Source organism: Podarcis muralis, chromosome 4 (genome assembly GCF_964188315.1).
Source record: "Podarcis muralis chromosome 4, rPodMur119.hap1.1, whole genome shotgun sequence".
Taxonomy (NCBI): Eukaryota; Metazoa; Chordata; class Lepidosauria; order Squamata; family Lacertidae; genus Podarcis; species Podarcis muralis.
In genome coordinates, this window is record NC_135658.1 from 74371339 (window position 1) to 74493234 (window position 121896).

A 121896-nucleotide genomic window follows, 5' to 3' on the forward strand; every position below is an offset into this window, starting at 1 on the left:
TGTTCGTGCACTGCGTCATGTGACTGATTACGCGGGGCAGGGCTTATCTGCCCCCTCCCCGAATATTTTATTCAAGTTGGCATGTGGTATGTGGAATCTTCTGCTAAAGAATCTCATATCCGAAGACTGAGCAAAGCCAGTGGATCAGTCAGACCAATGGTCTAACTCCATATAACAACACCTAATATTCTTATGTGCGTGGGGCTACCCCACTGTAGGAACTGTTGGGCTCATGACCTCAAAAAACTCGCGAAATAGGTATACATTTTACAGATCCTGCCCCTTCATTGTTTAAATTGGACATTTATCCCTAGCAGTGACTCTGCAGAAGGTTCTGAAGAAATAGCCACCAGGTGCTTCAAATCAAGCTTAGGTTTAACCCTTATATCAGACGCTTAGCAATTTCCCTAGCCTAGAACCGCAAGATGCTCTCCTCAATTGTCTGGAGGTCAATGTCAAGTGGTATAAATGGAGATGGTAGGTTTGAGTCTGGGTGGATCTGAGTCGAGGACTCAGAAGGGAGCAGAAGATTGAGGAAAGAAGCTTCTGCCCAGATCACTGCAATGTTTTGAGCCAGCTCTATTTGTTGAAAAGTAGGGATGAGCTCAAGCTAAAAGCGGTGAACTGCACACTCTGACGGGTTCATCTTGAAAAATGAATTCTGCAGCTTGTTCGTATCAGTGCATATTTGTAATCCTTTAACTGCATTAAAAAAGCAAGGTTACTGGAATTTTTCTGGGACAATTTCGTAAGTGTCTCCGCAAAACTGTCCGAGTAAGCAGAATAACAATGGTGAGGAGGGGAAAGTTTGTCTTCCAAACATATTCATGCAGCTGATAACAGCAGAAAATAAACGAAAGCTTCAAAAGCAGAAACCTGAATAGCTGAGTGGTGCAGTTTTCAACTATGACCTCAAGAATATTGAAGAACTTAGGGTCGTGGTACAATTTGGTACAGTTCTAGGACTGTGGCTGAATCCCACCATGAAACTTGTCTCCAGGGACATGCTATCATGGACATAAAGATATCTATCTTGGCCAGATCTCTGTATTTGCACACTGATACCGACCCTTGGTTAGCATTATCCAGACTTGGACAAGATCAAGTTCATCCCATTTAAGGAACGTGTCTCAGTTCCAAAGGCAGGAGTGCCATCTAGGGGGGCCAGAACTCAGTTCCAGCACCTCTCAGGTGGGTTCCAGCACCTTTGGGTGAGCACCATTGCCATTCTCAGAGAACAAGGGAGGCATTCATGGTGAGTCATAGTGTTGGAAAGGACCAAAGGGACATTTAGTCCAAATCCTGTTTTGCTTTGGGGCAGGGTCCATACTATGTACCACACAGTTTAGGCAACTTGAAAGCATATAACTTCCCCCAAAGAATCCCAGGAACCATACCTTGTCAAAAGTGCTTTGAACAGTACCTTTGTGAGAAACAAACCACAGTTCCCAGAATTCTTTGCTCTCCCTCATTTTTTTGGTCCAGATTTTCCCCCCGCCCTTTCTTTCAGCAGCTGTCCAGCGATTGCCAGGTCTGTCAAGGCAGATCCTGATAAAGATCTGGCCTGTGTAGCTAACAAGCTTCTCCCGTTCTGTGTATGAGCAGGCTACCCTTCCCATTTTGAAATAAATTTTATTTTATTAATAAAGTAAACCGAAGATAAAGAGCATAAAGAAATACTGTTGCAGCAGACTGAAAGAAGCATAAGGACAGACATTGTCATTGAACTTGTTCCGAAACATTACAAAAAATACCCACTTCCCCCCATAAACCTGTTAGGCTGCTTTATATGTATTCTTATATAATGTTGGGGTGCGGGTGGTGCAGTGGGTTAAACCACAGAGCCTAGGGCTTGCCGATCAGAAGGTCGGCAGTTCGAATCCCCGCGACGGGGTGAGCTCCCGTTGCTCGGTCCTTCCTCCTGCCAACCTAGCAGTTCGAAAGCACGTCAAAGTGCAAGTAGATAAATAGGTACCGCTCTAGCAGGAAGGTAAACAGCGTTTCCGTGCGCTGCTCTGGTTTGCCAGAAGTGGCTTAGTCATGCTGGCCACATGACCTGGAAGCTGTACGCTGGCTCCCTCGGCCAATAAAGCGAGATGAGCGCCGCAACCCCAGAGTCAGCCACAACTGGACCTAATGGTCAGGGGTCCCTTTACCTTTACCTATATAATGTTAGATTGATCATAATTACTATGGACCAAATTTTCTTGATCCATTCAGCTATAGGAGAGATGCTTTCCCACCCCTTTTTAGCTATTATAACCTTAGCAGCAGTTATAAGGCTGAACACTATTTCTTGATAGTTTTCTATCAAGAATAGCATCTTTTAGATAGCCAAGCAGAAATATTCAACCTGAAATATGCTTTAAATGCATGGTGTGAACACAACCTATGTTCCGAGAGCTAGAAGTACAGTGGTACCTCAGGTTAAGTACATAATTCATTCCGGAGGTCCGTACTTAACCTGAAACTGTTCTTAACCTGAAGCACCACTTTAGCTAATGGGGCCTCCTCCTGCTGCCGCGCCGCCGGAGCATGATTTCTGTTCTCATCCTGAAGCAAAGTTCTTAACCCGAGGTACTATTTCTGGGTTAGTGGAGTCTGTAACCTGAAGCGTATGTAACCTGAAGCGTATGTAACCCGAGGTACCACTGTAAATATTTTGCCATAAACAAGGAAGCTCTAAATAGGTGATTGTGCTGTATTGTAGATAATAATTTGAAAAGAATTTCCCCTTCCTTTCAAGTGGACAGCACTGTTGATCTGGTAGGGCTGCTGGGGGTGGGGAGGGCGCAGGGAGAGATGGCTGAAGTTGCTTTGTAAGTCAGGTCTGGCAGAAGGTCACAAGCATCCATCCTTCTTTTATGATATCAAACTAGTGCGCTTGCCAATCCAACCCACTCCAGGCCTGTATGTGCTGATGCAGCAGTCTTCCCCATCAGGCTAACAGGCTTGGTTTCAATCAATATCTCCTGCTCTGGTTCATCTGAACTTTCTGTTAGATCCTGCCACTTCTATCATGCACAGATCATATCAGAGTGACAACTGTGAAAAACGCTTGGCTGTTGCTTTAATGATAATGAAATGTGGTGTGAGATCTAGCTAAACTAGAGGAAGTTTCTGCCATCTGGTGGTGAACTGAAAGACCAAAAGGCCTGAACGTTTATGTCTTATTGACATTTGCCTGAATTGTTCCACCTTGCCCCAAAGGAGGGTAATGATGCATCATGGGAGACCCTCCAAGTGTCCCTAAGTTCCAGGGACGGTCCCGGATTTACCAGAAGCCGTCTTGGTTTTTTATTTGATCCCAGAATGTCCCACTTTTCCTTAGGATGCTTCTGTTTTCATCGGAGAAATGTTGGAGGGTCTGAAGTTATGGAGTTATGTGACCCCCCCACCCCACCCCAGCCAGCCAAAGAGATAACTATACAGCCTTTAGAAGAAATCTGAAGGCAGCCCTGTATAGGGAAGTTTTTAGAAGCTACCCAGAGTGGCTGGGGCAACCCAGTCAGATGAGTGAGATGATGATGATGATGATGATGATGATGATAATAATAATAATAATAATAAGATGATGATGATGATGATGGAATAGGACATCCCTGTTTTCATCAGAGAAATGTTGGAAGATACATAACGGGGTGTTTGCTTAAACATTTGTTTAGTCCAATGTCCGCCAGATCTATATTTCTCAATGTGGTGGCATCAAGTTCCCTATGAGTGAAATTATGGCCAAGCCTGGCAATCATTTTAGTTTTATTTCCTTGCTGTGATGCTGTGGCCACAGTGCAGGGCTTCTCTTTTGTTGTGAGAGAGATGACTCACAGACAAGGGTGCGGCCAAGCAAAGGGTTACACGTCTTTTCAACCCATCTTCGTATGCAAAATTCAGAGTACAGGCCAAATGGGGCTACCCATTTCATATCTTCCATCATTTCTCTGATGCAAATATGAACATCCTATTCCATACCTTCCAATATTTCGCTGATAAAAATAGAATATCCTAAGGAAAAGCAGGACATTCTGGGATCAAGTCAGATACCAGGATGGCTTCTGTAAATCTGGGACTATCCCTGAAAAATAAGGACACTTGGAAGGGCTGATTTAGTAGTCCTGTGAGATGTAGTTCATGACTCTCGCCCAGGAAGGCAACACCTAAACACAGCAGAAAGCAAGGCAGAAGTTTCTACAAGCCATCATGTCAGTGCATAGACTACAATGCCGGGTGTGGTTGCCAGTTCCTCTCTCAGTTTGAGGACTCTGCAGTAGCTTATCAGACTTTTGGTTAGGAACAACAACAGTTTCTTTTTCTTGATGTGGGATAAGACTGACATCAGTCCAAAGAGACTTATGAGATGCAGTAGAGAAGATGGGGGGGAAATTTATCAAAGCTGTGCAGCTCCAACAAGGCTTAGATTCCAGATAGGTTACATGATAGGGCATGGCAGGAGAGAAGCAAAATGAAGAAAAGTCACTATTCTTTCTCAAACATGATTTAAAAGGAAAATGCCAAACTGACTCCCACAATCTGATAGCTGTATTTATAACAGAAACATTCCATACAGCTGACATTGAAGTGAGACAGTCAAGCCATTCCCCCCAACTCATAACCTGCAACAGCCCATTTTGTCCGGGGCAGCCATGATTTCCATAAAGGCACCCCAGGATCTTCTTGATCCTGGGGTGCCCTGATTTTCCCTGGCCAGCAGATAGGGGCCAAGGCAGCGGCATTGGGAAGGAAGCTTGAGAGTTCATTTTGTAGCGATCCTATTCTGAGCTAGGGCTTAGTGTGTGCTCGCTCTCTCTCTCTCTCTCTCTCTCTCTCTCACACACACACACACACACACACACACACACACACACACCTCTGTTTTTGGTCCTGGGAAGCAACAATGAACTGCTAAGGATGTGTTAAAATGTAAAAAAAAAAAAAAAAGTAGTATAAACACCAATAACTGGGAAACACAGGCCTGCGAGGAGAATAGCCTTTACCAAAGGTGTCATGGGCTTTAAAGACACTTGAACTCAGGACGAACAGAAGAAATGTGCTAAGAGGAAGATATGCTTGGCAAACCCTCGCTGTGATCAACTGCCGCCTATGTCCCCACTGTGGAAGGATGTGTGGATCCAGAATTGGCCTCCACAGTCACTTATGGACTCACTGTTAAAACTGTGTTCATGGAAGACAATCTTACTCGGCTACAAGTGATTGCCAAAGGGGAAGAAGAAGGGTCTCAGAATCTAACTTGGAATGAAAATCAATATCCAGATACAGCAATTTGGTACTTTTCATTTATTTCCCCTATTTATAGTTCATCCTATGTTGCAATCATCCCAGGGTGGGAATACAACAGCATTCAGTGTAAAACAAAAATTCAAACAGAATATGCACAAGAACAGATAAAACCAACAAATTAGATAATAAATCTATACAATGCCACATGCCAACATTTTTAAAAAGCTAGTTCAAGGATTAGAGCCATTAGCCACATCCCTAATGAGCCTGGCATAGATTCTATTTTCATATGCCTTCTATATCTCCCCCAAGTAGTGGGTTGATCTTCACACTTAAGTTTCATAGCAGAGGCATCCTACCTATACTTTAGCCTCAGAGCTGGGCTCTCGCTTTCCACAATTTCAGGATCAGTAACAATTTCTTCCTTGGAAGTGACTCTTTCCCTGAATCTCCAGAAATATTTTCCACCAAGAACAAGCATTCCACTTAAGAGCTGTGAACCTGCAGCAATGAACCCCACATAAATAGCAGCTCCAACACATTGCTCTTTTGGAACGAGAAGCAATCCCAAAACGTCAGGGAGCTTCATTCCTTCCTTCGCTAGGATGGAATACATATTCCAGGAAACAGAAATGAGCACAAATGTTCCTGCAGCTAAGTCCAGAATGATTCCAATGGACAAAAGGTAAATCTCCATGTTTTCCAGGCTTGGAAACGTTATATAATGGAAAGGCCATTCAAAACACGGTCACCGCATTCACAATGGAGGCTAATGGCATGAAGTCCTGAGCAATAACTATTTCAGAGGGAAGGGACTCATCATCAGCTAATGCTGTGCACAAAACATTTATCTTCTTAATAGAAACTCTATGAGCAGAACAAGCAACCCAGAGCCCAATCCCTGCAAGGCCAGGTCTGCTGCCGCCCATGATGTTGTCAACATGCCACATTCTCCACTGGACACCGGCTGTGGAGCAGATGCACATAACGCAGCCAAAAAGAGCCAAGACAAAGGCACCTACCTGGAAGCAAGATGCCCTGCACAGCCACCGTATAGGAAGGGAGCCATAATCTGCCTGGGGCGGTGCTTTCGCTTGAATACTGGCAAGGCAGGCAACTGAAGGCATGCTGAAGAAAAACAAAGACAAAAGACAACAGTTAGATACTCAGGTACAATGTCTTATGGACATCCCCTAAAGTCTGAGCAAATAGTGATGCGCAGCCAAAACAATGCCATCATTCTAGGGCAAATTCTACATTTCCCACCTTGAGACGTAGGAAGGGGAAAGTCTGCTGCATCTGCAATCACAGGTGCCAGGAATCACACTTCCTCAGTTTTTCAGTGAAGCTTATGCACATGGACTAGTGTGGGGCCAAAGCCCTTTCTGCCTAGAGGTAGATATAGATGTAGATGTAGACACTTTGCTCAGACAGCTGAGGCAGAAAAAAACTGCACAACTTCACAACCTTTTTGTTGCGCAGACCCCCTTCATGCAGGTAAGGGGGGTTTTGTCTAATCCTCTCCTCCTCTGCATCTTATTTTCCCTTCCCTCTCCATTATTCAGACAGGACAAAAGGAAATTAAAGTCAACTCGTTCTTATCTAATGAAGCACTGCTATGTTGGTGGACCACTGAATATATGTACCTACATGATATTGGTTCTTCAACCACACTCTGGAACGCAAGGACTTTTTCCAGGTCTTTCTTACGTGTGTCTGACCTCAGAGAAGACCTGAGAAGACTGAAGCTGGTCTGAGCTGGTCACTGAAGCAACTGCCCCTTGGAGTTCTGAGGCAGTTAGAATGCAGCTTGCGTTGAACGCTCAGAACAACACAAATCATAACTCCAGGGTACTGGTCATTCGGAACATCTGGCAACTGGAACTTTCAGGGAACTCCATTTTCTCCTTTACCAAGACTGACTGTATATTCAGAGAAAGTGGAATTTTATTTATTTCAACACTATCTACATGAAAAATACATTTTTGAATGGGAAGACTCTTATATAACTAGTGGGAACTGACCATCTAACCCAGGGATGGGAGCCTGTGGCTTACCAGATTTTATTGAACTACAAATCCCATCATAATTGACCACTCCCTGTCTATGCTGGCTGAAGTTGATGGGAACAGGACATGAACATCTTCTGGAGAGCTACAGGTTCCCCAACCCTGATCTAGTCCAGTATTTTGACTGGATTTTAGGCAGAAATATTTCCCATCATCTAACACCAGATCCTTGTAATCTGGAGATACCAGGGCCCAAACCTGGGATCTTCGGCATGCAGATCCCACCATTGAATGAAGAGGCCAAAACTGTACGTTTTTGTATTTCATTACCACTGGGTCCTATTTTGGATTTTCTCTTTTTTTAATGGCATTTTTATCAGGACATTTTATCCTCACAAATAATGGATTAGGCTGAGGATTTGAAACTGGGTTTTCCTCAGCCTTAGTCCAAAACACTAACTACGGTAACCACTGCAACAGGCAGCCAATGAAATGGGCTATAGACCAAGGAAATATATACTGCAATAAATGTTGATTTGCTTTACTATACCAAGAGCCACTTTGTTGTTAAAGCCTCTTTGTGCTTTAAACACTGCTTACGGTATTTCATCAAACACATGACTCGTCACACCTACAATTCCCAAGAGACACACCCGTTGGATTTCTGCCTGTCTCACCACGGCTAAGGAGTTCCAGAATGGCACCTGGTATTTTATTTGTTACTACATTTACATCTCACATTTCCTTCAAGGAGCTCAATGCGGCATGCATGGGTTCTGCCCAATCCACATTTTAATTTCACAAGAACCCTGTGAGGTAGGCTAGGCTGAAAGACAATGAATGGCCTAAGGTTACCCAGTGAGATTCACAGGGGTCACAGCAAGGCGGTTGCTGAAAGGCAGCAAGCTGGAAATGTGCCATCTGTAATAACTTTAAAAGATAGAATAAAACTTAACCAGCTAAGCATCACATAGCCTGTTAGAGCCTGGTGTGCCATATCCGCCTGCCCTCCCATTAAAGATAATAATAAATACGAGAAGCCTCACAAAAAGAACCCATCCCGCCCCAAACATGTCAGCAAAGCCTTGCAAGACAAAAGGGAATTAAAGTGGGAAGCTCCCTTTGCAGGGATCCCGTCCTCCGTCCTTAGCATACTAGGGGAAGGCAGCCATCTTGTCTCCCCTCACATAACTCTCTACCTCTCTACCCCCCCCCCCCGCTGCCTTTCAGGCCTCTCAGCACTTCCTCTCCCAGGCGGCCATGATTGAGAAGGGCAAGTGCTAGGACGGCCGGAGGCTTCGCTGCCACCAGGACACAGGGCATCGTTTCATTTTGTTGTTGCATTTCTATGTGCCCCGAGTGTCATTCTGAAGGGGGGGTGACATTCAGCGCCCCCACCCCACCCACAACTTGAGTCCCAAGCCTACAGCGAGCAGCTTTGCCGCCGCTTTGCCGCTTGCTATAAGCTTGGGACTCGAGTTGCGAGGGGGGGCGCAACAAATGTCACCCCCCTTCAAGATGGCATCCGGGGCAGACCGCCCCCACCTTCAAACGCCCCTGACTGGGTGCTGCTACATCATACTCATCTGGGAACACCCCAATGTAGCCCTGCATTGAGGCTGCATTCCTAACTCCACTTACCTGAGAGTAAGTCGCAATGTAGTCAATAGGGCATGCCTCTAGGATTGTGCTGAAAAAGTGAGGTCAAACCAGGCAGTTTTTAATAATAATAATAATAATAATAATAATAATAATAATAATAATAATAATAATTTTATTTGATTTTACAAGTGTAGAGTTACAACAATACAAAATGCGTATCCACATTTAGAAATTTCTCTGAATCTCTAGACTTCCCACCTCCCTCCCCCACATGGGCCCTATTATAAACCTTTTCAACGGCATATTATTTCATTATCCAAATTTTATGTCTCTCCATTTTGTCCATAATATCTTCTACATTACAAGTGTTACTGTAATCCTGCTGATGTGTTCATCTGCTTACAGTGGTCTCTCAAGTAAATTATAATTCCCCCCCCCCCTTCCTTTATTGAACTTTCGGTCTTCTTTGTTCCTGAGCTTTCCAGTCAGTTTTGCCATTTCGGCATAGTTCAACAGCTTAGATTGTCATTCTTCTCTGGTAGGGACTTTGTCTTCTTTCCATCTCTGGGCTAGTAACATCCGTGCAGCTGTTGTTGCATACATAAAAAGTCTTTTCTGCTCCTTTGGGATCTCGGTACCTACACTTCCTAATAAAAAAGCTTCTGCAAACCAGGCAGTTCTTTTCCAGCAGGAGGAACCCTTCCTCCTTCTAGAACATTCTGTACCTACTTTTTCCATGTGTCCCGTTCACGCCTGAAAAGCCTGTGAGCTGCAAATGGAGCTCTCCCCAAACAATAACTAGCTGGTCCATTTCAAGCAGCACACAGGAAGCATAGAATCATAGAACTATAGAGTTGGAAGGGACCCTGAGGGTCATCAAGTCCAACCCCCTGCAAAGTTGCCCCAAATAGGGATCAAACCTGCAACCTTGGGATATGCAGTTGTCCCATACAGAATATGCAGTTGTCCCATACAGGGATTGAACCTACAACCTTGGCCTTATCAGCACCATACTCTAGCAAGCTGAGCTATCCAGAAGGAGACCTCCCCATTCACAAGTCTACTCCATTATGATCTTATTTACATGTGGTGGTTGCCAATTAAAGATTGGAAGCAATGTATTCTCGTGGTTAGAGTGCTGGATCTGGGAGACTCAAATTCCCACTCAACTAGGAAACCCCCACTCAACTAGGAAGTGACCCCAAGCCAGTCACAGTGTCTTAGCCTAACCTACTTCACAGGGTTGTTCTGAGGATAAAATGAGGAAGCCAGAACCTTTGAGCTCCTTGAAGGAAAGATCCAATATAAATGCAACATTTATTTTTTTTAAAAAGTGTGGGCTATTAGTCACCTAGTATAGATGGAATTTATTATTATCTTCAAGATATTTTCATGAAGGAAGAATGGACAGCACAACAGGTGCTGGGATTTTGGCTAATTGTTTGCCTCAGTGTTGTTTCATGTGCACCACTTCCAGTCTTCTTTGCGCCTTGGCTGCTTGTACAAATAAAAAGATCTGTAAGGTAGCCATCGTTTGACCTGCATGTTCAAAACAGCAGCATTTTTCTAACCTCCGTTGAGGAATAACCTCTTTTCACAGCACTCAGCAAAACGATGAAGGGAGAAACAGATTGTTACTCTGTTTGCTGAAAGCTGCAGCCATACAATAGCCTTCTCGCAACAAAATATGAAGCTGTGATTGAAAGCAGGAGGCTTTCCTATCAAAACGATCTGTCGAGCTACAGATTTCCTTGATGTTTGTTTTGTGAAGGAGCGCATTTGCTTTGAGAGTTTTTCGAGATCTATCTAAAGCTCTGAAATGATACCATTCACTCTAGACATTACATCTCATTTTTGGATCCTATATTACTATGGTAAAAGGGGGCGGCTGTTCCCAGTATTTTTTTATTGGCCACGGTTGCGGTAGATCCAGGAAGTTCTCCCTCTCTTCTCCCTGCAGTTGTGAGGGTAATTGCATGTGAGGAGAATTGCCTGAAGCAGACTACAGTGATACCTCAGGCTAAGAACTTAATTCGTTCTGGAGATCCGTTCTTAAGCTGAAACTGTTCTTAACCTGAGGTACCACTTTAGCTAATGGGGCCTCCCACTGCCACCATGTGATTTTTGTTCTCATCCTGAAGCAAAGTTCTTAACCCAAGGTACTATTTATGGGCTAGCGGAGTCTGTAACCTGAAGTGTCTGTAACCTGAAGCATCAGTAACCCAAGGTACCACTGTATTCTCTGTCTTACAACCAAGCACTTGAGAAAGCAGCAAGTGTGTGTTCAAACAATGCCCTCCCCACTTAATATGCAACCTCTCTTCATCGCCCTGCAGTTACTTGAATCCATGTGTCATGCCCCAACCTAAAAACACTTGGAGCCAACGTCATTATGTGCAATGTCAACAGAGCAACAGAAGGATAGGGGAGCAAGTGGTATATTTACTGGCTGTGATGTTGGAACTGCTTCTCAGGGGCTTCCTTGCCCATCATTCCAGGATTATGCGCATGAAGGATGTCCATGGGGGAAAGAAGCCTTTCACTGGTCCTGCCAGCATAAATGCAATATTGGAGTTGCGAAAGAAGTAATGGGTTGGAGGCTCTCATCTCGGTGATGTTTGTTTCATTTATATCCTACGTTGCTCTCCAAGCAGTTCAAGGCTGCATACATGGTTCTCCTCCTCCTCATGCAATTCCCCAAAACAACCCTATAAGGTAGGTTAGACTGAGAGGTAGTGACTGGCCCAAGGTCACCCAATGAGTTTCATGGCCAAGTGGAGATTTGAACCCTGTTCTCCCAGGTCCTAGTCCATCACTCTAACCACTACACCACACTGGTTCTTGTTAAGTATGAATTGGAGCAGGTTTAATATAGTAAAAGGGAGGAATTATGATATTCTATACAAATAAATCCAGATATGCCTATACTGTAGTTTATCTGAGTCTTTTCAACTGCTACCTTCCCCCCACCCAAATTTCCCCAAACCTAACCACCAGGAAATTGGTGTGTTTATTCGTTTAAACATTAAAACTTTACTAAGGCAAGAGAAGTGCTAAAGTTCAAATAGTTAGCAGCGATGAAATAATGATCAGTTTCAATGACGGAATGTGCAGTCACGCAATTTGTCTTGTGATGGGCTTGCGGGGGTAGCAGGAAGTCCCTGCTGAAAATCTGCAGGAATAGGAGCTCTGCCTTCTCTCGCACTGGGTCACTCTATGATCAATGCATTCAAGAGTGGAGGAAATTGCTCAAAGGAAGGCGGGAGTTAAAAATACAGCCTTTTTTAAAAAATGAAGCTAGATTTGCTACACATCCTGTGTCTGGGTCTTAGAAATGTGACTGCTGTTTTCATTTCAATATTTCTGAGCAATATTGAAATACTGAGGGAAGGGGAAATGAAGATATTGGTGTCAATAAAACCTGCATTGCTTTCTCTCTCTCTCTCTTTTAATGCCTCAATAGACGAGTGAAAATGTCATTAAGGTTTAAAAGCAGATAAGTGATATTCTAAGCTGCAAGAGGGAATAGATAATTTAGAGCGAGCACCAAGCAATCTCCTTGTTCACTCCCAAATCTTCCATGTAGCATGTCTAATAGGATTAACTCTAATTGCTTCCAGAATCAACCTGAAACTGCAGCACAGAAAGCTTTCAGGCTGGAATGAAGCCACCAGGCTACTTATCTGATCTCAAAGGCTCCAGCTCACCCACACAGACACAGACAAGTGTTTATCACTTCTTTCAGTTACACAGAGGTGGTGGGCGTTATCATCATGATCCCAAAGCAATGTGTGTCCAGAATTTGTTGCAGTTTCCTTTCCAGTTCCTGCCGCTACTGATCCCAAACATGCACAGGTATACTCCTAGGATTTTAAACCAGGATTTAGTACTGGATCAGTTGGAAGGGAATCCCAGAGGAAATTTGGCCCGATGGCAGAAATGTGTTTTGCAGCAAAAGGCCAAAGCAGTTGGTATTCAGCAAGGAAGGCTTCTCTGATGGTGAGGTGTCAACTATTAGTGTGAAATAGCCGTGCAGCTGCAGCGATGCACTAGTATTATTATAAATGTATGGGATGTTGTGACACTAATAAATCATGGGTATGGAGAGTGGGGAGAGCAAAACAAGAGGCATTGCTGTGTAGATAGGAACAGCCTATGGATGTGGTGTTGAGATGGCTCGATAGATGATGGTCATATGTCCACCTGGGTTCTTGCCAACCTCTGCAGATAATATGTCTTGGCTAGAAAGGTTACATTTCTCTGAGAGGCCTGCCCAGTTCACTCTGTGGATGAATTGTGGGGGAAACGGCAAACGTACCAATTGTAAGACAAAAGGTATATTTAATTCCCAACATTATTTGAACCACAGTCTCTCCCCAAAGGGAAACAGAGCAGCCATACATGTATGTTCTTTGAAATGGGGCAAATAGCCAGATGGAGTTGTTTTAGATTGGGAATATGGCATGGTTTGGATTCTTGGTGTAGAAAATAATGAACTAGATGGACCAATGGTGTGATTCACTACAAGGCAGCTTCCTATGTTCCTCACTGTATCAAATTGTGTTGAAGTTCCCACAGTTATGCACACTGTACAGTGGATAAAAACATGAGATCAGTGGGGACAAGAACCACAGCTTTTCCTACTGCTGCTACTCTACTGCGGAATGCCCTCCCAAAGCAGATCCATCTGGCTACATCCTTGATGTCATTCTGCCAGTGGCGGGTAAACATTTGATTGAAGTGTTGGCAGTTGGATGTCACCAGGAAAAGGTATCTCTGTCAGGCATTTGGGGAGGGCTGGGTGAGCTGAATTCTTTGTATTTGTCCTGATTTCTTAATTATAGGATTGGTCTGTGATACTGCATTTATTTGCTTGCAGTTCACCACCCTGGGATCAAGGTCAAATTTAGAAACATAATGAACAAAAATGAGTAGGCGAATATTATTTTATTGTTGCTCTTGCTGTTGACTTTTAACACTTACACATCACCCAGGTGCCTTTGGTCAGAGAGAGAGCAACTTACCAATAAGCAGCTAGTCGACAAGTCCCAAATGAAAGTTAATTGTTTTAGGAGGTCAGGAAGACTTAAGTGTGCTTATGTGTGCACAGAACCCAAAAGAAATCTGCTAAAATGCAAGAGCCTAGTAGCAATAAACTTCTCAAAGGAAAAGCTCCCAGAATTTTCATTTTTTGCTACCATTTCGTCCTTGGGTACAAGCTGACAATGTGTGTGTTGGGCCTGCACAGTATCTATGCCTGGGGATCATTGGTATTGTCCCTAATATCAACACAAAAACACACACCATGTCAGAAATGACAGCAAGTTCTAGTTGACCCTGGTCCCTTGGAGGAACAATCTAATATTATTTTCCTTTCTGAAAGGACTCCGGTGGGCTATTAAAAAGTAACACCAGGAAAAGTAAATATTAGGAGAGATGAGCGCAGTTCATCTCATCGTGCCTTCACCACTAAAACATTAGGTTTGAAAATATGGGCAAACTAAAATGCCGCGACAATAACAGAAGACTTTCAAAGGCTCAGCGCTTTGTTCTTCCCTCTGTCACAGTGTCTTCTGGTAGATCTAAAAGAACATCGCTGACCTGATACAGGCAGACTTCGACTGCAATGCTGTAACTCACTTACCTAGGAATAAGCCCGTCTGAACTCAAAATATGTGTAAGATTGCTGTGTTAAAATGTCGGCCTGGTTTTCGTAATGCAGGGGAAGACCGATAACGCAATATCTTTAATGAGTACAGTATTGCATTTCCTTTGGAACTAGGCACAGAGGAAAGAGTGAGATATCTTAATGAATATCAGTCAGGTTCTTGGCCCGTCTGATTCTACTGCTGTCAGCACTCACTGACTGACTGCAGTTTTCCAGGTTTTCAAGCTAAAGTCTTTCCTAGTCCTGATAAATGAGATCTTTCTTTCTTCCTTTTTAAGGAGATTCCAGGGATTGAATCTGAGACCTTCTGCATACAAAGCCCATCTTCCAGGATACTGGCCTGATATGCAAAGTCTCTGAGAAACTGACATGCATGTCATGTTTATTAGATGGCATCTGTGCATTAAAAAGAAACATTTGTGGGAGTTCAGATGGACGACATTACACATTATACACATGATGATTGCAGCTATCCCTTGATAAGGGGAGTGTGAAACTTACCACAGAGTACACAAGCAATTATGCGACTGTGGAAACAAAGCTATGAGGAGGCAATGAGCCTATCATGTTTGGGCAATCAATTAAGTTAAACATGTGATCTTACTGTTTCTAAGGCAATCTATGGGAAACGGTCTCAATGGAAATACTCTATTTCATTGCACACATACATCTCACTTTTTTAATTTATTACTGTAGTCATTTTAATGAAGATGGGATCTGTTTGTTTGGGTTTTTTGTAAAAAAAAAAGGACCGCTCTTTCTGCTTATTTCCCATTGGAGTTCATAATCTTCTCCCCATGAGAGGCAGTATAATTGGTTGCTATGGAAGTGATTGCAATATAAAAATGAAACGATCATTAATAACCCGAATAAGAAGGTTACATAATAGCATTTGGTAAAATAAGCATCAGGTTAATAATACCTCTGCGAAGAGAATAGCTTCACAAAGGATTTGGAAGGATGACTAGCTCATTCTCTAATCCCACTGTCAGTTTGTGCTACTGAGGTAAAGAGGGAGGCATGACAATACTTGTGTTAGCGAAGGCAGATAACGCAGATGGAGCCCAGAGATAAAAGAAATCCTGACAACACTTTCCTGAAGAAGCTGAACATAAATAAGGTATAATTTTAGGATAAAGAAACAGAGGTTTGTTTTTCTGACTTCAGGCCTTATACATAGCAGGGAGACAGTCAACCAAATATACAGAAGAATAACTCCCTCAGAACTGCACAGCCAATCAGGATGCATGCTACATCAACAAACATCGGCCTGGTTGCTAAGCCACACCTCCTTCACTTCCTCCTCCTCCCTCCCCCAACTTGGTTAGCTAACTTACTGATCATTGAAGTGAACCTTAAATTATAAACTAAATGATTCTTGCTGCTGCACTTCTTACAGGTTCAACAAAGCAAAGTCAAATGTTTTTGTGCCATTTTTTCAGAAGCATCCTGTGTCACATGTAAAATGTCATTCCACGGGATGCCATTTAGTTACTATACCTCATTCAATTTCATTTTCACTAATTTCAACCTATCCATTTTCTGCTCTTATATATCTTGTTTTCTAAACACCACTGAGATTTTGGTGACTTTCTGCCAATCAGAGTAGAGAATATTGGGTCACATCTGAGGTGGGGAACCTGTGGCCCTGCATACATTATTGTTACTTATTATTATTATTTATTGAATTTATATACAGTGGTACCTCAGGTTACAGACGCTTCAGGTTACAGACGCTTCAGGTTACAGACTCCGCTAACCCAGAAATAGTACCTCGGGTTAAGAACTTTGCTTCAGGATGAGAACAGAAATTGTGGTCCAGCGGCGCAGCGGCAGCGGGAGGCCCCAAAAGCTAAAGTGGTACCTCAGGTTAAGAACAGTTTCAGGTTAAGAACAGACCTCCAGAATGAATTAAGTTCTTAACCCGAGGTACCACTGTCCTGCCCTATACCCAGAGGTCTCAGGGCGGTTCACAGAAAAGATCACAATATATAAAAACAAAATAAAAACAATAACCCAATAACGCTCCCCCCCCCCACAAGAGTATAGGATGTCAATCAGGTCAACCAAAGGCCTGATTATAAAGGAATATTTTTGCCTGTCACCTAAAGCTGTATAATGAAGGCACCAGGTGAACTTCCCTAGGGAGAGCATTCCACAGATGGGTAACCCCTGCAAAAAAGGGCTCTTCTCGTGTTGCCACCCTCTGGACCTTTTGAGGAGTAAGCACACGAAGGACACATTGTTTGACTCCAGCTCCCCTTAGCCCCATCAGCCTGCCAATCATCGAGGATGCTGTAAGTTGTGATTCAGCAATATCGGGGGGGGGGGGGTGTCGCAGGTTCCCTACCATCTTCCTCCTACATTTCTATCACTCAGGGAAATATTATTGACAGCGAGGGATTTCAAAGACCAACATACAAGGCACAACTGGATTTTTTAAAATAGAAGCAGCCTTTCAACCCAGAACTAGACACAGTACTCCAGGTGGGGTTTGACCAAGGCAGAACAAAGCAGGACATGTCTTCCCTTTATTGGAAGATTATACTTCTGTTGATGCAGCCTAGATCAGCATTTGCTTTTTGGGGGGCTGTTGCATCACACTATTGATTCAAGTTAGGTTTGTGGTCTACTAAGACCCCTAGATCCTTTTCACATGTACTACTGAAGGAGCGTCTCCACCCCCATCATTCTACCCGGACACTGAGGTCCAGCGCTGAGGGCCTTCTGGCGGTTCCCTCACTGTGAGAAGCCAAGTTACAGGGAACCAGGCAGAGGGCCTTCTCGGTAGTGGCACCCGCCCTGTGGAACGCCCTCCCACCAGATTTCAAAGAGAACAACAACTACCAGACTTTTAGAAGACATCTGAAGGCAGCCCTGTTTAGGGAAGCTTTTAATGTTTAACAGACTACTGTATTTTAATATTTTGTTGGAAGCCGCCCAGAGTGGCTGGGGAAGCCCAGCCAGATGGGCGGGGTATAAATAATAAATTATGTATTATTTATTTATTTACTGGCAAGGCAAGTGTCCCCAAGCTGATTCTTCCTTCATGCCTAGGTGCAGAACCTTACATTTGTCCCTATTGAAAGGTGTTTTGTTAGTTTTGGCCTAGTTCTCCAAACTGTTACGGTCATTTTGAATCCCGATTCCATATTCTGCAGCAGGAGCTCCCCATCCCAGTTTGATTTCACCGGCAAATTTGATGAGCATCCCCTCAATTCCATCATCCAAGACATTGAACAACAATGGGCTCAGGACAGAACCCTGCGGTCATTTTCTTCCAGGATGGTGAGGAACCATTAGTGAGCCCTCTTTGGGTTTGGTCACTCTACAAGCTACAAATCCACCAACAGTTACCTCACCCAGCCCACATTTTACCAGCTTATCTGCAAGAATACCATGGAGGACTTTGTCAAAACCCTTACTGAAATCAAGATCAACCGATTCCTCTTACCTTGGAATACAGGAGCCCAGTCCCTCACTGGACTGCTATAGCATTCATTCTGAAGCCATATGCATTGATGGGTCAAGTGTTTGATCATTTGATTATTTGTGGCATTTAATGCTTTCTGGTTTCATTACTTCATCTGGGCAATCCTCATAAAATAAATGCATCAGCAGCTCATAATTGTCAATGTATGAGAAGATGGCAGGCCTAACAATATGCCTCATTTCTGAAGGCGCTGCCTGAGCCAGGAAGAGACATTGCCCTGTCTCCTATTAAAGGTTCTTTTTCAATTTCCATAAATCCATGCCAGAAGACATGTAATTTTCTGCTGGCTAAATTGCAAGGAAATTAATTGGCATTGGAGAACAGCCTCTTTTAAAAGGATTGGTGGGATATCTGGCTGTGGTAGGCTTACGTAACAGTATTTTTATTTTGATGGACTAAAAAAATATAAAAAATTAATTGTGGCACTCAGAATAGCTAAGCAGTTACTCTTAAATATTTTAAATCCACACCTGACTATAAACCATAGACTATTGGCATTGACCCTGACCTGTTCCCGTCCCAGTCCCTGCTCAATATCTAATCCCTCTGTGGGTATCAGTCTTAGTGGTCACCCATGGTTCAGATGCATCCACCATAGGTTCAATATTGTGGGCTCCATTCTGTGAAACTGCCTCTCAACTGAGATCAAATGGTTCCCCTTCCTTGCCAAATTTCAGACCCTCAGTGAAGACTTTCAAAAGCAATTGTTTCATCAAGAAGTCAATGAAGCTTTTCTGATTTTATGGTTGATTTTAACTAATTCTGTCTCTGCTTAATTTCTCTTGTAACCTCAGTGTACACTGCTTAAACACTATGATGTTAAGTGGTATATAAATGTAAGAAGAATAAGAATAATATCAGAAGTGACAAGGAGCCCTGGAGGGTTAATGTGTCTATTGGTAGCAGCAAACACATCCTTCAAGTCCATTAGGGGCCTTGGACAATGAACAGATGAGCAAAAATGATCTCCTAAAATTCTCCATGCTATTTAGGAGGTGGTGAAATGATGGACAGGGTGGGGGGATTTCACAGAATCATTTTTTGAAGGAGTTGAAATTCTTCGACAGTTGGGTAGGAGCCAGAAAGAAAGAACAATCTTAGAGGATTTCTCAAAAATTCTCTGCTGAGAAAGCTGGCTCACTTAAATGTTGGACTATGGACTGAGCACAATTAACAATATTAAAATATCCTGGGCTGGATCCACATTTGTACTCAGAAAAAAACCCCAAAACCCCCTGCCCTATGTGTGGATGGAAAGGCTAAGAAGAACATTGTGCTTATCATGACTGTGGAGAGATTTTTGGAGAGATTTTGGCTCAGATCTAATAATGACTCTTTTGTTCGAGACAAGTAGATACATGCCTGCACCAGACAACCCAGAGATGTTGCAGTGTGAGGCAGAAGACTCTGGTGAAGAAAGATTTGGGATGCTTCCTTGGGGTGAGAACTGTCAACATTTTATTTGGGAGCCCTCTCAGCTGGAGGAGACAGCTCTGCTACCATCTTCTGACTTGAAGGATGAGTTCCCTGCAGTACTCCTGTCTCCGCAGCCTCCCAAAAGTCAAAAAACGGCAGCATTAGGAGATGGACCTTACCACACACTTGCAAAAACAATACATTGCCTTTGAAAGAAAATGCTTTGGCCAGCAAGAGCTCCTCGGAGCTGTCCAAGGTCCTGTAGTTGTCCGTTTCTTGTCTTAGGGCTTGCCCACAATTCTGCTTGTCCTTTGCCATGTGTCTGAGTGGTTTTCTGTTCACGCCACCACTTTCCCTGGAGATACCAGTTCTTTAGCACAGAATCTGAGCTCTGAGTCAATGTTAAAGACTGGGTTTTCCTAGGGAAAAGTGGCTGGACAAGCAGGAGTCTGCATGAGCCCTTTCTCTGGACACTGCCTGGTTCCCCTGCAAACCTGAAGCTCCCATGGAACTGGATGGTTGTCTTTCTAGCCCTGCTGGTTTTTCTTCAACAAGGCTTGTTCTTCTATGTACTTGATAATTGTTTCTTGAGCAATGCTTTCTGCCAGTTTTCCCAGAAGAGATGTTCAGCTAACCGGCTTTCCTTAGCTCTGGCATGTTCCTGTGTCTTTGGTCCTAACTTCTGGCTTGCTCCATGATTCTGCCTCATGGCTTCTCCTTTGAGCCTGACTTGCTCTTTGATCCTCCCTGCTGGCTTGGTTCCTGACTTCCAGCTCCCAGCCCAATACTGACTCTATCTACCTATCTCTGTTGTTGTTGTTGTTGTTGTTGTTGTTGTTGTTTAGTCATTTAGTCGTGTCCGACTCTTCATGACCCCATGGACCAGAGCATGCCAGGCACTCCTGTCTTCCACTGCCTCCCGCAGTTTGGTCAAACTCATGCTGGTAGCTTCGAGAACACTATCCAACCATCTCGTCCTCTGTCGTCCCCTTCTCCTTGTGCCCTACATCTTTCCCAACATCAGGGTCTTTTCCAGGGAGTCTTCTCTTCTCATGAGGTGGCCAAAGTATTGGAGCCTCAGCTTCACAATCTGTCCTTCCAGTAAGCACTCAGGGCTGATTTCCTTAAGATCCTATCTCTACCTGTGTTTATATTTGTATAGGACAAAGGAATCAAAATTCCTCCTAGCCCCTAGCAGGAAAATAAGTTGTGAATCACAAGTGGGAGAAAAGCTTTCTTCACATTCAGCCTTCCCACTGTTGTTCCATAAACGGCATGACAAAAGGGCATGACATCACCTGGAAAAAGTGAGCCTTAATGCTGAGGCAGGCATCTTGTTCACAGAGGAAATATAGGACCCAACCATTCATGCCTTTCTAGGACACTATGGGAGCTTGAGCAATCAATCCCAGACTCAATCAGATGTGAAGGAAGCAAGGCTATAACACGCGTAGCGATGCATGGCTGTTTTGGAGATGCTCAGTAAACATCTGGCAGAGATATGAATCAATGCTAACCTTGAGATCAGCCCCGAGTTTAAAGAAATGGCATTATTTAGTTCTGATGAAAAGCTAAGATTCTCAGCATGCCCCAGAGCACCCTAGCCTAACAACATTTCATTCTTGTTTTTGTACCTATGTAGTGAGAACTAATGGGGGGAGAAGCATTGGTTGGGTTCACAGCAGGGTTGCTTCCTGCACGGAGTATCAAAGAGTTCTCCTCGGTCGCATTGCCAAAGAGTTCTTCTCAGCCATGTTTGTTCCATAATTCCTTACAAATGTCTACTGAATTATATGAACCTACAGTTGCTTCCTTACAATGCAAGCAACTGCCCTAAAGAGTTGCTTCCTACAAAGGAAGCAGCCATCTCCTCTAAAGCAGGTGGGGCCAAACTTCAGATTTGCAGGAACTACTTTGAATTTTACTTGAGGTCTGCCAACTGGTACCAGATGGGAAAGGGTGCAGATCCAATTACCTGCTGTCCCCAGCAAGCCCTTGACTCAGATGACCTGCCTATGCATGTATGAATGAGAGAGAATGAGAAACTGAGAGAAACTCAAACTGACAGACTTGCCCATCCCTAATAGAAGTGAGTCCCACTATGTCTATCACAACATCTGCTCACCTGGGACTCCCGGTGGGTGGCCATTGCTGCATGGCATGGCTGTGGTGGGTCCAGGGAGGCTGCCATCTTCTGGCATGGCTGGGCGATGCGATACCGGGTGCTGCCCACTGTCAGGGACATGGCTGAATTGAATGATGGGGAAGAGTCAGACTCAGGAGATGAGAGATAGCTAGTACAAAGAGAGACAGAGTCTGACTCTGGAGACGAAAGATCGCAGACAGAGCAGGAGGAAGGGGGCTCAACCCCACTTCATCAAGAGTTCCCTGACTCAGAGCAGACACAGACAGCTCACAATAAAGGGGAGGGGGAGAGATAGACAGTAGTGGGGGGTTGCTAGGCAACCAGCAGAGAGACAGTGGACAGAGCGTTCATCTTTTGAGAGTGGGGGGGATTCCACCCTCCTCTCCATTCCTAGAGTGCTGAGAAGGTCAGAATGCAACAGAAGTGCAAAAGGGGAAAGGCTGGAATTTGGTGTCCTTCCTGCTGTGACGAGGGCAGAGACTCAGACTGATCAACTCATTTCAAGAGCAGCAAGCTGGGAGCAACGCTCTGGGTGTAATTTATAAATAAACGTACCATAAAACTGCCAGAGAGTCATTAATTCTTACTGAGGCTTGCTTGCCTGCCTGAGATCATTACACCCACGTCCAGCTGCATCGGACCCTCAGGTAAGGGCAGGCAGCCAATCTGAGGAAGGGGCTTGAGGGCTGTGACCAGCCTGCCCCTAGCCCATTTAAGGGGGAGGCTGTGTCAGCTGCCTTCTTGGCCGATTGTAATGGGATTTTTCCACCAACCCACCCAGCCTTTAGGGGCCCACCCAGGGTGGGGTGGGAGGGCCACGAATGTTGCCTATGAACCTTGCTATGGTTTATTTGGTCGTCGTATTCAGAACCAGAGAGAAATTTTCTCCTGCAAGCAAATTGGCCAGGTTTTTGCCTCCCTCATAGCAACCGTCACTAGTTTGGTGGATAAGGCATTGGGCTGGATCGTTAGTCACAGGGGTACCATGTTAGAAGGGTCCGGGGGGGGGTTGTGACTAGGGACCAGTGGGCCAATACATCTCTCCCAATGTGCAGGGTTGTGGCATCTAATCCATGTTGGGGGCGACTCCCTAGCAAAAGCTTGAACCCACCAGGATCTTATCAGGTAGCAGGCAGGCTGTCGGATGCTGAATTCCTTAGCCAAACCTACTCTTTCCTGTATTCAGTAAAGTTGTGGCCTAGTTCAACCCAACACTAGTCTCCTGTGTCATTATTGTGGCCCTCCTTCCACCTGCCACAGCCATTATGCATCTGTGCAAGCAAGTAAGTTCCACTGAATTCGCTGGGGCTTACTCTTGAGTGGGCACATGATTTGTTGCTTTTATCTGCTCTGTTTAATGACTTTTAAAGGAGCATTTGGCTTCTGATTTATATTTACTGTTTTTAACTGTCTTGCGGCTTCGGCCTCAATGTGAGATATGCATACAGAAAAGGGGGGGGAGAAAAATAAACACTAGAAAAGTGGTTTGGGAATAAAGAGCATGATCAAGGCAGTCAGGCATTTTAAAGAACTTTACTGGAATCTAATTCTCTCATCCAAATCAACTGGACTTCAGTGTTTAAGTCGGCGGTATCAGGCCCATATATAATATGAAGTAGTAATGAAATAACTGGAACATGTTTTGTAGTTTAATCATAGGCTTGCAGCAATGTGTCCTTGTGAATTATAGGAATAAAATATTGGGGGGGACCCAAATCTCTATATGTCATTCCCCTCCCCGTTTTTGGCGTCCACATTCTTTAGTTCAGCAATGAAAATTACATGTTTGGAGGGAACATCTGCGTACAATCCCTTAAGGAAAATACCCTACCAAAATGTGTATACACATTCAGATGTTCTGCAGCAGAATGACGTGCATTGGTCTCAAGACAGCCACTGTTTCCCTTTCTGTTTGGACAATCCCACTTTGCCTTATGCAACCAGAATCTGAATATGCAACTAAACGTAATTAGGCATAATGCAGCTTGCACTAATGAAGCAGTTTTAAAAATAGAAAGTGACATAAACTGGGACTGACTCATGTTTCCCAGGATGATTAAAACCATGCACTTTTTTTTTTACCTTGGAAAACCTACTTTGTGCTATCTCTGCCAAGGTCTATACTCCACGCAAACGCCTGCCAAGTCTCTTGATTCTAGTGCTTACACGCACATAATATATATAATCAGGAAAGTCATATTCTGAAAGGGGCTGTAGTCAATATCATCTGGAAGAGACTACATTGGCTGCCCTTTGTTGTTGATCTTTGGTGGCGGTTTTCCCCCCTCTCTCTTTCTTTGAGAATAAAGTTTTTAAAATATATCTTTGGGCCCCTCCAGGCATTGCTTTCCAGTGTGCATTCGGGACAATTTTTGCTCATGATGGCGTTGGGGGTGGTCCAACTCTCAATACCGTTTGCACTTGCAAACATTTTGGGACGGAGATAACGTTTTGCTTTCAATCAGCGCATGTCCTGTAATCCCCTGCTTGAAATCCTGTCACTTTTCTAAGCCACAGATAGCACAGATCGTTTGCCCTGCTTCTATTGCGCTGTAGTGCGAGAGTGTCCTTGCAGGTGGCAATTGTGCAATAGCGCACTGAGGAATCAACGCAGAGTGACAAATAAAGTGGAATCATGTGTGGACAGTGCAATTTAAATCCACCACTAATGCGCTATTGACATGTTGCAGGATACACAAGACCCCCCCCCCCTCCAATACAAAGCATGGGGGAGCCTTTTATTTTAGGAACATTCATGAGTTTTTATCCCATAGATCTCCCCAACTGACATGTTTATATGAGACTTTATTGTGCACTGTATACAAACTTAAACTGAACATTATTTCCCCCATATGTGTGAAAATACCCCCATATCCCCAAGGGATACCCAACACCACTCAGTGCTTTTTATGCAGTTCTTACCAAGTTTGTGCTACTAACTTTCCAAATTGTTAGCTATTTCTTTTCTTCAACGTAGGCGCTGCTGTCAACATCCTTCTCCCTCATCAAATTTCTATTTTCTGCATCCATATTCATTTCCCCCCGAAGTTTTCCACAGTTTCCCCCCCTAACATTAGATAGAAACGCGCTCTAAACCCGGGCAATGTGTGTATAGTTTTCTAATGGCATTGCTTTCTGCTTTCCTTATATTTATAATGCTTTAGCTTTCATCCCTTGAGATACATTGCTCCATCGTTTTATGATTTTTCGTTGTTATGTAAGAACTATTACCTGTCTCCTAGGCCTTTGTCATATCTTCGCCATCAGTCTCAGAAATTGTTCTGCGGTTCAGCATGCGCCTCTGTGTTCTCTCGTAAATTCGAGCAGGGTATTTTCAGCTGTATTTGTTTTTCAGACCACTCACTTCCCAACAGTCCTCAGCTGTCCTCAGCTGGCACTTCTACTCAGTCTCTCCATTCTCTCAGTGATGTCGAGTGGGCAGCTCGCGTTCAGCTCAACCACTTAATTCACCACCATCCATAACATTTATTGGGGACAGACCATTTCCTCCGCGTTTCACATTATCAACAGAGAGCTTTTTATCCAAATAACAATAATTTTGCTGTTCACGTCCAGGTGACGGGCAGATCATTTGGCCACACAGAGGAATTCCTGGTGCTTCTGGTCAGCAACAACTTGACCAGGCTGGTGAGACGTGCCAGATCTGGGAGTTTTTTGGGGTTGTTTTGAAATTTGGTTTTACAAATTTACAAATTTGAAATTTGTTTTTTCTGCAATTGGTTTTACAAATACAAAATTATAAACAACGAACGAAAAAAGTATCCATATAACTTGATTCCTCCTAGTCCCCAGACATCCCCTCCATCCCTTCCATGGGGTCCCATTTTAAACATTTATTACTACATATTCTTCCATACTCCAGTTTTTATATCAAACCATATTATCCATGGTAATTGTTACACTACAAGTGAATCAAAATCCTGCTAATGTTTCCATCTATTTACAGTGGTCTCCTAAGTAACTCATAATTTTTCCCATTCTTTTATAAAGTTTTTGTCCTCTTGGTTTCTGAGTTTTCCAGTCAGTTTCGCCATTTCAGCATAGCCCATCAGCTCGGTTTACCACTCCTCTCTGGTAGGGACGTTGTCTTCTTTCCATCTCTGGGCTAGTAGCATCCGGGCGGCTGTTGTTCCATACATAAAAAGTCTTTTCTGTTCTTTTGGGATATCAGTACCTGTAATTCCTAATAGAAAAGCTTCTGGTTTCTTAACAAAGGATATTTTAAGCATTTTTTTTCATTTCATTGTATATCATCTCCCAGAGAGCTTTTATTACCTTACAAGGCAAAAGGTATGGGAGTTTTACATCAGGCCTTGAGGAAAAGCGGTTGTGCAAAGTGGGAAACCATCTGAATTCCATGCAGAAGTCCTCTCATTCCATCCCAGTTAGGGCTGGGAATGCCCCCTGTCTGAAACCCTGGAGAGCCACTGTCACTCCAGGTAAACAGTACGGATCAAAATGAACCAAAGCAGCAAAGGATTTGCTTTCTTCTGTCTCCTGAATTCCAGGACCAGGAAGCTTCTGGACTGTGGTAACAGCATAACCAGATCTAACTCCCTGTTCTTTCTTCCAGCTGATAGTCCCCAATGGTGCAGGGAGCAAGAGGTAGCAAGAAGACAACCACACACCCTATTCAATTTATTTATATTCCAACCATCTGACTGGGTTGCCCCAGCCGCTCTGGGCGGCTCCCAACAAAATATTAAAAACACAATAAAACATCAACCATTAAAAACTACTCTGATCGTTATAGCAAAAGGGGGAAAACCCTATGTAAAATCACATAGACAAATTTTGTGCTCTACAGCGCCATCTGGTTTCGAATCTTCACAATGGCGTTGCAGCAATATAAACTGACTGAGTGTAGCTCAGTCCTCACACACTGTGCACCCAACTCCCTCTTTTTCACTGTTCCTCTTTGCACCCAGTTTCTGGATCATTTCATCCGCCCCGCCCCCCGCCCCCCCAGTATCTGCAAATGGGCACCCAGAGTTCACCAGTTTCAGCTACTTTTCATCACTGATAGAAGGGGACTGATGAGCTCCATACTCTCAGTAAGCTGTAAAGAAAGTAAACATTTAGATGGACAGACAGAACAGCCAGCAGCTGCAAAAGCGCCATGCTAAACAAACGCCTTATAAGCTGCCTGCCATTCACAGAGTGGCAGCTGATAATTAGACTCCTTAATCATTTATCTGGGGTATGTTTTTTTAAGCTGATTAAATGCTTGTTCGCTGCCTGATAATAGCTGACAAATCCCAAATACGCCAGGACAAAGCACGACTTTATGTAGTCATATTTTGGAAACGTTGTTTATGCTTCGCTCCTTTTATTAGTGCTGTTCTGTTAATGAGCAGGGTAATTGCTTACAATGGAAGATGTGGCAAAATTATGTTTGGGTGCCGGGTGGATTAGCTGAAGGCTGAGGCGAATGGAGTGCGTGGCCGCTCATATCTTGCGCTGCTGAGCAATGGCTGGTGAAAACCTTCCTCCAGTTAAGACACTCCTCACATGTTCACACTTGCAATATTCAGCCACTTCATGACTGCTGCACCAAGTGGTTACACACACCGCAGAGCAATCAGGATAGATGGAACCGTCATGTCACCCAAAACACTGTGCCTTGTGGTTCATCTAGAAGATGATTATAAAAGACCTCCAGTTCCAAGGGTGGTTCCCTCTTCCCAGGAAACTCTGAAAATTGTGGTCCTGTGAAGGGAATAGGGGTCTCCTAACAATTCTCAGCACTCTTAGCAATCTTCAGTTTCCAGAATTCTTTGTAGTAACTGTTTAAAGTGGTATGATCACATGTATTTGCTAGCCATTGACCTTGACAACTCTTTTTGCTGTTGTTGTATTTTGTTTTCATGGCATTTTATGTTTTCTTGAAATGGATGTTTCCTTGTATGCTGCCTTGACATTTTATGAGGGGACAGCCTATAAATATTTTTCTAAATAAAGGCTCCAATTTATGGTTTCCAATAGATAAACTAAGAATTAAAGTGATGCTAATATGGGGTATAATTATACTAAAACCTTTTACCCAATGGGGGGGGGAATAGTTTGAACTAAAACCCTCAAGCGTCTCCTATAATAACTGTGCAACTACTGTATAGCATATAATGATGTTCTATACATCACAAATGGATAAATGTCTTGCAAGAGAACATTTCTTGATCAGAGCAAGTTGTTAAACTAGGTAAAAACAATTCTGAAGAATGTTTCCCTTGGAACATCATATAAAAGAAGTTTCAATATACAGCGGTACCTCAGATTACAAACACTTCAGGTTACAGACGCTTCAGGTTACAGACTCCGCTAACCCAGAAACAGTACCTCAGGTTAAGAACTTTGCTTCAGGATGAGAACAGAAATCATGCTCTGGCAGCACAGCAGCAGCGGGAGGCCCCATTAGCTAAAGTGGTACCTCAGGTTAAGAACAGTTTCAGGTTAAGAACAGACCACCAGAATGAATTACTAAATTCTTAACTCGAGGTACCACTGTATAATAGATTACATTCTTCACCTATTTCTAATTACAGGTGCAAATCTCTTGGGAGACAAGACTCCATATCTACCTGGGAAAATGTAGGCATAATTCTTAAAAAGCCCCCTGTGGGAGGACAGTAGTCAGTTCTTCTAAATATCTAGATCTTTGATGGTCCTTTTGAGAGAGAAAATGTCAATGGGAAGATTTAGATTCTTGTGGCAACCTTTGTCTTCTAGCTTGCTTTTCATGTATCCTGTCCCTTAGTTCTTCTTTATCGAAGTGATCCAAAAATGCTTTGGGCAGATTAAACATCTGTGGCAGATTCTGAATAATGTCACTATGATTCTCTATGTTTCTTGTGCAGATCCCACAATGGTGCAACCTCAGGTTCTGCTGGTACAAGGGGACTTTAGCTGCAAGCCTAACTATGCCTACTCAGAAGTCGATCCCACTGAATTCAATGGGACTTACTCCCAGGTAAGTGAAGTTAGGATACCAGCCTTAGCTGGTATCCTGTTCTCACCCAGCCAATATAAATTGAAGGTAGGATTACACTATTAATTTGGTCAGTGGCTAGACTTGCTTAATCATTCAAGAGTAGTATGGTTGACTTCTATATTATATATCTATTCTATATGTTTTCCTGCCTATTCTATATGTTTTCCTGAGTTCTTGAGTAAGGTTTTGTTTTGTTTTGCTTTGTTTTGTTTTGTTTTGTTTTTGCCATGAGTGATGGCCATTGTTCAAAAGGGGCAGTGGAGCCGTACCTGAAACAGTTCCCACTTGAAAGATGGTGCCAATGTTTGCTAATTTTCAAATACGTTTTTCCTTCCAAAACTCAATCTGGGGGTGGATGAGAGTTTTAAATACATCTGCTCCATTAGAATTTTGTTTACATAATTACCATTCTGCTGCTGGGAAGCAGCTGCTTCTAGCTGCAGGTGCAAAATCCTGGATAACGCTTTCACACCAACGGGTTTTTTAAAACAAAATAAAATAGTGATGCTAACATTAATAATTTAGGAACTCGGGATTTAATCTTGTGCCCAGGAAGGCAGACATGCTTAGTTCTACTAAGGCCAATCAGCTGTAGCCCTCATGACTGGGTGCGAAATCACAACCCAACTCTCGAAACCAAATCACTGGATCCTCTTTTTAAAAAGATTTCTGCTCTGTACATTCATCTGTTGTATCTACCTGCTTATGAACACCTGTGCCCCTCTTGATGTAGTGGGCTGCATTAGCCTTTCCATCCCTACCTCTTCATACTTTGCATTCATTTCTATAAACTGGGCTGGCGGTAAATGATTTCATCCAAACAAGGAGGAGAAAAGGCTGTATGGAAGCCCCTGTAAATGGTGCATCTGAGCTATCTGTGTATTGAGGCAAGTGGAATATGGACCTTCTCAGCTTCGTTTCAGTGTCTAGGGCACTCCTATGCATTGAAAACAGGACTTCTGACTGGACTGCACACACACATACACACTCCTTGAAAATCTAATGTCAGATTTGGCCCTGGTCCTAGCTGATCTGGAACATCATTTTATCTGATAAAGATACATTATTGCTTCAGCTCCATATTTATTGGGCCTGGCAACATTGTTAGTATCGGGTTTTTGTTTGTTAGGGGACGTGGGTGGCGCTGTGGGTTAAACCACAGAGCCTAGGACTTGCTGATCAGAAGGTTGGCAGTTCGAATCCCCGCAACGGGGTGAGCTCCCGTTGGTCGGTCCCAGCTCCTGCCCACCTAGCAGTTCGAAAGCACAGCAAAAGTGCAAGTAGATAAATAGGTACCGCTCCGGCGGGAAGGTAAACGGCGTTTCCATGCGCTGCTCTGGTTCGCCAGAAGCGGCTTTGTCATGCTGGTCACATGACCCGGAAGCTGTACGCCAGCTCCCTCGGCCAATAAAGCGAGATGAGCGCCGCAACCCCAGAGTCAGCCACGACTGGACCTAATGGTCAGGGCTCCCTTTACTTTGCCTTTTGTTCATTTAGTTAGTTGGTTTTTTGCAATCACTGTGTGGTGTGGAAAATGGGAAGCTGGAGGACTTAACAATTCTGTTGACACCACTCCCCGAAGAAAAAGAGAGAGTCAATGGGCATTTGGATATGCTAATCAATTGTAAGAGAATCCTTTTTTTAAATTCTGCATTGGCTGGTATGGAAGTTAAAGGCCAGGAGACAAATAGGTGACATGAAAAATTCCTAAATTATTGAGGAATCAAGCTACCTGCAGTGATCAGAATGCAGAGTTTACTATGAGCTTGTAAACTGAGGGCCAAATTGATGTGAAGTTAAATTGGTCTTTGTATTCAGAGAGCATATTTTTTAAAAATAAAAATAAATGAAAACAGTCAGTGGGAGGGCTGATAATTATCAAGGTTGCAGGAGAAAGATTTTTAACCCAGGGGTAGCTAAGCTGTGGTCCAACAATATCTGGAGGACTCTATATCTGGACTCTAACTGGCGTTGGCAGCATGGAATGATGGGATTTGTAGTCCAGCAACATCAAGAGGACCAGAACTTAGCTACCCATAGCTTAGCATTTTTCTCTGCTGCTGCTGTCCTGATGAAAATCTCTCCTCTGAAGCTGCTATTTTCAGTCAATGGTGCCAATGAGGAATTTCCTTCCAATGCAAACAGCAGCTTTGGATATTTTTGTTGGGACCACAGCAAAGGATGAAAGAGTTAAATTGTCCCTCTCCACCTGCTACAATTCCGATAATTCCCCCCGCCATATAACTGATCCTTACAAAAAAAAAAATTAAAATGTGGTGATAAATGCAAAGGTGAATTTAATATCAATCTAGTTTTGCCCCGACTAGAGAAAGAATCGTTGCAATTACTGATCACAAGCAGGAGATTAAGAACTGTGTGGAAATAAATTACTAATCTAAGATATGGCTTGTGGGAACATAGGGAAAGGAATGAAAGCTTTGTGACGCAGTTATAAATAGAGACTTGTTACGGCAGACCTGCCCACAGGAGGACGAGGGGGTGAAGGACCATGGTTGGTTATTATATCGGAATGTGAGAGAATGTGAGTTTGACCTGGCAGGACCCCCTGAGAAAATTGATGACAGACTGCCAGGCCTGTGGAAATCAACGGACAGACTGTGGGAATGTTTTGTACGGAGGAGTGGAAATGGCCTCTGTCTTTTTTTGATATGGCTCTTGGAGAAGCGTGAAATCCACACAGGATATAACAACGTTTGTTTTCAACCCGCTTGTGGATCAGAAATCACAAAGAAAGGAATATATGATAACAACAAGAAGATGAGGAAAATAACAAAGAGACTATCTGGACAGAACTGTGTAATTAAAGCAGCAGCAAGAGAGATGTTTGGATCCCTTTCGGAGCTCGAAGTATGGGTACCCCCAACAAAAATTTTAAAATTTGGCTGAGTAATTTGGAACTAATGTGATTTGGAATTAATGTGATTTGATTGGCCTGTTAATATTTTGGGGGGGGGGAATAGTTTTGCCCCGACTAAGTATTTGTTATTTTCATTCATCCACACTGTCTCATATCTTGCATGTTCACTCCACAGTAATTCCCACTGTCTTCAGTCAATCAGAATTTCTTTTCAGTAAGTATGCATAGGATTGCAGCCTAAATAGATTAGATGTAATATTTCTGTCTTTTCCAGGTCTGAATCTGGCCTAATTTACCCTCCTAAACATAGACAAATTCATATCTCACGCTACAGTCTCCCTTGAGTTTAATTTATTCACTGTGGTATATTCTAATTACAGTTCAATCCTTAGAGCAGAAATGTGCCTTTGAGTGCATCAGACATGCATTTTGCAAAGAGTGGAAGGCACTTCCTAATGACCTTCAGAGAAGCTGAGAGTGGTGAACATATATCAAGTAGGGAGCCTTCCTCAAGGGACACGAAAGCCACATTCATTATTTTGTGAGAGGATCTTTGAAGCAATGGAAATGGTGTGATGCATTAGCTGTATATTAACTTGTTAATATCAAACACAAAACTGTGTTAATTCAGAAAGAAAATGCATTACAGCGCATATGGGGTGTGTGTGTGTGTGTGGAAACAACCCTGTATCCCCCAAAGTGAAAACACTCAGCTCATCACAAAGCCAGCCGGCTTTCTGAATGCCCAGTGCAGTGTACATAGAACCTTCGCTGTGGATCAAAAGCTCATTGCCAGAAAACATGCAGGATAAAGAGAACTGCTTCTGATCTCCTTTGTTAATTATAATGATCACATTCTCAGTGGGATCTAAATCAGGGGTAGGGACTCTATGACTCTCCAGGTATTATTGGACTCCAGATTCCATCAGCTGCAGCTGCTACAACCAATGATCAGAGGTGATGGGAGATGAAGTCCAACAACATCTAGAGGCCACAGATTCCCCATTCCTGATCTAAGTGAATTTAACACAACGCTGTGATAATTACATTACTGTAGTGTGAAATTAGAAGATTGGCCAACCACCATACTCCACAAGAATCTTCCAGATAGAAATGTATCCATGCTATATCTAAGGATCAGATCAGACACACATGCAGGTCATTGACTAATGAGACTCATATCTGAATGGGCCACCACAGATACAACACAGAGAATGCTCTTATTTCCCTAAACACCATGGTGTTTTTTTCAATGGTGTTCATTCACAAATTCAGCTGCCAGCCATTGGATTGGACCAAACTGTGTTCATTGTGCTTAAGGCCCACTGACCAATGGGAACTCATTTATTTCAAAGGAACTTCAGTTCAGCTAAATTAGTCTGGATTCAGCCCACTAAATGTACAATCATCAAGTTAAAGGTGTCATGTTATATACATGGACATGCTAAGCAGGCCTTAGAGAAAGTGATGAATAGTACTTAGATTCACATTGCCAGATTAACTGACAGCCAGACCAAAAGTCGCCTGAAACCCCAACTGCATATTGTTATAGCAGTTCCTACGACAGCTTTCATCCCTAGCACATTTGGGCAATATTTACCTAAGTTTCCCTTTAAAGGGCTGTCAGTTGTTGCAAGACCCGATGACCCATTCAAGCCTATTGGTTTCAAGCCACAAAGGCATGGAAGCACAGTAGTGATCAAGGATTAAAAATGCTTCTTGCTTGAATCTATTAGCAGCAAACTATCTTTGGAACATCCCACTGCTATAGGGATAGGAGGGGGAGGACCCAGTACTGAACTACCACTCCCTGCGTAACTGCCACGCCAAATACATACCGTAATCTTCTTGATATTCCACTCCGTTTTGCCAAAGTTGTATCAGGAAACTACTAAATCACAATCAAGTGCAGACTTCAGTTAGGCTTGCCCTCTACCTCTTCAAGATTCCCACTCCTCAGAGAGGACATGGAGATACAAGGGCTCAGTCATACTTGTTGGTGCCAATACAGTGGCACCTCGGGTTACATACGCTTCAGGTTACACACTCCACTAAGCCAGAAATAGTGCTTCAGGTTAAGAACTTTGCTTCAGGATAAGAACAGAAATCGGGCTCCGGCGGCACAGCGGCAGCAGGAGGCCCCATTAGCTAAAGTGGTGCTTCAGATTAAGAACAGTTTCAGGTTAAGTACGGGCCTCCGGAACAAATTAAGTACTTAACCTGAGGTACCACTGTAGTCTGCTCCTTGGGAGCTGTCCTTGGTACTGTAGCCCATGTCCCTACCTCTGATTCAGATCTAGCTTTGGCTTCTCCCTTCCTGAGCATCTCCTGTTCATTGAGAGGACCATCCTTACAGAGTAGAATCATAGAATTGTAGAGTTGGAAGGTACCCCGAAGGCCATCTAGTCCAGCCCTCTGCAATGCAGGAATCCTGCTCTGGGTGGACTCAAGTCACCAACCTTCTAGTGAAGAGCCAGACACACTGACCCATTGTGCTGCCTGCAGCTTACCCTTTTCCCTCCTGCTCACTTGTTGCATGAGGTCAGCCTGACCGTAACCCAGGGTTCTGATCTGCTAGTATAGGGCAGGTCCAAGTATAAAGGTTTAGAAGGGAAGTCCATGCGTTTAGCAATCTTCCACGTCCACTTCACTTTATACATACTTCAACATGATTGAGACGGATGCCCATCACTGGCAACAAAAGCTCTCATAGAATTCAGAGCATATGGTTGGGAAGAATAAATTCAAGTGGATCTAATTTCCTTGGAAACCAATGTCAGGTTTTTATTTATTATGCAGACAGTGACATCTGCTGGTAAAAGTTTAGAAACGACTCGGTAATACTTCATTTTCCACCAGTAAAAGAAAATTGCTTTTGTTTTGCCAGCATCGTGAGATTTCATTGAATAATTAACTTACTTTTCACCTGCCATGGGCACCATGGCAAACATCATTTCCACCCAGAGAGTGTTGGGTGGGGCGAGTTTGTAAGATATCTAGAAGTGGCACAATGTTTTTTTTAAAAAAAGATTAGGCTTGGCTACAAAAACTATATTCTTAAGCAGTATAGAACTGACAGTGAAAAAGCCTTGGAGAAAATGCTGTTGGGGGGAAAGGCCCCTGGGTAGATTTTGCTTGGGCTATTTAAACTGGAAGGGAAAGGGAGAACAGAGGCTTGTCTCACACAAATTTACCACCACCATCATTGTTACCCTGTGCTTCTGATTGTGCTGCCTCCTTGTCCACTTGCCTGTCGTTGTCTGAACCAGCAGAGTTACCAGTGGAATCAGTGACTATCCAAGTCCCTCTGTCTCCCCTGCGTCTTTGCTGGTTTGGCAGTTCCCAAGACCACATAACACCAGTCCTGAAAGACCTGCATTGGCTCCCAGTATGTTTCCAGGCACAATTCAAAGTGTTTGTCTTGACCTTTAAAGCCCTAAACAGCCTCAGCCCCAGTATACCTGAAGGAGTGTCTCCACCCCCATCGTTCAGCCCAGACATTGAGGTCCAGCTCTGAGGGCCTTCTAGCAGTTCCCTCCCTGCGAGAAGTGAGGTTACAGGGAACCAGGCAGAGGGCCTTCTTGGTAGTGGCACCCGCCCTGTGGAAGGCCCTCCCACCAAATGTCAAAGGGAAAAACAACTACAGTGGTACCTCGGGATGTGAACAGGGTCTGTTCCAGAGCCCCGAATGGAACGTAAGACGTGATGGCGCGTCTGCGCGGGTCGCGTTTCACCGCTTCCATGCATTTGTGTAACATCATTTTGAGCGTCTGCGCATGCGCGAGCAGCAAAACCCGGAAGTAACGCGCTCCGTTACTTCCAGGTTGCCAGAGAGCGCAACTCAAATGTGCTCAACCCGAAGCACATTCAACTCAAGGTATGACTGTATCTGATTTTTGGAAGACATCTGAAGGCAGCCCTGTTCAGGCAAGCTTTTAATATTTGATGAATTATTGTATTTTAATATTTTGCTGGAAGCCGTCAAAAGTGGCTGGGGAAACCCAGCCAGATGGGCAGGGTATAAATAATAAATTCTTATTCTTATTCTTATTCTATTTCTCATCAATCGTCCTGCTCTGATTACTTTTTAAGTCAGGCTCCAGCCACACCTGATGCTGGTGATGGACAGATTATAGTCAAATTGTGTCCCCCATCCCTCAGCCTCCTAAAAGGGAGCAGGGGTAAGGGGTCCGTCACAAGAGGTCAGAGATCCAGCTCTCCTCTGTCATCCTAAGCACTGGCTAGGTTGCACTGCAAGCAAAGGTATTTAACGGAAATAAACAAAGGAAAAGGTTACCCCATTCTCATGGAAGACAACATCTTCACAGGCTTCCGAACATGGTTGTGATCAGGGCTGCTCAAAGGTCTAGCCACAAATTCACCCTGATATAGCTAGAAATACTGTAGTCCAAAGCAAATAACATAGCAGGATGTTTTGCTTATTCCTCTGTTAAAGGGGGGGAGCCTCTCAAAGCACATTAACTTGTTATCGGACTTGTATTATTTGATGTGGTCTAATTCTGAACCTAACAGGAAAGCTTACTTGCCAGCTGTACTGATAGAACCAATAATATGCTTGCTCACTGGAAACATCACTGAGGTTGAAAATGTCCATTCCTCCAAAGATTTCAAGGCAGTGTATGTGGGAATCCTAGACAGTTACTGATCAGACCCACTGCAATTTAATTCTATGCCTTCAGACCATGCCCTGGGCCATGTTACTTTGGGGGATGAAATATTTGTGCTAGAACTTAATTCTTCCCTTTTTATATCTGGCAAGGATCAATATATGTTGTGTGATTTAGGGCCTCCCCAGACATCCTCTTTATTGCACATTCAGGATTTGTGCCCGTGGTGATATTGGGGCAGTCACATTGCTTCATTTCCAATCAGTGCATATCCTGTAACTTCCTGCTGAAATACCGTAACTTTTTACAACATGAATGTTCTGGTTAATTTATTGTCCCACCCAGTGTGGTGTAGTGGTTAGGAGCGATAGACTCGTAATCTGGTGAACCGGGTTTGATTCTCTGCTCCTCCACATACAGCTGCTGGGTGACCTTGGGCTAGTCACACTTCTCTGAAGTCTCTCAGCCCCACTCACCTCACAGAGTGTTTCTTGTCGGGGAGGAAGGGAAAGGAGAATGTTAGCTGCTTTGAGACTCCTTAGGGTAGTGATAAAGCGGGATATCAAATCCAAACTCTTCTTCTCTTCTTCTTTTGTTTTTAAATAAATAATATTAAATAAATTGTGTCAATTTGCAAAGTTACAAGAAAGGAGATTCTGACTAAACATCAGGAAGAAAGTTCTGGCCAAAAGAGCTGTTCGGGAGGTTGTGGAGTCTCCTTCCTTGGGTGTTTGAAAGCAGAGGCTGGATGGCCCATGTCAGGGGTGCTTTAAATGAGATTCCTGAAAAGCAGGGGGTTGGACTTGATGACCCTTGGGGTCTCTTTCAACCCTACGATTCTAGGAGTCTATTAATTTACCTCTTGTGTAAAAAGAGAAGTGGATACTGCAGGTGTTGCAGTGGACTACTTTGTGTTATTTAGTTCAAGAAAATGCAGCAGTGAATGGAAAATACAGTCATACCTTGGAAATCAAATGGAATCCGTTCCGGGAGTCCATTCGACTTCCAATATGTTCAAAAAACTAAGCACGGCTTCTGATTGGCTGCAGGAAACCCCGTTGGACATTTGGCTTCCAAAAATAGTTTGCAAACAGGAACAGTCACTTTGCGACATTCAGGAGCCAAAACATTTGGGAACTAAGCTGTTCGATTTCCAAGGTATGACTGTACAAGAGAAAAAATGTGATTGACATCTGAAACGTGTGTGAGATTGTTAATTTATTACAAGAGGAAAATATTACTATAACATTATTATAAGATTAGTTTTATATATATATATTGCTTTTTGTTAGATGCTCTAGAGCCCCTTAGAACAGCAAAAATGTGTTAGCAATGTGGTCGTAGTGAGGAAGCACTGCAGAACAAACTGAAGCAGACTAAATCCACCACTGTGGTAAAATTGCTTTGTAAGGAACATGTTGCAGAATACACCCACAGTAAAACACCAGTCTGGAGGGGTCTTTGACTGAAACCAAAGCTGACCTAGTTTGTAATCATTAGGCAAAGTGGTTCCAGGTTTAGCTCAAACCCATATGACTTCTGTCCACACTCATGAAATCTCCACTGTTTTTTCTGTTTTTTCACCCCTGAATCCTATCCCACCACAGCTTAGCTCCCTCCCTTATTCTTATTTAATCAATACACATAGGATAATGAAGTACAAGATGCCAGCATGGGTGTAATGAAGGCAAATTCCCTTCATTTTTTGGTGTATCAATGTATATCAATATTTTAATCCTTACGGTGTAGTTAGTGATCCAAATCAAAGGCTACACATTTTAGAAGCGTCTGTTTCTTCGGATGAAATGAAAAGTTCCTTTCATGCCCGAGAGAGCAATTACTGCATCATCCACAGAGAAGTGGAGTCCTTAATAATCAGCCGCCATAATGATGATCAAGTAATTAACTTGTTTCTCTCTTCAGCCAGAGAGGGAGAGGCATTTTTAAAGAAATTGGAATGCGCAGCTGAAGTTATTTCTCTGGCAATGAATCAGGAGAAGTGAGGGAATTATCCATAGCATGCCCCGCTTTGTGCGTTATCCATATGATAGGGGCTCCATCATGATAACTGGGTAGTTGAGGTGCACTGATGTCCAGACCACTGGTGTTGGGAATGCCAAGGGTCCTTGAAGGTCCAGGAGTTGAGATGCCTGTCCAGATGAGAAGCTTTGGGAAAACATGGAGAGGATGGGTGGGAGTGGGGGTGTCATATATAATCTGATAGCTCCAGCAGTCTTGAAGAAGGGAAAGGGAACATGGTCCATCCTGTTCTGGCACCCAAGGAGAAGGTGAAAAGGAGATCTGAAGGTCACAGAGAAGAGGCCACTCTGCTCTCCTCCTGAAGCTTCCACTTGCTCAACCATCTGAATGTCCTACCATAAACCAAGCCCCCACCCATAGCTGTCAACTTACAGATTTGAAAATAAGGGACCAGCAGCCTCGAAAATAAGGGATCAGCAGCCCAAATAAGGGATTTTGCTTACCCAGCTCCTCCCGATGCGCCCCTGAGGGGGAAAAGGGAGAGACGGAGACGCAGCAGCTCGTGCGCGAGCGCTCTCACGCGGAGGAGGACCCCGAGCCGCTGCTTCCCTCCTGAGCCGGGCGAGCATGAAACCCGGGGAAATTAAGGGACATCATCAATAAGGGACAGCAGCGGGACACGGCGCTGGGATAAGGGAGTTTCCCGCCAAATAAGGGACAGTTGACAGCTATGCCCCCACCTGACATATAGAAATATCAAATGAGTCTCTTCTCTCCATCACAACTTAGAATGAATGTTCCCACTTACTGCTATGCGTTTATCAGGAAAGATACACACACACACACACACACACAAGTTATTGGTAGAATACAATGATAAGTATGTTTCTTATTTTGCTTTCTTTCCTATTTTTCCATCAGCATTCTACTTTCTATTCTTCTTTTTGCCCGCTTGGCTCCTGAGAGCACTGTTAATGAAAATGTATCTGCTGTGATCATAACAGTGCCTTTTAAGTTGTGGTTTCAAAGTTGTGGCACGGCTAATGAGCACTCAGGAGGTTGGCTCTTGAGAAGGAAGGAAGCTCTTATTAATTGCATTAGGGCTCAGCTGACACCAAATTTTCACAAAGCTAGAAAGTGGAGCTCCGTCATTCCCAAAGTAACACGGCGTCTTCTTTTTGGTAGGGAGAGTACCTGTCCTATGCCTGGTGCACATTAGTCGTACCTACACTGCAGTCTTGAATTAGATCAGGGATGGGGAACCTGTGGCCCTCCAGATGTTGTAGGACTACGTCTCTCATCATCCCTGACCATTGGCTGCAGCCCAACAACATCAGAGCACAGATACAAGTTGAATCTTTTAGCTGCTGCATGCCCCTTACTCAAAGCAGAGGATAAATAAGGCTTGTTTTCAGGATTTACCAGTTCTGCCCCTAATTCCGGAGAGCTGGCTCCAGTTATTTGATACAAAGAAGAAACTCTGCACATGCTCAGATGCCGGCTCAGTTGCATTCCCCCCACCCTTCTCCTTCCAGGGACAAGTGCTTCCAACAGGGAAGTTGGGGCTGCGTTTCCTGCCTCTGACTGAAGCTCTGCTGCCAGGTAAAGGATTAATTTGAAACACGTGCGTAGGTGGGTATGCAGTAGATATGGCAACAGATTATTTTGTATGCCAAGGTTAGCCAGTACTTAGGTACTTCACAAGGACAGGGTGGAAGCTGCAAGGTCACATTCCTTTTTCCTTATCTCATTCCTATCCAGGCTAAAAAAACCTTGCTTCATTCTGGGGTGTGGGCAGGCTATGGGCCTGCCAAGGATGCCCAGCCCAAACATGTACAGGCCAGGCTTCAGCTCTGTTCACCTGTCAGAGCCAAAAGTTCAGACAGCAGAGCACAGAGGCTGCTTATCCTGTCTCTCTCGCTCTCACTCTCACTCCTGCTCTCCGTGTGTGTGTGTGTGTGTGTGTGTGTGTGTGCGCTGCCCAACCACATACCCTCCAGCATTTCTCTGGTGAGAATAGGGACATCATCATCATCATCATTATTATTATTATTATTATTATTATTATTATTACCTAGCCCATCTGACTACGTTGTCCCAGCCACTCTGTGCAGCTTACAACATATATAAACATAATGAAACATTAAACAGAAAAAACCTTCCTATACAGGGCTGCCTTCAGATGTCTTCTAAAGGTTGTACGGTTATCTATCTCCTTGGCTCAGGGGATCTCATAACTCAATACCCTCCAAAATTTCTCCAATGAAAATAGGGGCGTCCTAGGGACGCGGGTGGTGCTGTGAGTTAAACCACAGAGCCTAGGAGAAGGTCGCGGTTCGAATCCCCGCGACGGGGTGAGCTCCCATTGCTCGGTCCCTGCTCCTACCAACCTAGCAGTTCGAAAGCACGTCAAAGTGCAAGTAGATAAATAGGTACCGCTCCAGTGGGAGGGTAAATGGTGTTTCTGTGCGCTGCTCTGGTTCGCCAGAAGCGGCTTAGTCATGCTGGCCACATGACCCGGAAGCTGTACGCTGGCTCCCTTGGCCAATAAAGCGAGATGAGCGCCGCAACCCCAGAGTCGGCCACAACTGGACCTAATGGTCAGGGGTCCCTTTACCTTTACCTTTAAGGAAAAGCGGGACATTCAGGAATCAAATCAGAAACCAAGACGGTTTCTGTAAATCCGGTAAAACAGGGACACTTAGAGGGCCTGGAATTCAGCTGGGGCAGGCACACAAGCAGGTGTGGGGTCAAAAGTTGGTATACACAGTCAGGGCCCATTGGGTTTGATGTTTGCCTGGGCCTTTCCTGCCACCCCTTTGGCATTGCTGGTGGCGAATGTGTTAGCCTTGGTCTTGTACTATATCTGATCGGTGCCATGTTTTATTTCCCATGATGCTGTGTTTTATACTTCCCTCATGTGGGACCTGAAGTGTCTCACAGAGTGGGGCAGAACTGCTCTGCCAGTTTCCCAGCAGCTAGGTTGTCACTTACAAGGCGGAAGAGGGGTGAGATGGTGGGAGGTCTGGATGGTGCAAACACACGGGCAGAGCCAATCCTGTTGGTGTGTTTGCACTGTGCCAATCTCCTCTCCCCCTTTCTCATAGACTGCATGTGTTACAAAGCTGTATGATGCCTGGCTCTGTGAAAGCATGTAAGCCAGAACTATAAGCTAGGCAATATATAGACTACAGGATTCCTTTATTCCTGTTTTGCTTGGGGCCTCTCATCCATAAACCATGGCTAAATCTAAGTAGTGATATCCCCCCGCTTCACAGCCAGAGTGCAACTACAGATCCTGATCTGTAGGAAACATCATCGCCTGCTCACCTTCATCAAAGCCTAATGTGGCCAAGGATGTAAATGATGTTACCCCCTTTTGTTAAGCACAGGACATATTCCCAACTGGAAACAATAAGAGTGAAAAACAATTTACAGTTGGCATGTTGCTTCCTGAGCATCCAGAGATTGCTAGGGATGATTGAGCAACCAGCTGCTTTGCAATTTTGCACTGTGCTGTAAATCAGAAATGAAGTGCAAATGCTTTTTGTGTCACAGGTCTGCTGCCTCTTACGCCTTTCGGATTTTTTAATATATATTTTTAAATGGCTTTGGACGTGAAAAGCATAATTGGGGCACGGAGCCAAGTTCTTTCCCCATGTATTTCATTAACTTTTTGGCTCACGAAAAGTCATGCTATATTAAACTTGACACTATGTGATCTGTAGTGAGAAAGTGTAGTTGCACAGTAAGAAGCGCCACATAGCAGTAATTGGATTAACTTGACTATTGTGTTACATTTGTCTGAGGAGGTATAGCCTTAAGACCCTGTGAAATGATTACAATTGCTTGTACGGTTATCGCCACACAGGCTCAATCTTAGAGTATTTACTGTAAATGGATTACAGTGGGTGATTTTGGATGGGGAGGGGAAGCATGAATGACTCATGCTTCCAAACTCCCACCTGCAGCTCAGAGATGTGTGTATCTCACAAATTTGGACAAGACCCAGAGGTGTAGTAAGAGGAAGCAGGAGTATTTTTGCTCATCATCTCATCTGAAACTACCCAAGGCTGGATTTAGGGGCAGGCGACCCAAGCAACTGCCTGACATTACTGGGTTTGGGGGCGCTGGGCTCAGAGGATGCACCTGTCATCGGCTATCTACCCTTGCCCAATCGTAAGGAAATTTGCAACATCAGTACAGCAGTCATTCAACAAATGGCCTGCACATGAGCAGTTCAGATCCATGGGTGCAATTTGCAGACCCTTCAAGTGTTCCTTTTTTGCAGGGACAGCCCCTAATTTATAGAAGCTGTCCTGGTTTCTGATTTGATCCCAGAATGTCCAGCTTTTCCTTAGGATGTCCCTGTTTTCATCAGAGACATGTAGGATGGTGTGGAGTTATGCAGCTCCCTGACCCGAGGAGATAAGTAACTATACAGCCTTTAGAAGACATCTGAAGGCAGCCCCGTACAGGGAAGTTTTAAAATGTTTAATGTTTGGTTATGGTTTTATATATGTTGGAAGCTGCACAGAGTAGCTGGGGCAACCTAGTCAGATGGGGAGGGTATTATTATTATTATTATTATTATTATTATTATTATTATTATTTAGGACGTCCCTATTTTCATTGGAGAAATGTTGGAGGCATAGCTGTCAACTTTGCCCTTTTCTTGCAAGGAATCCTATCCGGAATAAGGGAATTTCCCTTTAAAAGAGGGAAAAGTTGTCAGCTATGGTTGGAGGGTATGCTTAAAACTACCTGTAGTTTTGCCTTCTCTGACTCCCAGTAGCCCTGGTGACATAAGAAGCTAGGACCACATCCACATAGCTCCCAGTTTGACCCAGTTGTCACCTGACTGGTAGCTATGTGCACACCACATATTTAAAGCGCATTTTCTCCCCAAACAGTCCTGGGAACTGTAACTTGTCAAGGGTGCTAGGAAATGTATCTCTGTGAAGCATAAACTGCATTTCCCAGAATTCTAGTGTCGGTGTGCTTTAAATGTACGGTGTCTCTGCAGGCACAGATCCATAAGTTGCCTGCAGCATGATTTCCCTTCACCTCCTGCTCTCCTCTTAACCCTGGGGCTAAGATATCATATTCCAGGTGCTGGGTTCAGTCATGCTGTAGTATAAACGTGCCTGGAAAGGATCCAAGTTTCCTCTGCCCTGAGCCTACCTGAGTCGTGTTTCCCCCTTCAAATCTAGGAGGGAGTGGTTTGGATGCAACACTTGCATGAAACGAGCCAAGTCCAATATATTTAGCTCACGACATTAGTGGTCTGTTGAATGCGAGCAGTTTGCTTGTCTTTTGAGCTCAGTGGTGCCTCGTGCCCTTGTGGTGAAAACTAAACCTCTGTTCCCCTTGCCAGTGCTGTTGACAAACTAAAACCTCTCTTCCAAGAGAACGGCTGGAGTGTGGGAGAAAAAAATATGAATTGGTGCTGCTTCGCTTTGGTTCAGCGAATGACATGCAAGGCTCTCTGTACGCTATGTTTGCCAACATCGCATGAGAAAGGAAGGACTGTGGAGGTGGGGCAGAAAAGGGAAAGGGCTCCGAGTAAACAGCTTGACAGATGGCGTTATCAAGGCCCTGCTTTCAGTCTATGCACGTCTACTTAGAAGTCAGCCTAATTCATTTCAGTGAGGCCTACTCCCAGGTAACTGCACATAGGCTTGCAGCCTGAAACCATGCCAACAAATAAGGCTTAAATCTGCCCTTGTGTTTCTTTTGCTCTGCTTACTGTGAACATCTAAACCCAAGGTTAACACAAAGGAGATGAACTTGCAATGCATGTGATGTGCGCTTTATATCTGTGTATCTCCAAATGATTTTTGCAAGAGCTGCTTTGAGCATCGTGTGGAAATGCCCCTCTTTCGGGAATACGTGATCAGCACATTGAAATTACAGTGGTACCTGGGGTTACAGATGCTTCAGGTTACAGACGTTTCAGGTTACAGACTCCGCTAACCCAGAAATAGTACCTCAGGTTAAGAACTTTGCTTCAGAATGAGAACACAAATTGCGTGGTGGCAGCATGGCTGCTTTGGGAGGCCCCATTAGCTAAAGTAGTACCTCAGGTTAAGAACAGTTTCAGGTTAAGAACGGACCTCCAGAACGAATTAAGTTCTTAACCCGAGGTACCACTGTACTGAAGGATCTCCTCAGCGTGAAGGTGAGGAACTAAATGTGTGAGTGGCCTACTGAAGAATAAAAGGGCTCTGTGAAACTAATCTGTGGAGAAGAAAGCGTTCTCCCTGTATGCCCTGTGAGTCAACACTGGCATGAAGAATAGAACTGAAAAGGCTTATATTTAAGGCACCTCATTGGAGACCCTCAAAATATCCCTCTTTTCCATGGACGTCTCTGATTTGGAGAAGCCATTCCAGTTTCTGATCTGATCCCAGAATGTCCCAATTTTCCTCAAAGGTAAAGGTAAAGGGACCCCTGACCATTAGGTCCAGTCGTGACCGACTCTAGGGTTGCGGTGCTCATCTCGCTTTATTGGCCAAGGGAGCCGGCGTACAGCTTCCGGGTCATGTGGCCAGCATGACTAAGCCGCTTCTGGTGAACCAGAGCAGCGCACGGAAACGCCATTTACCTTCCTGCCAGAGCAGTACCTATTTATCTACTTGCACTTATCTGACCCCCCCAAGCTGTCGGAAAGCAATCCTGTATGAGGATTTTTTAAAAAAAATGTTTAATGTTTTATTATGTTTTTCTATATGTTTGGAAGCTGCCGAGCGTGGCTGGGGCAACCCAGTAAGGTATGTGGGGTATAAATAGTAAAATTATCATTATGGAATGGGATATCCCTATTTTCATCGGAGAATGTTGGCGGGCATGTCATTGGCTGGAGCCAGATCCTGATCTAAGTCCGAGCCTAGCCTAATCGGCTGAATACTCTGTACTTCGCAGCGCAGAAGTTTCTGAGTAACCTGACCTGCCACTTGTGCTCACAGGGAGGAACATGCACATAATCAGCATAATTGCATTGTTCACGGTTGAACTGCAGACAACTTGTTTACAAGGCATTGGAATTGACATTCCCGCCTGCCAATGTACTTGGCACTCTTCCATACCTGCACTATATCCGCCCCACCACCCAGAAATCCCAGTTGACCCAGTTGACCTGTGCAAGCCATGTACGGTACGTGCTATGAAGCTTCAGCCATCCATCTAGGAAGCACTTTGCGAGCGCTGAGAGCAATGAATTAACTCGACCTAGCAGCTTACAGTGCGAAACCGAGGTCTCGGAGACCAGCCCTTACCCAAATCAGGTGCTCAACTCCAAGTGAGAATTTGCTTGAGCAAATGTGTGTCCTCTACCATGGAAGGCTCTGCATTCATCTCCCGCCGAGAGTTTGTTTTCTTTCCTTATGTACGATGCCTCTCACTGGGCTGTGCAAGGGCAGATCAGCATGGCCAGGTTTATAGGCTGAAATTGCTTTTAGTATGAAATTATGCTCCCCTGTTAAACTAATAAAGTGCAGTGTTTGAGAGGCCCCGCTTCACAACAAAGAGCCAGATTGAAAACAGCTGGGGAGTTCAAGCTGGAGTTCACAAACTTTACAAACCAATTTCCCTTGGAGATTTTTAAGGCTCAAGGCAGCTATTGCATTCCAATGAGCTTCAATCATTCCTAGCTGCCTGGAAAATAGGCACAAGAGTTGAACTGGACTCAAACCTGAAACCCTACACAAATCCCTAGTAGAGTCCCTAAGGTGGTTGGATGGTATCTTGTATGCCCCCTTCCAGCAACTCCTGCAGCCAAGCTGGTGCCAAATGTATTGTTGTCCTTTCCTTTGGACCACATCAGAAAGGCCAAGATGGGGGTCCTGTCATCTGGGCTGGGCAGCCCAGGACCTCCATACACTCTGCCCAGGCTTGCGCCCCGGAGAGCTCTGCAAATGCAAATGCTGCAAACATGCACAGAGAATGCCAACAGAGTTTAAAACTGTCAGGTTAAACCAAAGACCTCGCTTTGCCCTCTCAGTTATGTTCCATAACAAATATAAAGCATGACACCAAAAGTAGGAACCTCTTGGTTTCATCTGCTCCTATAAATGACTCCCTTAGAGATCTTAAGCCTTTTAAACTGTTCTGTTTTGATTGCTGTATCCCTCCGACAAGGACATGGCTGGGCTTGTTCAACAGAGCCCACTAACCTAGCCAAAAGCAACTGGCCTTTTGCCTTGTGTCTAATAACAACACACCGACATGTATGACTACTGGAAAGGAACACGCACGAGTCATGTTAGTGAAATTATTGTTAATGGCTACTGCTGTGAGGGCGCTTTTCATATGCATCTCTTTATCCTATTGCCATAGCCACCGAACAAATAAGTCACCAGAATGATGGGTGCCCATTTCACAGATGAAAAACTGGTGGTGCTCAGAGCTCCTCCTTTGGGAAAAAAAAGCCCATACAAAACTTTTACATGCATTGCAGAACAAATAAAACACAGATGAAAAAAGCAGCCAACCCCACCAACCAAACAACCCTCCCCTCCGAAAGTCCTCACTTTAAAAATAATAATTTTTAAATGGTAGAGGCAGGGAGTCAAGGCTGGTGTGCAGGTGATGTCTGAGGGTGCTTCCCACATCGGGGACCATAGATCTAGGGCTGGGAGGGTGGTGCAGTGAGCTACGTGTAGAGATGCTTCAGCATTTGGGGGAGGAGAGAGGGTGGAGGTAGGAATGAGTTATACTTTTCCTTCCTTATGCTCTGTCTTAGGGAGGTGGGTTCTTGGTGTCAGTGCAAACCCAAAAAGGAGGGGCAGAAAAAGGAGTTCTTGTTGCCCGTGGCAATGCTTTATGGCGCAGGGTCCGTAAGAAAGCACAAGAGATGGTCACCCAAAGCCATTCTGAGTTACATTCTGTTCAAATGATATTTGAAAGTGTTGTACGGATGTCGCATCAGTAAATGTCTGCATCATCTCCTTTGACTCTCGCTAGCATTCGTCAGCTCCATTCACCCAACACCCGCCACAAACCCCAGCTGGAAAGTGTACTAGTCAACTGGTACCCATTCAAGGACTGGCATTCGAATTGGTGCCTGAAAGTTTGGGCAACCCTCTGGAGCAGAGTGGCGGGGTGGGGGCTGCAGGACGAGTGATGAGCTGCCAAAGATGATCACTTTCCATCAGCAAAGTGACACCAATTGGATGCAATCTGTTGCACAAAAGTTACTGGGCAGGGGGAACTGTCCTGTCAAAGCACACCCAGCAATCCCATTCAATGGTTTGTGTGAACCACTGGACAGCACCATATTTTTGCATTTTGATACATTTTTTATGAATGCAAAATTGCAACTTATTGATACTATTAAATGCTATTTATTTATTTGCTGTTGTTTATTGTTTATTTGTTGAATAGACCACCTTTTCAAGGAAGCCCAGGAGAGCGAACTGATCCACAATTTAAAAACAGAAACATCTAAAACAGTTAAAACATTCCAAGAGCAATTACAGTTTAAAATATCCAAAAGCAGTTATAGCAGGCATCCCCAACCTCCGGCCCTCCAGATGTTTTGGACTACAATTCCCATCATCCCTGACCACTGGTCCTCTTAGCTAGGGATCATGGGAGTTGTAGGCCAAAACATCTGGAGGGCCGCAGGTTGGGGATGCCCGAGTTATAGTTTTAGAAACATTCTTCCATCCAGCGATCTTGCAACTGCCAGGAACAGTGTTATCCAGCCACCAAATGCCCGAATAAACAAGGTTTTCAAATTCCCTCTGAAAGTGAATAATGGCAGAGACAGGGGTGTACCTCACTAGGGAGGACCTTCCACAACTAGGGAACCACCACTGAAAAGGCCCTGTCACGGATCAATGCCAATGGGGCAGCCCATAAATGACTGTTTTCTCTAAGCCATTTCTCTAAAGCTGATTCAAGAGCAACAGAAAGTGAGTAGAGGATGGAGCACACAGAGATAACACTACCTTTGACAGCCATCCTTTTGAGAAATAGTGTGAATGAATTGATTTTTAAAAGTTATGTCCTCCTTATCCTTAGCAAGAAGCTCAATCACTGCACTACCTCCTCTCTTAAATACAATTGCAGAATCTTTTGTATACAATGTTATTTCCTGAACCTTTCTTTGCTGATGTCCAATTTTTAAAATTCAGAAAAAGTATATTATTAACAAATATTTTTTTTAAAAAATGTTACCTTAAGAAGTATATTTCTGGGTTATAACCTTTTCATCACAGCTGTAACTTATACGGAGTGATTTGTACATAAAAAGGCACCTTGTCCTTTTGCTAAAAAGAAAAGAAGCTTTAAGATCAGAATCATTTGCTAAACCCTCAGCCGTTTCGTACAGAGTCGCAGGCGGTTGTCTTGCTGACACCCTTTGCACAATGTCAGCGCAACCTTTCTGAGTTACGGTATAATATAATCCCAGTGGCACAGCTTCACTTTTACCCTGACTCATATTATTGCAAGCTCAGCGATTCTGTCTATAATTGCAAGGCTCTCAGGCAACTGTACAACTGTTCACTGAGCAAAAAAAACTGACCTGGGGCCACAATTTGCATCGTTGCCATGTTTATTCTCTTAACCACATCCAAAACGGCTTTCATGAGGTCAGCTGTATCATTCAAGGCCAGCCTGCGGCCACTATTATAAAGGCAGCAGATGCACAGCAGTGAGGCAGAATTTTCACCTGCATTTGGCACCAGCTGGAATCTTGTTGACAAACTACGTTTGGCGGAAGACTCCAGTCTCTCCCGATTCCCAGACATCTGAAAAGCAACAGAAAGATGGTGTGATTTGTAGAGGAGTGGTAGGTGGGGAAGAAGTATTTATAACACTTCTCCCACTCTGTGGGCCCCTCCAGACTCATGGGTTGTTCTTTTTTTCTGCATGGGTATTCTGCAGCATGCCACTGATGCAATAATAGTGTATTAGTGGTGAATTCATATTGCACACAAAAGGGATGCGGGTGGCGCTGTGGGTTAAACCACAGAGCCTAGGACTTGCCGATCAGAAGGTCGGCAGTTCGAATCCCCGCGACGGGGTGAGCTCCTGTTGCTTGGTCCCTGCTCCTGCCCACCTAGCAGTTTGAAAGCACGGCAAAGTGCAAGTAGATAAATAGGAAGGTAAACGGTGTTTCCATGTGTTGCTCTGGTTCGCCAGAAGCGGCTTAGTCATGCTGGCCACATGACCCGGAAGCTGTACGCCGGCTCCCTCAGCCAATTAAGCGAGATGAGTGCTGCAACCCCAGAGTCAGCCACGACTGGACCTAATGGTCAGGGGTCCCTTTACCTTTACATATTGCACACAGCATTCTGCTTTATTTGCTGTTCTGCGATGCTTCCCCAATATTATTGAGTTATTAATATGCATCTGGAGGGACAATCTTATACTACAGTGCAATGAAAAACTAGCAAAAAGTAAACTGGAAGGTTTATGTTACAAGAAGGATTTCAGCAGGAGTTATACGGCATGCACTGATTGGAAATGCAGCAGTGTGTCTGCCCCAAAACCTTTGCAGTTGCCAACAGTATTGAGAGCATAGAAGCACCCTGATATTGTTCTCATCCTTTTGTGCTGCATTCCTAGGCACAGCCTGGAAAGCCTTGGGTGAGAGTTGTCTGCTTGGAGCAGGGTTGCAACCCAGCTGAAATTTAGCTCCTGCTTGACAGATGGTGATGAAGAGCTGGGGAGAGTGCATTACAAAGAATTACTGGAGGAGAAAATTACTTCCAGTTCAAGAAGATTGGTCTAATAGCCGGTTTGTTTCTAAAGATATAATTATAATAGTGGGAGCTTTCTGACTGAGTGGTTACCAAGGCACTAACCAACAGAAAAAGTGGTTGTATCCAGGAAACAGCACTGGCTGGCGAAGAATCGCCCAGATAACTGTTAAGTTTTCCTCTGGAAATGCTTGTTTAATCTATAAGGGCATTTCCAGACTGTTTCTATTTTGGGGTAGGATTCAGACACATGTTGGCAAATTCAGGTTGCACAGTTAAAGATTATTTTGAGGAACAGACCACCCACCAACAGAGGAAGGAATCCTGGAAAGTTATTCTAACTGAGTTGGCATAACAAAGGAACGTTCTCCACCTGTGTGAGAATCTAAGGAAGGGAAATGTTGGGAAAGGAACCCCTGAAGTTTCATTTTCAACTTTCTGCATGGGATTCGATTGTGCGGTGGTACATAGGCAGCGGGTAGGTGCCTCTGGATAATGGCGGAATTTCTCTGAACGGGAGGAATTTGCCCCGTGGGAATTGGGTCTGGCTGCCACGGTGAAGGCGGAGACCCACAAAAAATCACAGGTGGGAGAAGCCTGTGAGCGTGGGATTCGGCGGGCACCTCTTGCGCCTCCCCTACTCGCGGGGAAACCCGGTTTCGGGGATCCGGAGCGAAGTGGGGTGAGCGGCGCGGTGCTTCGAATCGACTGCTTCTTTCACGGAGTGAAGCCGCATAGCTGTTGCCGGAGAGCACTGACTTTTTCCTGTGGACAATTTGACTTCAAAGAACTATCCGTGAGTAGAGCGGAAGAAGGAGAATTGGACTTTAAAAGTTTTAATTTGGCATTGAACGCTGCATTTCTCAGGATTAATTTGTGAAGGGCTGCATGCCAGTGGTGGGTGGGGACAGAGTTGATGATGGGGGCAGAGCCAGAGACGGAAATGTTCTACATGAGATGAGATGCAAGAATGGGGCAACTTCAGAAGACACTAGGACCAACCTTAAATGAGGTCCCCATGTAGCACATTGCCTACCTCTACTCTAAGCAGTCACGGATTTATGTATAGGCTAAATAGGCTGAAGCCTAGGGCCTCTACATCTAGGGGGCCTCGCCAGCCTGCCTGCTCCCCAGCAGGCAGTCTCCCCTATCCCAAAATTGCAAACCCAAGACTCCCCAGTGCCGCAGTCTCCCCTCTCCCAAAATTGCAAACCCAAGACTTCATGCAAGGGCAGGGCAACTCAGGCCCAGCAACTATGAGACTCAGGGCTAGCTAGTGGGGCCCAATTTGAAGCAGTGGGGTGCAACTTGAATTTTTTTTGTAGGGCCCCAGTTCACAGCCAAAGTCTGCAAAATCTTAGAGATATAAATAAAATCCATCTAGAGTGCCCTGGTGTGTGCCCTTAGGAGTGGCCTGCAGGGCCCAAAGTGGCCAAATTGCTCCAATTGCCTTAAGGTCAGCCCTGATGAGACTGTGCAGGGGTTGGACTGACAACCCTGCACCTTCTAGGTCCCTGGTGTCACCATTCAGAGTACAGTCTCAAGGATTTGTTATGGAAATAAAGGAGGGCACTTATTGGAAATCAGTTTGTCACCTCTTCCCCCCCCCCCCCAAACCCTGAGACAATGAGCCCAGCCAGCTTTTGTTCACAGTCGCATAAGCACTACGCTACTGCATGGCCATAAACCTGTACATTCAACCACTGAAATATACGCCCAATATGTAGCAATGGAGATTTATGTTACTGCTTTATGAATGAACACTGTGTTTTATTAATGGACTTTGTATTTTGTGAATTACCTAAGAGCCACCAATAGGGAGCTCTAGAATCTGACAGCTAACCAATTGGGTACTACCAAATAGCGACCCCTATTGCTGAAAGCAGGTAACCAGCAGGGAATGCTTCAGCTCAGCCTTTGCACTGTTGACTGAATACCCCCTGCTGTGCAGATAATGGAGAAAGCTCATAAATTGTATCCCTTCTGGCATCCTGGCCAACTCTATTACACTGGTGTAAACCCTGGTGCACCAGAAGCTCAGAATAGCAGCAAATAAAATCTGCTCATATGTCAGCGACTGATAAGACTTGTCAACCAGTTCTTCCAAAGTCTTCCTAAATTATAAAGCTCCAAAATACAGGCCAAAAGAAAGCAGGTCTGCGAAGAGCAATGCATACAATGGGCACCACCACTGAAAAGGCCCTGCTCCATGTAGCTCCTGCCGTGTCATTAGATAGGGTGCCCACTTGCCCTCCTTCTTGACCTGGAATGCTCTCTATTGGATTCTCCATGTCCAGTACAAAGACCATAAGAAGGGAGAGCAGGGACATTGACGTTTCCAACAGCTGTTAATCAAGCAAGCAAGCACACAGGTCCCCTTTGTCACAGTCCTGGCCATGCCTGCACCCAGTCTTGTTTTTGTACAATCTTGTCTGTCCTCAGTAACCAAAATTATATTATCAATATATACAAGCAGAAAAGTTGTTTTCCTTCATTTGCAAGGAATTGTACAAAACAAAGTGGCACTAATAAAGAAAAGTTCCAGGGTGGCAACAGAAAGCAAACTAAAAATACTTTTGCAGATCATCAAAACTATCCAGCAATGTCAAGTTATAGGAAAACTGGTGCTATTAACAGTAATCCTTCTAGTTAGTTAATTGCAAGTGTGTTGCAGGTAGAAATACTGTTTGTAATGAAGTGAGAGCAGTAGTTTACTTGCTCGAATTAACAAATAAGAAAGTTTTGAGAATTTAAATTCTAGATTAAAATTGATTACTTAATTGAGAAGGGGATTGTAACAAAAACACTGGGGCCTAATTTGAATGGTAAAGTGCCTGGTATCTGGTGGGCAATCTCATCCTTTATTTCCACACTGTGGCTGCAGACCAAAGCACTCGTCAGGAGAGATATGAGATTCAGGTGAGGGTCAGATGCCTTGTCAATCCCAGCAGGTATATAACAGGAAGACCTGGCCTGCCCAGGTTTACAAAGTTCAAAGTTATTGCAATAAAATAAAATAAAAATGTATATCAGTGTTAATTTTATGCATTTTTTAAAATCACCAAGGTATTTAACAATAATATCTTATGTCCTTTAGAGGAGAAACTGTGAATTTCAGAATTTCAAATACCCGTCACCATCCTTGGCTTCACTCAATTTTGTTTATAACAGTCTTCCATTTTCTTCTAGTTGTGAGGGTGGGGAATGGGTCTCACAAGCGGAGTAGCCTAGGGCCTCTCTTCATCTAAATCCAGCCCTGACTCTAAGGGGGTGAGCCCCTGCAACTGAAAGGGTTGTATAGCTCCCAAGGCATAATTGCTGTCCCCAGTCACAAAAGAACACCTATTGTTTTAGAATCCCTTCAGCTTACATTTGGGGCAAAACTGTCATCAGCGCTAGAGGTAATGTTAGGGACATGGGTGGGGCTGTGGCCTAAACCACTGAGCCTCTTGGGATTGCCAATTGGAAGGTCAGCAGTTCAAAACCACTTGATGGTGGTGAGCTCCCGTTGCTCTGTCCCAGCTCCTGCCAACCTAGCAGTTTGAAAGCATGCCAGTGCATGTAAATAAATAGGTACTGCTATGGCAGGAAGGTAAACGGCTTTTCCATGCACTCTGGCTTCCATCATGGTGTCCTGTTGTGCCAGAAGCAGTTAAGTCATGCTGGTCACACGATCCAGAAATCTGTCTGTGGACAAACACCAGCTCTCTTGGCCTGAAAGTGAGATGAGGGCCACAACCCCATAGTCGCCTTTGACTGGACTTAACCGTCCAGGGGCCCTTTACCTTTTTTACCTAAGATAACTTTTAAATGACTATTCCTGCTAAATTCAGCAGGAACAACTCACAACCAGCTAATACAAATGCCATCCTGGAGTTCCCTTTCTCCATTTAACGGCTTCAATAAATAACAGCTCTCTGAATGCCTTGTAAAGTTTAGGTACTGCAAGTCATCCACCAGGTCATATGAGGACACAAGCCTATGGATTTTCCTCTGGCTTGTTTTCAAAGGTGACCTTACACAGGCCATTCCTTTCACTATACATTCTTGCTGGCACTAAAACCCATATTTAACCTGACAGAATGTGACAAGATGATGATTGCCAGCTAACCCACGGCTGCAATTCTACCCACATCTACTTGGGAGGAAGACCTGTGGAGCTCCATGGGATATGCTTCTAAGTAACAATAGGACAGAACTGTCAGCAAGAGATAAACTACAAGCTCAGTAGTAAATAAACTTGGGGGATAAAAATGAATGCTTAAATATCAACATCGGTCTATCTTTCTCCATTTATATTTTTAACATGCATAATATTATTATTAGCATTCAAACCATAATAATAAGATTATTCTAGCCACCATCTACTGCGTGTCAGGAACCTGCCCACGTTCTGTGATAAGTTTTATATATAAGTTAAGCTTTCCAGAAAGCCCCTTGCTAAGCTCCCCTCTGCGTGCATCTCAGGGTGACACCATATGAAGAGCCTCACATAATGTCTTCCTAGAAATAATGTATTTCCTTCTTTCTGCAAAAGCCCTGTAACTTCCAGATGTGCTGTCCTCCTCTGCCACAATAATCTATATGATGCCGATTTCAAACTATAATGCAGTGCTCCACCAAAGCTTGAAACAGCATGAGCCACTTTATTTCTTCCAGAAATAAATGGGTAAGAGACATCGCTATATTAAGTGTTGGTCAGAACCCAAAACGTGTTGAATGAAAGTCCACATTCATGTGACAAGTTAGTTGTCTGAGGTAAATTTTGTGAACGGCCAAAAGGTAAAGCTGCCCTGAGCAGTGTTGACACAGCTAGAAACTCAGATATATAAGCTAGACACCAAATGGCTCCTTGAACCAGGATTACTGTGGCAAAAATTGAATGCCTAGTTGCCATTTGGGGACCACATGGCTCGAAAGTCATATTTTTCAATACAACTTTTCAGTTCCTGAAATTTGTTCTGATTGTGCAGAAAAAATATAACGGATGGAGTTCTACAGATTGTACTGCTAGTGTGTGAAAACAGTCAAGATTCAAGGATCCCTAGGCATGCCCCTCTAGATGGTGGAGATGTCAGGCACCATCTTAGTGCCCGTGCATCTTCACTTTGTCACAAGCCAGGTGCAAAATGCGCCTGGCAATTTTTGAAAGCTGGTGGAGGCTGACCCATAGGGCAAATGGGGCACTATGCCAGCCGCCTTAGCCCTGCCCTAGCTCAGCCTTTCATTGACAGCGTTGGGTCTCCCTGCCTTGGAATCTACCAGCCCCCAAGAGCACCACTGGGACACAAAGACCTCGAACATAATTGTCAGTATTCACTGACCTGCATGTCTAAAACTTGGGAAGGAGAGTGATAGATTAATATATGCACACTTCTTGGAGATTATCTTATTGCATTCTGCATGCTGTGCATTAATATATGCACACTTCTTGGAGATTATTTTATTGTATTCTGCATGTTGTTTTGAGCCGCTTTGAGCACGGCTGCACCATGAGGAGAGGGAGTACAAATAACGGTGGCCACACCCTTGTATGAATGTCAACATTTCTGAACGTCCGGGGTGATTTTATTGATCCGAGGAATTCCATTTCTTCCCCTCGCTGGCTCCCCACTGCCAGACCCCTCGCCTGCCTCCGCCCCGCGGCACGGAGCTGCCCTGCCGCTCAAAGCCAGACGAGAAACCTGGGCATGGCAAGGACAAGGCCACGCGCTGGCGAAGCCGATGCCTCTCGTGACATGTCTGCTGGCGGGGAAGGCCTCTCCCCTGCCTCCCTCTTTCTATGATCCGGGGTCCTTGCAGAGCGGCCGAACACGCCAAAGAAACAGAGACACAGAGAGACAGAGCGCCGCGCCGCGCTGCCCCGCGCGCGGTGCATGCTGGGCCACCCCTCCCTCCCCGCCAGTCCTCCGAAGCTGCGCCGCGCTTGACACCCGTGCCTCTGGTCTTTTCTTTCCCCCCCTTCTTCTCTCCCCACTCCTCCTCCCTGCCCCCGCCCGGCCGCTCTCTCTCTTTCTCTCTCTCTCTCGTAATTCCCTCCCTCCCAACATGGTGGTGCTGGGCTCCGGGTGACCCCGAGCGGGGGGAGAGGGCGGAGGCGCAGCGCGGAGGCCCCTGCTCAGCCATCGCCGACCATCTCGACAGCCGCGCGCACGCCTAGAGCGCCTAGGCGGCCTTCCCCTTTTCCCACTCAGCTCTCAGGCAGGCCTAGCCGGGCCGGGCCGGGCCTAGCGCCTTCCCCTTCCTTCACAGCCCTCAGCGGCGGCTGCTACAACCACCACCCTGCGCGCTCCGGCACAGCGGCCTAGGCTAGGCGGCGGCGGAGGCCAGAAGGCGACGCGGAAGAGGAGGGGCGGCGCTGTCAGGGGGCAGCCCGGCCTGCTTGCAAGCGGCGCCTGCTGGGCCCAAGGCGGGAAGCGGCAGCGCCAGGTGAGTATCTGGGGGAGGAAGGGCGGCCTCTCCCCGCCCCGGGCACTTGGTTCCCCTTCGCAGCCCCCTGGGTGTGGGAGGGGGTCGTGGGATTGAGGAGGCCGCCCCTTCCCTTCCCCGGCCGCACTTTTCGCCCTTGTGCGGGGAAGCGAGGGAGGAGAGGCGGCCGGGGAAGCGCCGATCACAGCTTCTCTCTGTTTTAATTTTTTGCCCAGGTGTGTTTTTCTGCAACATTGTGAGGGGAGGCAGCGGGTTTGTTTGGGGGGGGGGAGCGCAAAAGTGCCGGGTGCTCCGTGTCTGCAGCCCCCGGACGCGCGTATCGGGAGCCGGGCCTGGCTGCGCATCGTAAGTGCCGCCGCCGCTCGCCCGCCCCAGACAAAACACGCTTATCGAGGCCTTTAAGACGGGAAAGTTGCCTCCTCGAGTGGGGCCAAAGGTCTGATAAGCCCGCAGCCTTGTTTTCCCAGCAGTGGACTCTGCTATTGTTTTATATTACATACATATATTAAGATATGATATTATATAGGTGGGATGTGTGTTATTCCGTTGCTGCTGCTGGCCTGATCTAACCTGCTTTTTCCTTTGTTCATCCTCCTGCGAGCAGGCTTCCGTCAAACGTTTGCATGCAACATTTATCCCTAAGAGTTAGGAGCGGGACTCCCGGTCCACGTGGGTAGCATGTCTGTTGGCTCTTCTGGTTGTGTGTAGTTGCCATCGAACTGAATTTTGTGGCGGCTGTTGTGTAGCTTGACGGTTTCCGAGTAGAATTAGAAATCAGAAATTTGCACACTTTCCCCACAAGGTTTTGTTTCGTTTTTTTAAATTGGGTGACTAGAAGCCACATTTCCGTCCCTAGTTTAATCGGATAATTGATGCTATCCGTTTCGCCTCTTCGGGTGCCTAAACTGAAATTGGCGTAAAACGTAGCTGTTCCTCATGTAGCATTATAAACAAATATTCCATAACAAATGTTTACATTTAACTATGTTCTTTAAAGAAATTGCAAACTCTGGGCAGATTTGTTTGGATTCAGATTTGGGCTTCTGCAGTGGCAGTTCTGTTACTTCTGAAAATTTCCCAGCTAGAAAGCAGGACCTTATCTCAGGTAACCTCTGTGCAAGGTAGTATAAATGGTCAGTAAAGGGACTTATTTTCCATGTTCTGTAAAAACGATGACTGACTTTTAAAATACATCTCTTCTAAACATGTGGAAAATGTGAACACAATTTTAGAGCACGTTCAAGCATTGCAAAATCAACCTCAGGTTAACTCCAGCACCACTTTGCTGCTGTGTGCTAGACGAGTGGCTGGGAGCCTCCAGTCCGTCAATCTGATAGCCCCACTGAGCCTCAAAATGTTGGCCCACCAAGCTATTTTTGGTGAGCCACATCCACCTTTCCCATGTCTGACTTATAGATTCTTTCTTTGCAGTTCTTGCCACAGCTACTTCTTCCTTTGCAGCTTCAGCTTGAATTCAGTCTGATGCAGGAAGAATTGGGAGCACAAGAGTGTGCACCATTTTGTCCTTTGCTGCTGTGGATTGAAGGTACAATCACTTGACACCGTATGACAGCTGACTGACAGGTGGGCAGTCCCGCCCACTTGTCAAAGTGGCTCATGAAGGGCTGGATATGTATGCATCCAGCTGTCTGATCCAGTTGTATGCCCCTGTGGTAGTTTTTTTAAAGTCCAAATGCACTTAGTAAAACTCTACAAGTTAGGTTGAGGAACAAGTCTGACAGGGAAATAAACCCATACTAGATATTTATTTGACTGAAGGGAGTGGAAAAAATGCACCAAGCTGGTGCTAATGATGTATGTAAGATATTGTAGTTAATTTAAAGCTAAAGAAATTTTCTGCTCACAGTTATTATACCATGAATGTGTCACAGGTGTCGATTTTAGTGGCAGTGTTTACTGAATCTGATGACTGCAACCCCTAGACATAGTCCATGGTTTTTGATTAAGGGACGGAAATTCTTACAGCCAGATCTATGCCACTTCTTTTCCTTCAGCTGTTTCGGTGTAGGCACGCCAATCTCAACTATTGAGATATTCTTGGGAGGTTGAGGGTGACGAATGTGCACTCTTTGTTGAATAGCTCTGGGAGGGAACGGGTGGCTTGCATCCGTCCCTAGTACAGTCATACCTCAGGTTACAGACGCCTCAGGTTACGTTTTTCCGGGTTACGGACCCGCCAAAACCCGGAAGTACCAGAACAGGTTGCTTCCGGGTTTTGGTGGTTGTGCATGCGCAGAAGCGCTAAATTGCGCTTTGCGCATGCACAGAAGCGCCAAATCGCGCATGCGCAGATGCGCTGCTGCAGGTTGCGAACGTGCATCCCACACGGATCATGTTTGCAACCTGAGCATCTACTGTATTCTTCACTAAGGATAGAATCTCCACTACCATTATTGGATGTTGTAATTTAGCTTGGATGACCCCTCCATTGTAGCAAAAAAGATTAACTGTATGATCAGGAGGGGTTCTGAAGTAGGAGGGAGTTAAAAATAAGCCTGGTCCTTAGTCCATTTGGTGACCAGTTTTCATCTTGTATGTATTGCCCTGATTCTGGCAGACTTCAAAATAGTAATACCCAAGTGGGACCTTAAAGCAGAGAACACTTGCTAAAGTGAGAGCAGTTTTCTCAGGCAAAGGAGATATGTGTGCGTAAGTGGATGCAAGTACTTGTTGAAAGTATAAAATGCATGGGATATGTATTCTGATTCAGGGGGGTCACTACTACATGTGACACAAGCAACTAGAGCTGGATTGGGTATATAATATTATTTTCACGCTTCAAAATACTTAAGGCAATATATATTATATTTGTGGGTGTTATTCTAAGCACAGCAACTATAAAGGAAATGGTTCTATAGTCTGATATCCACATGTTAGAAAAAAAATCTAGTGCAATTAGTTCCTTTGCTGTGAAAGAGCCCTAAACGTCTTTTCAGATGCCTTTGTTGTAAGGCTTTTCTCCATTCCCATCATATCTCTCCCCTCCTTTTTATTGTTGGCTCATCATCCCTGGCTTGCTGGAGCTGATGGGAGCTTAAGTTAAGCAACAACTTGAGAGCTAAATGTTCCCGACTCTTGATATATAAGATAGAGCCATACATGAGCATGAGATGATCAGTGATCTGAAGTGGGAAGCCACTGTGAGTAGAGGATACTTGCTGCTTTAGATCATCATGCTGTCACACATGTAGGGTCCCAAACTGTTTACAAACGATGTACACAACCCCTTCTTGTGTGTGTTATTTACATATTAGGCAATCAAAACACCCGAAAAGGGCTTATCACAGTCAAATTCTGTTAAACTTTCCTGACTGTGGCTGTGATCGCACATAACACTAAAACAGGCCACAAATTTTCTAGCAGATGAGCGAACAAGCCATGGCTTCTTTCTCCATAACTTGGTTTGTTTTCCAGCTGCTCTTGCCTTGTGCCTTTGTAGCTTGGCAAGCAGCTAGTTACGACAGCCAAACAATTAATGGTTAAGCAACTCTGTTGGGCTTTGAGAGGATGACAAACCATAGTTAAAACAAGCCATAGTTTGCTGGGCTGGTTTCACATATTAAAACAAAACCACAGTTAGAGTAAACAAACAATGGTGTAGCATTATGTGCTAACTAGGCTGTTACTGGAAGCTGCAGAAACATAAAGGCTTGGTTTTGTTTTATGTATAGAAAAATTGAGATTGGTACAAAATGTTAGACAATTTCTGAACTCCTGTGTTTCCTTAATAAGTTTGTGTGACAAAGGGTTTAATTGTTTTCTCTGCTGGGTTTTTTTTAAAAAAACATAGTTGGATTTTAACTTTATTTTCAGGGGTAAGGTATCCAGTATGCCATTTTTATTTAGAAAAGTTTATCTGGTTTTATCTTAGACGCAAAGCAGTTTAGAGTAAATATGCAGAATAATGCAAATAATATTTCTGTTGTAAATTAAGTTCTTCAGTCTCCTTCTGGTGTTTTGTGTATCTATGTGCAGTTTTGCCCACAAATGTGCTGTCTGCTTCATTTGCTGATGTTTGAGTGTTCTAGAGAAACGCCATTAGGCAGTTACCCACTAGAATGAATGTTCTGCTAATAGGAACATAATCCATGCCAACGTAATCCATGCGGGAGGCACGTTCGCCACCCACAGCACCGTGTCTGCGCACACGCGGGTTGCGATTTGGCGCTTCTGCGCGAAGCGCTATTTAGCATTTCTGCGCATGCGCCAAAACCCAGAAGTAACCCGTTCCAGTACTTCTGGGTTTCAGTGCGTCTGTAACTCGAAAATGAACAACCTGAAGCATCTGTATAAGCCAAATGGCTCCTTAAATCAGGGTTACACTTGCCAAAACAGTATGTGTAGTTGCCATTTTGGGGGCCGGCCAACTCAAAAGTTGTATTTTTCAATACGACTTTTTGGTTCCTGAAATTCGTTCTGATTGTGCAGATAAAATGTCATGGATAGAATTCTACAAGGATGTGTTGTTAGTGTGTGAAAACGGACAAGATCCAAAATCTCTCTGGCCTGTCCTCAGATGTCTATAATCAATTTAATTCTAAAATGAACAATTCACCTATTACTCTCCCTTCTCTTCTGCTTACCACCAGGAGAAATTTCCTAGGAGGTGACACGGTAGTACCCTGTTTGTGGGATGTCCTTCACTTAGATATGTGACTGGTGCCAATAACAAGTCAAAACATGCCTATTTGCCCGGGCATTTTAGGGTTTTTTGTTCCTGAGTGATCAACTTGCTGGGTTTCCTCCTGTGTGAATTTCATTACTCTTACGCTTTATTTCTAAAGTTTGTAAAACTGCAACTTATTCTTCCAGGTAGCTTTCAGGTATAATACTTCAGCGTTGCAGTGGGATAATTGAAGAGTTAAATCTAATCCCTCATTGACAATATTTTTCCTAAACTGTGCTGTATACTAATTGGCTAATGTAGTTGCTTAGTCATATTTGCTGTAAATGAATAGAGCACTATATGGAGGGTTAGACTTTGTATCCAGGTTGCTTCTTTCTGTTTTACTTCCACTCCTTCTCTATATTGCCTAACTCTATTGCCTTGTGAACCCCAGAAACATAAAGCAGCGAACAACCCCAAACTTGTGCTCACTCTTTTTAGAATTGTAATTTTCCCTGGGGTCTTGTGATGAATCCTGTGATATACATTTTCTAAATAAATATGGACATTTTGGCCCATATGTCTTTGGCCACATTTGCACATCAGGCTAAACCACGAAATGCAAAAAGTAAAGCAAGCCCAATCAATCCTTAGATGCCTGTGTCTTGTCCTCTCATGCATTTGGAAGGAGAAGCTTTTACTTTCATTTCCCCTTAAGCTGTGCTTGTCATTTTGTCTGAACCTGGGATCATCTTTTATCACTAACTGTGGTCATTTTCTGTATAAGCTGACTTAATAACTGATGGTTTGAAATTGGCTTACTTTGAAACTGACCATAGTTGGTGTTAAACCACAATTCTGGGTTCAACCAGAATGACAAGTTGAGTTTAATGGAAACTGAAAGTAAATGCCTCTGAAGTTGTTGTTCTGGTTACACAGGGGAGCGTGGGAGAACCACATGATGTGAAACATGCACAGGGTTATTCCGATTCATGCATATTGTGGCGAGCCTTAGTTTAGTGTGACATGAGAATGTGGCCTTTGTTTAAAAAGCTAAGCCCTCCAAATTTCCCAGAAGCTGGAAGTGTACTTCTAGCAGTGACCAGTGTGGTATGGCGCAGCCCCTCTCCCAACATCTAGGCTGGACTGAGCAAGGCATTGGTGTGCCTGGGGCTGCACAGATGCACCAGCAGAGCCAATCCAGCATTCCTGCTCATGCATCTGTACAGCTCCAACCTCCCTCCAGGTAGGCCACAGAGATGCCCTAGCCGGTATTGTGTACTTGTTTATAAATGTTCATAATGAGATCTGAGCGAAATCACTGTTCTCAGATACAGAGCTTTAAAAATAGGAAAATGCAAGTGCACTCAGGTATACAGTGGTACCTCTGATTAAGATCTTAATTTGTTTCAGAGGTCTGTTCTTAACCTGAAACTGTTCTTAACCTGAGGTACCACTTTAGCTAATGGGGTCTCACACCGCTGCCGCACAATTTCTGTTCTCATCCTGAAGCAAAGTTCTTAACCCGAGGTACTATTTCTGAGTTAGCGGAGTCTGTAACCTGAAGCGTCTATAACCCAAGGTACCACTGTACTTCATGATGATCTAGTGAGGAAGAAGATAGTATTTTCTCTCTCTTTTAACAAGGGCTCATTTGTCATTTGCATAACAAACATATAATCAAAAAGAAAACTCAACCTCAAAATCAGACAAGTTTTATAAAACATTGTTCACCTTTATTTCGTACAAAGAACTTTGCTATGAATTAGAGTCAGATCATTGGTCCATCTGACTTAGTATAGTCTCCTGGCAGTGACTCTGCTAGGTTTCAGAGAGGGATCTCTTGCGGCCATACCCAGAGATACTGGGGATTGAACCTGGAATCTTTTGAATGCAAAGCATGTGCTTGCAACCACTGAGCTATAACCCTTTGTTGTAGTTACTTTAAGCTACGGTTTAATGTGAACAAGCAGCATGCTGGTAGAAGCTGCTGAAATTGCAGGCAGTTTGATTCTCTCCCACTCCTGCTACTGTCAGGAAACAAAGCATGGTCTGACTTGTTGTATCATCCGAATCTAAGCTCATGGTTTGTTTCTGTTCAAACAAACCATGAGCAGAAGCATGCCGGTTCTTCACAGGAAACCAGGCCATTTTGTCTCTGTTTTAATGTGACATGTGAACCAGGCCAGTGTTCATGACAAGTGACCATTTTTCTTGTTTTAAGAAATTATAAACACCGGCGTAACATTCTTGGTTCTACATTTAATTTTAAGCAGGCTGTTTTTAGAAAATAAGAAACTTTCAGTACTTAAAAACCATTTACAAGAGTAAAAATCCAATTCATTTTTTTAGATGTGTGGGTTTTTTTACAATCATTTTTATTCATCCTGAGTGCAGTAAATAGTACAGCACAAATGAACTTCTAAAAGAGCATCATGTAGATTTTATGCATTAGATGATCTTAATCTTTATATAACTGATTAAAAAAACTGAAGTAAGATATTGTATTCTAGGTCCGCAGCCAACTGAAGACCGTTTGGCAACGTGCAAGAGCAACCTGCTGAAGTACTGGAAGAACATGGTATGTAGAATAGTTGTATCTTAGATATTGTGTTTTTATCAGCAGAAATAATTTCTCTTAATAAAACTGCCTTACAGAGAACAAATTTATGAAAGAAAACAATATTTATGAAGGTATTATAAAGCGCTGAATATTTGAGTACTTGATTGCCATATCATGTGCTATGGTCTTTTGAAAATTTGCAGTTTCCATTAATTAGCAGGCTAACCATATGAATGATGTAGCCTGCAAGTTGCTCCACAAACCAAGAATAACTTGTCTACTGTATGCTAGTTGCTTGTGGACAGAATATAAATTGGATCAGCTTTTGTCTTACCTTAACTGCTGAATGAACTTTTAGTATGCATAATGAATGGCATACCTTTTGTAAGTGTGAACACTTTTGACAGCTCATCTGGCATTATTCTGTTCCAGTATCACCTTTTTGTCAATTGGCTAAATGTCAAAAATCTCATGTTGCTACCACGTTCCTGGAAACAGTCCTAATTCACTTTATTTTAACATCTTATATTAAGTAACCAGTTTTAGTCTGGTTTCAGGTGGAGAAGGAGCACAGAAAAACCACAAAGCAATCTAGTTTTAACTGCACTCTGATTTTATTGTTGCATGATGAAATACATGCTGAAATTCAGACATGCTGCTTGCTGTTGGTGGGGTTTTAAAATATCCAGTACAACAGCAGCTTTTAATTTGGTATAGTAGGAATCGTGAAGTCTTACCAAATTATTTCCTTTGTGCACTAGTTTGTGAACAAGAGAAATAAGATAAGACACCTAAGTAGAGAGCAAGACAGCTATATCTCCTTTACAGGGTTGCATTCTCCATATTGAAAGCCTGTTTGTAGGTGCCCCTTCCAGCCCACTCCCAACCGAAATGAATAGGCAGCCTTTGCAAGCGAATGCTGTTTGCAGACAGTAAATTACTGGTGGTCTTAACTGTGAAAATTGTACTTTGCACCCAATATCAGCTATTATGTGAAAGGAAAATTATGTTGGAATGACGCTGATTATGAAAGCTGACTTCTAGCTGAATTTACTTTTGAACTGTTCTTTGTCTGTTATGCTGCTTTCACATGCATAATCTGTCAGTTCTTGGATGATTTCTGAGATTGGAACCTCGGGTGGCAGCCAGTGACTGCTCAGCTGCACTTGCACTCACAGCATCTCTGGGTCAGCCCACCTGCTTTGCTGTCCAGAAAGTTGCTCCCAACTTTAATAATATGGGCAAGGTTGATCACTATTGACCATGCATTCATTCCTTGCACAATTTCATTCTAAACACTCAGCTTGAGATTTGGAGGTGTGCGTTGCATGCCTCTTATTTTAGGTCCCTGGTTGACTTTTTGTGTTATGTAATTGGAGATCGGAAATTCGTATAACAATAGGGCCAGCTCTATCCAGATGATAGAACATAGGGCACAAGGCTCATGTGAGCACCATGTTCTCAAGCATAAATTCACCTCTTGGAAAATGTGTTCATCCGTAGAATAAAATAAGAGATGATGAAATTTGGCCTTTGGCCAAGGGATTCTGGCAGTTTTAAGTTTCATTAGTATATTTCATTGGGCCCCAAAGGCATCCCATTTTATACATAGAGAGCAGTCAGTTACAGGGATTGCAAATTGGTAATAGCTATGAAGAAATAAACAGAAGTGTTGCTATTCTAGGATACTATAGGCAAAGAATAAATATGCTCCGGGACTAGGTCAGCTCAGCCAAACACTAGCACAGGGTTTCCCAAACTTGGGTCTCCAGCTGTTTTTGGACTACAACCAAAAGTACCCTATGGCAAATTGTCTTCCATAACAGGGACGGTATTGCTTTATAGCTGCCTTATATTGAGTCACACCCTTGGCCCATCTAGCTTAGTACTGTCTTCACTGACTGGCAGCAGCTTTCTAGGGTTTCAGCCACGGGACATTGCCAGCTTCCCCCGAGCTGGGAATTGGATGGCAATTGTAAGTGTTTTGTCTATCCTCCATTTTAAACTACCTCTAAGACAGTGTCTCCCAAACTTGGGTCTCCAGCTGTTTTCGGACTACAGTTCCCATCACCCTTGACCACTGGTCTTGCTACCTAGGGAAACACTGCTCTCTATCCATCTGCTCCGCTCTGTAAACGGGGTTCTGATGTGCATGGCTATCCTAAACCTGGGTGCAGACAGTGTTTCAGATTTCTGCAAAAAATGTTTATAGGGAGATAGCTAGTGCTGCACCAGTAGATGCAACAGAACTTCCTATTCCTCTCCTCCCCATTCCTGCCCCCCCCCCCTTCCGGTAAAGCAAATGGGGGACTGCAGGGGAAAAGAAAGGGAGTTTACACAAGAAGTCCAGTTTACACAAGAAGATGTCTGTTGTGCAAGCGGGACACCACATTTGGATATCACTCATACTTCAGAATATTCTTATTTGCCAATTGCTTTATAGTCAGATTTGGAAAGAGTGAGTTGAGAAAATTTAGTGATATTTTTTTTTCAGGTTAAGGGTTTAAAATTTTGTACGTAAGAACAGATAAGATCAGCTTATAGAATTAGGTAAGACATTAATTGGTTCCGTTTCAGCAATGGAAGTCTTCAGCTGGAGAGCAAAAAGCCAGTGGGTGGCCTCGGGGTGCTGTGGGTACGAGTGTTGCTGAATAATCACTGGCTGACAGCGACATGACAGAGTAGAAGATCAGCCTTACATCTTATACCAGAGAAGCCAGATCACAGGAGACAGTTGACAGGTAAAATTTTGAAATGGAAATCTCCACTACCAATGGGTTGCTGAAAAGAAGAGTCCAACCATTGTAAACTGCATTATTTTCATCCTGTGTTTTTCATTAGTTTGCATTGTGGGAAATTTTTAGAACAGTAGCTGTTAAACCTTGTCAAGGTCAACAGAAGCCGTCCGAAGGCCACTGCAAATCTCATGGAATTAAACCCCACGTTTCCACCAAGTAAACACTCAGCAGGAAAGTTCAGCCAGTCTCAGGTCTTTTGATACATACATTTGCAAGCACATGTTTGTTGCGCTCACACTTCACATTTTTTTAGGTATAAATATAAGATGCTTGACATATACACTTAAAAATGTGATGTCTGAAGTGGTCCTGAGAGACTAGGACATTGGTGTGATAGGTGTTTCCTGTGAGAGGACTACTGGGATTCAAAAGTGCATTCTAAAAAATAGGCAGTTACTCATTAATCATCCCATGTCATGGGGGGACAGGGTCCATACAGCTGTTCTTGCTGTAATTAGAAAGGAGTGGGTCAGCATTCTACCCACTAGCTGCCTCGTGATGTCTGCAAAAACAGTTCTGAGAAGGGATGAGAGGTTCTTGTATATAAAGAGCCATGGATAATAATAATAATAATAATAATTTATTATTTATACCCCGCCCATCTGGCTGGGCCTCCCCAGCCACTCTGGGCGGCTTCCATAAAAACCAAAAATACAATAAAATATCACATGTTAAAAACTTCCCTGAACAGGGCTGCCTTAAGATGTCTCTTGAATGTCAGGTAGTTATTTATCACTTTGACATCTGCTGGAAGGGCGTTCCACAGGGTGGGCGCCACTACCGAGAAGGCCCTCTGCCTGGTTCCCTGTAGCTTTGCTTCTCGCAATGAGGGAACCGCCAGAAGGCCCTCGGCGCTGGACCTCAGCGTCCGGGCAGAATGATGGGGGTGGAGACGCTCCTTCAGGTATACTGGACCGAGGCCGTTTAGGGCTTTAAAGGTCAGCACCAACACTTTGAATTGTGCTCGGAAACGTACTGGGAGCCAATGCAAGTCTTTCAAGACCGGTGTTATGTGGTCTCGGCGGCCGCTCCCAGTCACCAGTCTAGCTGCCGCATTCTGGATTAGTTGTAGTTTCCGAGTCACCTTCAAAGGTAGCCCCACGTAGAGTGCATTGCAGTAGTCCAAGCGGGAGATAACCAGAGCATGTACCACTCTGGCGAGACAGTCCGCAGGCAGATAGGGTCTCAGCCTACGTACCAGATGGAGCTGGTAAACAGCTGCCCTGGACACGGATTTGACCTGTGCCTCCATGGACAGCTGTGAGTCCAAAATGACTCCCAGGCTGCGCACCTGGTCCTTCAGGGGCACAGTTACCCCATTTAGGACCAGGGAATCCTCCACACCTGCCCGCCTCCTGTCCCCCAAAAACAGTACTTCTGTCTTGTCAGGATTCAACCTCAATCTGTTAGCCGCCATCCATCCTCCAACCGCCTCCAGACACTCACACAGGACCTTCACCGCCTTCACTGGTTCTGATTTAAAAGAGAGGTAGAGCTGGGTATCATCCGCATACTGATGTAATAGGCTGTATTTTTTTCTTTGAATTTTTGGTGGCCACTAAAGCTGAATCTAGTGGTGAAGTACCTTGTGGTGGAATTACTAATTAATTGTAATAAAATTGTGACTGGTGTCCGTACTAAGTTTTACAAAGAAATGTGTTGTATAGTGGCCTCATCTCATAGGCTGAAGTGGGTGATGCCAGAAATACAGCCTTTACCAATATTAAAATAGACCTTCTGGCCATTCTATCCTGGGCCATCAAAGGCCAACCTATATAAAAGATAATATGCACTTCTAGGAAATGTATGGATTTGTCTTAGTGAGTCTCAAGGGCAAACCTGTAACCTGTAATTACAGGTTAGCCACCTCTGTATACTTCCTTACATTCCTAAGTTGACACATGAATAATGAAAGAGGACACTCTTAAAATTTCATAGTAATGCACAAGGCTGGAGATGGCCTCTGGGTATATTGGGGCATATCCTATTGTAGATCTTTTTTTATCATGAACCACACCTTGAATTGATCCTGGAGGTCAATAGGGAACAAATGCAATCTCTAGATCTTTATTGTAACATGTTTTCTTATGACCTACATCAGAAAGCAGTTTTCGGAATTAACCTTAAACCAGCTTAATATTTTGAGCCATCATTAAGGATGGTTCTTTCTAAAGTAATGCAGGATAGTGGAATTGGTAGAAAGCTCTTCAAGGCACAGTTGCAATGCATAGCTCCAGCCATTCCACAAGGTTTTCCGGCCATCATCATTTCTGTCTTTCATGGATTTCGTTTCAACAGCCTGGCTTTAATGAACTGCCCAACTACGACTGGGCTCTGGGAAATGTCTTGCATTGAATCTAGACAAATTCAAAAGTTGCTTTGTAAAGGCTGGAACTTAGTTTTGACAGCAGAATTATTATATATATTTGTGTTAAGATTTCTTGCAACACAGAGTGTGTGTTGGCTAATGATCACAATTGTTCGTTTAATTGCCTATTTTGAAACATGAACTTGAGGATGTTTAACTAAGCATAACTTTATTCATTTAGCACTATTAAGCCTATGCTTGGCCCAGCACAAGAGGACCAGCGACAACCTGTTTTTAATCAACAACACAAAATTGTGATCACCCCAATGTCACCGAATGGCCACAGCTTGTAAAAGGTAAATGTCATGAACTTTTTTTTTTAATGGTGTTTCAAATGCAAATAATGCTTTTTATGCTTCCATAACAGCTTAATTAGCAAGTAGTCTTTAGGAGGACACCATTGAGGCAAATACTTTTGAAGTGTCTATCCCTTCTTTATATTGCTCTGAATATCAGTGTTAATATTCTATAAAATGTTGTTGTCCCCCTGAGTTGTTATTATAGGGGAGACTGTCTCTGGTTCAGTAATTGCCAGAAGCAGTCCACCACAGTCCGACCTTAGAAGAGATCTTCATGGTATCTTGCTGACAATGGGTGCTCAATTTGGCTAAAACAATGATTTTGTTCCAGAAACTTGGTGAAATTGCCAAGTGCAGCAGACTTGCATGCCTTTGCTTTTTCTATCCTAGGTGTTACAATGGAGGCAACTTCTTGCAGAATGGAGAAGTTCCTTTGAGTGGCATTGGAATTGAGCCACCATATAAAATTGCTAGCTCATGCTGCAGTGTTCAGATTAGTGGGTGTGTGTGTTGCGATCATGCTTTCTGCAGTGCTATTCGGGGCTGAAAACTAAGCACTTGTAACTAAATTTATTAAACAAAAGCAAACCTTTTGGTTTTGGCAGGGGTGATAACTTTGATGTTTTCTAAGCTTCTTAAGCATGTTATATTTAATTTTAAAACGTTTTTGTTCAAATAAATACATTCTACACTGTATTTATTTAATGGCTGCTAACCTACCTTTCAGAGAATTTGTCCTCTACAAGGCAGTTTTCAGCATCATGTAACAACGCTGATACACTGAAATTCCATTATATATATATATATATATTGAAAAGCAATAAAATGACATTTAAAAGATAGCAGATAAAACAATTCTTAAAAAACAGTGCAATGGTTTTTTTCAAATGCTGGCTAGAATAAAGAAGAGGTAAAAATATTTTCCTGGGGAGGGTATTCTACAAATGCAAAATCATCACAGAAAGGGCTGTGTCCTTGTAGAAAACCAGCACTGTTGTAGAATAAAGTTTTAACAAGCACAGAACTTTGGATACCTGAACAACCTAAAAAGCTGCTTTATACTTACTAATAATACAACACTGTCAGCTGAGCTTCTGGAAATCTTAGAAACATAGGCTTGTTGGAATCTCGAAACATACCAAGGCCACTTTTTAATATAGCACAAGGATTAATATAGCTCAGCTGAGCTGGTACTGGCAAAATAATGATGATAAGAAAGTGACAAATTATTGGGACAGCTAAAAATGCGGAAGTATTGTAAACAATGGTTTTTATGAAGCATTTGATGTGAGAATAGAAAGTACTATATAAAAGAGGGGTACAATATGTAAAAGTTGATAATTGCAAAAGTAGACAACTGTGAGTATATGATGAGCAGCTTATATCTGTTCTTGTATCGTTGTAAGCAGCCTTAACCTATAGGTACCGTATTTTTCGCTCTATAACACGCACCCAACCATAACACGCACGTAGTTTTTAGAGGAGGAAAATCCGTAGGCATGCCACCCGTAGGCATTTCCTCCATAACACGCACAGACATTTCCCCTTACTTTCTAGGAGGAAAAAAGTGAGAGTTATGGTGCAAAAAATACGACAACTTTGATTTGAAATCAGTAGGACTGACTTCTAAGAGAATACCGTAATTTTCGCTCCAAAACACGCACTTTTTTGCTCCTAGAAAGTAAGGGAAAATGCCTGTGCGTGTTACGGAGCGAATGCACTTGACCGGAGCCATGGCTGCCATCAGTCAAGCAAAGCGGGAGCCGCTTGCAGGGCTTTGCACGGCTCTAGCTTTGATTGCTTTACAGCCAGGAGGAGGGGGAGGAGCCGAGGAGGAGGGAGGGAAGGAGAGCCATGGCAGCAAAGCGGGCAGCAGCCGCTTACACGGGAAGAGGGACAGACGGGAGCCATAGCGAGCCGGAAAAAGCGCCGCGTAGCCAGCAACAGCTGCTGCAGCCTCAGCTAGCAAAGGTCCGTGCGCTCTCTAAACGGAGCAATGAGGCTGCAGAGGGACGGCAGGGCACAGGAGGGCTCTGAGCCACGAGCGCAGTGAAAACCAGTAAAAAAGTTTTTAAAAAGGCTGCTGGGGACAGGAGGGCATGGGATGAGGGAGAGGGGGAAATTACGATTCTCCCAGCGTCTCAGCTGATCCGCTGAGCAGGACTTGGGTTGCAGGGGATTCGCCATTAGCTGCGTAAAGCAGCAAAGAGGGAGAGAAGGAGCAAAGCGGGAGAGGAAAGGAGCTGCTTACACACTGCTGTAAGTGGCTGCTGTCCGGTTGGCTCCTTTAAAGCAACAGTGCTCTTTCCCTCCCCCCTCCCCACTCAGCTCACCGAAAAGCTCCTTTTCCACACACCCACGCGAGCTCCTTCTCCCCTTAAACCCCTCTCCTGCATCATTAGTAGCATCCTTCTCCACATACCCCATGCGTGTTCCTTCTCCCCTTAAACCCCTCTCCTTCATTATTAGCTGCATCCTTCACACACCCCACGCGTGTTCCTTCTCCCCTTAAACCCCTCTCTTGCATTATTACCCGCATCCTTCTCTACACGGACGCGGGTGGCGCTCGGGACGCGGGTGGCGCTGTGGGTAAAAGCCTCAGCGCCTAGGGCTTGCCGATCGAAAGGTCGGCGGTTCGAATCCCCACGGCGGGGTGCGCTCCCGTTGTTCGGTCCCAGCGCCTGCCAACCTAGCAGTTCGAAAGCACCCCCGGGTGCAAGTAGATAAATAGGGACCGCTTACTAGCGGGAAGGTAAACGGCATTCCCGTGTGCGGCTCTGGCTCGCCAGATGCAGCTTGTCACGCTGGCCACGTGACCCGGAAGTGTCTGCGGACAGCGCTGGCCTCCAGCCTCTTGAGTGAGATGGGCGCACAACCCTAGAGTTTGTCAAGACTGGCCCGTACGGGCAGGGGTACCTTTAACTTTACCTTCTCTACACACCCCATGCGTGTTCCTTCTCCCCTTAAACCCCTCTCCTGCATTATTAGCCGCATCCTTCTCTACACACCCCATGCGTGTTCCTTCTCCCCTTAGACCCCTCTCCTGCATTATTAGCTGCATCCTTCTCTACACACCCCATGCGTGTTCCTTCTCCCCTTAGACCCCTCGCCTGCATTATTAGCCGCATCCTTCTCCACACACCCCACTCGTGTTCCTTCTCCCCTTAGACCCCTCGCCTGCATTATTAGCCGCATCCTTCTCCACACACCCCACGCGTGTTCCTTCTCCCCTTAGACCCCTCGCCTGCATTATTAGCCGCATCCTTCTCCACACACCCCACTCGTGTTCCTTCTCCCCTTAGACCCCTCGCCTGCATTATTAGCCGCATCCTTCTCCACACACCCCACGCGTGTTCCTTCTCCCCTTAGACCCCTCGCCTGCATTATTAGCCGCATCCTTCTCCACACACCCCACGCGTGTTCCTTCTCCCCTTAGACCCCTCTCCTGCATTATTAGCCGCATCCTTCTCCACACACCCCACGCGTGTTCCTTCTCCCCTTAAACCCCTCTCCTGCATTATTAGCCGCATCCTTCTCCACACACCCCACTCGTGTTCCTTCTCCCCTTAGACCCCTCGCCTGCATTATTAGCCGCATCCTTCTCCACACACCCCACACGTGTTCCTTCTTCCCTTGAATGCTTTTCCTTCCCTCCCCACTTAAAACGTGGTTACAAAGCACGGATCCACATGGATCCTCAGGATTTTTGCACTGGGTCACCCCAAGTTCACCATCAGATCACATAGCATATCCATGGCTACAGCCTGCACCAAAAACCACACACGCACCCACTGTTTCATGGGGCTGCAATGGCGCAAAAACGAGGTTACAAAGCATGGATCCACATGGATCCTCGGGATTTTTGCATTGGGCTACCCCAAACTCACCGTCAGATCACATCTGTGGCCACAGCATGAACCACAAAAATCATACATCCACTGTTTCGTTTAGAATATTTTTTTCTTGTTTTCCTCCTCTAAAAACTATGTGCATGTTATGGTCAGGTGCGTGTTATAGAGCGAAAAATACGGTATGTTATTGGTATTAATGAATCACATAATATGCTAGTTGTATCACTTTTCCTCTTAGCTGCATACGAAATGCTCACGTTTTTATTTAAACCTTTACAGATCACCAGGAGAACCTCACTCTGAAAATATTGAAGCTAGCCGAATGTAAGTATAACGAGCATATCAAAAGAGTGCATTTGGTATATTTTGTGTGAAACCCAGATGCAACATCAGAGTTGCATTACCTCCATTCTTCAACAGCTACCTTTAAGTTGTACTTGAGAAAAATTATTCATTGTTCACTTCTTCAACATGATGGTTTGCCCAGATTAGGTACATTGAGAACACGATCATTTGCCTAGATTAGGTATGTTGAAATCAATGGGAAATCACGTTAGTCATGACTTGACTTTTGCTACTTATTTCAGTGGAATCTAAGTGCAGCTAACTTGGCAAGGATCCAATCCATAGATCTCTTTGATGTTTTTGCTATGACAGTTCCTAGAGCCAATAACGCAAGCTGCTCCTAAAGGTGAATTACAGCTCGCTGCCTTGGCAGGTAAACTGTGCCAGTGAAAAATGTCACATCACCCACCATGTGCTCATTCTGTATGGGAATATAAATGACTGCTCTGGATCACAAGCAGAGGCTTCTTCAACTTTTATTATATACAACTAAAATTAAGCAGTGTCCAATTGTTTAGTGATACAGAAAATACTAGGTCAGGCTCATGAGTAGAAAAGGTACTGGTCTAACTACCAGACTTTGTAATTTCTGCTTCTTGTTATTTCAGTGTTTCTGGTTTATGATACCTGGTTTATATTCTGTGTGGCTTTTTTGTGGTGATTTATATATTTTATGTTTTGTAGTGGACCACATTGGAAATCTTTGGGTTGAAAGGCAGGCTATACATTGTCATACTAGTATTAATAACTGTAAATAATTTGCTTCATTATACTTGTGCTTTTCATATTATTATAACTTGAAATAATCTAATTTTTGAAGCTACAGCTGCAATTTAATTCCATCTTATTTATTAGATCAAAATAATTTAACTCAGATTCTTTTATTTGCCAACTGCTCAACTAACTGCTAATATGGAGTTAAACTGTTTGTAAGTGGGCAAAATCCATTCATTAGTCTAGATAATACTTAAAAGAAGAAAGCAATTAACGCTCTTCCTGCTCTAACAGATTTGATAGGGTGGAAACAACTGATGACAAATATTGTTGATGTGTAACTTGGTTAGAAAGAGGACCAAGGGGGAAATGAGTCAAAATATCAGGCATTTTTAACCAGCTTCCCCTGAGAACCTTACTTTGTTTTTTTGATAACTGTGGTGTTCAGAGCTAGAGTGAGTACCAAAGCTGGTTTGCATGTAACACTAAACCATGGTAATGTATGTACAGAAGCAGGAAAGATCCCAAGTGAGGCTACAAGTTTGCATACTCCACTCTCCTCCCTCACAGCCAGAAGGACTTCACTAGTGGTTACTTTGTTACTTCGAATTCCGGCTTGTGTATGAACTAGAGATCCAGGTTTATAACTCTAATCAGTTAGACAAGCCAGTTTCATAATCCATGATTTGAAGCTGACTTGCTCTATAACTGACCAAAGTTCATTTAAACCACAATCTCTGATTCTCACATAACAACAAGGTAGGATTGGGGAAATGGGAAAAAAGTGCTGGCAAAGTCATTCTCCTGACTTCATGAGATGTGTATGAGTCCAAGGCTTTGCTTTGGGCTCCTTGACACAGCACTAAACCATGGTTTAGTATTAATATGTAAGTAAACTCATGATGATTGTGACACTTAGCTGTCTAACACTGGTGGATTAGTTAGATTTCAGTAATTCCCAATTTATGCATTTGAAGAATGATAATAAAATACTTGCCAAACCTAAGAATACTAATGTTAGTAAAAGAATTGTCAGGCCCATAGTATATTGTATTTAATTGCCAGTGTGTGCTTTCCCATAAAATTTGGCAACGTATTTGTTTCCTTTGCTGTCTTCCGAAAACTGTTCTTCCAGTATATAGAGTAGTGTCTGTTCCTTTTACATTAAAACAAGATATTTTAAAAAACCCAAGAAGCAGACCCAGCAACCACAAACAAAACCACAAAATAAGTTTCCGTCATGTGCCACCAAAAGCTGGAGACAAAATTTTTGTTTTGCTTGGCACCTAAAAAGTTACAACTCAGCGCCTCATTGGTATACCATGGAGTGGTATTCCAAAAGTTGTGGGCCACAGTGGAAGAGGCCCTATCCACAATTAACCACCTGCTCTCATGATGGGAACACTCAGTAGAATAGCTCAATATATAGGTAGATTCAAACAAGATTGGGCAGTCTTTCAGATAATTAGTCCCAGGCCCCTTAGGGTTTTCAAGATCATAACTGTCCCAGTGAAAACTACTCAGAAGCAAACAGCCATAAGGTAATTGTGCAGTAATGATAATTGTCCTGAGTATTCCAGTTGCAATAGATATGTGGGATATAAATCATCTCAAGAATATCTGTACGTAATTACACATTCTATTTCACTTAGTTTATTTCCTTGTTTGTATGAAATTGTTAAAATAAATCTGTATAGCAGCCATCGTTTGAAACAGAGGGCTTAAGCTAGTATTTCTTAGAACACAAACCCCCAATTCCTCTAGCAAAAAATTACTTCATGAATTTTGTGAGGATTCATACACTTAAAGGTTGTTTTTTATTTTGTTTTTTATTTGTTTTAAACTGCAAATACTTACAGCATGGCTAATATCAAATAATATTCTCTCCTTGGAATGTCCTTTGCATGCAAAGTCTTGTTATTAGGTCCATATCATAAAGTTCTGCATGGAGTAGTTCTGGAAGGTTTTATTTGGCATTAAAATAATTCCAAATAAAATGGAGAGTTTGTGTTTTGGAGTTCCCTTATATATTCTTAGCCTACGTAAAGGTAAAGGGACCCCTGACCATTAGGTCCAGTCATGGCCGACTCTGGGGTTGCAGCGCTCATCTCGCTTTATTGGCTGAGGGAGCCGGCGTACAGCTTCCGGGTCATGTGGCCAGCATGACTAAGCCGCTTCTGGCGAACCGGAGCAGCGCACAAAAACGCCATTTACCTTCCCGCCGGAGCAGTACCTATTTATCTACTTGTACTTTGATGTGCTTTCGAACTGCTAGGTTGGCAGGAGCAGGGACCGAGCAACGGGGATTCGAACTGCCAACCTTCTGATCAGCAAGTCCTAGGCTCTGTGGTTTAGATCACAGCGCCACCCGCATCCCATTCTTCGCCTAGCACTATATTTTGAGACATAAGTTTTCATGAAATAATTTATTCAGACGTGTTCTATGTAAGAGATTTACAACTCCTGTAGTCTTGACTTCGATGGTGAATTGAAATGATCCCAATAATATTTTAACAATTTTATTTGAGATATAACTTCAGGTTTTTGCTCAGACTAGCAGAAATATTGAACATTTCTGCTCCGTGTACTACCCAGCAAAACTGAAGCATTAAGAGATCAGCTATTGGAAACTCATCATTGAGTTCTTTAATCATCAGTTCTCATCATTGAGTCTCTAATTAACCATTGTTCCCTGTTTCATCCAAAGCAGGAAACTATGGTCACCAGCTTAAGAGCAAGCCAGGATCTTAAACCTTGATTTGAACTTGGCTTGACAATTAAATATCCCTATTAAAAACTGACAACTAAGGGGGGAAATGTTTTAGTATAGTATGGCAGCATGGAATTACAATGCAGACTAATGAGAGATGATGAGACTCATAGTCCATATCATTTGGAGAAGCCAGGTTATAGTCATACACTTACTGTACTAAATTTCTACATTATTGTGAATTTCAATATACAGTCATATTTCGGGTTAGAGACGTTTTGGGTTGCACGATTTCAGGTTGTGCACCACGCCGAACCCGGAAGTACCGGAACTGGTTACTTCCAGGTTTCGGCGCATGCGCAGAAGTGCTAAATCGCGCTTTGCGCATGTGCAGAAGCACCGAATCGCAACCCGGCCGTGCGCAGATGCGGCGCTGCAGGTTGCGGGTGCTGCGGGTTGCAGACGAGCTTCCCACACGGATCACATTCACAACCCAAGCATCCACTGTAATGAGAAGGAGTGCATATATATATATATATATGAGGAGCTTAGTAATTCTTGTAACTGAATGATTTGTTGGAACCAAACTCTGACAAGTATTGACCATAACCCTGTCCTAATTAAGTACTTTTGAAAGTTCTGTTACTTAAATCTTTCCAGTTGAAAGTAATCACATTGAAATGCTGAGTTTGGGGAGGGTCTTTGCCCCAGACTTTGATAATCTACATTTTTAAAGAAACAGCAGACTAGTTTACACATTCACAAACTATACTGTGCATCAGACCTTTTATTATTATTATTATTATTATTATTATTATTATTATTATTATTTAGCAGGTGCATCTTGCATTTCAGGATCTCTTGATGTGCAATATCTCTTAAATTGAGAGAGATTACTTCAGAGCCTCACTAATCTGTGCTTTGCCGACCATCTGAATGAGCTTGTATATGAAAGCCATACTAATCCTTGTGCTTACTGTTTGGATGTTTGGTACAGGAAGCGAGCAGCTGCAAAGCATCTAATAGAACGCTACTACCATCAGTTAACTGAGGGCTGTGGAAATGAAGCCTGCACGAATGAATTTTGTGCTTCCTGTCCAACTTTCCTCCGTATGGATAACAATGCAGCAGCCATTAAAGCCCTCGAGCTTTATAAGATTAATGCAAAACTCTGTGATCCTCATCCCTCCAAGAAAGGAACAAGCTCAGCTTACCTAGAAAACAATTCCAAAGGTGCCCACAACAACTCCTGCACTGACAGAAAAATGAACAAAAAAGAAATGCAAGGCCCAAGAGATGACTTTAAAGGTAAGGCATTACCTTTAACACTGGCTGCCAATCTGCTTCAGGTCCAGTTTCAAGGTGTTAGCGGTAAGTCTTAAACAAGTGGAGACCTAGGCACTTGAAGGAGCATCTCTCTATACTAACCTGTCGGTGCATTGAGAGTAGCCAGTGAGGCTTTCCTTTGCCTCCCAGTTCTAGAGGCTGTACATTACGTGGAGATGGGGAAGACGGTCATTTCTTTGCTGCTGCCCAGTGATGGAAAACCCTCCCTTCAGAAACAGGCACCTTGCTTTGTTGTCTGATAAAAAACTGATTATTCAGTCGGGCATATCTGTTGCTTTATACTGTGTTCCATTTTGTGTTTTAAGATGAGTGCTGTTGGTTTATTTTACGTACCTTATTTTTATTTGATGAATCCTTGTTTTAAATGAATTACTTACACTGCCCTGAGATCAAGCAGTATAGGGCAGGCTATAAATATTTGAATAAATAAAATACAATAAGGCGGCTTGTTTCAACAAACCATGGTTAAGATTAACCACCATTTTGAATTCTGACATGGTGTTAACCTGGTTAATTGAAATCAAAAGTGGAAACTTTGCAGCACCCCCTTTACAGCTGTGCCAGAGCACAGTGGAGAGTTGTGAGACCAGGGGAATGGTTTATCGTGACGCTGAACACAGCCCTAGTTTCTAATTCAATCTTCCTTTGTCATAATAAAGTGCCAAAGTTGTTGTATGCCTGCTGAAGTTGGTAAATAGTGGGTCTCTGCTTAATACATACTTTGCTTAATACATAGATTTTAACCTAAGTTCAACAGTTTAACCTAAGTTTAACCTAAGTTCAACAGAGGTTTTCTGCTTTGTGTTTAACATTGTAGATGTGACATTCTTAACAGAAGAAAAAGTCTATGAAATCCTTGAGCTATGTAGAGAAAAAGAGGACTATTCACCTTTAATCCGTGTCATCGGGAGAGTATTTTCTAGCGCTGAAGCTTTGGTACAGAGCTTTCGAAAAGCCAAGCAGCATACTAAGGAAGAACTGAAATCTCTTCAAGGAAAGGATGAAGATAAGGATGAAGATGAAAAGGAAAAAGCTGCCTGTTCTTCTGCCATGGAAGAAGATTCGGTTGCACCATCATCTTCATCATCCAGAACAGGCGATGCCGCGCAGGGGGATAACAACCTACAAAAATTAGGCCCAGAAGAAGTGTCTGTAGACATTGATGCAGTCAGACGGGTCTACAATAGATTGCTTTCTAACGAAAAAATAGAATCTGCCTTTTTAAATGCACTTGTGTACTTGTCGCCCAATGTGGAATGTGACTTGACTTACCATAATGTGTACTCTCGAGATCCTAACTATCTCAACTTGTTTATTATCGTTATGGAAAATGGTAATCTTCACAGTCCTGAGTACCTGGAAATGGCACTGCCATTGTTTTGCAAAGCAATGAGTAAGCTGCCCCTGGCAGCTCAAGCGAAGCTGGTCAGATTGTGGTCAAAGTATAGCGCAGACCAGATCCGACGGATGATGGAAACGTTTCAACAACTTATAACCTACAAGGTCATAAGCAACGAGTTCAACAGTCGCAACTTAGTGAATGATGACGATGCCATTGTCGCTGCTTCAAAGTGCTTAAAAATGGTTTACTATGCAAATGTAGTGGGAGGGGATGTGGACACGGATCACAACGAGGAGGAAGACGAAGAGCCAATCCCAGAATCCAGCGAGCTAACGCTTCAGGAACTGCTGGGCGAGGAGAGAAGAAATAAAAAAGGACCCCGAGTAGACCCACTGGAAACGGAACTTGGTGTAAAAACTATAGATTGCCGAAAACCACTTATCCCCTTTGAAGAGTTTATCAATGAGCCACTGAATGACGTTCTAGAAATGGACAAAGATTACACCTTCTTCAAGGTAGAAACGGAAAACAAATTCTCCTTTATGACGTGCCCCTTTATATTGAATGCTGTTACGAAAAACCTGGGATTGTATTATGACAACAGAATCCGTATGTACAGTGAACGGCGCATCACCGTACTCTACAGTTTAGTTCAAGGACAGCAGTTAAATCCGTATTTGCGACTCAAAGTGAGACGGGATCACATCATAGATGATGCTCTTGTCCGGGTAAGTGGCGTATTGGTGTAAAAAGGTGTTTGACTGTCCATGTTTGAAAATAAAATAGCTAGAAGCCAGATTGTTATTATGTTATCGACTCAGGTTTCCTGGTGTCTGAAGTATTATAAGCACTAGTTGAGGTTACTGCTGCTTTGGGGGACTGATGTGTGGAGGGGCGGCCTGCCATGTACACAGGTTTGTTTCGTATCGTTCCCAGAATTACTCCTGGAAAAACATTTGAACCTATGTAAAACATGTATGGCTTTTCTTTTGCTAAAACCAAAAAGCCATCATGTTAGAATTTTAATCTCTGCACAAATGTTCCTGGAATATTTTGATTTGGCACACTGTGGCTTTTATCCACAGATGACTATTCAGAAAGAGTCTTGAGTTCTTGGAAGTTCATTGATGGATAATGGTACATTGCATGTTGTGACAGCGGTGGGGGGAGATTACACTGCTTTATTTCATGTGTGCATTTGATGGGGTGTATCAGTTGGCAATACCCGTTTAACTATCAGTTTCCCCATAATCTGGCCACATTCATGGGCAATCGTCACGTGAAACAGTTTGTGATATAAAGCAGCAGTCAGGTACTCCAGCGTGTGAGCCGAATAAGCCCAGTAGGCCTCCCTCTTTGTCCTGTGAAGCCATTTTGACCAAGCCACACCTACCTTCTACACCCCTGTTGCAGGTAAGGCACAGGGCTTCACAAGCACTGGCGATCAGTGGAGGCATCCACACCTACAAAGCACTGTGCCTTGACCTGTGCAGTTTGATTTCAAACAACACAAGCAAAATAAAGCACTTCACCCATCCCGCCTTTCAGAATGTCACACAGAGCTATGGGGACCTAGGCATCCAGCCTGCCAGCTGGAAACTGTCCCTCGTCCCCGTCCCCCACAATTTAAAAAGAAAGAAGATAAAAATGAAAACACCACCTTCTGTAAAACTTATTAAAGCCTTTCCCTCCCTGTGTGTGAACTGATTGTTGTTGTTCCTTCCCAAAGACATCTCCCGCCTCCACGACATGCAGACGCATGTAGAATCATAGAATCGTAGAGTTGAAAGGGACCCTAGCGATCATCCAATCCAACCCCCTACAATGTAGGAATCTCAGCTAAAGCATCCATGACAGATGGGCATCCAGCCTCTGCTTAAAAACCACCAGTGAAGGAGAGTCCACAACCCAGGGAGACGGTTCCACTGTCGAAGAGCTCTTAACTGTCAGAAAGTTCTTCCTGATGTTCAGTCAGAATTCCCTTTCTTGTAGAGAAGAGGCAATTTGCCCCATGGAACTGGTGGTATAAACCTCTAGCCCCTTCATTGCAAGCCTTTCTGTGGTTCATCATAACTGTTTGAAGCTCAACCTTCCCCTCACAAAGCCGTAACTGGAACCATTCAAAAATCTCCCATCCAGTCTTAATAAAGCTAGTCTTCAAACCAGTGGTCTACATAGCACCAAGAGGTGTTAGTAAGCAAATTTGTCATTGTCTGAACACATGTCTTGGGTTAACAGCCTGACATCTGGGGAACAAAAGCTTCATGGAGTACTTTACTGAACTTTGCATCAGTTTCACAGGAGCTTTCCAGCAGTGACATCTTGAGTTTGGTTAGAGGAATAGAAAATATGGTTCGTGGTTTTTTCCTAGAATGCAGGTTCTTCAGTTTGTGATAGGAAAGATGAGCAGTCCCTGATAGGGGAATGAGCCGTGAATCAAGTCTCCCGAGACCTGTGTCACTTAGGTTAAAGAGTTTAACTGCAATTCTGGTGCTGGTGCTAGCATCTAGCGTGTAAGAATAATGTGCAGTTGCATTAACATTGAGTGGTATCAAGTGGTCCTATTCCACTTGTGAAACAGAGCTTTCCCCTTCTCTCTTCTCTACGCAGCCCCCCACTGGTAGACCCCATAGGGAAGATTTTGAAGGGTATGCAGGGGAGAGGAAGTTGCATTGTGCAAGTGGTCTTCCACTCACACTGGATGCAACCCACTGCCTTCTAATTACATTCATTTGACTTGACTTTATTTAAACTAGGTTATATTTATTTTGCTGCATAGTAATAGAACATAAAACATAATATAGATAATAAAACAGTATTAAATCATAAAAGCATCACGAATCAAAACTGCAGAAATAGACTAATTTGAAAAGGCTTGGGAGAAAACATTTTCAGCAAACATCAAAAACGTTAACATTTTATGCAGCGGTGATAAGAGTCTCCTTATTTAGACCTGCTAACTTGATCAAGGCATAAATAGTGCAAAGCTTTGGGTTGGTCTGAAGACCTTGGTGTTGTCAGGAGAATCCTGAATGAAGCTGAGGAAGCCAGCTGCTGTTTAGCTCAGATAATTTTTCATGCATGTGAGGGGGAAACATGAATCTGCAGCTTTGCACTGGTCTGAAAGTTTGAGATTTAAAATTTGTTGCATGTGCTATTTCATTAAGAGGGAAAAGGCTCCTTCATGTGCCCCTGTGAGTGAGATAATTTGATCCCTCTTTGGTGGTTGAATACCAGAAGTATTGGTAGGAATGGCAAGCCTTTTTCTGTCCAAGGGATGTGTTGATCCTTGGCCAATCCTCCATGCCTGCAGTGGTTGTGGCCACTCCACACACATGCACACTGTATCTGTACACACATCCCAGAACTAAGTTTCTTTACCAGCAGTCACAGAATTTGGAATTGCAGTAAAACTTTTATTTGCCATGGCAACAATCCTGCAATTGCGCTTTGAGTATCTAAATGATTGCCAGTGGCAGAAGGGATAACCTTGGTCACAACTTGTTTTGATTCCGGCATTCTGTTCCACAATGGTGGGGGTCCACATGCCCTGATCCAGTGTAGCTGCAGGAGAAAGCTGCATTACAGCTCACATTCAGCTCTTGCAAATCTATAATTCACTTAGTAAGTTTCCAAACTCTTAGGACAGAATTCTCGCCAGAACCTGTTTACATTGATCCTGCAAATAAAATGGAACATTGTGTTCTATAAAACCTAGTTTAAGGCTGCTATATTTAATGTGTGTGTTTATCTAGTTTGACTCAGCTCTATTCTAAGCTGGATGTCTTTCTGTTTTTCATTTGCTCAGCAGTGCAGTTGGATTTATAGTATCAGAAATCCTATTCCTGTTCTGCAAGTAATTTTTTCCTCGGCCTTGGATATTGGCTGCCTTTTGTTAGCCTTTCCTTTTTATGTACAACACGTTTACATTGGGACTTGAGTACCACCGTTAAATTGTCAAGTATGTATCATGTACCTTACTACACCCAAGATGCATCCTGAAACAATAAACTTTCCTAATTACCGGGCAACTACCTTCCTACTCTGCTGCTGACAAAGTGCCCTTATAAACTTTTAATTCTTCTGCATTCATGGTCAGACTCGATCTAATATCTATTTGAAAATTCGGTTTCACATATATTTAAGAAATAACTGGTTTGCTTCTGTTCTGCAAGGCCTTGTAACCACAGAGGAACCTTTCTCTAAACTATAGATTCAAAACAGATGTTCAATTAAAGCAGCCTTTGGCAACCTGGTGCCTTTCAGGTGGATGGCACCAGGTTAGTGAAGATTGACTTAAAACTTGTAGCTCAAGGCAGTGGGAACTGCCAGGTTCTCCACTAAACACCTGATGTCAAGTAATTTGACACTTCTAAGTGCTCTCCCAGTTGTTTCTCTGCAGTTCTGGCTTAAATTCAAGCCAAGGCTGCAAAGACTCCTGCTGGAAGTGTGGCTTGCATTCAACAGGGATTGGCTCCATTCAGGAGCTCTGATCGGGAGCTTGCAAGTGCTTGCATTTGGTACCAAATTTAAAAGCCTCTGGATGCAAGCCCCATTTGCAGAAGACGAATTGGGGGTGCATTCTAAGATTCCCGGTTCCTTTTGTGTAGCTGTGACTTTACCTGCCCTTCACCTGATGTCATATGATGTAAGGTGTGGGGCAGGTGGGGAAATTGCCTTGTGGGCCTTGTTTTGCCCATGATCTGAAGGTTCCTCCTCCCTGACGTAGAATATATTAGCCCAATTCACATGTCTTTGGAAACTAGGTAATAGTTTGGTATGAATGTGCCTATCTGGACAATATGACTCTCGCCTGCTGGCACACAGGGGATATAAACCAGGATTCGTGACTTCGCATTATGTCAAAACCAGGAGACACGGACTGTTTTGCTCCCAACAAGCAAGACAAAAACAAACCTTGGCTACACATCCTGGTTGGGGAGTGAAACAAACTACAATCCCTGCTTTAAATGTAACACTAAGGTAGTTCAGTTTTGTTTCCTCCCAGCATAAGCTGCAGAGAAGCAATGTGGCCAAGATCAGTGTGTTCACAATAAACCAGTGGTTTTCTACCACTGTGCCATGGCACCTTGGGGTGCCTTAAATGATGGTCAGGGGTGCCACGGGCAACACTGGCCTCTGTCCCTCTTTCCCTCCCTCCCTCCCTCTGATGCCTTCTCGAGTCCCTGCCTCCCAAAGACGTGCACAGCTGTTTGTTGCAGCTCCCCAGACGAATGGTGTCTCTGGGAGGCACCTCTCTTTGGGGCAGGGAGGGGGCAGCTCAGAGACCAGGGGCGGCTGCAGCAACTGCCCGGAGGACTCCAGAGGAGAGAAGAGGAGGCTGAAGGAACACTCCACATGGGAGGGTGTTCGAAAAATGGGGAGAGGCTGCCAGCTCTGCAGACAATAACTGGGCTCCTGAGCCCCTCAAGGGTGCTGCAAAAAGAATGTGGTTGGTCAAGGGAGCCGAGGACTCAAAAAGGTTGAAAACCGCTGCCATAAACCATTAACTATGGTTTGCTGGGATGTGAGAACAAAGCCCTTGTCAGTTGAAACATTTTGCCTAACTGATTGATTTGCATACAGCTTCACTCCATAAAACTCTTCTCGTGTCAGTAAAAATGTCTACTCGTAAAGCAAAGTTCTTTATCACCTTTTTTATATTTAATTGCTCCAATCATATTCTAATGACCTTGTTCCAAGTGGCTGGATTAAATGAGATACCTTTCCATAGTACAAAAGTAAAACGTTGCCCCAATTTCAATGATGGTACACATTTTATGTGTTACGCTTCCTTCTTAGAGGAGTCAAGAAAGTTTGTGTTAACCCTGTAATGGCATTGCGTCCCGTGAGGGTCAGAAGATCATTCTCTACAGTTCTTTCCCCTGCAAGGCTTCAGAAAACTTAGCAGTGAGAAACTGGGCAGTACAAAGTGTTGTGCAATAGAGAGAGAACTTTCCCTTGATAATCTTAGTGGTTTTTTATTATGTCTGCAGTACGGTGGGTGATGGAGTGCTTTGGCATCAAACTTGCTCCTGGCTAGATTAGCTGGTGACTTTCCCCCATCATCTGTCGCAAGCAGCAGCATGTTTCACTTCGGTTTGAACCAGGTGTCAGTTTTCTTAATAATATTGAAGTGTTAACGGTGTCAGCTTGGATTCAGTATCTATTGTATAAATAGATATTTTAAGCCTTCTACTTGGAAGGCTACATATAGATATCCAATCTAGTGGTGCAGAAGAAAAATTTCAAGAAACTGGGATAAATGCAAAAATATGGGCATGAGTTGTATTAAATGTGCCCCAACTCTACAGAATTTTGCTCACACATGCTAAACCATAGTTTAGTGCCACATGAAGAAGCCACCTTGAGCCTCGTGTGTTGCCTTCCTGTGCTCAACAGAGATGCCAATTCAGACCTGAAGCAGTTTGTGTTTGTTCACTCTCACCTGCACACAAGGCTCAGCTTAATCAATGGCACATGGAGCAGCAGCTGTCTAACAAACCAGCAACTGGTCTACTCCTTCCTTTTACAGCTGGATTGGATTTTAAATATTTACCGTATTTTTCCGTCTATAAGACGCCCCCATGTATAAGACTCAGATTTAAGAAAATGGGGGAAGGTGGCCCAGAGTATAAGGCACCCCCTAATTTTTGACATTTTTAAGGGGAAAACATAGTCTTATACACGGAAAAATACGGTACTGGTTAACTCACCTTCGGTAGCACATGAGACTATTCATCTCCAGGTTGTGGGTTTGAGTCCCACTTGGGAAAAGATTCCTTTATTGCAGGGGGTTGGACTAGATAGCCCTCATGGTCCCTTCCAACTCTACAATTCTAGGATAGAAATTAAGGAATCTTGGAGAAGGAACATTTTTCTTCCCCTATGGGCACTTATGCACCCCAAAATGCCTCTCTAGAGGGATGTGTGGGGAGGGCTCCAGAAGATTTTGCGATAAGCAGCGGGGGGAGGGGGAGGAGAAGCATCTATTCTGTGAAGTTCTTTGTCTAAGGATTCAAGCCACTGTGTAGATCGTGGCTTCTGATCCTTCGTGGATACTGCCATGCCTATCTTCAAGGCTCCTTTTAAGGCTTATGCAGAATATGAACTTGTAAGATGTACTCTAAGATCCTGTGGGCTATTTTTAAGTTTGAATCTAAAAGTTAAAACCTAAAGGAAAGAATTGGGGAGGGGAGGAGAGATCTCTGTAGGATTTGTGCAGGGCTTTGAGACAATAGGAGTCATCCTCAGCTATTGCTGCGGGAATGGTACTAGTCGCTGGAGATGACAGTAATCCCCTCGAACTTGGAGCCAAAAGGTCAAATTCTGAAGCAGCAACTAGAGGGAGGACGGTGTGGTTCCTACTCTTGGGGATGGTTCCAAGAGCACTTTGGGAACCCTTTTTCCTCTTTTCCTTACCTTTCCCTGTTTAGGAAAGTATTTAATGGCTGGTGTTTAAATGTACTTTTAATCTTTTGTTGGAAGTCACCCAGAGTGGTGGTGGTGTTATTATTATATTCCTCCATCACGGTCTAGCAGAGCCATCCAAAACATTCTCCAGGATTGTGCACAGTGCTCACAGGCCTTCCCAGTCAACTTCATCCCCTCCTTTTTTTTTCTTAGACACCACAATGGGATGAGCCCAAAGTGGGTCACATTGTCCACCCCCCTCACTGTGAACCTCATTATGTCCCCTGCTGTTCTGTATAACAGACTATAAATATTTTCTATGGCAAGTATTTATTGTGACCGTTACCCTGAATCACTTGTAACAAACTGCTTCGTTTTCTGAGTCTTGCTATTCCTTACGTCCGTTAAAATGTATTTCTAAGATAAAACAACAGCTTTCATTTTTGCTTGTGCATGTTGTAGTGAAGCAGCAGAGGGAGGTGGGGCTGTTTAGTATATCCACAGCATGGTGACCTATAATATAGGATGTACTAAAGGAACATTTTGTTTTTTATTCAATAGTTAGAAATGATTGCAATGGAAAATCCAGCAGATTTGAAAAAGCAATTGTATGTGGAATTTGAAGGAGAACAAGGGGTTGATGAAGGAGGAGTTTCCAAAGAGTTTTTCCAGCTAGTTGTAGAGGAAATCTTCAACCCAGATATTGGTACGTAATTAACTTCGTATTTATTGAATATGCAAAATGACTTGTGTCTCGTCTTCTTAACAGTTATCTACTCTTTCCTGAGCCATATGAAAACCCATCTTTCTAGGTTTTTTTTGTTTTTACTTGTAGCTTGTGTACCCCAGCCTTAGACACCATCTTGTGACAAGTCAGCAAAATCACGTGACAGCCCTTCTAGGGGATGGTACACCATTTTCACATGCAAGTGTGCCTTGGTTTTGAGTGCTCACCTGCCCACCGGAAGCCAGCTGTAGCTAGCTGCCTTCTCCCTAAAATGTTAGCTCTTCTTGTGCAGGTAGTGTGTATGTCATGGAATGTTCAAGCATCCATTTACAACACACACACAGTTTCAGTGGATTTTGGAATATTATGGTAGCTTTATTATACATGGGGACTTTTGAATGAAGTCCGGATGATGCTGTGAACTAAGCTGTGACTAAATAACAGGTGGATTTCTTCATGTGTCTCCTCCACAAGAGGCCCAGAAGGTGACAACATTTATACAGGCCTTTTCTACAATGGCTCCCCATTTGTGGAATGCTCTCCCTCCGGGTTTATACCATATTTTTTTCCTATAAGACGCACCAGACCATAAGACACGCCTAGTTTTTGGAGGATGAAAACAAAAAAGGATATTCTGAATCCCAGAAGCCAGAACAGCAAGAGGGATCGTTGCGCAGCGAAAGCAGCGATCCCTCTTGCTGTTCTGGCTTCTGGGATAGCTGCGCAGCCTGTATTCGCTCCATAAGATGCACACACATTTGCCCTTACTTTTTAGGAGGGGAAAAGTGAGTCTTATAGAGCAAAAAATACAGTACATCTTTAGGCGCCAGGTGAAAATATTCTTCTCCCACCAGGCCTTTCACTTACTGACATCCGATGCCCTTTTAAATGTGTTCTGGGAGGGGAAATTATTGATTGGTGTGCTCTTATTTTTATTATGCATTTTTTGTGTTTTTTATATTGTTATGTTGTGAACCGCCCTGCAATCTTCGGATATAAATTTATTAAGTAACGATAATAATAAAAATTAAGCTTTCGTGTTTTTTTCTTTTTTAAAAAAAGTCTTGCTATTCAATTCACCAGTATTAATTTTGACATGCTTTTTTATAGGAATGTTCACTTACGATGAGTCTACAAAATTGTTTTGGTTTAACCCATCGTCTTTTGAAACTGAGGGGCAGTTTACACTGATTGGAATTGTGCTGGGTCTGGCCATTTACAATAACTGCATTCTGGACGTCCATTTCCCAATGGTTGTCTACAGGAAACTAATGGGCAAAAAAGGAACTTTCCGTGACCTGGCAGACTCTCACCCTGTAAGTTGATAATTACGTTTGGAAATCTGTACTTACATTCTGAGTTGTTGGTGTTGTTGGCGGCGGCATTGTGACACACTCTGAGTGTTCTCTTGCATGAAACGTCAGTGGCCATTGTCTCAAAATTGCATAATAGGGACCAAAGTTGAGAGTGTTGCTTGCTTAGTAGTTCATGACAGATGCAGTGTTTAAACTGGTGACTTCAGAGCTCCCACTGTTTGCCGCTTCACTACACATATCCACACCAGCTCTTAGTCCTGCGGAAGTTTGCTTAATGGGCATTTGAGAAAAGTCAGCATTTAGCAACACTTCTAGTCACCTGTTAAATATACAGAACATGATGTCAGGTGCTCAAGGAAAAGGCTACGCAATGTGCAGTGTCAAGAGACCTGTACTGTCAACACAAATATGCTTTGCCAGTACTGGAGAAGAGGGGAGCGTGTGTGTGGAAGGGAGGGTGACCAGGTCACTTAACCTGTTTGTCTTATCTAAGCAGCTGAGATCTTAAATGTATAGCGTGGCGGCAAGCCATATTGGCAGCTGAGTTATATGGACGATCACAACAGTTTCGAAACTAGCTTTCTGAAACTTCACAATGTAGTTGTGAAAGCAAATGATGCCAGTGATGTTCTCAGTGTTATTTCATTTCAAAACAGAAACTTGCATCTGTTCCAAAGTTTCCTTTAGCTGAAAATCTATTGGAAATTATGGATGGTAAAAATAGGACAACTTCTTCTCCAAATGCAAAAGGAGGTGTGTCCGCCCGCCCGCCTCCCCCGCTCTTTATCAGACTCCACTTATAGCCATTGTTAAGCTTTGGTTACCACACACAAAAAAAAAAATGACACACACTTGCCTGAAACAGTACCTTACTGTGTGTGCATTTTTTTTTTTAAATGAAAGGCAGCTCTGGGAGGCCACAACCTTGATCAGAATAGTAGGCAAGGGGTTGTAAAGATCTTTTTCCATTCAAAATTGTCCTCCCCATGCTTCTTTTCCACCTACCGGGATGTGGGGATCTCTTCCCTGCCTGTGGAAAAACAGCCCATGAAGGTGATTTGGATAGGAAAAACAGCCTTTGGATAAAGGATTAAAGAGCGCTCTCCTCCTCCACAGTTGCTGTGATCTGATTCACAGTATCCTATAGCTGCTTTTCATTTAAATCTGGAAACTGACATGGGTGTAAGTAAAAACATACAGTTTGACCCATAACGTTCATGCATACTGCATAATTACCAGGTCTGTCGCTGGGGCTTTAAAGCCTTATGAAATATGTCTTGTTCTATTTTAGGTTCTCTATCAAAGCTTAAGAGACTTGTTGCAATATGAGGGAAGCGTGGAAGATGATATGATGATAACCTTCCAGATATCTCATACGGATCTCTTTGGTAATCCAATGATGCACGATTTAAAGGAAAATGGAGATAAAATCCCTATTACAAATGAAAACAGAAAGGTAATTTGAATGGGTAGTGCCACCAATTGCGGAGTGATTACTTGATCAGTATTCCAGGAGAACAGATAGAAACACACCTTGTATGTGTTTATATAAATTTGCATGATCTCTGCTGAGGCTGTCAGAAAGTTGTATTTTCTCATTTGCTAAATGTGTATGACAACAAATAGTGCTCAAGGTGACTAACAGCAATAAAATACAAAGCAAAATAAATCAAAAGTGTGAAAATAAATTGAGTGAAACATATCAACAAAACTGAAAGAAATGCCACCAGTTCAACTAATTTCAGCAGATTTACAATTGCCGTAACATGTCAACTTGTAAGGCCAAAAGACTATATGAATGAAAGCATCTCTGCCTGCTAGCAAAAGATAATGAGAGAAGGGAGTATAGGATGAACCACTGAGAAGGGGATTCTGATAAAATGTGATTTTGAGAGAAATTCTTGCGGTATTGCCCTCCCTGTGGAATACCCTCCCATCAGATGTCAAGGAGATAAAGAACTACACAATTTTTAGAAGACCTCTGAAGGCAGCCCTGTATTCAGAAGTTTTTAACTTTTTATTATGTTTTTATATTCTGCTGGAAGCTGCCCAAAGTGGCTAGGAAAATGCAGCAAGATAGATGGGGTATAAATAATTGTTTTTGTTGTTGTTATTTATTAGATTTTTAAATACCTTTATTAGAAGTAGATGATGATGTGAAGCATTCTCTGTGGCTTGTTTTGTAAACCACTTGATTTTGTGGGTGGGGTGAAAAGAAATGGGATTTATTTGGGGAAAGCTCAAAATTATTAGCAGCCCAAATGATTTAAATATAAGTTATTAAATAGGGGGAAGTCTGTTCTGATTTTCGGCAGCAGTTCTTCCTATTTCTCACCTGTAGCCACTTGTTAGTTGAAGCAAAGATTCGCACTTGACCACTGAGGAAACCTTTCATTATTTGTCTTTTTATTAAACAGGAATTTGTGAATCTGTATTCTGACTACATTCTCAACAAATCAGTAGAGAAGCAGTTTAAGGCCTTTCGAAGAGGATTCCACATGGTAACCAACGAATCTCCCCTAAAATATTTATTTAGACCCGAAGAGATTGAATTGCTCATTTGCGGAAGTAGGGTAAGGCACTTGAAACGTGCAAAAGACAATAACTTGCTCTCTGCTGAATATCTAAAGTCTGAGGTGGTGATACGATGTCTTGTATTTATAGAATCTAGACTTTCAAGCTCTAGAAGAAACTACGGAGTATGATGGCGGCTATACCAGAGACTCTCTAATTATTAGGTAGGAGGTTTAAGTTTTTCTGTGGGTGAATGGAGAAGACTCTGCCTGTTAGCAAGTGGTGTGAATAGCTAAATTACGACACAAATGTACCAGATAATGCACAGTTTAAAAAACAAATAAGAGATGTGTTTAAGGCTTCCAGTTTTAAAATATACTAGGTCTTTTTTTCTTGTCCATTCTGTGGTTAAACCAGAAGATCTTATGTCTTAGACATAGGTCAAAAAATCGCATGTAGAAGGATGACTTCAAGAGTAGCAAAGAGGAGGGGATGCTCCCGCCCCAAATATTTATTGTCCCCTCCCAGTTTTCAGGCCCTATGTTGCATGGATTAGATCCTTGTTCGCCTAATAATGGTCTTTGAACTTTCTGGGCTCCCCCACATAGCTTTTCCTAGACTAGAGCCTCGCCTGGTCATATAGTAGCAACTTCTGTTTTGTAATCAACGTGGCTATTTGGAAAAGTTTTGTACTTGCCAAAAACAGTGGAGGACCCATTCTCAAATTTTGCGTCACGTGCTAGTATGTGCATGCTAGCGCTCTCAACAGCTAAGGATAGTAATGAGAAAGGGGGAGCGTTAGGTAACTTAGGCAGTGTGGGAAATGAGAAGGTAGACTGCCATCCACTGTCCTCATCCCCATCCAAAGCCCTAAAACAGACCACTGCAGCTGGGTAGAAGTCTGTAGGTGTTTGAGGAAATGTGAATGCAGTTCTTCAGTTAGGTAGGAATACACATTCAGAAGCACCATATTCCCCTACCTGGATTGAGATATATGTGTGCCTCTTTATATAGTATTTTTGCATTTGAAAACACCCTTAAACAATACAGTAGTACCTTGGGTTACATACACTTCAGGTTACAGACTCCGCTAACCCAGAAATAGTACCTTGGGTTAAGAACTTTGCTTCAGGATGAGAACAGAAATCGCGTGGCGGCGGCAGCAGCGGGAGGCCCCATTAGCTAAAGTGGTGCTTCAGGTTAAAAACAGTTTCAGGTTAAGAACGGACCTCCAGAACGAATTTAAGTACGTAACCAGAGATACCACTGTATATTGATACAGTACGCTTGCATTTGCTACTTCTAAGGTTATAAGGGCAAGATATAAGCAGCATAAGACGTTTTGCTCTGCCCAGAATATTTATTTTCATTTTTGCTTCAACAGAGAATTTTGGGAAATAGTCCATTCATTTACAGACGAGCAAAAAAGACTATTCCTCCAGTTTACAACAGGCACAGACAGAGCCCCAGTAGGAGGACTCGGAAAACTAAAGATGATTATAGCCAAAAATGGCCCCGACACAGAAAGGTAAACTCGTTTGACATAAATCTTACTTTAAAATTCAGAAATGTAAGTGTATTATGCTGCAAGTGTAAAAAAATACATTTTAAGCCTCTTTCTGAGTGAGTTCTCCCTCAGTCCCTACTACAGTCATACCTTGGAAGTCAAATGCCTTGCGAGTCGAACATTTTGGCTCCCAGACGCCGCAAACCCGGAAGTGAGTGTTCCGGTTTGTGAAGGTTCTTTGGAACCCGAATGTCCGGTGCTGCTTCCGATTGGCTGCAGGAGCTTCCTCCAGCCAATTGGAATCCACGCCTTGGTTTCCGAATGTTTTGGAAGTCGAACGGACTTCCGGCACGGATTCCGTTCGACTTCCGAGGTACGACTGTACTAGTTGTGGATTTGAGAAAAGCGACAGTAATGGCTTGTGCGTTTTGTGTTCCGCTCTCCCGTGACCTGATCGTTTTTTCCTCTTCCCTTTCTCCGTAGGTTACCGACGTCTCACACATGCTTTAATGTCCTTCTGCTTCCGGAGTACTCCAGCAAAGAAAAACTTAAAGAGAGATTGTTGAAGGCCATCACATATGCCAAAGGATTTGGCATGCTGTAACGAAAATAAATAAAATAACAAAAGGGATTAAAAAGATTTTGTGGTGATGGTGTCCCTGTCCAAAATAAATAAATAAAATAACCCCCACCCCACCCTACCCCCACAAAAAGGCCATAAGATATAGAGAGCTACAGTAGTCACTCGTGTCTGTGCCCCCTTCTACACTTGGGGACACTGGGCTGGAACAGCAGATTTCAGCTGCTTCTTTGAACAAATTATTTTTCTTTTAGCGTGAAAGTGTTACATATTCTTTCACTTGTATGTACAGAGAGGTTTTCCTGAATATTTATTTTAAAGGGTTAAATCACTTTTGCTTGTGTTTATTACTGCTTGAAGTTGAGCCTTTTTCTTTTTTTTTTTCTTTTTTGAGTATTTACAAGAAAACGAAACTGTACTCTCCCGAGGAAAAATATTGCCATCATTTGTAGATTGTGTAACCTTTTTAAGTATGTGCTACATTTTTTGTCCCAGTTTAATCAAATCAGAAATCAAGAACTGTACTTTTTTGGACAGTTTTGCTTTTGAAACTTGAAGTCTTGGAAAGCGAAATGGTGTGATGCAATGACTGCTGTTCTAGCCCCCAAAGAAATGTGTGGAAAAATCTTTAGACTCAATAAAAATGGAAGGGAGAACTTTGGAATGTTTAACTGCAGCCTTTGAGAACTTTTACTTTAGTCACAGCACAACGATTAAAAAATAATAATCTCATTTCAATATATATGTTGTCTTTCACATGTCTTGTCTTGTAGCATACAGTGTTTTTAATTAGCAAGGTTTCTAGCTGTATGAAAGCGTAAACATAGTTAGGTTGGGTTTTGTCTTTTCTTTTTTTAAAAAAAAAAAGTTGTTTACTGGGAAAAGTGCATTTTCAGCCAAACTGCATTAGAGTAGGATGAAATGTGTTGTTGGAGAAATCAGAACGTTGGGTCTATAATCAAAAGCATGTGAAGTGCACTTAAAACAAAATTTTAATTGCCTATTATGTTGACATTTTAAATAGACAATCCAGTCTTCCCTGCAAGTTATTTTAATGAATTGTTGTTCCTTTTTCAAGTCGTATGATCAGTGGTGCAGCCAAGGGATTCTTGACCTCCCCACCCCCACCCCAGTTTAGCAGTGGTGGGGGAGTAATTAAACATCTTAAGGGCAAGTTTGCATTGTAATACTCCCAATTATTCATTGTATGTCTCGGAAATAAACCCTAAGCTCACTTCCATCTCTTACATAACATGCCATAGGTTTGGAGTGTTTTAAGTCTGCATCCTACATCAGAGGGACGGAGCCCTTACCTTTCTACAGATTTTCCCTGCACGCTGGTGATCGCCGCTGTAACAATATAAAATAAAGGGACTGTACATTTTTAACCAAGACAATGTAATTGGCATACCTCGTCTTAACTGCAAGTGACAACTGATGTGCAGATCTGAGCTTGTGCCTTGGTGATTGCTATGCCTGACTACTACACACAACAAATCAGCTTGATTTGTGCAGAATTGGTATTATTTCATTTGAGGGAGAGAGAAAAATGTGTCTTTCAGGATTATTTTATTAATTTTTTTTAGTAATAGATACAGGCAACTGTTATGTACCAATAATGCTAAATAAAACAGTGATGTTTTCCACCATGGTCCAGTGACAAAGAAGAAAAGTGATTTTCTTAGTTTTGTAGGTTAACCCTGGTATCGTTGGAGTGACTTGGATTTAAACTGCCATGTTTATTGACTCCCTTTGGTATAAAGCTGTCCTTAACAATTCACTTGAAACTGACGGCCTTTACCACTCTCAAATGTGTCTTGACATTAGTGGGGCTTTTTACTCATCTCATAGATGAGAGCAGGGAGTGGGAGGAGCTAAGCATATAATTTCTGTGGTTATTTGTATATGCCTCAATTAACGGGCAGTTTTAAAATAGGCACCTGAAGGGATGAAATTCTGATGGCTGAAACAATTTCCTATGTTAATAGATAAATGATGAGCTTTTCCGGGGGTTCCTAAGAAGACACTAGATGTTGTATTGATCTGTTTCCTCTTAACAGTGCTGTTATGCAGGCCAACTCAGAAGTGAGCCCCATTTGTTCAGCATGACTAACGTTGTGTTGTAATTATGCGTGTTGAGGGTTGTAGTTGAAGTCACCTCCTACATTTATTGGTTTTTAAGTTCTTACACGGGTGGCGCTGTGGGTAAAACCTCAGTGCCTAGGACTTGCCGATCGTCAGGTCGGCGGTTCGAATCCCCGCGGCGGGGTGAGCTCCCGTTGTTCGGTCCCAGCTCCTGCCCACCTAGCAGTTCAAAAGCACCCCCGGGTGCAAGTAGATAAATAGGGACCGCTTTATAGCGGAAAGGTAAACGGCGTTTCCGTGTGCTGCGCTGGTGCTGGCTCGCCAGCTGCAGCTTCGTCACGCTGGCCACGTGACCCGGAAGTGTCTTCGGATGGCGCCGGCTCACAGCCTCTAGAGCGAGATGAGCTCGCAACCCCAGAGTCGGTCACGATTGGCCCGTACGGGCAGGGGTACCTTTACCTTTAAGTTCTTACACTAGGCCTCCTTCCAATACCACAAAGCTCTGGAGAGCAGCACTCCTGTTAGGAGGGAGGATACACTGCAACATTTTGTTGTGGGTCTCTTTTGTATAGTAATAGTTTCTGTAACATGAGCACCTAGTCTCTTTACCTGTACAGTGGTACCTTGGTTCTCGGACTTAATCCGTTCCAGGAGTCTGTTTGACTCTCGAAATTGTTCGAAAACCAAGGCACAGCTTCCAGTTGGCTGCAGAAGCTTCCTGAACACAATTGGAAGCCACGTCGGACGTTCAGCTTCCGAAAAACGTTCACAAACCGGAACACTCACTTCTGGGTTTGCGGCGTTCAGAAGCCGATTTGTTCGGGAGCCAAGCCATTCAACTACCAAGGTACCACTGTACTTCTGTGTCTCCTTTTTAAAGAATACAATACTGTGTATTAGTAGCACTGATGAGAGATAGCGGACTGTGCTTTTTATCTAGGACTGTGTACAGTAAATGGTCATTTGTAATGCTATATATAAATGTTACTTTCTATTCGTTAAATTTCTGTCCTGGCCTTTCGCCAACGGAGTCCAGGGCAGCAAAGTAGCAAAGAGAAAGGAAATTTTAAAAAACAGTTTTAAAACAATCCTGTATTCTCACAGCTAAACAAGTCCCTGGCATTCTTGAACAATATATTTTAGCCATCAGACACCTGGGAAGACATGGATTTTGTAAAGTTCTGTCCGGGTGTAACTAATGAGGGAGATAAAAGTAGCTCATCAGGGAGAGCATTCCGTAAGAAGGGAGCTGCTACTGAGGAGACTCTGTTCCAAATCAGCACCAGCCAGATATTACCCAGCGGTGGCCTTGCTAACTGTGCCAATTATAAGATAGTTGAAACTGGGGGGAAGGGCTAGACTAGATGACTCTTGGTGTCCCAACTCTACAATTCTATGACTCATGCTGTGTCTTGTACTGTATCCTGATCTGATGTAAGGCAGGGGTGCAGAACCATTTTGGCTCCAAGGATTAGATTTGACAAGTTAGGCAAGGCTTCCCACCTTGAGTTCACAAATGAAGTCCATGGCATGTCCCAAAAAGGCCTGGCAGGCCACTTTTGGCTGATGGGGTGCAGGTTCTCCATCGCTGGTTGTAAGGCAACTTCACATGAACACTTACAGTGGGGCAGAGAGATTCCCTTCTGTGGGGAAATCCAATTGCAAATCCAATTTCTCTAGACAACATTGTGACTCGATAAAAGGATGGATCTAGGGCAGCCAATTCTATTAGATTTTCTTTCTTAGAGTTAGTACCTATACATATCAAGGATTTTGGTCTGTTTAACTCCCATACCCAAGAACCTGTCCTTTTAAGAGGGAGCAATTTCCACTCAGGTGGCTCAGGAGAGGACTGTTACACATTTTAGCACATTGCTGTAGCATAAACTAGGCTGAAGACAACCAATACAAGGATTAATTGGGATTGGAGTCCTTGATGCTTCCACCTGTGTAAGTAAAGGCCAGAAGGAAGACTTATCATTCTCCCTGATACTGCTGCATTAATGGCAGCTGACACAAGTGTTATTACAACAAATAACAACAACCTTAGTGGCAGCAGGAAAAGAGCCCTGGATTCTGCCAGGTGGATTCTGAAAGGTGACAAGTTGAGCCACATCATCCCTCCACAATGTAATCTAGCTGAGTTTGGAAAGAAGACAACAGACACTAAGTTTGGTTTTATGGAAAAGAGGCAGAAGGGAATCTGGAAGAAGGCACAGTTTCACGTCGGTATAAGGTTAGTAAAGTGGCACGTTGCAAGAGAAATTCTGGCCTATGTGCCAAAGTTCCTCTCTCCTTTGGTGGAAGAACTGGGTCATATCCAGTATTGGATGAGTGGAGTTCTACTTGTACAACAGGACTTCCGCTCCCTCTGTCCCTTGCAGATACCTGTTCCATATGGTCTGCCAACTCTTGAGTGAAGCTTGGGGGTCTATCAAGGGAAGGAAAGAAAGGAAATCCTGATGCACAAGCAAATCTGATGCCACCTATCGCCTTTACCCTAATACATTTAATAAACCACTCAGGCTGTAAACATCTTGATAATTATTAGGAAGAATTTTATTATCAGGACATGACATATTTGTCCATTTGTAAGTTGCTTGTAGGTCTCCAGTCCCAACTGAAGTATTTTCTTCAATTACATTAAATTACCCTACTTAAGCAGATCTTCATATGCATATGTTTGCTCGTTTTTTTCAATCTACACTGGGATTGAAATTTATCTCCCCTTGACTAACTGTCAAAAGATACATTGGGCCTAACAGAGTAACTGTAGATCACTGAGCACTTAATGCAAGTATTGGGAGTGCAAATAATTAGAAATATTAAGTAAATCCTATCCCTTCAGGTAAGGCTCTTACTGGTTTTAAGCAACAGTTACCAGCGCATGTTTTCTCTTGAAATCATATGGGCTAAATACTGTAGGGTGTGTGTGAAAGATGAGTTGCTTGGAAACTCCAAACCTTAGTTTACGATCAGTTGATAAGGATTATTGTTCAACCACTTTCTTTCAATGAGGTTCTCTCTAGTAATAATCTCATTATAATATTCCCATATCAGAATTTCTAAAGGGCTTTCCTTTCTCATAAAATCCCTGTCCAAATTCTTTATTGTAATGCTTCGGTGATTGGTTTCCGGACCTACTGGATTCCATTTTGCCTGCTCCTGCTGAGTATCCCATAGAAAATCCTGTTTTACCTGACTCCCTAAATTTTCTACCAGTCGCTCAGAATAATAATCTTGTAAAGTAGAGTCTTCCTCCTTTTTTAAAGCTGCGATCTTCTGGACAAAAAGCTTGACTTTGTTGTTTAAACTGCCATGATTGTTTACCATCACGTGATTTCCCGTGCTGGAGTATCTTCCCTGTGGTGTGTTTTCTAATCCCAAGAAAAGATTTCTAGAGTTAGGTCTCCATTTTTTATTTCTTTCCCCCTTGCTACTTTTTTTTTGCTCCAGAAAGCCTTCCTTCAGTCCTGTATTTACAAGTCCTTCAGGGCACACAGACATGTTAGGATCTGTAGCCTCAGCTTGTGGATGCTGTAGCTGTGAATAAGTTCTCTCCGAAATCCCTTCATATCTGTAATTCACATCAGACAGCCTGTCGTGTTTCTGATGATAGGCAGTGAAGGGTCTTTTGTATCCAAGAACACCAATAGGCTCACTTAAGTCAGTTTGCCTTTTGCAAATGGAAACCTTTATAGCAGCTGATACATCCTTCCTGCGATATCCTCTTTGTGCATCCATTTCCTTAATAGCTCCAAGGTAGCTCTGTGGATCCTTAATCTCTGCTTCCTTACCTTGCAAGTCTTGGCAGCTCTGATTCTTGGCATCTGAGACTGGAGCCAGATGAGTCTGGATTCTGCATGGAGCTGAAACAGTCCGGGAGGCTTCCTCATTCTGCAATATAACTCTCACCGCCTTTTTGCTTCCATCCGTCACAACCGTATGCAGATTTGGAAAGAGGCTCTGGGAAAGCTGTTTGGCAAGGTCTCTGTTGCCGTGCATCTTGGCATGAGCCGCTTCTGACCTCCTGAGCTTGAGGCTGAATCTGTTGTACAAGATTCTTTGATCAAGAGTGAAGGAGGTTTCTGCCTGCTTCTTCATGGACTCCAAGATCCTAAGCTTCCTGTTTAACAGGATCTCCTCCTTGGCATTGCTAAACAAAGCCAGCTGCAATTTCTCTCCATCTTTGAACTCACGCCTTTCAACCATTGTGGAAGAGAAGGTTGAAATTGTATATATGAAACCAGACAAGTGCTTGGATTTAATTCTTTTCTGGCTGCTTTTTCTCCTTTCCACAGCAGATCATATTTAGCCTTTCGCGGTCTTCTATTGCCGGGAGTGTGGAAGAAGCCTTTGAATTTACTCCAAGGGTGTTCTTAAATCTCAAGACGTATTGAAGTGCGACGCCAACAATCAAGGGTTTGTTGATGAGATCGAGTTCCTAATCTGCGTTGTTAAGGAAGCAAAAAACGAAAGCCTTCTTTTCAAAGATGGGAATCAGCGTGGATGGTAGCTTTATTAGTTTGGTTCTTCCCACGAATGGACACCTGAAGCTGAGTAAATATTTATTGCAGGACAATGCTACAGTTTCTATAAACACTAGAGTCTTTTCACTCAGAGGAGGGAAGTCAAATGCCTTGTGAACAGAAACCATTTTGTTGACGTTAGAACAGTCAGACCATGTCAAACAGAGTGCCAACCTTTTTAGACCTATGGGCACATTTGCAAACCAGAGAAACTGGGCATCACACACAACCTGCTCTATGGTAGGGTTGCCATAAATCATGATTTTCCCGGACATTACCTGGATTTCAATGGTGGAAGTGATGTCTGGGGAGGAATTTCTGAAAAGTGACCGTTCGTCCTGGATTTTTGTCAACATACCCAAAAACACATTTTGAAAAACTTTGCCATTTTTCAATAATAATAATAATAATAATAATAATAATCTCTGCAACTTTGGGAATTTTCTTTTAAAAGGTCAACAATAACATTTACTCCAAAATGTTTATTTTATCATTCATGGTGGTCTTGCAGAATAATAAAAGAATTTATAATGAACTTAAGAAAATGTTTAAAAGAACATTTCCTAAAAACCCAGAAGATTTTCCTCCTGGGAATAATAACAGAAATCTCAAAAAATCACTCTACATTATGGATGGATGTGACTACAGCGGCCCAAACTCTGGTAACACAAAAGTAGAGAACAGATGCAGTACCATCACAAGAAGAATGGCACCTTAAAATATTAGATTATATAGAACTCGCCAGCATGACAAACAGATTAAAAAATAAAGATGATAAGAAACTAAGAGAAGACTGGACATTATATATAGATTATATGGAAAAAATATAACAAGAAAATAAGTGAGAGAAACTGAAAAAACTCAGGATATGGTAATGAAAATAATTTAGTAGGAAAACGCAGTTTGAAAAGATATCAGATAGGAAACCAGGGAAAGAGTGGAAGGGGAGTTAAAGTTAAGGTGTATACGAGTGGAGGAATAAGTTATATTACTCTTTTACTTATGTGTTATATTTAAGTTGTTTTTTCTGATTACCTTGTGTTTGACCGTAACACAGTATGCATTGATGATATGATTAAACAGAAAAGCAAATTTCAAAAAGAAAAAAGGTCAACAATTTGTTTGTGTCCAGATTTTCGCTGCTTGAAATATGACAAACCTATCTGTTGGCCAGAGGCTGGGAACCTCAGACCTAAAGACCTCTTTAACTTTATCTCCCCACACCACAACTCTCATTTGCCCCACTTTGCACCCTTGTGGGATGTGTCCTTGAACTCTGATCATGCCTTTTACTGATCCAGGTGGAAGCTAGACATGGACGTGTTCATACGTGTAGAAACTAGCCTACTGGACAAACGTAACATTTGCATGCATTGCTCCGCCCACTTTTGCCTCCGCTCACACCGACTGCTGGCGTTTGGCCCTAGAAGGAAATGCCTCCCTCAGGCGAAAAGGTTCCCAATACCTGCTATTGGCTATCACAGATCACTTCTTTCAGCAGAGGGAGAGGACCCTGTAGATATGAAGACTTCTGCAGGCCCAATGGCACCACACTGGCAACCCATGAAGTCAAACAATGGATATAAAGTTGAAGCACCTACAGTATTTCCCCTAATTTTTTCCACTATCACCACGCTGCATATGGTGGTGCTTTAGATACCAATGGGGATGCAATGACGGCAGCAGATGATGCCTCCTTTTTCACCTTCGCTGCCACTGAGTAGCCTTTGTTATGAGCATGCACCAACTTCCTCTGAAGTTTTTCTCCGCTTGCATTCAAGAACGTTGATTCATTGCCCTGAGGTCCAGGGTACACCAGGGAGCCAAGCAGACTCTACAAAATGGGAGAGGGCACTCGGGGGCAGTTGTGTAAATGGTCCGAGTCGTGTGATCCTTCTGCAAGGGCAACTGAGCTCAAGGCAGCTAGTGATACAGGAAAACAAAGAACAACAGAGTGCTAAAGGCAGAATAATAAAATGATTTTTAAAATACAAAGAGTCATTACGCATCATTTAAACAACTGTAGAATGGCGTCCACATTATCGTTGCTATTATTGTATTATGCTGTTAGTTTATTAATTGTATATGGCACCATCAGCATGCAAAGCATTTTCCAGAGAGGTCCCTTTTCCTGAGTAGCTTCCAGTCTAATATTCACCATGGAGGAAGGAGTGTCAGAGGAAACAGGTAAGTGACATGTAGCTGTTTCTATTGCACTTGCTCAGGGCAGATAAGAAGTTATGTATGATAAGAGAATTAGGCAATAATAAGGAACCACGATGCAAAGATGCTGGTTTGCATCCAACAGGGTGCTTTGGAGCCTGTCTGCGGCAGTTGCAAGGGGAAGAGAGAGAGAGGTAGTTTTACATGAGATGGTACAACTCACACAGTTTTTGTTATTCAGTATTGAACATGTCCAAGATTTAATTTAATGCTGCAATTTGATTTTGTGTGTGTGTGTGTGTGTGTGTGTGTGTGTGTGTGTGTGTATGCGTCCCCCACTTATGCGTGACTGCATATATGCACAGCGCTGGGAAATAAATAAATCATTCCAAGCTGGAAATCACAGGAGAGAGCTGCAGAGTCCTCGTGGCTCATGGAGGAGACCCTCCCCGGAGTCCAAAGAGGATGTCGAAAGAGACAGGGCTTGTTGAGCCTGCTCAGCCACAGCGTAGCACAGCAGCTGCTTCCCTGCACATCCTCCACTCTCCCACCAGCCCCAGAGCTTCCATTTTAGTTGTGGGTTTTTTATAGTATTTCTGAACTGGATTGGTGAGAGAGCAGAGAGGGGTTTAGAGGGTGCTCCCCAGTTATGCCCTTTTCGCTTATGCGTGCAGGGGCCCAGAACGTAACCCCCACATGAGCATAGCTGTCAACCTTCCCTTTTTTGTGGGAAATTCCCTTATTCCAGCGCCGTTTCCCACTGTTATCCCAGATTGTTAGATATCCCGTAGACTGTCCCCAGGACAGGTGAGGCTACTGATCCCTTATTTTCGAGGCTGCTGATCCCTTATTTTCAAATCTGAAAGTTGACAGCTATGCACATGAGTGCTGGGTCACCTGCTTATATATTCTAATACTCCTGCAGCATAGTCCCTGTGCAGATGATGGAAACTCAGCAATGACCCTTGTGCCCTGACAAATGACACATATGCACTACATTCCATCTGCACCAGTGTTTCCCAAACTTTCCCTGTTTTTGGACCACAATTCCCATCATCCCTGACCACTGGTCCTGCTAGCTAGGGATGATGGAAGTTGTAGTCCCAAAACAGCCGAAGACCCAAGTTTGGGAAACTGCCATGATGCATCCAGTGTTTCAGCAGCACAGGGATATTAAAGGGGGCGAGTTTTATTTCAGAAGCCTTGCCATCTGCCTCTCATTGTCAGTGTCAAAAACATCTGATAGGCTAGGTAGAAGAAGCAAATGGCTGCACTGCTTTGGACTATGCCAATGTAGACTTGCTAGTACAAGTAGGAGAGGCTGTTCACAGCGTTGCACTGTGTCTATTTGGATTCCTAACAAGATCGGAAAAGCTGGCTGATGTGGTCTCAGTAGCTGAAAGCCTGCTAAGTAGAATCCTATATTCCAGCCTAATGGACCACAAAGAGAATTGCCAAGAGGCAAGGCAAACTAATCGAGCATAGCTGGCAGATTCAGTCTTGGTTTTGAAAGGGGAAATGTGAATGATTTGAGAGCGGCCGCCGTATCCTGCCTCCTCATTTTCTCCCCTATGTAGCATTTTTTCTTGAGTTGCCATTTAGCTTCAGGGTTCAGTGTAATATCCAAAAGACTTCTTAGCCTGCGTGTTCCTGAGCCATTCTTTCTGAGTTCATAAACGGACGCAGGATTCTGAGTTGTCCTGAATTATTGAGAGTCCCATTGGGATTCATGAGGATCTACAGTGAATATTCTCCAGATTATGCCTTAGCTCTCTTTCTCGGAAGCTTTAAGAATCTGATTTTTCTGCTCGTTATATGTTGGTTCTAAAAAGCCAAATAAGGGAACCAGAGCTGCTGGGTTCTGAACTGATGGTTTATTTGTTAATGTCATACATTTAAGAAAAAACTGTCAAGGGATTTTGGAAGAAAAGCCAATCTGATGCACCAAAACCGGGAGGTGGTGGGAATGTCCAATTTTCTTCAAACTGCAGATGGTTTAAAGAGCTTGGATCATGAAAAGGAAGGATTAAAGATGGACAGCTGGTAATACAATGAGGGGACAGAGGCCTTCCACAACATTCTTCACTGATGACCTCTTTGGACCAGCCATATGTGTTACCAATGACTTTGCCCATATATGAATAAGTGTTCCACACAGTGGCTGTAACATATGGAGAGGTTTCACACTTAAATCATCACATACTGTGACTGCAATACTATTGTCATTCACCTGGGTGTAAATCCCACAGAACTCAGTGGACACATGTATAGGATTGTACTGCATGTCTCAATTTCCCTGTGGGGAATCTGCCAGAGTAGGCATTGCAAATAAAGAAGGTGGTTATACATTTTTAAAATCAGGATGGGGGGGGGGTCATCACACAGGTGTTATTTCAAGCCCCCTCCATGTGGTGGTTGCCCTGTATTGAGTATGGATCATAGACATGTTTGAATTCAAAATTTCTACAGCATCTATGCAGCTCTGTCAGCAAATTCAAGCATACATACACTAAATGACAAGGGTGACAGGCAGCATTAAGCCCTACTCGGAGTAGACCAGCTGAAATCAGCAGATCCTTTCTGAGTATGCCTTAGTTGGATAGCATCTTAAGAATCATGGTTTGAATTTAATTGTTGGCTGCTTGGATGAGTCATACATTTTATGCATTTTAATAACTTCATATTTTGTATTATTGTTTACATATTCTGGCTGGGGCTGAGGTCCAACAACACCTGGCAAGACACAGATTCCTTGCCTCTGTCATAGGTGGGCAACTAAAGCGAGTGATTCCTTTGCCTTAAGTCACCTCAGCTCCTCGTGATTGCGTTATGTTTCACCTCAGTAGTGCTTAGAGGCTGCCAAGGCATCATCATCAAAGCAACCCAGCATTCCTTCTGATGTTTTCCACATTGTTGTCATGAGGCAATACCATGCATAACTTTGAGGTACAATTGTAACAGTTACATTTGTTCCATCTCAGACCACCAAACAAACTCAGGCTGCAGTTCTAAACAACTGTATTAAGGAAGACGTAATGTTAGACACTGAGAGTTGGGTTCTAGTCCTGGATTCACTGCAGTTGGGTCGCACTGAATCAATGGCAATTAAATTACAGTGGTACCTCGGGTTACATACGCTTCAGGTTACATACGCTTCAGGTATGACTCTGCTAACCCAGAAATAGTACCTTGGGTTAAGAACTTTGCTTCAGGATAAGAACAGAAATTGTGCTCCGGCGGCATGGCGGCAGCTGGAGGCCCCATTAGCTAAAGTGGTGCTTCAGGTTAAGAACAATTTCAGGTTAAGAACGGACCTCCAGAACGAATTAAGTACTTAACCCGAGGTACCACTGTAGTCATGTTTAAGTTTTCACATTGAGTTCAACTATGTGCAACCACGGCTTTTTTTCTTCCAGCTAGCACTCACTGGAAGTCAGTTCCAGCCCTTCTCAGGTGGGTGCCATTGCCATTATAAGAGAACAAGGGCAGTATTCATGGTGAGTTCTGGCAGCTCTTTTTCTAGAAAAATAGCACTGTGTGTGACTAACTTAGATTGGCTCCAACTCACAGGGGGGGGGGCGCAGTATCAAGCAAAAAATTTATTCAGAGTAGATTCAGCCATTAATTTCAATGGCTCTACTCTGAATAAAATTTTTGCTGCATTAATTCCAGTAGGTCTACTCTGAGGAAAACTTAGTTGAATACCACCCACTGGAACATACTTCTGACTAAATATGCATGCTGCACTTTTAATTATGAGGAATGAATTTATAAATTACATCACATTCTAACTTCCTTTCTTTTCTTTTTTACAGTTCACAGCCTGTTACAGGTTACTGGAAACAGAACTTTCCCCTAGAAGCAGTAAAAGGACATGCCTGAAGAAAATGAACACGCTTTTATGCAATGGCTGTGAAATTGACAGGCAATAGGGCAAGACGAGAGGAAATCACCATTCCTCTGCTTAACAGCTTCATTGTTATGTATTAGCATAGAAAGGGGTGTAAGGAATGGCATCAATATGGAGAAGAGAGAGAGAAAAAGGGGAATGTGGGGGAACTTAATTTCACATGGCTGAGTTGTCTTATAGTGCTGCCTGTCAGTAAAGGCTTGCAAATATTGTATGACTTGCTGACTTCTGCTGCACAGTAGAAAAACAACAAGGAAACTACAGAGGACTGTCAGCGGTGCAGAAAAGCTAAAAAAAATCCTGCATTTTGTTAAAAACCAAAGTGAATAATAAATTTAGGGGCAATGAACAGAGAAAGAGTACCAGGGATATGGGATGAGCATCAGAATAACGCAGCATGGTTGTTCTCATTTCTATACATTCCAAGAAAGTGGTGGTCGTTGGTGGTGCAGTCTTGTCCCCTTTCCCCATGCTTCAAGACTATCTATCTGCCTTATTATTCAAAGGGTCACTTTGTGCAATCAAAATTTCATTCACTGCCTTTTTAAACCAAACAAAAAACAACCACAGGGGGAGGGGGGTTATGGATTCATGATGTTACAGGAACCAGCCAATCAGCACTGTGCACAACCAGTTTCTGCTGCAAAACTGAGAAACTGGTTTCTTTTCAGCTCACTTCTGGAATGAATATTATACGTCTGAACAAAAGTCCAGAGGGCACTTCCACAGCAACCCTACTTACTGCTCCAATTTTGCCTATCTGTAATTCTCTGAGGGACAGATAGTCCTCCCTCAGGCCCTTCCAACAACCAAATAATATCATAAGTAGAACTATATGGAGATTTGTGATAAAGAAGTATACAAGTAGCTCATTCACACATGCCACATTCAGCAAGTACTATATAGATGGTTCTATATAGTATCTAGTGTCTTCAAAATGAGTAGAATAAATTTATGTGAAAGTGGATAAATTATATTCACTGGGAGGCTGCTATGATTTCAAAGCAGAAATGGTGCAAGTAGCTTTCTTATTTATATGTATGCATCTGTTTGATCAGTCCACTAAGTTATTAGTTTACAGAAGACCTCCTTGGTGCCAAATACATAGTGAAAGGTATCAATCACAAATTCAGTCAGACATGCACACACTCTGCCATCAAGGAGGTCTGATCATGACTCATAAGAAACCCGTAACCAATACAAAATGAACAACAACAAAAAGGAAGTGAAGAACTGTTTCTAAAAATATCATAAAACATAAGAATTTCCTATTTACATGACAATTGCTTCAGTTAAAAATGCTACAAATGCCATTGATTTGGGTCCATATAAAAATAGCCTTGTTTACATATTTTCATGTGCATATCTCTTCTCTGATGCAATATTCTGAGCTGAATGAAGATGATCAAAGTGCCCCCTTAATTCTTTTTCTCTTCCTGTGGTTTTTCACCCTCGTCACCTGACAGCGTACCACTTCCAAACTTCTTCACTTTTGTCTCCACTTTTACAAGTCTCTGCTTGACTTTGGCTTGAGACGCAGTGTACTCTCCGTGGAGTCTAGCAAACCTGGTCTGGAGAATGTCTAGGGCAGCTTCCAGCTTTTCTATTTTCTCCTCCAGGTCTTTGGGATCTGCTCCTGCTTTAGCTGCTTCCTCATCAATCAAATTGTCCTTCATCAAAATCTGCCGTCCTTTTTCTTCTAGTGCCTTTTTGGCATCAGGGTACTCAGTGAGAGCTTCCATCAGGTCATCTTTAGATAAGCAGAACAGGTCAGAATAGCCTATGCTTCTGATGTTGGCTGTCCTCCTATTGCCAGATTTGCTGCCTTTGATATTTAAGATGCTGATTTCTCCAAAGTAGCTGCCATCACTTAGGACCACAAACTGGGTCACACCATCATCAGCCACGACAGCCAGCTTCCCTTCTTTAATAATATACATGTCCCTTCCGATATCTCCTTTCTTGCAGATATAATCTCCAGGACTGAAGACTGTGGGTCTTAGCTTCAACACCAGCTCAATAAGAAGTCCAGCTTCACAGTCTTGGAAGATGCGTACCTTCCTTAGTGTGTCTAAGTGGACATTGATGGCAATTTCAGCCTTCAGTTTATCAGGGAGGTACTTCAGAACTTCTTTCTCTTCCACCGTTTTCTTGTTGGTCCACAGGTAATCAAACCATTTAATAACCCTGTTTTCCAAGTCTTTGGTGACTTTTCGGAACTGCAAGTACTGTTTGATAGAATCAACCTTCGCCTGGAACTCTGCCCTAGAGGCATTCATGTTAGAGATCATAGAGCCTACGTTACCGACAATGGTAGCAAAGATGAGCACACCAACCAGGAAGTCCATGACCACAAACAGATACTCTACATCTTTCACAGGAGGTGGAGTCTCGCCAATGGTTGTCAATGTCAATGTTGACCAATATAAACTGTAAATGTATTTCCTGGACAGACGTCCATGTTCTGGATGGGATATATTGGGATAGACCCAGGTGTCTGTTCCAAATCCAATCTGCTTCGAAATAGCAAAAAATATGCATGCGTTCCAGTGGATAATGATAAGAATGTACAAGACAAGGTTCCCAATTCGAAACATGTTTGGGTAGTTTGTTCTCGTTTCTGTACGGTCAAAAAACTCAAATAGCCTAGCAATTCTCAGCAGCCGATTAAAGCGCAGCTCAGGATAGTTAATCCCAAATTTAAAATAGCCCAGGTCTGTTGGGATAAGAGAGAGCAAGTCCAGCTTGAACTGCGTAGTAGATTGATAATTCAGTCTTAACTTTTTTTCATCGCGAACTAGTAGTCCTTGTTCCAGGAAACCTGAAAAAGCAAAAGGACAGAGAAGGCAAGAGATTGCTTAAGCAGAACTGTCTACCCCGGAAAGCTGCTCATGGGTTTTCAAATATATTTATTTTCATTATTTTAACTGTTTTGTGACCATCTATAGCAAAATATTGTTTTGCCATCAATATTTATTGAAATAAATAAAATACAGTTGTACCTCGGCTCCTGAACGCCTTGGGAGTCAAACATTCCAGCTCCCGAACAATCGAAAACCGGAAGTGAATGTTCCGGTTTTTAATGTTCTTTTGGAAGCAGAATGTCCAGCGGGGCTTCCGTGGCATCCGATTGGCTGCAGGAGCTTCCTGCAGCCAATCAGAAGCCCGCTTTGGAAGTCGAACGTTTTGGAAGTCGAACAGACTTCCGGAACAGATTCTGTTCAACTTCTGAGGTACGACCAGGCATTGCCACATTCATTTCATTTATTAAATTTCTATCCTGCTCTCCTTCCCCAAAGAGCCCAGGGTGGTAAACACAAAAATGGTAAGACATGGCATTACTCATCATATATAGGTAAGGTAAAGGGACCCCTGACCATTAGGTCCAGTCGTGGCCGACTCTGGGGTTGCGGCGCTCATGTCGCTTTACTGGTCAAGGGAGCCGGTGAACAGTTTCCGGGTCATGTGGCCAGCATGACTAAGCCGCTTCTGGCGAACCAGAGCAGCGCACGGAAACGCCGTTTACCTTCCCGCTGGAGCGGTACCTATTTATCTACTTGCACTTTGACGTGCTTTCGAACTGCTAGATTGGCAGGAGCAGGGACCGAGCAACGGGAGATCACCCCGGCACGGGGATTCGAACCGCCGACCTTCTGATCAGCAAGCCCTAGCTCTGTGGTTTAACCCACAGCGCCACCCGCATCCCAGACATGACATTACTCATCTTATATAGTGCTCATCTTAACATCAGCGGGCAGAATCCCACATTGCAGGAGCAGATTTCTGCTCACCCAACAGAACTTCACCTTTCTCTCCTACCCCCTGCCTTCCTTTGCACCCCCAAAATCTGAAGGGTCCCTCAGCTGTACAGAGCAAGTTTTGAGAGTGCTCAGGGGGCTGCAGCAGGATGCTCAAGTCCTTTCTGCTCACACCTAGGCTTCATTTTGGCAGTAAAAGCAAAGCAAGGGTTCTTGATTGGCCCAAGATGACAAAAATAAACAAGAAGCAGATCTGGGAACATAACTGAAGCGAAGCCAACATGAATCCCACCCCCCTAATTTAACTGAGTCCAGATTCATGCAGACAGACAGAATCTGCTGCCATTCATGGTGTGATTCCATGGTTGGAAACTGCTCAAACATCTCACCTGTTCTGTACCTGACAAATGTGTCCAGGACATAGATGACATCAGAGGAATAGTCCAAGATCAGCCAAAGTGTAATGTGTTCCAGTTGAAGCTCATCGAAACAGGCTCTAAACAAACAGAAAGGAATGGAAGATTTGCTTAGAGCTAACAACCGGTTCAAGGCAGGTTGCACTGGAGGAGAGCAAACCACACGTTCAACTTTACGTTAAAACACCGCCTGCTTTCATCTCCTATATATCCTATGAGGTTGTAATTCTCCCTGTGCTTATCTTCCTGATACTGGTAAGGAAAGTGGAGAGCAGAAATCAATTTAGTGGAACTGAACTGAGCAAATAATCCAAGAAATGCTGTGCAAGGGCGCAGCCTGTTCAAAATATAATTCATGATCTGTGAACTGCAGGTCTACTCAGCCCACCAGATGGCGATGACAGGTTGTTACAAGTGGCAAGAGATTGCTGCAAATGAGATGAGGGTGGTGTGGGGAGGGCGGTAGTTCCTGCTTCAGAAAGAGCTGCGTATAGATGAAAGTATAGAATTGTAGGGCTAATATAAACCACTTGAATAGACTTGCTGATAGACAGGCAGACAGCTTGATCTAATGAGTAAGAGATAGAATGCTAGGCTGGCATTCCAGATTTCAGAGCGAGTTGAAAGTGAATGGCCCGCAAAAAAAGAGGGAAAATATTAATAAAACATGAATATATTTAAAATTAGCCTGAAAGGTTATATTAAGCAAAACAAGGTGGTAGCATCTTGCGTTAAATTGAGAGGAAAAGAGGCAGAAATGAGCTACAGTGACATTCAAAGCAAGCTAGGCAGGCATATGATTTCATATACAGTCAGCAGTTTCATGTGTATTATTTATATAGCAGATTTGAAAACTGCTACCATTTCGATCTGCGCAACTGTCTCAGAAGAAAGAACGCCAATAAATAAATAAATAAACAAATAAGCACTTTAAAAATGATAATGGGGAAAAAAACCAAACACCAGGACAAGAGTAATAAAAAGGAAAATCAACCAACGTTGCATTCGGATACAAATATTTGCTGTGTTTTTAAAAAAGATCTAACGTGCGCAGTAGTAAAGACAAAGGACCGAAACAGGCAATGACAACAGAAGTACCCACCAACGAAGAATCCTCACCTACACACTATCAAACACCAGTTATAGAATACGGGTGTTGCAATGATGGTCAACCACCTATAGTACAGATCGCTTGAAGGGTCCATCACAAAGACCTCTTTCTTCTTCCTGAAAAGAAGGGGAAAGCGGGGGGGTTATTGTTTTGTTGTTTTTGTTTTAATGCTTTACTTGTTGTTGTTCTAACTTGTATTTTATCTGTGAACCGCCCTGAGGTCTTGCGATGAGGGGGTGGTATATAATCTAATAAATAAAATAATAGCAATAAGAATATGCAGATGTGAGCACATGAAATTCCATTGATCACAGGCGCATCTCATGTCCCAGAGAGATCCCACTTCCAGTACGCTGAAGGCTGCAATTTCGTAAAGAAATACATTATAGCCAGCATTGACCCATCTGGTATGGCCGAACATGGCACCCACGTATATATTCATAAATTAGAATCAGCAAGTTTATCTTAGGGTCGCCATATTTCAAGAGGTACAAAATCCGGACACACAAAGTTGTTGAGTTTTTTTCAGGGTAATTGCCTGATAGCACCGCCGCTGAGCCTGAGTCTCCCATGCCATATCCTGGACCACCCCTGCCAGAGCCAGAACCAGAACCGCCCATGCACAATTTTTTAAAAAATTTAACCCCAAATCCAGGACATTTGCTTTAAAATGTAAAATTTCGCCTGGGTAGGACCCCCAAAAGAGGACATGTCTGAGAATTCTCAGGTGTATAACTGATCCGACCATCAGTCAGTGCTTGTCATCAGCTAAAGTGGTCTCATCCTGTGCTTCAATTGAGGATGCTTCATTCACAGCATCTTAAGGCTTGAACTGGACAGGGTATCGAACAGATGGCCCATACGGATGTGAAAGACTTTGCTCACCAAACTATCAGCATTACATTTACAACCTTGCCAGTAAATGCTGAATAGGGCCGAAGCGAGACGTCTTGTTTTTAACCAGCTTTCACTACCTGCACAATCACTACTATCACAGTACAGCAGCAGGTACTATTACTACAAGTTTACAGCACGCAAAGTACATAACTACCACTATTGTTGCTTTGTTTTCTCACATCAGTAGTGTAGTTGAGATGCAATCTTTGCAACACACTTCATGGAATCAATTACCTACTTTGCCTTTTGAGCGTTCTATTTCTTTCCAACCTTCCTCGACATGGTGTTGCAAGGAAGTTGATCCTCATCGGGGGGCACAAGCTTAGGTAGTGACCCAAAGCGCAAATTCCATGGCCATGTCTGAGTAAAGCTGTGTAGGATTGATCTGCAAGGCTGCCATGCTAGGCACACTTCCTTCCAAGGCAGTCTTGTTGAAGTCAGTGGGATCCATTTATCTCCAAGAATGCATGCACAGCCTTGCGCTTCATAGAAGTGCACATAGGTTTAGCGGCTATATCAATGGCCAGTTGTGTGCAAGAAATTCAAAGGGTGGGGTTAGCAGGAGCTTCCTTCCTGTAGTACAACCTTTGCCAATTTGGTACCCTCCCGGCAGGGGAGGATGGAAGTTGTAGTCCAATTCATTTGGAGTGCAGCAGCCTACCAAAGACTGCTGCAATTTATTCCTCTCTCATCCGCACAGCTTGTTTTGCTGCCCTAACTGGCCAATGTGCCAAGGAACCAGCAAGTGGGGAGAGGAGGGAAAGTGGGGTCAACACGTTCTTAAACTGCTCTAAGGGGACAACCAGAAAACACAGGCTTTGCCAAGCCTGACTTGCATATCCTTTATATGTTTACATATGTTTACATATTTTTGTGAATTCATCTTACAGCAGTGCTGTTACTTTCTGTTTAAAAAGGTCTGTGGCCATGTGGATGGGGTCAGTCACAGGAGTTTTGCCCTAACACTCAGAGCTGCAAGCCTTTATACAGGAAGGCAACATGGTGTGGAAAATGCACAGGGGACCAGCTCACATCATGCTGCTGTCACCTGTAAAAGGAGCTCTCAGCACCAAATAATGGCTGCAATGTTTCTGCATAGGTGCCAGAGTTATCCCATGTTTGCGCAACGTTCTGGGAGAGGTGGCCCTAATTCTCAGTAAGTTGCGGAAGGTCCCTGACTGGTTGCAGCATTCTAGAATGCGCTGTTTGAATATTCCAGAGCCAAAGCCAATTGTAGGTTTCGACACGACAATCACTCAAGAGCTAAACGACTCAGGAGCAGTTAGTTGATTATACCATTCAATTCTCTACAGAGCAGGAAGTGTGTTGTAAAGATGCAGTCCTCCTAATTTATACTTACTCTTCTTCCTTCTTTTTATCGTCCTTTTTATCATCTTTTTTGTCATCCTTTTTCTCCTCTTTCTTTTCCTCCTTTTTCTCCTCTTTCTTTTCCTCCTTTTTCTCCTCCTTAACATCTTTCTTTTCTTCCTTCTTTCTGCATAACACAGTGTGCAACGGACTTAGCAAAACGTGGTTGGCTCATCAGGAGCTGGAGAGCTAGCAAGCAGGGAGCAGGTTCAGGAAGACTAGAGGAGGCCAGTCTAAAGTTTACCCGAATGGCTACTTGCGTGGTTTAATACAAAACATTGTGCACATCACAATAGTTGGTGAATATCAGGAACGCAACACCACACACACACACACACACACACACACACACACACACACACACAATATGTGGCTGATTTTGAAAGAGCTTAGTACACACTTTATACAGTTGCCAGCAATAAATCTTTCACACAACAGCCCAGAATTTATCTATTTGGCCTGGTGTGCTAAGGAATCATTCTGACACTTTTCTTTGGGGTAGGGTAGGGAAATAAAGTCTGATGAAGTATAAGAAATCTATATAGAAAGTTTGTGTCAAGTTGTCCCAGTATGGTGTAGTGGTTAAGAGCGGTAGTCTCGTTATCTGGGGAACCGGGTTCGCGTCTCCGCTCCTCCACATGCAGCTGCTGGGTGACCTTGAGCCAGTCACACTTCTTTGAAGTCTCTCAGCCCCACTCACCTCACAGAGTGTTTGTTGTGGGGGAGGAAGGGAAAGGAGAATGTTAGCCGCTTTGAGACTCCTTAAAGGGAGTGAAAGGCGGGATATCAAATCCAAACTCTTCTTCTTCTCTTCTTCTGCACCATTACCTAGATAGTACGTGGTGCTGTTTCTTTCTTCAGAGAGGCTGTAAGACTCGTATCATTAAACCAAGAATGCCAGCCCAGATGAAATGAATAGTGCCTGAAGATTGTTCCCTGCCCAATCTATTTCTCTGACAATTATGAAGCCATATGTGGGATATTTAACATGCAGTCAAACCAACATTTCATGTTTCACTAGATAGGCACATGATAGGAGCAAAAGCTCACAGAGTCTTCCTGTAAGTTTGCTAGGGAGGACTCTGTGAGAGACCCACCTGACAGGGGCAAGGTGTAGTAATATATTCTCCTCCCTGCCTGGGCACATTCTCTTCCTCTCTTCGGTGACATCTGCTAAATCCGAGCTCCATGATCAGACTCCCTTTTACGCTAGACTTCGTAACTGATATACCATCTGTTATTCTGCAACATGTATTCTGAGCGAGTAAATGTTACTTTTACATTTTACAAGACTATTTTGTTTGTGATTGAGGAGAAATACCAGGAAAATCCAGTCTGCCTTAAAGCAACCTGGATTACTCAAACTAAAAGACACAATATTAAACATGAGAGAGATGTTGAGAGAGAGGCTTAGGCCTGGCACAAACATCACAATAAGCCACAGTTTTAAAACAGGCTTACCCATGAAAGTACCTTCCCACTGCCAGGTGGGTTCATTGTCTGCCCCATGCAGCTCAACCAAGACACAGGATTGCTTGTCATGTTGTCCAAACCAAGGCTATTGTTGGTTTCAAACAATGCTTGAGCGGTAAGCCATAAATAAACTATGGTTTGTCCTGGATGTTTTTCTGGCTTGTCTCTTGCGCTTTTTGTTTGAAACATGACAAACAGCACTATGGTTTGTTTGAGCAATGCAGGTGCTATGTGAGAGGGGGGAAGCTGCTCAGAGACCCACACAGCAGAGAGGAGCCACATTCCTGATTGAACCATAGTTAAGCAAGTTAGCCTGAGCATGAGTTGCACACTGATACACACAGCTAATGCACTCCCACTTTGTTCCTCCTCTAAGTTGTCTGGTGAAACAAACTACAGAGCAGCTGACTTGGTGTCCATTATATCCAAACCAGTATTATGGTTTGCTTCTCCCAAACAATCCATGATCGAGAAGCGAAGGGTGAAAACTTGGCTCCAGATCATGGTTTGTTTGGAGAGAAACAAACTACGAGCCCGGGTTTGGATATAATACCAAGCCAAGTGGCTTGTTTTCCCACACAACTAAGAAATGAGTGAAATAGGAGTGTGACACCACACAGCTCACACGTCAGCCAGTTTGCTTAAATGTGGTGTGAGTCCAGAGTTATGTCAAAACACAGCCCACTTAAAAGAACTGATAGATTTTATCTATGAATTTACATTGGAAAAGCTCGACAAAACCAGCCAGGAGGCTACAATTCAAAGTAAGGCTATAAATACAAGGGCATGGGGTTCCCCCCCTAAATACTACGGTGTGTAAATTCCCAACTAGCAGCATCACTAACCAGAAGGAAAGGGATAGATTATCATCTACAAGGAAGAGATTTTCCACAAAAGCATGGCAGCTGACATAGGGTTTAAAAAGGGGGGGGGGACAATTGAGGAGCATGTTTTGCAGCAGTGGGGAGGGACTAGGCAAGCCACAGATCATCTACGTACTTACTCTTCATTGGTGTTGTTGGAATAGTTGATGTTAAATCTGGCCAGAGCCCATTGACTAGTGAGTTAAAATTAACAAGTAAATGCATGGGTGAATAAAAGAGCAACGCAGAAAGCAGCATTTAATACATTGGTCACTGTGTGCAACTATCCTTACCTCCATCATTCACTGCACTGTTAGGCCTTCCCAGATTCTGACAAGATTAAGGAGGTCAACTTTGACCGCAGCACTAAGCTCCTTTGCGTAACTATCCAGGGCACCGGGCACCCATGTTCACGTGCAGCTCACACACGTTTGTGGCCATGCCCGGTGCCTGAAGCACTTTAGCCTGGTCTCAGGCGTCCTAATGCTCGACAGTGTAGGATCCAGCTATTTATAGCACCCATTTGGCTGCGACTCTTAAGTGTTCCTCAAGCCGTTCCAGTCATCCTCGCGGCAGCAGTGCCAAGACAGGCTTGGCAGAAAACAGGCATATTTACTGCTGCTGCAAACACCGCGGCAGAGCAGAGACATGGCTGGAACGCTGCAAATCTGGAACTTCGAAGGAAGGGGAATGCTATCTATTGGAGAGCCCAGGTTCAACGCTTATCATTTGTGGGAGGGAGGGACATCGCAGTAGCATCAGTGATGCCCGCTTTTGATTCCCTGTGATAGGTGGAGACTCACAATTCTAAACTGAAGTGAATATATGAAGCCTGCAGTTAAGGAGCACCGAGATTGGTCTCTGAAACCTTGTAATCAACAGCAGACAGTGCTAGATATACAGAACACAGATTACTGGAGTATCACACCTTGGTTGGTAGAGCACGAGACTCTTAATCTCAGGGTTTTGAGTTTGAGCCCCATGCTGGGCAAAAGATTCCTGCATTGCAGGGGGCTTGACTGGACGGCCCTCATGGTCCCTTCCAACTCTACAGTTCTAAGATTCTATGCCCTCTTTTAATCGTCCAGGGGCTACTACTTAAAATGGTTAAATACTGTCAACACACAGAGCAAACGTTTAGAAATATCTCCTTGACTGAATAAGGTGTAGACATTCTACAAGCTCAGGGACCTGACAAACAGCCAACCCCGAGCACATTCTGTGGTATCTACTGCACCAGGAATGTGACCTTCCAGATGCTGTTGGACTACAACTCCCATCATTCCTCACAATGGACCATACTAGCTGGGGCTGACGGGAGATGGAAGCCAATAGCATGGGGAGGGTCACAGACTCTGCATTTCTGTGCCACACAATCCAGCATTCTAAGGACTCGCTTCTGATTGGGTAGTCCAAGGGGCGAGAAAAAGTTGAAAACCTAAATAAGCAATATTGGGGGAAAGCTGAGACACCCAGGCAAGGTTCCAATGTCAATGGACAAGGCTGCTGGAGAAGGATGGTTTGCATGGGTTGGTAGTGCACATTATATGCACCCAGAAAATCTCAGGTTCAATTGCTGTCATCTCCTGGTAGGGTTGGGAAACTCTGAAGAGCTGCTGTCAGTCAGTGCAGACAATACCAACAAGATGAACCAATGGTCTGACTTGGGACAATGCAGCTTCCTGTGCTGTTTCCTGTCCTCATTTTCTCCCCACCAGCTTCCATTCTCTCCTCCCTCAATTCTACCAATGGTCAGATCCCAGCCTCTATGCCCTTCCTTTCTCACTTTCCACACATTGTTTCCTGCCCAACAGTGTGAGCTTTTTTTTGGGTGGGAAGGAGAAATGAATCTTGGGCGTATGGTCATTTTTGCCGAAAAGGCAAAATTGATTCATCTCTGCAAATTTATTTCATCTGCATTGTTATTCTCACTGCAGAAGTTTGGTTTCATTTGGCATGGTTTGGTTTCATATGGAAAGAAGTTTGGTTTCATATGGAAGATTGAGTAAACAGCTCTGTTTGCCATGCATTGCAGACCATCCATATTTCAAAATGGGCAACCAAGTTCAGTCTGGAAGCCTGGAGCGGAAGTCATAGAAAGGATCCAGCCATAAATCTACATGATCAGGAGTATGACTGAATGGGTACATTCACCAAAAACTATTGATATAGACTTGTAGCCCTTATACATGACAGGTGCAAGTCACATCGCATTAAAGCTAATGGCGAGACTTCCAATTAATTTTTAGGATTGTCTACAGCAGGGCCGAGGAAGCTCTGGTCCTCCAGAGGATGCTGAACTCCAACTCCCATCAGCCCCAGCCAGCATGGCCGGTGGTCAGGGATGATGAGAGTTGGAACCTAAAAAAGTTTGGAGGACCAAAGTTTCCCCATGCAGTATTCAGTACCTATCAGTACTGCACTAAACAATGCTTTTTTAAAAAAATCAGAGCCTCGTAGCTCCTTCCCAAAGTCCAGGAAGCTCCTTCCCAGCTTAGGAAAGAAGGCACAATGCTCTGGTAGAGTCTGAGAATCATCCCTAGCATGGTGAGTACTGACACCCTTTTTCCAAGGAGAAAAGCACTTGCACTAAGTATCCCTCTGTAAACACAACGTTCCAAGCAAATATCTTCCCACAGAAGCTGTATCCTCTTACTTTTTCAGTCCATCTGCTTCATCGTAGTTCAGCTGGGTGTTGCTGTCTCTACTGGGAATGTCTTTGAGTTCTGGCCCTCGGATTCGCTCAAGAAAGGAATCTGGCCTTTGGTCTTCATGATGCAAGTTCCTCCTGGCCCAGGATCGCAGTGATAAGATGAACCACGATAACCTGAAAGGATGGAGGGAACAGCTAGGCAGTACGAACTGACCAAGAGAAAGTGAACAACTGTATACTTCAGAAGGTTTCCTAAGCTTAGCATTCCCTTGTAATTGTGTGATTGAAGGTCTGTTTGAAACTTTCACAAACTAAACACATGGTGTGTGCAGAACCCCTTATTATTATTATTATTATTATTATTATTATTATTATTATTATTATTCCCCTCCCATCTGGCTGAGTTTCCCTAGCCACTCTGGGAAGCTTGCAGCGTATATTAAAACATAATAAAAAATCAAACATTGAAAACTTCCCAAAACAGGGAAGGCCCTCTGCCTGATTCCCTGTAAGTTCTCTTCTTGCAGTGAGGGAACCAGCAGAAGACCTTCAGAGGAGGACCTCAGTGTCCAGGCTGAGAGATGGGAGTGGAGACACTCTTTCAGGTATACTGGGCCAAGGCCGTTTAGGGCTTTCAAGGTCAGCACCAACACCTCACTCCTTCCATTTTGATGTATTTCCATTTGATGAGGTGGATGTCTACACTTCAATATAAAACATCTTTACATTTCAACATCTGAAGTAAATATTACACAGGGGGATATATGCATAATTTGTCACATCTAACCAGGGCTATTCAAGTTATTATGGCACTGCAGCCAGAAAATCCTACATGATTTCTCCTTTTCCTAGGCAACAAAGATAATAAATAGCATTTGCTACCATTTCATGACACCCCAAAACATCTGCCCAAGGTGGCCTCCCCACTCTGGCTAAAAGTAGGGCTGGTCCCATAATGTAAACGTGTGGCGGAAACTTGCACTATTGAAGTATTCATAGGACAGATTAAGTCCAAAGGAAGCCAATGAAAAGCTTTCACACTCTGTGTTCTCCCCACAACTAATGCAGAGACTATTTTTGCTAACATGGGTTTCTCCAACAACAATAACAAAACACTCTCCTTCACATAATCTAAAACCGCTTACATGATAAGTAACAATTCTTTGTCAAAGTTGTACGGTGAACATTTTGCTTTCGTCCAAATTATATTCTGGAGAAAGAAACCCCCTGTGGTGATTAAAGGGAACGGATCCAGCATTTTTGTGCCAATATTTGCAAAGTTGGATGCTTTCCCACACGTCAGATGCACAATCAACAAAACATTGAAGAGAACATAACATTTTGCAAGGCCTTAGTGCTGCTCCACACAGCCTCATTTTAGCTGGTGCTGAGATAAGCCCTATGGTGGCTTTGAGACCTTTCAGAAGATTGTGGCTCCCCACCACCTCCCATGAAAACTGGGAGTTATGCCAGATACAAAATGTGACCTCTGATAGAAAACTGAAAAAGGTTTCACCAAGATTTCACTCTCAATTTTACATTCTCTCAAGGAACTAAAAAGAACATGCTTTGAATACCACCTTAATCGCCCAATGCAGCACGCCCCCAATACTAACCAGGGGTGCCAACTTGAATAAAATATTGGGAGGGAAAACTAAGCATAGTCAGTCATATGACGCAGTGCACACACACCATTTGAATGGCAATACCCTTCAACTTTGGGGTGGCCTGGACCACTCAAATATTTTATGGGGGGGCAAAGACCCATTGGCCCCTAGGAGTTGGCTCCTATGATCCTAATAGTTCAGATGGTGATCAATTTTTCGTCCATTTCTTCTCTAATAGTTTGATATGAACGAAAATTTGTTTCTTAGGCATTTTCACTGGCCAGTCCCGCCCTGCCCCTTTGCTTCCAGTGCAAGACCCCATTAACCTCTTGCAAGGTCACTGCCATGCCATCTCCCAAACGTAGCTTACCTAGCCATCGCTCCGCTGCCTGAGAACGAGCTTCTTCGAGATTCAGGCAGGCCGCCCGTCTCCATGGAAATGACTCTGTGCAATTCGGGAGACGTGTCCTCCTCACACAGCGAGCGGGTCCTTGAGAATCAAAGAGTAAAACCCGAAAGAACAACACATTTAGCCCCCATTTGACGTGCACTTGCTATTCCTCCAGCTCTCCCAATTAGGCAACAACCGTGGAGGAACATGCATTCCTTCCGAAGTCACAAGTGCTATTACTGTCATGGGTGACGTTATGAAAAACGCAGCACATTAATAATCTTCCGCCTCAGTTCCGCATCGCTTGATGTCCACAAGAATTTTGCCAGACGGAACTTACTGACAGATGCATTGTCTTCGCATCTATTAGATTTTCTGCCAGACCCATCCTAGATGGTCAAGGCAGAAAACAATAGGTGAGCCGGGGGTGGGGGTGGGGGGACTGTAGAAATCCTGTCAGAATCAAAGCCCACATGCTAAAAAAAATCAACAGATACTAAAATCCATTCTGAGGCGGGGGAGAGGAGGAAATCCGTTATATGGTTCAGAATGCAAATCTGAACCCACTTATTTGGGAGTCAGTCCCATTGAATCCAATACTTCTGATCAGCCATGGTTAGGATTGCACTGTTAAGGCTACAGTTCGACACTTACTTAGGTGGGGTAGAAGGCATCCTATGGATTTAAATGGGGCTTATTTCTGGGTAGACCTGCATAGGAGTGCATGACGAGGTAAATTAGTGGGCTGGCATTTGTATTTATGATCTGACGTAGCCATTTCTGGGCCCAGGCACAGAGAGGTTGTGGTGGGCAAATGAATACCAGGAGACATCTTCTCATGACCAAGTGGGCAGTGAGTGGGGGAGGGGACTCAGAGTTTTTCGGAGCAGCAGGCAATGGCCTCAAGGGCATTGTTGTGCCCATAGGCACCATGTTGGCAACCCTTGTAAACTATATTCCCATAATGTTTGGGTTTTAGGTTGTGCTTTATTTGGGAGTCAGGCTATGTTGAAAGATACAGAACCTAGTTTACCTGGTAAATCCATTTTCAAGCTTATCATCAGGGTCATCGTTGATAGTCTTCAGAGACAGCCTATGGATCGCAGGACAGGAGTGATAGGTATCAACTTTAGCCATTTTGCTTTACATATCAGCCTCCAAACCGTACCTGAAATACACAAAGAATGCATTGTGAATTCTGCGTTACAGAGAAGAGACTTTAAAGTTCTTTTTTAAAAAAATCAACAGAATAAAAAGAACAAAAGGAGACGGGGAACTTATGCAGAGAAATTGTGGCATTGTTTTGCTCAGAAGTCATTCCCAAAGTTCAAAGGGACTTTGCTCCCTAACATTTAGGACAGCAGTCTCAGCAAACTAGAGGTGACATTAATCATACCATCACATATCCATGCATGTTTCTTTTTATCATTCAGCTAGTTATAGGCTG

The 121896-nt window shown here is 43.5% G+C and overlaps 2 protein-coding genes across 5 annotated transcripts; one reads left to right on the plus strand and one right to left on the minus strand.

The window, feature by feature from the left end:
- The first annotated feature begins 55664 nt into the window (after window positions 1-55664).
- Window positions 55665-94876, plus strand: UBE3A (ubiquitin protein ligase E3A). 4 transcript variants are annotated; one of them, XM_028727840.2, is made up of 15 exons: window positions 55665-56204; window positions 57636-57750; window positions 63345-63412; window positions 65972-66135; window positions 68742-68856; window positions 72990-73034; window positions 77477-77787; window positions 78644-79896; window positions 87143-87287; window positions 88419-88624; window positions 89916-90080; window positions 91042-91197; window positions 91289-91362; window positions 92523-92666; window positions 93129-94876. In XM_028727840.2, exons 5-15 carry the CDS (start codon window positions 68837-68839, stop codon window positions 93247-93249), a joined length of 2640 nt encoding a protein of 879 aa, XP_028583673.1. In that variant the 5' UTR covers window positions 55665-56204; window positions 57636-57750; window positions 63345-63412; window positions 65972-66135; window positions 68742-68836; the 3' UTR covers window positions 93250-94876. The 4 variants fall into 4 exon arrangements, with proteins under 4 accessions (XP_028583673.1, XP_028583671.1, XP_028583675.1 ...); XM_028727838.2 differs by lacking the exon at window positions 65972-66135; XM_028727842.2 differs by lacking the exon at window positions 57636-57750.
- Window positions 94877-106815: 11939 nt separating this feature from the next.
- On the minus strand, window positions 106816-121605 carry CNGA3 (cyclic nucleotide gated channel subunit alpha 3). The gene is made up of 6 exons (XM_077927572.1): window positions 121483-121605; window positions 120429-120548; window positions 118455-118625; window positions 111206-111313; window positions 110060-110166; window positions 106816-108733 (listed from the first exon to the last, which is right to left on the minus strand). The coding sequence occupies exons 1-6, from the start codon at window positions 121584-121586 to the stop codon at window positions 107331-107333; spliced, it is 2013 nt and encodes a 670-aa protein (XP_077783698.1). The 5' UTR covers window positions 121587-121605; the 3' UTR covers window positions 106816-107330.
- Between the last annotated feature and the right edge of the window lie 291 nt (window positions 121606-121896).

Coding starts and splice junctions, on each gene's coding strand:
- CNGA3 (XM_077927572.1), bottom strand. CDS start 121,586: ATGGCTAAAGTTGATACCTATCACTCCTGTCCTGCGATCCATAGGCTG. Junction 120,549..121,482: donor CTTGAAAATGGATTTACCAG/GTAAACTAGGTT, acceptor TTGATTCTCAAG/GACCCGCTCGCTGTGTGAGG. Junction 108,734..110,059: donor ATTTGTCAGGTACAGAACAG/GTGAGATGTTTG, acceptor TTGCTTTTTCAG/GTTTCCTGGAACAAGGACTA.
- UBE3A (XM_028727840.2), top strand. CDS start 68,837: ATGGCCACAGCTTGTAAAAG. Junction 88,625..89,915: donor ACCTGGCAGACTCTCACCCT/GTAAGTTGATAA, acceptor GTTCTATTTTAG/GTTCTCTATCAAAGCTTAAG. Junction 92,667..93,128: donor AATGGCCCCGACACAGAAAG/GTAAACTCGTTT, acceptor CTTTCTCCGTAG/GTTACCGACGTCTCACACAT.